This window comes from Thalia democratica, chromosome 4 (assembly GCF_965202585.1).
Source record: "Thalia democratica chromosome 4, ktThaDemo2.hap1.1, whole genome shotgun sequence".
In the NCBI taxonomy this organism is placed as follows: Eukaryota; Metazoa; Chordata; class Thaliacea; order Salpida; family Salpidae; genus Thalia; species Thalia democratica.
Window position 1 is genome coordinate 34,891,225 of NC_139168.1, and position 144,179 is coordinate 35,035,403.

At 25.8% G+C, this 144,179-nt stretch overlaps 8 protein-coding genes across 9 annotated transcripts in view; 4 read left to right on the forward strand and 4 right to left on the reverse strand.

Annotated features, from left to right (window-relative positions):
* Positions 1-17,049: 17,049 nt before the first annotated feature.
* LOC145834406 (uncharacterized) lies at positions 17,050-21,906 on the reverse strand. Its single transcript, XM_082941830.1, has 4 exons — positions 21,803-21,906; positions 21,327-21,520; positions 18,229-18,902; positions 17,050-18,165 (listed from the first exon to the last, which is right to left on the reverse strand). Exons 2-4 carry the CDS (start codon positions 21,517-21,519, stop codon positions 18,046-18,048), a joined length of 987 nt encoding a protein of 328 aa, XP_082797956.1. The 5' UTR covers position 21,520; positions 21,803-21,906; the 3' UTR covers positions 17,050-18,045.
* Positions 21,907-38,985: 17,079 nt separating this feature from the next.
* On the forward strand, positions 38,986-48,211 carry LOC145835295 (fibroblast growth factor receptor-like). 2 transcript variants are annotated; one of them, XM_082942866.1, is made up of 3 exons: positions 38,986-39,146; positions 44,599-45,825; positions 46,751-48,211. In XM_082942866.1, the coding sequence occupies exons 2-3, from the start codon at positions 44,635-44,637 to the stop codon at positions 47,714-47,716; spliced, it is 2,157 nt and encodes a 718-aa protein (XP_082798992.1). In that variant the 5' UTR covers positions 38,986-39,146; positions 44,599-44,634; the 3' UTR covers positions 47,717-48,211. The 2 variants fall into 2 exon arrangements, with proteins under 2 accessions (XP_082798992.1, XP_082798993.1); XM_082942867.1 differs by lacking the exon at positions 38,986-39,146 and adding an exon at positions 42,957-44,264.
* Positions 48,212-52,236: 4,025 nt separating this feature from the next.
* Positions 52,237-55,515, reverse strand: LOC145833300 (mitochondrial amidoxime-reducing component 1-like). The gene is made up of 7 exons (XM_082940485.1): positions 55,313-55,515; positions 54,822-54,992; positions 53,435-53,591; positions 53,035-53,175; positions 52,815-52,876; positions 52,438-52,512; positions 52,237-52,360 (listed from the first exon to the last, which is right to left on the reverse strand). Exons 1-7 carry the CDS (start codon positions 55,513-55,515, stop codon positions 52,237-52,239), a joined length of 933 nt encoding a protein of 310 aa, XP_082796611.1.
* An 8,395-nt stretch (positions 55,516-63,910) lies between these two features.
* Positions 63,911-68,610, reverse strand: LOC145835298 (mitochondrial amidoxime-reducing component 1-like). Its single transcript, XM_082942869.1, has 7 exons — positions 68,372-68,610; positions 67,846-68,016; positions 67,012-67,171; positions 65,248-65,388; positions 64,834-64,895; positions 64,489-64,563; positions 63,911-64,423 (listed from the first exon to the last, which is right to left on the reverse strand). The coding sequence occupies exons 1-7, from the start codon at positions 68,581-68,583 to the stop codon at positions 64,300-64,302; spliced, it is 945 nt and encodes a 314-aa protein (XP_082798995.1). The 5' UTR covers positions 68,584-68,610; the 3' UTR covers positions 63,911-64,299.
* An 8,498-nt stretch (positions 68,611-77,108) lies between these two features.
* LOC145833302 (uncharacterized) lies at positions 77,109-77,967 on the forward strand. The gene is made up of 2 exons (XM_082940486.1): positions 77,109-77,798; positions 77,944-77,967. The coding sequence occupies exons 1-2, from the start codon at positions 77,109-77,111 to the stop codon at positions 77,965-77,967; spliced, it is 714 nt and encodes a 237-aa protein (XP_082796612.1).
* A 2,036-nt stretch (positions 77,968-80,003) lies between these two features.
* Positions 80,004-92,319, forward strand: LOC145835296 ((Lyso)-N-acylphosphatidylethanolamine lipase-like). The gene is made up of 9 exons (XM_082942868.1): positions 80,004-80,065; positions 81,357-81,457; positions 81,748-81,893; positions 86,291-86,523; positions 87,454-87,602; positions 88,012-88,129; positions 88,743-88,813; positions 89,051-89,166; positions 91,929-92,319. Exons 1-9 carry the CDS (start codon positions 80,016-80,018, stop codon positions 92,031-92,033), a joined length of 1,089 nt encoding a protein of 362 aa, XP_082798994.1. The 5' UTR covers positions 80,004-80,015; the 3' UTR covers positions 92,034-92,319.
* A 15,138-nt stretch (positions 92,320-107,457) lies between these two features.
* LOC145835294 (uncharacterized) lies at positions 107,458-120,141 on the reverse strand. Its single transcript, XM_082942865.1, has 17 exons — positions 119,958-120,141; positions 119,710-119,865; positions 118,849-119,058; positions 118,494-118,639; positions 116,956-117,103; positions 115,138-115,275; positions 114,999-115,080; positions 114,549-114,676; positions 114,216-114,346; positions 113,778-113,983; positions 113,350-113,548; positions 112,964-113,120; positions 110,410-110,535; positions 110,172-110,338; positions 109,930-110,029; positions 108,561-108,710; positions 107,458-108,117 (listed from the first exon to the last, which is right to left on the reverse strand). The coding sequence occupies exons 1-17, from the start codon at positions 120,138-120,140 to the stop codon at positions 108,049-108,051; spliced, it is 2,496 nt and encodes an 831-aa protein (XP_082798991.1). The 5' UTR covers position 120,141; the 3' UTR covers positions 107,458-108,048.
* Positions 120,142-134,959: 14,818 nt separating this feature from the next.
* LOC145835293 (inactive tyrosine-protein kinase transmembrane receptor ROR1-like) overlaps positions 134,960-144,179 on the forward strand; it is a 14,417-nt gene continuing 5,197 nt past the window's right edge. The window contains exons 1-11 of the mRNA XM_082942864.1: positions 134,960-135,069; positions 136,664-136,718; positions 136,812-136,858; positions 138,590-138,707; positions 139,413-139,609; positions 139,959-139,980; positions 140,093-140,232; positions 140,878-141,065; positions 141,965-142,156; positions 143,446-143,566; positions 144,035-144,179. The exon at positions 144,035-144,179 is cut by the window's right edge and continues 97 nt beyond it. Of these exons, the coding sequence (XP_082798990.1) occupies positions 135,021-135,069; positions 136,664-136,718; positions 136,812-136,858; positions 138,590-138,707; positions 139,413-139,609; positions 139,959-139,980; positions 140,093-140,232; positions 140,878-141,065; positions 141,965-142,156; positions 143,446-143,566; positions 144,035-144,179 (1,274 nt within the window). The 5' untranslated portion in view covers positions 134,960-135,020. The remainder of the gene's footprint in view (positions 135,070-136,663; positions 136,719-136,811; positions 136,859-138,589; positions 138,708-139,412; positions 139,610-139,958; positions 139,981-140,092; positions 140,233-140,877; positions 141,066-141,964; positions 142,157-143,445; positions 143,567-144,034) is intronic.

Below are 144,179 nucleotides of genomic sequence, written 5' to 3' on the forward strand. Positions count from 1 at the left end.
GTTCTCATGCAATTTAGTACCGTCCCCTTTTTAGACATAGAGATAAACCTAATCGATAAAAAATACACATATATAAAATAATAAACAAAAAAAGCAACAAAAAAATAAGAACAAACAACACAAACAATACATAAATTGACTTATACTAAAAGTGTTTTTAGAATAGACTACCTAAATTTATTCAAATTTATTTGATGCGTCAAAATATGTATTTCTGTAACTTTTGATTTTAATTTGCCAATAAAAGCTTTATTTTTGTTCTGAGGATTGCAAAGCGTTCAAACAGCCTTAAACAATAAAAAAGACTAGTTTTTTTATATAATATAAATAGTTATATACACAAATTATAGTTTAAGATAAAAAAAACCTGCAAGCAAATAAAGTTTCAAATAATAAATAGTTTTAAAGTAAACTTTTAAAATGATCTGTGTTGTAAATACGTTATCATCAAGGAAAACTAAATTTTGCTTATTTTAAACACAGCAATTACAAATGTTTGAAAATCTAAATATATTAACGTTTTGCACCACAAAATCAAAAATAAACAATTTTAGCTGTTTTGCAAACTTAGAATGCACGTGTAGTGGGCAAAAACACAATAAAAATAGATAAAGTAAAACAAACTATTTTAGAGCCAATTTTTTTATATACTAACACCATAAGAAAGTACAACTTTTTTACATAAATTAACCCTAGCTCTTTTTAAAGCTTAAAGTATATACTATAAAACACTAATCACAAAAAAAAAGTTTTTTAATAAAATTTCAGAGACAATTAGTTTTGTAAAAAGTTTTCAATGCAAACATATTGAGAACAGATTATCATGACTAAAAATTTTGGAACTAAATAAAGTTTACCAGATATCTACTGTCACCTACATTTTTAAAGCATTTAACTTCTGACTTTTAGGATGAATTTTTAAAAGTATTAAAAACAACTTTTTAGAAGCGGATTTAAAAAACAACGTTTTACAACTGCATAGTAGAAATTCATAACTTTTTATTCAATTATTTAAAAAAAAAGTTGGGTACTAATGAACTTGCTATCTACAAATTTTTAATAGACTGAATTATTATTAAAACGATTGATCAAAAACTGTAGTTAACAATGTTTGATCATACCAATTCGATCATCAGACCACAAGCCTTTAGTAGACTGAGACTCATTTCTTCCTGGTTTGGACTCATCAGTCATTAACAAAAAAAAACATGCAGTCATAAATTGACAAACGGTTTATGATAGTAAATCATAAACAGGCCGTTTGCTAGTATTGATCAGTGACGTCAGCATTGTCTTTTGCTGTGCAAATTTTAATACACTTTCCACTAGGCAAGATAGCTGTTGCGCTTGTACTGATAACAATAAACAAACTTTTGTTTCAAAGAAATTGTTTATAAGGAACATGTATATTTTTAATTTTGTTATAAGTATCATTACATTTGTAAATAAAATATTTTCTAAAAACAGGTAATTTACAAAAAACTTAAAAGAGTTAGTACAGATGTATTTACAAATAAAATTTACAGAGTAATAAATTATCTAACTAAATTAAACCTAGCCCAAGTTAAGAAGTTTTCTTTTAAGTTTTTAATGTGAGTTGGAGGCTTATTTGATCTGATTTGATTGCCTAAATGAAAAACTAGTTCTCTCCGATCTTTGTACAAAACTTTCCTAGAATTATCTATAACTACAACATTATCTTTTAACAGCTTGTGGTAATTTGCTTTTGTTGCTTTCACATATGCTTTCTTGATCACACAACGACCTTAAAAAAGTTTTGATTAAAAATAGATCAAATGTTTTAAATTAACTATGATACAAGTATACTGTTTGATAAATAGTATTGCAAATAATGATCGGAACTTTTAAAAAAGTTGCCACTAGTTTTTGAGAAATTTCTTCCAGGTTTTTTAAAGTACACATTTTTTGGTCTATTTTTAGTTTAAAGTCAAGTTTAAGGTTTAAAACTGTGTTAAGTTGTATAACAACATTAAAAAGGTACTGTAAAGCTATTCTAATGGGTATCACTTTTGCACAAGCATCACTTTAGCACTAGGGGACTTTTGCACAGGTTAAAATTTTTTTAATTTTTTTCAATTTATTTTTTTTGTTTCCTCTCACTGTTAATCCTTACCCTTACCCTTGGTAGGTAAATTTTTTATCTTATTTGTTTTTATAACTTATTTTTATAACTTTCTAACTGTCTTGTTTTTTTTTTGATCAATAATTTTTACTAGGTATACATATATTTTTTTCTATCACTGTTACCCCTAACCCTTACCCTCAGTTGGTATTTTTTTTCTCTTTTTTGTTTTTTTATTAGTTTTTTATTTTTACTATTACCACTAACCCTTACCCTCAGTCGGTAACTTTTTTTTTAACTAACAATTAATCTTTTTATAGTTTATTTTTTTTACAACTTATTTTTATTATATCTATTTTTTTTACTCTTGTGCAAAAGTGACACTCCTGCAAAAGAGTCCCCTTGTGCTAAAAGTATAACTGTTAAACAACATTTTTTATTATCTAATATATTACCAACCCACCTTTATTTTAACCGTGATAAAAAGTGTATAAGATTTTCAAAACTCAGAAACATTTAAACATTATTTAAAAGTTTAAATTTATGTGTAACATAATTTTAAAACTTTTTACAGATTTATTAATTTTTTCCAATATATAATTAAGTCTTTAGATACAACAAATTTTATTTAGTCACTTTACTACTTTGAGTAATTTTGTAACTTGATTTTTTTACACTAAATAACTTAATAAAACATTATAATTAATAAGGTAAAATACCCTTAAGAACTAAAAAATCAATACAGTTGTTTTTATACACAGATAACTTATTTAAGACAAATGGTATTTTGCTACTCATAAATAATAAAGTGTTCATTCAAAAAGGCATGCAAACAAAAGTTGTGTCTAATCTGCAAGCTTTGGTAGACATACTTAATATGATATTATTCAATTTTAGTTCTAATTATAACAATATTTTAGAAAATAGTCATTATGATTTACTGCTTAAGCTTACTTAATAAGTGAAAACAATAAATGAAAATATTAGCTTTGAAGACAACATTCATAGTAATGAACTACATTTTTGTTAATATTTATAAAGAGGAAAACACAGTGTTTATGTTTTAATTTTCATATGATCAGGGTTGCCACTTGTTTTTTCTAAATTTTTTCCAGGATTTCCAAATTTCTTACAGGATTTTAAAGTACACATTTTTGGGTCTATTTCTAGTTTAAAGTTAAGTTAAATGTAAGAAACTGTGTTATATAGTATAAAAACATAGAAAAGATTATGTAAGCTACTTTTAATATGTTTTTAAATAATAAAAAAATTTTGATGATTATGTAAGCTACTTTTAATATGTTTTTAAATAATAAAAAAATTTTGATGATTAGAAATTTTTTTTATTTCCAGATAGATTTTTTAAGTCAAATTGAACTTTTACTACTGAACATGTGAAAATTGTTAAAAGTCGAGGTTTTTTTAGTGATTTTTGTTTAAAATTCCAGGTTTTTTAGTCAAAATTTCTCAAGTTCCAGTTTTTTATGTCTAAATTGTCAAATTCCAGGTTTTCAGGTAAAGTGGCAACCCTGTATGATATACAAGATCAAAGCTTGATGATATAAAGTAGAATATACTGATTAAATTGTAAGTTTTTTTAGTGAACAAAGGTACTAATATTTTACAAACAAAGTTTTGTATACAGTAACCTCTCACGCACATTGTGTCCACAGAAAAATGCAGAAAGATAAGAGAGATACTGAATGTACTTACTATAATGGCAATTTTTTGAAACTGCTTCTAGTTAAAAGCAGACTGATGACTTTCCCACTTTTAACAATTTGTTTACTGTATTTATACATATGAAAACGATATATAAAACTATACATATATTAAAAAAAAGGATTTAAATTTATATAAAATAATATTACGAGTAGAAAAGTTTTACTAATTTTAATAATAAGTAGATTTTATCTTTATTTTTGTGACTTATTTGATACTTAACATTTATATTCTATTCTACAAAGCAATTTCAATTTATAATTAAGCATCATACATCTTTATAAAAAATAATGCTTTTGGTGCCGTAATGGATATCTTCTGTTGAACAAAATATATAAAATATAAGAAAAATGTTTAATAAAAATTGATTATGTTACTACAACTTTTTAATTTGACCTTTGACCACAAAATATTTATAAAGTGTAAGCTCTCTATATATTAAGTATCACTGCTACTTTTTGCTAGGAAGTTTCATTAATTTTTTTAAAGATGTTTATTCATATATAAGGCACGAATGCTGTATTATTTATTTGTGTTTTAAACTCTCATTATTTCATTATACTTTCATTATTTAACACAGTCATAATTTTTTCAGAATTTTAATTTAATCTCTTATTGTAAACAAAATTTCTGATATACTGAAATATTACTAAATGTATATTAATTAGTCGAGGAACATAAGTTTACAAAGTCTAAAGATATAGAGAGGTGAGTTAGCATTTAAAAACATATTTTAAATCAAAAATATACAATAAACCTAATTTGTGAAATAATAAAACAAATTAAAATTTTAACTTTTTAAATTGTAAAGAATTCTAAAATGCGTAACTAAACAAGAGTGCGTAAAGATGCAAGAGGTTACTGTAGTTAAATTATTAACTACTGTTAATTTTTATAGTAATATACAGGGATGCCACTCTTTGAGACAAAAAAATGACTTAAAACAAGACTGAGTTTATGTAAAAAAAAATATAAAATAATTTTAGGTAAAAACTAGAAGAAACAAACTGTTAATCTAGCTTAAATACATAAAATTATTAAAACTATAATAAAATGACTTAATATACATATAGTTAAATTATTAAAATCATTTCTACTAACCTAATAAAATTTTGCTTAATTTAAAAATTAAGTAGCTTCAAATAAAAGATTTATTAGTGATGTTTACTACCAGTAGTGTTACCACTGTGAAAATGTAGTTTTACAATGAACTTAAATCACTAGTAAATGGTTTATAGATAAATAATTAAAAAAAGTACTTTAATTCAGTCAAAAAGACCAGCTTGAGATTTGAAAAAAAAGTTTAAATTAGCCTGAGCCTGCCTAAAATTTTATAAAATTTAAGTATATGGTTGCTTTAGTTTATTTTTAAATTCTTTTAGGTTTTAGTAAATATAATACTGTAAGGCTACTTTAATAAGGGGAAGTTAACCTAATGGACAGTTTGATTTGAATATTTGCTGAGTCAGTAAAAAACTTATTTTCATGCTGTTTTTAATTTCAAATACTAAAGTTTTATTTATTGATTAACTTTTAGTATTTTTGGGTAAGATAGGTTAGGTATAAGGAATAAAAATAAAAATAAACTTTTTTTATGCTGATTCATCAAAAATTCAAACCAGACTTAACTTTAAATGTGATTTTTTTATGAAAATTTTATTATTAATCATTCAAAAAATATATTTTTTTTTTAATAGATTTTTGTGGGTAATTGAAATGATGTTATTTTAGATTTAAATTTTTTTTTTAAATCCAGGTTTTTTTATTATTTTTGTTTTAAATTCTGGGTTTTTTTGTCTAACTCTAAAGTGTCAAATTCCAGGTTTTTCCGGTATTCCAGGTTTTTTGGCAACCCTGTAAATAGCCTGATATATCCTAAACTGATTAGTTTGAGTGTGTGTCATGAATGTAGGTTTTAAGCCAAACGTTAGAAAAAATTTACTTAAAAGGACAAAAAAAAGCTCAAAATACTTGGTTCTATGACCTGATGCACAAAAAACCTTTCGGTTATTGAGTCATACACCACATATACTTTTTAATGTCTTGTCCAGGACAAGTTTAAGTTAATATAATTATATTTGTTAAAACCTTTTAACTCTTTGTACTCATCATGAATTGTGTAAGTGAAAGGCCTTTCATTTAAAAGATTGTCTGCAGCATTAGGAACACATCTGGCTACATGAGATACCATATTACAAAACTTAAAATTTCTTAATGTTGTTAGTTTATTTCTTGTTTTATATAATTATTAGAATTTATCAATGAATGTTGACACTTTGATGAAAGTTTGTTTATAAAAGCTGTATGTTGTTGTTAGTAACTTACATGTTCAGTTTCATAAGTATACAAAGGACTGTAAACAGTTTTAATAGTCTCTAAGTGAAGTACATTCTTGCAATTCAAGTTATACTTATAGCAATTTATAAAGTTATGTATAGATTTTTAAATCTGGTTAACAAAAGATGAAAAGTTTTTTAAAAACAATCAGTATTTGTTTTTGAAAAATTCATTAAAACTTTGTAAAACTTTTGTAAATGTTTTTTTTACTTAAATAAATAAAAATCTTAAGTAATAAATAATAGCCTTCAGTAAATTGTCTCATTTACTGTTTAAAAGTTTAAAATAAACTACATTGAAAAAAATTATCAAAATATTTATTACAAAAACATTATTATAAGTGTCAGTAAGTATATAGCATAAAGTTTTTGTAAAATAAACAAACATCATAATAGTTAAGAAGGTTATACTGGCATTAAAAGCACTTTAAATTCGCTCTTAAAAGGTTTTCAACGTTTTTTTTTATTGCTTAGTTAAATAAATATACTGACTAACCAACATATCTTTTTTTTCATATTTAAAAAATTAGTTAAAATACTTGTCAATTTGTTTTTTTTGTTTTGAGACTAGTATATTTAAATTTCAGTCTAAGCTGAAATAAAAGCTGAGTCAGCAAAAAAAAAAGTTTTTATACTATTAGTAATTTTAATTATCTTAATATTTTTTTGATTAATTTTTAGTATGGTTGGGTAAATTGGGTTAGGGACAAAGGTAAAAATTAAAAAAAGCTTTTAAAAAATTGCTTACTCAGCTTTTTTTAAACTTTGGTTTCTGACTGAACTTCAAGTATACTAGCCAGCTTTTAGTGATAAATTATAAGTTGTATAAATAAAGTCAAAACAAAGTACATAAGAATTTGTTTTTAAATTTAAACATAATTTGCTTTTAACTTTAGTTAATATTATTAACTAGTAAACTAGTTACGAACACATCCAAGAAATAAAGTTATCAAACGTGCCTTGCAATTTATTTTTGTAAATATTTTTAACAGGTAAATTTGTTTTTGATTTTTATAATATTTTTTTCTCTAAAAAATATACTAAAAGATTTTTTATGTAATATAAGAATTATGCTTAGTTTCTTATTTATAAATCTATGTTTCATCAAGTTAAATTTGACGAGATGTTTTGCTATTTTGTTAATAAAAAGTTTAGTTAAGCATTAAATAATAAGTTGTAAATAGATGTTAAGAAAGGAAATTAAACCTAAAGCTCAGTCTAATTTGCATATTTGCTGAGTGAACAAATTTTTTAAAGCTTTTATATACCCTTAATCCTAATCCACCTTACCCAAACACATTAAAAATTACTCAAAAAAATAAAGTTTTAATAGTTAAAATTAAAAATAACAACGAAAATAGATTCAATTTTTGCTGAATTCAGCAAACATGATTGACTTTAAGTTTAATAGCCCTGTTATAGAAAGTACTAGAAAAAAAAACTTTCTTAAATTTTTATACTTATATGACATAAAGAAACTTCAAAACTTGTATAGCAATTGTTAATTTGTAACATCCGTATTTTTAATTAGTTGTTTCGAAAAAAAGTATACCCTGAGTCAAATACGACCTTAAAGTTTTCAGCAACTTATGTGAACATGGTCTGTAAAAATAATTGCAATGCCCATAGTTTTGTGCATTTTTTCAATAAAAATTCAAAATTTCCGTTTTTGTTCATAAAACACAATTATAAAGGTGTGACGACAAGTAAACTTAAAGAAAAAAAATAAATACTGTTTTAAAAATTAAAAACCAAATAGTTTTGTGTTTAAACAAACAACGTAATAAAACAGACTTAAACATTTTTCTCGACAACTTATTGGTTTTTCTAAAACAGGGAACTTTTCGTCCTTGCAACTTCTTTTATCTTCACCTGTTGCAACGAGTCCATGATTGCATTTTATTATAACATCATGGCCATTAACTTAGTTACTTTTAATATTTAAAGATAAAAAAGCAGTTTTATGATTCAGTAAAAGTTAGAACTACTTTGGTAGCAATTTTTTATAAACACAAAAAATAACTTTGTTTTTCAAAGCTGGAAACCACTGTTTTAACATTTTAAAACTGTAAAATAATTTAAAAATATGTTCTAATCAAATGCACTCAAATTAATATTTCTTTAATTATAAAAAAGCTTTGATAACATCTAGAAAAATGTTTTTGTAATAAACTGAAAAAATTAAAATATTGAAAACCTCTACTAAATTTGTTGACAAAATTCTCTAAATTTTCTTTTTATATTCACTGTTTAAATCATTCAAATCGTCATAAATTTTTTGTTATTTTCTGGAGATTTTTCATACTTGTTTTCAAATTATTTTTATCGTTTTCTAAATTGTTGTTAATTTTTAGAGAAATTTCATATTTGTCTTTAAAACTGTTTTTTTTTCGATTTTCAACTTTTTGTTATTTCCAGAGAAATTTTATATTTTTGTTCAATCTGTGTTTTTTTTAATCTTAATTTTTGTTATTCTCCATAGGAATTTCATATTTGTCTTTAAAACTGTTTCTACATTTTCAAACTTTTTATTATTTTCCTGAGAATTTTTGTAATTTTTGTCAAACTATTCTTTTCGTTTCTAACTTTTTAATATTTTCTAAAGAGTTTTCATATTTGTCTTTTAGATCACTTTTCCCCTTTTTCAAGTTTGTGATATGATTCTTACGTTTCGTGTCGCTTTTTTAAAGCTTTCGTTTTGTTCTGTGAAGTTTTGTTTTTCATTTTTTAACTGTTCTTGCTTTTCTTGATGTCGAACTATAAAGTTTAGAAAATACTTAATTTCTATTATAAATTAATTCTCAATATCAATACAGCTTGGTTTATTTATGAATATGCTTACATTTAATTTCTTTATGTACTACATAAGTTTTTGTTTTTTAATGATTAAAAGTTGCTTAAGGTGGTCTTAAAAGTTTACATTACTAAGTAAAATATCATAATAGAGCGGATAGATTCTAAGGAAGTTTTTTAAAATTTAATTGGCAGATTTACTTGATGACTTAAAAAAACTAAACACTGCTTTTGAAAGCTTATTTTCCCTTTATAACATATTAATATTTTATTATCTTTTAAATACGATTTTTTTTATTGCTTATTCAAGCTGCCTAGAAAAACATTATTGACTTTAATGGCACTAAAATTTTGCTTAATTAAAATCGGTATTAAATACTTTTTATTTTTATCAGCTAAAATGTTACTTAAAACTGTTTTTATTTGACTTCTAAAGTGCTGCTGTTTTCTATACATAATTTTCAAAGAGCTGTTTATGTTGTTAAGTCTAAAAAAGTTAAACAAGTACAAGAATGTCCGTATAAGGGTATGCGTATTATTAAATATAAAAATGTTGATCTTTACACTTCAATCGCAACCCCTCCAACCCTTGATTCTTAAACTAAAACTTTTGTAATACTAATAATTTTTAATTAAATTAAAATTGGTTGTTGCATATTTACAAAGTTAATGTTTTATGTAAAAATTATATAATAAATGTCTAAATCAGAGATCGGTAAACTACGGCCTGCAAATGATTTTGTAAACAAAGTTTTTTTCTTAAAAAACTGCGGACGTAATAATACGAAACTTCAAAAAATGCAAGCTGCTTAACCAAGCTGTTTTTTATAACCTTGTATAATAAAATCTTTAAAAATCTAAATTTTGTTACCCTTTTAAACAGTTTTATACTTCTTTTTTTTTTTGCAAAGAACAAAATCCAATTAGAAAATATTTAAGTATTGAATAAATTTATTAAAATTAAAAATGTAGTAACTTTAAGTTTCAAATGTTTTTTGAACACAAAAAAACCATTCCGAAAATCATATTATAATACTAGTTTTCAAAAATTAATTAAATTATTTATAATTAACAGTATGAAGAATGTAATAGAGATCGGCAAACTGCGGCCCGCAGTATTAATTTTAGCTGAAAATTTTTGACAAATTAAAAAAAATTGAAACATTATTAAAATTTACCATAATTAACTATATTAACTTTTTTCGATGCCTGCATAACGTTAAATTTTTACGTTACTATGTAAATTTACTTCTTGAATTTTAATACTAGTTTATTTAGTTTTACTGTTAACTGTATTATACAGCACAGTAGAAGTCTACAGTCTTTTATGATTTGTTATATTTCCTAGAAAAAGTTGCTCGCGGGCCGCATTGTATAGCAAAATATTTTGCAAGCAGTATTTGTTTAAAGAAATGTAGTAAATGTAGTCATCATTATAACAACACTTTTCTTAACCAAAAATGTGATCTAAAAAGCAATAATAAAGCATAGTTACTAATTATTTGTCAAATTCAAAGTCTAGTTGTAAGTTTTTACCACAAAAACTTTGTATAATTGTCTATAAATAGTATGATTTTTGCTGAAAAGACCACCGTGGGCCAAAAGTTTATGTTTTGCGGGCCGAAGTTTGCCGATTACTGCTGTACAATGTTTAAGCAAGCTTAAATTAGTTATTTTCAATAAAATACTACCGTTATATTGTACTTCAAACAAAAAATATTACATCATAATATTGCTACTACTAGTTAGTTCGTTTATAAGAAAATGTTTTCTGAAAACTCTGTGTCTATATTGTCTAAACGTATATTAGCTATTAGATTATTATTCTGACTATAGTTATGTAGTTCCTACTAGTTTCAGCCAAACTTCTTAAAATTTATGCCTTCATACCATTTAATATGCACACAAGTAAAGCTGATAAAACAAACAAAGTATTTACTCCTTACTTAATTACTGATTTTGTATTTAAACTTTTTAGTTTGTCTTTAAAATAAGGCTATATATGAACTAAGACAATTAGATTCGAACCTTTTAAACAGTTGAATGGGGTAATATCCTTTGAAGGGTCCAATCTGTCTCCGATGCATCTTAAGTAAGGCTCCGGATTTATAATTCCCTGATCGCAGACTATTTTCACGTATTCTCCATCTTCCGCTGTTTCCTTTTCAAGCTTTCCATTCAGCATTTCGGGCGTGGTTTGTTTCGGTTGACGCACACCTGCAAAAAAAATTTACAAATCATTTATTAAAGCTTCGTATATGTAAACTGATTATAAAACCTTATTTCAAAAGTATATAAATAATAACAGTATGCTATGTTTTTTGAGGGAATAAAAATATCAAGAGTATTTTAAACAGCTTTTAAACAATTTAAGTAAACCTGTAAAACCGTTGTTGAACCATAGATTGTAAAGTATCCAAGTCTGAAATATGCAGATATAGCAATTCAAATGAAAAACAGGATTATTATCGTGGGACACAGTACATAAAATTTAGCTGTAAATGCGATTTTTCTGTTTTCAAAAAAAAATCTATTAAACTTAAGACCGCTAAAAGTATTTAAATAAGATTTTTAACTTTGTTTCTTTCTTTAAAAATACTTTTCTACATTGTTTAGGTAATATCTAAGCTGTTTACCTTGTTAGCTTATTTTTTGTGTACTAAATTACAGTTAATTGAGTTGAAAAATATTTAAGTAGTTCAATTTAAAAAGCTTACAGATTAAATAAAACAAAAGAAATATAACTGGTATTACTTAAAAACGTAAAAAAACTTAAAATTAATTTTGAAACTCATTCAAGTCACACACTATATCTTATAGATGTAAGTTTGTACTGTGGTTTTATAACCGTTTAATTTGATGCTTCTTTTAGTTAGTTGTAATGTTTATTAGAAATTTCAAAACACTTTCCGTACATAAACAGCTTTTAAATAATTTAGACGGAAAGTTTAAAAGGAAGTTTTCTGATACTCATAACCATTTTAGAATATAAGCTTCATGGGCGGTTGTTTGCAAATTCGATGAGATTTTTCCTTCTTTCTGTTTCTTCTACACTTACGTTTAAAAACAGCAATACTTATGTTATTTTTTGTTAGTAATTTCTTTAGTTGTTTTGTGAAATTAAAATAGCTTTAGTTTTAGATGAAATTAAAATAGCTTTTACAGTTCTAAATAATAAAATCTTTTAAAGTTCGAATTAATGTAATTAAGTATTTAAGGTGTCAAATTAGATGTAATAAATCTATAGTACACCTTTAATTATGTAAATTAAACTCAATGCACATATGGGATCAAAATAGTTTAGTTTTGTAATTAAACATTAAAATTTAAAAATCACATTTTTTCAATTTGAATTTTTGCAAAGTTAAAAAAACAAAAAATAAAAACGGTTTTAAAAAATACAAAGTTACTATTAATGACATATGCAATTTTGGATTACTTTTTACTGAAAACAAGACAACACAATAACCCGCATGATTTTAAAAGTTATATAATGAAGAATAAATACATTAAAACGTTTGTTTGATATTAGATTTTAATAGTAAATTTAATAGTAAATTGAACAGAATTAAGTCATTCCAAAAAAAAAATCTGATTAGCTTTTATCACTAAGTTTGTAAAAAAGAATAAGTTATGTAAAATGAACTTTTTTACTGAAAAAAAGTTTAGATCAGTGGTCTTCTCAGTGTGCTTAGAAATATTTAAAATTGCCTAGAAAATGTAGTAAAAAAAGCAAGATAAATCTTGTTTTGTCTTTTCTTATTAAAAAAGCTAATTATAGTATAAATAAATAGTTCTTAATGAGAACTTATTCGTACGTTTTTTACATTTTTAGTAGTAAAATTACCCTGTTTCAAAGTATGAATTTTTTTTGATGTTAGTATTTAAAATATATAAGCTTGTTGTAAAATGTTGATACTAAATCCGAAAGTTCACGAAAAGATTTTAAATAAGACAACTTTAGATATATAAAAATCTAGGAAGTAAAACTTTTCAAACCATTGGCCATAAAACCATTCCAGCTAGTTTTTAAATAAAGATTTAATTTTTTAGTTTAAATGTTTACAATGCAACTAGTTTTTGAGTTTTGAAATAAAACATTGAAACTTTTAATCTACGGTGTTTGAACCTTTGTACTTATTAAATTTATATTTTATAAAATTAAAAACTGTAAAATACAAAAAAAGAACTAAATAATTTTTTACTGTGAATTTTATAAAACTATGTTGACCGTAAGTCTGTTTATAAACTTTAAATTAACGAAAATTGTTTCTGAATTTTCTATAAAACACGACAACTGAAAGAAACTAAAATCCAAAAAACTTAACAACAAAGGAAACAAATTTATCCGGCTTACTTGTGATTTGATTGAAATTATAAAAAAAACTTATATACTAGAAATGTTTAGAATACTATTTTACTGTTAACTTTTAAGGTTTTGTTGAGAAGAAAATTAGTGTTTTTATTTTTTAAAGAGTTTTTATTCAACTAGAAATTTAAAAGTATTGCTAATTAAAAAAAATTAAGACCTTAAGCCTTTTTCTATTTAAAAAGGGACTGTTAGAACTAAAAATGAATTAATGTATGTAACTGAATGCAAGTAGTAAAAACAGTTGCAATATTTTTTTAAACAAACTTAACTCTAACTAGAAAATAAACTTAACGATATTTAACTTATTTAGAAGATCTAGAACAGGGGTCGGCAGCCTTATTTAGCTAGCGGGCCAATTTTCCGAAGCAAAATTGCTCGCGGGCGCACTAATTAAAAAAGTTCTAGAAAATTACTAGAAAAGTTCTAGTAATCAGTAGAAAAAGTTTATTTTAGATCAAAGTGTGATATATTGAGCAATAATAGAGCACTAATAAAGAGTATTTATTGAATTAAGAGCCTAACTGCAAGTTTTTATTACAAAATCTTTAATTTTTATTGTTTTTAAAATGTATATTTTTGGCTGAAAAGGAGCTCGCGGGCAGCTGATTTTGACTTTGAGGGCCGCATTTGGCCCGCGGGCCGCAGGTTGCCGACCTTTGATCTAAAAGAACAAAAAGGTTATGTTTGTGGTGTTTTGATTTTTAATGAAAATACATAAGTTTATAATAATAAAGCTTCTGTGATTTTTTTTTCTAAAAAAAGTTGCGAGAAATTAAAAAAAAATATTTGTATAAACGTATCTAAAACTAGTTATTTTCAAAATTTAAAGTAAAGTTATGTCAAAAGTAAAAAGTTATTACCAAGCTATTTCACGGAGACTTAATTTATTATTCTAATTAGTTTCACTCAAATTTAATTATTGTACATTATTTAATTTTTTTGTTAATTATTTAGTCAAACTAGGAAGCTATAAATATACTAAAGATATAGTATACTCTCATTCTATTACAACGTGTGAAAATTTTTATACACGAATAAACGATGTTTTAACTTAGAAAAAAAAGTATTACTAGTTTTTGTTGTTGTATAAACAAAATGGAAACTTTTTGTTCAGTTTTTTAGGCTTTTAAATAATTGCTTAACTAATGTTGTGTTAGTAAATGTACAAAGCTACACTAGTAATATACCAACAATACATTGAATAATTAACTAAACAAAATTTGTTATCAAACGTTAAAAAATGTATTTAAAACAGAAATGTTGTTCTTAAGAATAATTGAAAAATAGGAAAAATATAATACTGAAAGTTTATTAAATTTTCTAAACTAAAGATAAAACTAAGAGTAATATATAATTGCTTTAATAAACCGAATAGCTTTAATTATTTTGTTTCTAATATTTTTTTTGTAGAGTAAATAGCAAAAAAAAATTTAAAATTTAAACTTTTAACTTAGGTATTCTATTTATTTTTTATTATTTAAAACATATGTTGTTTTCTAATTAAAATAATACAGTATCAGCTGTAAGTTTCATGTAACAATACGAATATTTGTTATTAAACTTAAGTGTCAAATAGTACTCTTTAAATAAAGCCTTAACTTTTACCACAAGATATTTAAAAAAACGGTATAAAAAAATTGCGCACATAAAAACCATCTAAAGCTACAAAAACTCAACTTGTATAAAGGACTAAGTCTTAAACCATTTTCATTTTTGATAATTACATTGTTCATATTTTTAAATTTTAGAATAATAATATGACAATTATTCTTCTAGCTAGTTATAATGATGTATATTTACTTTTTACTAATCGAAATTTTTTTAACACTTATTGCCTAAACTGTCGCGATAAAACTTAGTAAGCATAAAAAAATCAAAACTTTCACTGCGAATCACTTATTTTATAACTGTAGTTCTTTCATAACTAAATTGTTTTACTAAGGCACTCTCATAGACATTTGCTTATCGCATAAGTCAAGTTGAAAAAACAAAGTAACTAAATTTTGTTCATAATATATATATTAAGCATCTAAATATGTAACATACTTAACTTGTAAACAAATAAATATAACATAGAGCTTCTGTAAAATAATTGAATGTGTAGAAAAGGGGTACACATTAATTATAGTTCTGACAACTCATATTCCGACTTTTTTTTTATAACGATTCTAAGTTACTGTTAATTATATATTTTAATAAATGTTGTTTTAAGAACTTATTACCATCATGTTCGTATTCGCTGCGCCACAGAATTTTTTGTTAATTTTTCTAAAGCTAAATTTTTTTTTGAGACAAATTATAAACGAAGTTTTTAAACTTGCTAAAACATTGTTATATTAGGAAAACATGAATTTTCTCTCTTAATAAATGTTTGTTAATTTTTTTTAAAATATATAATAATAAATTATTAACTACACCTTTTGGTAAATTAAAAAAAAAAGTTTTAATTTGATTTAATTTAAAGATTAAAATGAAAATTAGATTATGAATTTTAGATTGAACAATTAAAGCTTTGTTTACTGAATTCGACCCTGATACTGCATGTGTTAGTTGTATCTTCCTCAAAGGTGATTGATTTTTATTCACATAGTACGTACAATGCTCTATCTATCGTACTAAAAAAAGTTCAACACTTGGAATGGTGGGACAGAAAAATTTTTATTCGTATATTTTAGTTGATTAAAAATGGTCAAGTGTATAAAAATCTTAACAAGCAACCAGAAATGGGCATGCAGATAACTTAACCTGATGAAAATTTATATTAAAACGTTTAATCAAAAACTCAACATTAAGACTATTGAAAACGTTAAAGACGTTAAAAGTTTCAGAAACTAAAAAAAATTGTTAAAAATACCAAAGTTAAAATCGAATATGATGCAAGCTTTAAAATAAATCTCCGGTCGTTGGTAAAAGAAGATATTTTATGAAGTAAATGCAGATTTTAGTGCAATGTCCGTCCATGCAACCAAGTGGGCTTTATATGTCTAATGATAGATAAATAAAACTAGTTATACATAAAAAAAAAGTTATTCTTGGTTTGCTCATATAAGTACAATATAAGAAGTACAATATTAAAGTTGAACAACAAAAAAAGCTATCTAAATTTAAAAGAATAAAATAATAAATATATTTATATTATTTATTACCTGCATTGTAACATGTTTATTACAAAGTTGAAATTTATATAGTTTACAAAAAAAAAATGTGATGATTGATAACTTACAAATATTCAACCATAAGTAGTGTATCTTGAAAAACAAAAAAAAAGTAGATTGATTTATAATGTTTCTATGCATCAGTAAAGTCTTAGCACAGCATTGTTTGGTTTTCTATTTTAAACGTTATGATTGCTTTTGCGATCAGTTTCTTTTAAGTTTAAAAACATACCAAGTTATAATTAATTTATTATGGTTTTAATATTTATATTAACCTTATTATATCTTACACCTACCTTTGTTTTATATCATTTAAAGCACTGCATGATCAGCTCAGCAGTCGTATTTAAGTTTTTTTGTGATTATTAAGTTTACGTGGTGCTTAGGTAAGTTATGTATTTAATAATAACGTCTAAAACAATAAGAAAAAATTAAACTAGTAAGACAAATCAAAAAAAAAAAAAAGATTTATTGTTAACAATGGATTAAGTTCCACAATAGTTATTTTTTAACTATTTGTAATAGTTATCAGATGAGATAAAATTGATGATACCTATTTCGTTAGTTTTATATTTCAAACAATCGAAATTCAAGAAGTTTTAAAACCTTCAAAAGAACTGAAAAAAGTATTTATTTAGCAGTAAAGATTAGAAAAGGAGATACTAAACTACTTTATGGTACTTAAGTTAAAAAAATAAGCATATTAGAATACATCACTCAAATATACTGTTTTACTTTAACTCAAAAAATAAAGAAGAAATACTGTCATTCAACAGTATTTTTTAATTTGTTTACAGGCTCAAAACAAAATTAATTTTAGTTATTAGTTTTACGAAGTTAATGATCTGTAGAAGTGGCTTGTAAAATTACTTTACGGTACAAGTACGACTAATAGAAAAACGTGAAAAAGTTATAGTTGGTAGTAAAATTCTTGTTTTAACATGAGTTGCAATTTGAAACAGTAAACATTTCTACAAACCTTTTATGTATCAATTGAAAGTTTAAGAAAATATAAAACAAAATGTTTAATGTAAAAGTATAAAAGTTACTTTTATTGCATATTTCAATTTAATAGTTCTATAATTTGTTTTAATCTACTACAAAGCAAGAATAGAATAATTGGAAAGTATTTAAATATAATTTAACTAATTTTATTGATTTTTATTTTTAAATAACAGTATCTGTGAAATATGTTAATAATTTTAACTTTCTTTGTTGTAAAATAATTTTTTTCTGATGATTAAGTTAAGCGTTTGTTTGTAGTTTTCAAAGTTTAAATATCTGTGAGAATAATAAACAGAAGTTTATATAATATTTATAATCAAACAGTTTCATGATAAAAAAGAACAAATGAAAAAGTTTAAAACATGTTGAAAAAAAAAGAGGCAGTCATTGTTTATCGTGCCTGAAAGTCTCAGTATCTTCACACTTCATAGACGAAAAGCTTAGAATAAAATTAAGATTTGTTTAAGTTTTAGAGTTGGTTCTTTTGCAACTTGACAAACAAAAAGCTATTGGGTAAAAATAAACGGTAAAAACAAACTATATCAATTTCAAGGCGGGGACTTTTTTCTGATTTTGCTTTCACCTCCTCTTGTTGGCACCGACGGCGTTCATCACCGAGTTGGCGGTGGGAAACGTCACTTGGTGGCGCAGCGACTGCCTCAGCCCCTTCCACGTCTGCCTTCCCGACTTCCTCAAGCTCTGAAACGAAAAACTCGCTAGTGAGTCGTCTCGAATTCGGTTAACAAAATTTTTATCGCTCACTCGTCTGAAGGTCTTCGCCCTCGTGCTCTTCCAGCCCCTCTGAAACGCTCCCTCATCCGCGTTGCGGAACTCGTCCTCCGAGTCGCTCCCGACGATCTGCTGGCGGTCGTCGCTCACGTCCTCGATGGACCAGAACTCGGTATCCTGGACCGGTATCTTGTGGGGCACGGGGGAGTTGCTGGTTGTCTCGTAGCCGGACTCTTCCAGGAGGTCGTACGATTCCGAGTGCATTTCGAGGTGCACCTTCCTGCCCATGTACCTTGGTTCTTCCTTGTGGGTGTACCTTCCCTCCTCTTTGTGGATGACATTTGTCTCTTCCTTGTTGGTGTTCCCCTCATTGTAGGTGTATCTGCTCTCCTCCGCGTCGTTTTCTTCCTTTTTCTCTCTCGTCGCCTTCAGGTCCTCCTCTTTCGGATGGTCGTTTTTGAACGACTGGTAGACGGACGCCTTTCTTTGGGACTTTTTCATGCGCAGCGACTTGAATACATTGAGTTTTTTCGGCAGCTTCGGAAACTTGCTTTTTTTCTTTTTGTCTGCGTTTTGCTTATGAAAGTCTGCATCCCTGATTTTGTCATCTCTGAACTTTTCATCATTGAATACTTCATTTTTGAATTTTTTAACTGATTCTTCCTCTACTTTATTGTCTACTTGCTCATTCGATATTGTTCTTTTCACTGTCGGTTTTATTAAACAAGGTGAAAAGAAATTTTTTCTAGGAATAATTTTTTTTGCGCAAAACATAAAAATTTTTATTGATGAAAAGTTGCAGCTTTGTTAACAATAACAAGTTTTGTTGATGTTTATTAGTTTTCTTAGTTTCGAAACTTAAATCTTTTGCAGAATATATGTTTTTATTTTTATGCAAAAAGAAAAAAACAATTCACAAAACTGTTAAATAAGTTAAGTGATAAAATATTTTGTAAATGAAGTATATAATAACTTTACTATAATTTAACTGTTTTGTCTAATACTTAATTGTAATATATTGTTTGAAATATTAGTTTAAATATATTCGCAAAACCTTTTTATTTATTTTTAATTACCTCAACTATGCTGTAATACAGCTGAAAAAGAAAGCGCTGTATTTGAAAAAAATAGAAAGCTTTCAATTTGCTTGATTCGAGAAACCGCTTGGTTAACACAATATTGCTTAAAAATTCTTGTTATACACTAGACTAGTATACCGAAAAAATTAAGTCACAAAGTGATCCAATTTCGTAAAAATCCAAAAAAACAAGTATAATCGTCACCAAAACTATTTGTCTTAGTTTAAAAACAGTATGTGTTAAATTCAAAAAACGTACAAAAAAAGTAAATCTAAATCATGACTTAATATTTTTAAGCATTAAATTGTGTTTTTTCGATGTTAAAATTGTCACTTAAATAACTTAAAGTTTTATATAACTGGGTCAAAACTTTTATCAAAGATTTTAAACGTTAAAAGTTATTATTTTAATTTTTATAAAAAGAACACTTTTATTTTTAGTTAATCAAAATTTACACAGCTGCTTGCATATAAAAAAAAATAGGAATCGCACTAAAAACAATCTGAATAAAAAAGTAAATCGGCAAAAAACTTCGTGCAAAATCCTCAAAGTAAATATAAAACCTTCAAAGTGGCAGGATATTATTGAGCGTAGCATTCGGTGATTGTCAGCATGAAATTAAGAGTAAACACAAAATAACATGTACAAGCCAAAGTCCGTCGAATATTGAAAAAAAAACGTCATTACTGTTATCGTTGGGTAAATAATAAAAATAACGTAAAGCTTTTACAAACTGATGATGCAAGTATTTTTATTTATTCTACTACCCGAGCTTTTATTTTGTTAAGTAAACAGTTGTTAAAAGCCACTTTTTGTTTATGTATTGTAATAGATAAAGTTATTTTACATTTTTGTTTTTAAATTTTTTTTTGGCTCTATACGTATTTTGATAAAATCAACCGATTAAGAAAACTATTATAATTTGATTTCATTTTATTTAATCAAAATAATATCTTAAACGAAAAATAACATTAAGCTCAAATTTCATACAAGCAAAATATAAAGATTTAAGTTTTTGCGACAAAGTACTTATTGAAACTATTTAAGTATAAAGTTTCGTCAATTTTAATCCGAAAAAATTGCAGAAAAAAAAATTTTACAGGAAAATTTATAATTGAATATAATTAGCTTTATAGATATTCTTAATATTTAGATACTAAAATGCAACATAAGCAAAATGTTATTTTATACACTTGTATTAAGATAATAACTTCTATTTACTAAAAAAACGATTTTTAATGCATAATAATGACTAGCAATTTTGTTTGATTTTTAGTACTAGTTTTGAAAAAAAAAGCTAAAAATTAAAAGCAAATTAGATTAATCTGTTTATTTGAATATAAAAAAACTTCAAACTGCGCATTTATTTGAATGATTTTAAGACAATCGCTACAATTTATACTTTACAACTTATTTTTCAAACACAGGATTTTTTTCTTAAAATTATAATTTTAATCAAAAAATTGACAGTAAGCTTTTTCGATTATTTGATGGCATAGAATATTAATTATATGCTATTTTCAAATTTTAGAGACAAAATCTTTCAAGCAACAAGTGTAGGTGTTCTGATCAGTTTTTAAGCTTGAACGTAACATACACTAAAAATATCCAGATTTTAAATAAGATACACACTTACCAACTTAATTTTTATATTAAAAAAAATCTTATTCAAATGTTTTGCTCAAAAATCGGGTGTAAAACTTTTTATTTCTGTTTAAAAATGGTTTAGCATTATAAAATAGTTTTGTTTGTGTTTGTTTACGTAACTAATCAGCTGTTTTAACAAGTACTCTTCGTTCACAACTTTAAGTGTTCTCATAACAAAATTGACTTATTTATCTGTCTAGGTTTAATTTATTAAAAACAAACTTCTACTTTAAAAACAAAAATCAAGCTGTTTTAATGGAATTCAAGACAGAGTAAGTGTCGCCGATAAAGTGTTTACTTTTTTATTATGTATAAAAAATGTTTTTTTAAACAATATTTTTTAGTATGTTTTTTCAAAACATCAAATAAAATAACTTTTAAACCACAATAAAAAAAATTTATTACCTTTCTTTTTATGTTTAACTCCTATTTTTATCAGCATTGTTTTCCAAAGCCCTTGTTTTTTATCGGTATTCCCGACTCGCTGCCTCCTTAACTTAAAATAGTTTACGTCATCTTGAAAATCGTCAGCTATAATTACGTCGTTATTTGCAATTGAAATGTCGTCTAAAAGTTCCTCCATCGACCCATGAACCATGCTTGAAGTTTAAAAATTTATTCTAAATAATTTAGAATTTATAAAGAATTTTTAATGATAAAAAAATAAACGTTTAGTAAAAGTTAAACATATCTATAAGTAAGCTGTAAATTGTTTTAAACATAAATACTTTTTCTTATTAAACTTTAATATTTTTGTAGAACACTTTAAACTTAGCTTACTAAGCAAATATTTAATCAGTTTATTTGCTTTTTCTAAAATAAAAGCTAATCTGAACTTGAGTTTCAAGTAATTCTTGTTTGTTTTTTTTTCAAATACTGACTTTTAGTAACTTTTTACTTGATGTTTAGTACGTCTATTCAAGGTCAAACTTGATCAAAAAAGAAACAGTTTTACAAACGTAACAAGATTCTAGAACTAAACTTAAATTGAAATATGTAAAAAAAACATAAATTAGCGTTATTTAGCTAAAATTTTTAAAATACAAACTTAGAACGAAATAGTAAACTTTTTTTACTTACTCTATATATTTAAGCATCGTACATGAGCTTATGGTGTGTATTTTATTCTTTACAAAAAAGTATATCAGAAACTTAAAAAAATGTTTTAGTTAAACTATTTTTTTTATACAAAAGTTTTTATATAGTATCAAAAATTCTATTTGAATAATGTAACTAAGTTGTGGTTATAATATTATCCTTAATTTGAGTATGAGGAATCTAGGTAATTTAAATTTTGTTTAAAAATTTCTAAACTTTGTTTTATGGAACAATTTGTTTTTTTTCTCAAATAGGTTTTTGATTTACTTGAGTTATTAAAATTCATATGCAGCTGTAGTATTTTTAAAATGTAGTTACAGTTTTAATTATATAGAAAGATCTTTGTTGTTTCAAAAAAATCTTAATTAGGTTTGAAACTGATACTTAAAATAAAACTACTCAAAATTATAACATAAAGCTTAAGTAAGTATAAGCAAAAATTTAGTGACAAATTTTTTTTTAATAATTAGCACTACTAAGATCTTTTTGTTTACTAATCTATTTATACTCTAACTTTTCAATTGTTCTATACATCCTTTAGACAAAACAATATAAAATTGAAGACTTTTTTTAGTTTTTATATTTTTGTAATAGATTATTAGGATTTGAGAACCAAAATATATTACAGGTTTATATCTAAAAAAGATTAAGTTCCAATTAAAATATTTTTTCTGCTGAATTTTGAAACAAGCTTAAAGAAACTAGTAAATAACGTTCATTACTAAAACGATAAAAAAGAAGAATAAAACTGATTTTTTTTCTTCATAAACAAATTTATTTATTAAATTTTTTTTTAATATGAACTCATTTCTAACTTGAAAAGTACAGCAATTATCTTTTGCGTACGCCATAAAGCTGTAAAACAATACAAGTGTAAAGCAATAAAATAAAACATTTCGACCGAAATAGTTTTACTAATAAAAGCTATTTCAACAGATCTTTTTGATTATAGTATCCACTTAATTAGAGAAACGACTATTTAAATTGATTTAAATTTAAATTTGAAAAAAAGATATTTTTAATTGATAAGACTAAAATGGTTAAAAGAGTCTAAAATAAAGTTAATCAATTAGTTTCTGAAGAAAAAGGAAGAAATTTATATCAAACTGCCACAAAAAATTTTAAAGAGTGCTATTTACTTGTTATGTACCTAATTAAAAGCAAAGAATGCTTGAAGTTTAAAATAATTTATTGGAATAAGAAACTTTTAATAATTAGAAAAAACAATAATTTAGTAATTTTTCAGATTTATTTTAAGGATAGCTCGAAAAAAAACTTATAACTTTAAATTAACTTCCTTTTTGAAAACAAAGATAGCGTTAAAAACTTGACCGGTAGATAAAATGTTTATTAGCAAGCTTTGCTGACTTTTTTGTTTTCTAACAATATTCTTAATTTTTCTCAATCTCAGTAGCTTCAATCTTTTTTACCTGTTTTTTGTGATGTATTTAAATATGGTTTGCAAACTCAAGCTAATCCTAATGTATTCATAACTTCTAATTTTAAATTTCGAAATCAAATTTTACTGAGGATCTCATTAATATCACTGATTATTCGAGTTAGTTAATGAATTTGTGAGCTAATAAGTTTAAATAGTTTTAATAAAACTTTACAACTTATGATGCCATAGCTAGTCTAAAAAAATTTTTTTAAAGTTCAACTTAGCATCCTAAATTCTAAAAATTTGTCAACGAATATACTTTAAAACCATAATATGATTAGTATTTTTCCTTTTTGTTCTATTGGTTTTCCTGATATGTTACGCTATTTAAACAAGGTTTGTGTGGTTAAACGCACCAGTTAGAAACTTTAATTAATATTTGGTACAATTTATATTGATGTTTAAAAGATTGATGTTTTTATGCTGTGGTACAATCAGATATAAAAATAAGGATTAAAGTGTTTATTTCAAATTCTCAAACAGTAAATTTTTAAACGTACTTAAAATATTTTTTATTCATTTGTTTTATAATCTTTACAGATAAAACCTATTTTATATTAAAAGTTCCATATGCCTTTAAAAGATACCTTTAAGCGTTTTAGTGGTTCTTCAAAAAGTTAATTTAAATATAATTTGAAATTTTTCTTCCAAGCTTTTTATTTTATACTCATCGTAAAATTATATGAAAAACAAACAAAATATTTATGATTAAACTAACTAACTTGTAATTGTTGGTGTTTAAAGTATTAAAATAAAATAAGAATATCAGTCTACTTCTAAATAATACTATATAACTTAACAATTGACTAACTGTTTTTTGATACCGTTTCATATGAAAATTAAAGTTTTTAAATAAAACTGTTTTTAAGCTACTATGGGAGCTCTAAATAATTTTGCAAAATAAGTGTTCTACTACAAAAACTTTTTTTTTATAAATAATTACTCAAGCTTACAAAACACCTGAACTATATATGCCTTACTACTTATTTATTGGTTAAATATTATTTACCAACATTTTTTTGGCTTTATTATTTTTACTTAGTCTAAAAGTAATAGTAAAATAACTAATGTTTAGTTTCAAAGGCTAAAGTTTAATCAAGTTCTGTTACAAAATCAACAGAAATTAGCGCTTGTAAACTTTTTTAATTTAAAATATATTCTTGAATTTTTTGAACTTTTTTTATCAATTTAAAAAATGTTTAAAAAGTTTGGTATAAACTTTTTTGCTACTTAGGTCCTTTTTGAGAAAAAAACGTTACTTATCTGTTTTAATTTTAATTTAGGTATAAATATATTGAGTTTAATTTTTATAATTAGAAATAAAAAACATTTTGTTATACGATATAATAGCTAAAATGCAAATGTTCAAAGGCTTGTTAATGAATAATGCTAATGTTAATGGAAATAATTGTTTTTGTACTCAATACTTTATTGACTTACGGCGTACCACTGCTCATAAAATATGAACAGCTCTACGAAGTCAAATATCAACAAATATGCTGTATCTATACTTGACTCCATAGCGTCGTACATTTTACTCCGTAGAGCTGTTTTAATTTTATGAGCAGCAAAACAACGTTAGATAAAAAAAGTATTGCGTACGAAAACAGTTGTTTTAGTTTTGCTATAGTCTTGATTTTTTGGATCTCTAAGATTTAACACCTTAGTACGTTACGTTTATAAGAATAAATAAATTTAATTGAGTTGAGTATAAATGATTCTGTTTGACTTATTTAGTTGCAATTTCATTTAAAAGTCAAAGCCTAAACGAAAATTACTATTGAAGATCATGAAAATAAAATAATTTATAAACAGTTATAAAGTAAGACAAGACATAAAAAAAGTGTTTTAATGTTAAAATATTTTTTATATACTTTATACAACGGTATATCTTGTTTTAATTTTTTCGTAAGTTTATATTGATGTAAATGGTATAAAGAACAAGTAAAAAATTTTGGTTTATTATCTAAGTTTATTAAAATATTTTAAATGAAAATTTTTTGAAGTATATTTTTAAGAAAATTATTTTAAAGATTATTTTCTCTTGTAGTCAAAAATACATTACTTAAAACTACTGTTTATATATACTACTTAATCTAAATTAGTAACTATTTGCTAATAAAGTTTAAAAAAGTAACTGTTGCTTTATAGGCTATTTAGATATGAAATTTTAGTTATGTTTTAGGTACAAACATATTTTTAACAATCAAACAAATTTACATAAACGTTGAAAAAAAATTGTTTAAAAGTTAAGAAATTTATAAAGTGTAAACTGATAAGTTAAAATCAAAAGTGACTTTGAAAACTCAACAGTCTTTGTTGATAATAAACAAACAATTAACATATAGCTTGCTAAATAAAACAAATATTTCAATAAAAACTAAAAAAAAAACTTTGAGTTTAAAATCTCAAAACCGAAAGCTAAGTGCAAAATTAGCTTTAACTTATAACGACAAACAGTATACTAAAAGCCCATAAAAAACTCGAAGCCCTTAGGTATTTAAATAAGTTATACAACACCACATAGTTTTCAGTATACTTGCGGAAAAGTTGCATCGCAAAATAAACAGGTAAATATTCGACTGATTTTATCAAGCGTATCTCACATATTTCTCCGTATCAGCACCAAGTGACAACAGGCTTTTGTACAAGCTTTTACTTCCATAGTGACTGGCAAAAAAACAAACTGTGTTTACGTGTAGTACTTCTATACAATACTAAGATTTATACCAAATGTGTGTTTTAGACATGTTTTTACTAGTATTTCAAATATTTAAAAAGCTAGAAAAATTTGATCGGTAAATTTTGCACCTAATAGCTATTTTCCTTTTCAAATTAAATTGCCTTAAAAAAATTTTTAAGATTGATTTCGTTGACGGTATAAAAAATAAAATTGTTATTTTTTATTAAGAGACTATCAGCAACCTAAAAAAGGAAAAATTTACACTGTAGTAAATGCGTTTAATATAAAACGGTCAGATTTACTTATGTTTCAGATTTGATGCTGCATGATCTGATAATTTCTAATGCAACTCTGAAACATACGTAAAACTAATGTTTGTCTATTATAAGTATATATCGCTGTGCTTTGTTGATAAAGTTTGGAACACTTTAAACTATGTTTTAACAAAATAACCTATTATCTATATACTTAACATATGTTAACTATAAAAAATATTTTAGATAACATCTAATATCAAGTAATTTAAAATATAGAATACTGTAAATTAGTAGAGTAATATATTCATAAAGTTAAAACTAAAAAAACAAAAACATTAAAAAATATATAAGCATACTTTTTGTTTAAATTTATATGCAACAACTTATTAACTAATAATAACAACTATTAAAAATTTTTAAAAGTTAAATACATTTAATTTGTAAAATTCAACTTACCGAAGTAGATAAAACAATTTTATTAAAAAAAAACTATTAAATTCTTTTTACCTTATCCGGAAGAAAATTGTTAAGAATTGAATTTTTTTTTTTTTTTCGAATTTACTTATAAACTTTTAGCATACATTAACTAAATTGAGCTGATTATAACAGTTGCAATACTTTTCCAAAGAACTTTTAATAAATACTTGTTTTCAATGTATAAAAATGTATCCTTTAATTGTAGGCTTTAAATTATTTTATTACATTTCTTAACAATTTTTCATTCATATTTCATAAAATGTTATCAAATCCTTCTATTTCCTAGTTGATAAATTATAATTTACTTAGTATAGTCTAAAACAAAATATTAACAACTATATAAATTGGACAGATCAAAAACAATACTATTATATATCAAAATGTTTTATCTAGTTTTTTTATGAAAGCCTTAAATGATTATGTTACTTCTGTCACTTAAAATTAATACAAAATATTTGTTTTTTTTTTAAGTTTCGAGTGCGCTATTGATAGTAAAGTAAACAAACGAAACATTACGTAAAAGTTATCATTAATATTCAACTGTGGTGGCTGAGCATAGTTTTTCAAAACTTATTAAAGTATAAAACTTCTAATCTATATCTGAAAAGATTATATAAAACACTTAACATATTTGAACAATTACTGAACTTATAAAAGTAAGTTTAAACGTTTCAGATAAAAAACGGTATCAGTTTATAATTAAAATTTAAATTTGTTCATGAAACGTCAAACGTGAAGATAAAAAAACAAATTTTTAAAAGCTAAGACTTTAATTTATTGAAAATAGTAGTATCACTATTTTTCTGATTGCTATTTATTTTTATTAATTTATGAAAATGTTTAAACTCAAAAAAACTAACAAATTAAAAAAAAGTTAAAAAGTACATCTGAACAGAAACTTAAAGATAAATACATTATTTTATAATTAAATATCTATTCTAAAACTACAAATCATTGTGGTATATAAATAATTAAGAACTAGTTACATGCACGAAGTTCTTTTAAGGAAAAGAAAAAGAACTATTATAACTAAAAATTTATCAAGTGTCTAAGTATTACAAAATGATAGTAATAGAAGTCCATTTGTTACTACTTATGAAACTTAATTTAAAAAATTCAACTAGGAAATTGTTGACGATAAAGTTAAAATAAAAGTAACATATTTAAAGTATTACGTTATATGGTAATTGGTAACTTTTGTAAAACTTAAAAACTATGGTTGTACAGAAAAACATAAGTTAATAGATTCAATAAACTTTACCAAGATTTTTTGTACAACTTGAAGTTTTGGATAGAGAAATCTATTTATTATAAATAAATAGACTAAAAGTACTTAAACTTTTGTCTATTTTCTCAAGTATTAAAGTTAATAAACTTATTTAGTTTTATACCTTATTTTGTCGATAATCAGTGCCAAAGTTGAATTAAATGAACTAATATTTTTTAGTATATTTGCTTTTTACAATAATATTAGAAAAATAATTTAAAAAAGATGAGACTTCTAGTAAGGCCTACTCATTTCTTGTAACAATATTATAACATTTAAGTTTCTAAAAACGTCATTTAGTTATGTCGATTATTCTTTGTACAAAGATGAACTCGGTGTCCCTGTTGAAAGACATGACATCAAAGCTTCTCATTTCTTTGAATATTAGTTTAGTAAATATAAAAATGTTTAACTTTTTTAGGAAAACATTTTCTGCTACTTTAAAGAATTAGTAAGCTTTAACGGGCTTTTAATTAAATAATTTATTCTTATTTTTAATATTAATAATTTTAACTAAACGTTTAAAAAAATTTTAGGGTTAATTTAAGCAACTGTTATAGTTGCTTAAAATTAAAATTAAAAATTGTTATAATTTTTAATGCTGTTTACAAAATCTTACTCTTGAAAAAAAAATTAAATATCAAGTTAAAATATAACTTATTTACTAAACTAAATAAAGGAAAGTTATTATTAAAAACAACATAGTTTGAAACAAATGCAAAGTAAAATTAAATAAACAAACTTTTAGGACTTCTGACTGCATGTGAAAACTTATTTAATAATTTTTTTTTCACTCTTAGTTTTAGAACTTTAAAATAGTTTGTTTTTTCAAATGAAGTTAAAAGCTTTATTTTATAGTGAAAACTAAGCAAAACGTTACTTTATATAAAATAATTTCAAATTTACCTTTAAAATCTACTTACCTTTTGTACTAAATAATCTAATAGCTTTAGTTTAGTAAATAAAACTTTTGAGTAGTTTCCAAAATACCCACTACTTCTGAAATATTACTAGGAGACAAAAATAGGTATGTTTGGAAAGAACGTTTTAAATTTGAAACAGACAAGATTATAATCATCGTTTAGTTAAGCTCATGTACTAAAACTTTGTAGATTTTACAAAGTACAGAAGTTATATATAGAAGAATTAAAGAAGAATTATGGTATTTATGTAACTTGGTTTCTTGTTTGAAACTACTATACTTAGAATAACGTTTAGAGTCTAAACGTTATTCTAACTTTAGACGCTAAAAAGTATTGATTTAAGTTTTGTGAATAAATTGTTCCCGTAAAAATATTTCATAACTTAAAAACATTTGAACCTTATTAATAGTTCACAATTAGTTTTATCTAGCCATTCATTAATGAGTAAAATAAAACATGCATAATATATTGAGTAGACTCGTTTACTCTTAATAGTTTATCTTTTTGTTATGAAATGCTTAGACCAGAAACGCCTAACCGTTTTATCTACAAGGCCATTTATCGAGCATGAATATCTACGCAAGTCGCACAACGTTTTCTTGGTTTAACTTTATAAATTTTACTACAATAACTTTAGTTTATTAAATATAAAATGTCAGTTGATGAAAAATATATAGTTTAAGTACATTGAAGTTATTGTTAAACTTGAAAATAATTTAAATCAAGAGCCTTTTTAAATCATTCAAAGGATCATAGATTGGATACCCCTGGTCTTAACCTTTATACGTTTTTCAAATGAACATATACTAACTTTCTTCTAAGAAAATACGTTTTTTGATATCATTTGCAAACTATTGGCCATATGTCTTATTTGATTAAAACAAATGTACTTAAAATAGTTTTGTAATTATCAAAGTATTACTACCTAAGTTGTTTTCAAGTTAGTAAACACAAGCATCAAATTTAATGATATGGTTGTCAAGTAGAATACATTGTTTACTTATTTGTTATACTGTTTTTAATTCATAGTTAAAAAGTTTTCTAGAAAATTAAAAGAAAAATTTTACAATAGATCCAAACATCTGGTTAGCTGAGCTACATGTAAAACAACCTACGCTTTCAAGCTATAGTAATTTGTATAATATGGAGATTGTCTATTAAAACATCGACAATTAAACTTACTACTACTAAATAGCAACAATCTAAATATAACTGTTCAAACAACAAAATTTTCAATGAAAAAAAATCTATTTACGGTTATTCAAATTATACATCCTAAACTACGACATTTCAAACTATGAAAATTAAAGTTCAACAAACCATATACTACAAGTCTAAATTTTATTTAGAGGTGAAGTCAACATTCTAAATAGGTAAACTGTCAATAATATAACCATTAATATTTAAGTGAATTGTTCTTATTACTTTAACCGAAAGGTTCTTATATACACCAGGTTCTCAAACCAAATCTTTTGAGCGCTTTTCTTTTATCGTTCAAAAAACAAAAATTGACATACTTTGACTTTGAAGTTTATTGTTTAAATTTGAATATTTTACTAATACTAAAATTGCTATTAGTATTGTTTATTGAACGATAAAAAAAGCGCTCAAAAAGTTTGGTCTGAGTACCTGGTGTACAAAAGAATCTTTTGGTTATCGAGTCATACACCACATGCTTATAATAGATAAAGTTTCTTACGAGCTATTACACATTTTTTTTATCAATTAAATATTTTAAACAAAGTAATAAAACAATAAATTAAACGAAATGAAAGAAAAGAAAACTAAACGAAAATTAACTGAGTTTTGTGATTTAAATGTACTTAAAAACTTGTCTAGTAACATAAGAACTAAAATAATATTTATAACTTTATTTTAACTTTTAAAAACAATAGATAAACAATACTAATAGCAAACATGTGAGTACATTAATAATAGGTTACAACTTCTAAAAAGAAGGTAAAAGTTTAATGTTTGTGCTAATAGTGTATCTTTTTAACCTAATAGTTTTACTTGATCAGTGAAAATATTTTACATCTGAGTAAATAAATAAACCATTGTATAGTTTTTTGATAATTTTAAAGAAGTTAATTCTACCATAACTGAAACCAATTTTTATAAATGAAAATATAAAGATAAGTACTGTACCATTTATGCTTTTAATAAGAAAAAACAATAATAATGATTAATAATAATAACAATAACAAATTTCCTTCTATTTTATAATAATTCTTTTTTTTTGAACACTTGTCTAAGTCTAAAACTGTAATAAGTGTTACTTTTATCAAGCTGTACTTTTTCAAATCAAAAAATGTACAAAACAAAAAAAAACTTGTTATCAGATAAACAAAAGTAAAAAAAAAAATTAATCAAAAACCAGTTTAAATAAAAGTGCAAAGTGAAGTATCTGTTTTGTATAACTGTTTTAAGATCGCTATTGATATTTAAAAGAAATGTTCTACTTCTTTTAAAGTACTTCACAGCTTTTACAATTTAAACTTAACATTGTCTTTTGACGAAATTATTAATGAATTGAAAAAATTACTACAAAAGTATATGTAAAAGTATCTTGTTAATTTTGTAACATTTTTATTTTCTTCTGTCTTTTCAATATAATAACGCAAGCTCAGTAAACTATAAAGATAGTAGGTATCCAAAGGCTTTTATTTACTTATGCTAAACTAACCTTAAACAGTAAGTATTTATGCTAAAAACCATTGAGTTTCTACTGACTTTTTCTTGCTCTGTAAACGGTTTAAAAATCATATATATTCCGGTTGTAATTTTAAAATGTACAAACAGTTTTTGTACAAAAACTTTTAAACTCTAGATGGCATACTATACTTTATTACTTTACTTTACATAACACACGACTAAGTTTTTAATTTATTTTAAAGCTATATTACATTTTATGATATATTTTGCAAATAATAAAATAAAGGATTGTATAGACTCTAGTGAATCAAAAAGTTTTAATTAAATTACGATTTTTTTAACCTGATTAAAATAAAAACTGCATATATATTATAACCAAAATTTGTATACTTTTAAACTACAAACAACTTCAATAACAAATAAAACCAACCACTTTTTAGCGCTATTTAGTTTACCACATAAAACTGTATATTTTTTGAACAGTAATCTAAAATGCTACTTAAAAAGTAAATAACAAATGCTAGTTTAGTTGTTCTGTTCAGTTATGAATAATAAACGTCATCAGTTAGCAAAAGATAACTTGGTTTGTTATTATGAGGTCTAATTAGTTTATTTTAAAACAGGACTTTGAGCACTAGTAAAGAATTAAAATAGTTTATTGTAGAAAACTAGCTTCTGTTAGTTTAGAACTAATCAAGACAAAAAATAAAAACCGACTATTTTTACTTGCGAAATTTTCTAGCGTAGTTAAAATCATCAAATTAAAAAACAATTACCGATATTTTCTCAATTTCTTCGTAACATGCACGTGCAAATTTGAAAAGGTTTAAAAAAACATCGACTATGCCTTACTGCTATTTTTTGATAAATACATATTACTTAAATATAGAGTAAAAAAAAACATTTTATTATGATCTAAAATTTAAATGCTAATTTTTGTTAATAACTTGTATAAAGTAATAATAATTTTATGAAAGTTTTTATACGTAAAACATGTTAGGATGTTTTGTAACTTTAAATACATTCTGTGTTTATATTTACCTATCATCAGAAAACTATAAAATTAAAACTTTTTATAAATTAAAAAAAATAATAATAATTTAAAGTATTTTTTTCAATCAATTTTAAGTAGTAGATAATTGTAAGAATGAAAAAAAATCACCAAAATTTAAATTTGTTTTTGTATATTTTACTATTATAAAGAATTAGATATTTCTATTTAAATTTTTTGTCAGCTTATCAGTTTCTTAAATATCCTTAAATACTTTTATAAGAGTATAACTTTATAAACAACAAACACACAAATAGAACTAACAGCTACTAAACTATACCCGGAAAAACAGTGGATCTTAGCAGCCACGAAGCCTATTTTTTGCTGCTATTGAATTTTAACGACAAATCTACCCTAGTTTAAACTTAAGTAAACTACCAAACTGCTTAAGAGCTTTAGCACACCACCCATTCATTCTTTGTCTGTGTAAAGTGTTTGTTTTCCTTCAAAAATGTTTTAAACAATTGACAATACGCGATGAAAAGTTTATGTTTACGTTGGTTTTTGTGCTTTATTTGATTAAATATGTTTGTATGGTACTTTTACTATATTAGTTTACTATTGCAGTTAATCAAAACTTAACTATAATTTTAATATCATTTTTGTGCTAATTTTTGTTATAATATACCAAAATACGTCAAGTTTTGTATACAGAGTCGGTTTAAAGCTATATAAATGAATGATTAGGAAGTTTTGAAACAAGTTGAAAAGTGTTTATGTTTAGTGTTTAGTATGACTTTTTCTAGTACAGTTTATCTTGTCTAATCTGAGAGTATTTGTTTGATTTTTATCATTTTACTTTTTTCTATACAATCTTTAAAGATTATTTTATTAGGTGCAAGTTTGTTACATACTTTGTTTTGTTGTACTCAATAAGTTGTTTTAGTTTTTTATTTTGTTTTGATTATATAACTTCCATTTATTTATTTTAAGCGTAGCATAATGCCCTATTGGGTGAAATATTGTCTTAAATCTAAATATATTGTCTTAAATCTTCAAATTTTTTCTACTTGTAACTATAAAAGTACAAAGCTATAACTGTTTGATTCGGATGAAAAAGTAAAAAAAAAACTTTATAGTTATGTGGAAATAGACACATTTTTAATAAGTTTTTAGATGGTAAGCAGAATTATAAATGTTTATCATATTGCTCAAACTAAAAACAAAAGTTATTTTATAGTCAAAAACTATTTCAGGTGAGTTTAGCAATAATTTTATAACTAAATTTGCAAAATATTAAAAAAAAAATTGATTAACTATTGTTTTATATTTATTAATTAAATAGAATATTGTTGCAACTTCTAAAAACTTCATTCTATTATCTAAATTCATTTAGTGTTTAAGTGCTTTTAGCGTTTCTAAAAATATGTTCAATTTAAATACTGAAACTCATTTAAGAAAAAAAATTGATAGCTTCAAAAATAGTATCCTTTTATGTTTTCTATGTTATGTTTTTTAGAATAAGATATACTTTCTGAAACTGAGACAAAAACTGTTTTATCGTTTTTTTTTTTCAAGTTGTAGACTTTTGCCCGTATAAAAAACAACTGGTAACTAGTACGCATAACTTTATTCATAAAACAATATTTGTACAAGTAAATTTTCTCTACTCCAAGAATATTTGTGAGAAAGCTAGTTAAATAATGATAGTTTAAGAACTTGTTTCTTATAAGCTATTAGTTATCTGATTAGTTTTTTATGTGCAAGAAATTCTAGAAATAAAAATATGAAATTAAACGATGTCATATCTGTTGAATCTGCCTTTCTAAAATTAAAAAAACGGAAGCTTTTTTTTTGTCAAACAGTGAAACAGCATATAAAAACAACGTTTAAAACAATTTCTAAATATAAGAAAAACTGAGCAACAGAAATATGAAAAAAAAAGTAAACATTTTATTGAGATTTTATACACTAAAACTGATTGAATTTATGTTTTATGGTTTAACATTCAAGTGAAAAACATGATATATTAAAAAAAGAACTAATTGAAAGGGAGAAAAATTAAATAAGTTTAAATTTTTTAATAATATTTTCAAAAAAATTTTATTGAATAAGAATTATTTATGATAAAATTTTTATAAAACTTTGTAATATCAGTTGCTATGACTCTCATGAATAATATATGATTATTTAAATGTATCCGTTGTATTTTGGAAGTTTTTGTAATTCATTAATGCTTCAGTTTTTACGGATTCTAATAAAAACCTTCAAAAATAGTTTAATTCATGGAAAATCAAAAAGTTTAAATAGTCATTTAGGTTTTGAAACTTAATAAAAAGTTTTAAAGTTTTGGTAAATTAGAGCTTTAAGAACGTTTGCCTACAATAGTTGCTAATATTTTTATTGTTCTTCGCTTTGTTTCCGGCAATCTTGTTTGAACTTAAAATTTAACTAACATAAACAATTTACGATATTTCGAGCAATCTAGACCGAAGCGGGTGTATTTACATTATTGTCAGACAATTCAACTGTTTGACGGACATGTGTTAAGTAATGATCATATGCTAAACGTGTGAACGTTTAAGAACCAATAAAAAATTTCTTGCTTGTCTTCAAAGGTAAATAGACTGACTGGTTCTTTTAAGCTTTTATTAACTGCAAAGCATCTGCTTTTAATTTAATAGTTATGATGTTTTTATTAAGTTTTTAAAAGGTTCAAAGTTTAAAGTAGCGGTATGATGTTAAAATAAAAACGCGTTTGACAGTTTTAGTTTAATAACTTATTCAAAGCTATATGCTTTAGTAAACTCATGTTAGTTTTTTTTTACATTTAAATTGCATTTATATATTTTTGATAAAGAATAGATAATTAAATTGTAGTAACAAACTCCAAAAAGTTGCGAGAAAGTCTATAGATATTAGATTAGTACTGTACTTTATGATAAAACTGTATGTTTTATGTTAATTTATATGTTTGCTTTGTTATTATTTGTTATGAAAGAGATGTATCTTTTAGAAATAAATGCAAAATTTATTTGAACTTTTATTTTTAAATATTTTTTTTTCGTTAAGAGTAAAGACTAGAGTAGCAGATTTAAATCATGATATTATTTAATTGCCTTTAAAAAAATATATTGATTTAGTAAAAACAAATTTTATGACCTTAATTTGTTCAAGTTTAAATCACAAAATGTAAACAACTAATAATTTTTTTTTAATCTATAAAATACAACAGTTTTAACGAAAAACATAGTATTAGTCGAACTTCTTATACTTCCATCAAACAAGTTGAAGTGGAATGAAATCCGTTACTTCACTCTCGTTAGTTTAAAAGAAATTTTCCATGTAATTTCCAAAGAGTGGTGATATACACAATCTATGGGAGACAAATTTATGGTTAGTCATAGTTTAAAGGCCTGGTTTAACTTAAATCTGGAAATTTTGTAGTCGTTTAAACATAATGGCCTGCAAATTATCAAGATAATAAGCTAAAGGAAGTTCTACGGCACTTGTATAATTTTGAGTTACACAATTAATTGCTGTAGGTCTAAAAACACTTTTATGTAGCACTTATAATTTTTATTTATTTTTATGAAATAAAAACACTTTTTTGTGTAAGTTATTTGTTCAACAAGATTATCGAGATAAAGTTTTAAAAACTATAGATTTAACTATGTTTAAAGCGTCTTTAAGTAAAACTAGTTTGCTACTATTTTATAGACTTTGTTTTGTTAAAAAATCATACACAATTTTTTTTTAGAAGTTTTTAAATAAGCAATTAATCACTACTTTCTGCTTATGTTGAATGTTTAAACACAATTCTAAAAAAAACAGCGAAAAGGATGTATATACTGTTGATTGATAAATGCAGGTGTTGTTTTATCTTACTGAAGAAGTAACTTCCGTTAGAACATTTTGCCTTTAGCTACAGCAAGATCGTTTACTTTCATCTTTAAAAATTTTATCTAAGAAAGTTTTTAAAAAATTGTAAACATTTTCAATCTGTAAAATCTATATTTAAATTTTATTGTTTAGCATTTTGCTTAAAGCAGTTTAACCTATTTGGTGTTCTTTCAAAACATCAATACATTTAAAGAGTTTATTTTGTATCGAAAAAAAATTGAAATTTTAAGCTTTTATTCTAAAGATGATTGTTGAACTAAGTCGTTGATAAAACTTTCGAAAGCCGTCCACAGTAAATTACTTAAGAAAAATTCTTTGTACGCTAAAAAAATTAGCATGTACTTTTTTGTACCGAAACTTATCTTAATGTTGTTATTCCTAAACAAATAATCAATACTTCATGTGCTCAGTTAAACAGTTTCTACGCAAATTAACATTCGCAGGTAAAACTTAAAATCTTTTTTTTTTTTTTATATTCCAAAAACATAGTCTAACTTTATATTAAAGTAGCATTTGTTTTGACCTTTTTTAGTATACCCAGAATTTTTTTTTCAAAGACATCGTCTATAACAATACTTTACAGTATAATTTTTATCTAAACATCTATAGATTAAAAGTAATCTTTTGCCTTTGAAAGTTTTGATGTAAGCCATTGGTACCGGATTACTGTGAGAATTTTAAAATACTTTTGTCCAGCTATGTAGTTAAATTGCATAGTTTTTATGCTACTGTTATTTTGCTGGCGCCAAAAACTTTGCAGGATGGTAACTTAATTTTTGGTGTAGACAAAATAGGATTTTTAGTATGTACATACTAATCTGCAAAAAAACTTTACGTTAAAAGTACAATAGTGAACTGTAAATCATTTTATCAAAGATACGGACTTAATGTTTTTTAAAATTTCTATACTTATAGTATATGTATGCTTAATAAATATAAGTTATACTGAGTTTGCGTCTGAAACTATCGTCTGAACTGCGTAAGAATTTTAATTTAATAGTTTTGTATCAACATAAATGGTTGTAGTATTACATTAGACAGTGCTTTATACACTTACTATACGTTTATACCTAATAAACTTATTTTTTAACTGTCATAAAACTGTTTTTAAAAAAATAAACGTACAGTTCTATATTGAACTAGCTTATTTTACTTTTAAATCTTTTTTCTTATAGTATTGAAATATAATAGGAATGTTCAAAATGCTTAACTGTTTTTTTCCTTTTGGATTAGTTTCAAAAAATTAAAATTAATATGAAAAAAAAAAAAATTTTAACGTCATAAACCATATGCCTGTTTTTTCTTCTATTATAAGTTTATAAATTCATTTGATACATTACTTTTCTTAAAGGGTTTGTTTAGTACTATTCTACATAATTTTAGAATTGTTATTTATCAAAAATATCTTACTTAATCATAAGTCAACACTATTTTTGTAATTGGAATAATCTGAACATAGATAAACCTCTTTATTGTTTAAGCTCAAAGTTTATGCTATCTTTATTTCATAAGATAACTTTAAAAATAAGTATTAGTAAGAAAAATTTTAAACTTTTAAGTTTTTGTTATGCTTGATTTTTCTAACAAAAAAAACTTGTTTATTAATTATTTTTTTAGTAAATAGTCCTTAAGCAAATTTTCTTATAAAATATAGACTAAGGCTTAAGTATTAGAGTTATAAACTAACTGAACGTATAAAATTTTATTTAAAAAGATGCTAACTTGAAGTAATTTTATGTTGTTTTTAGTTTAAATATGTTTTGATTAAATTTTTTTAAACTTAAAATGATATGTAAAAACGTATATAGTTCTGAAATAAGAGATGAAACTTAAAGACGGAACAATAAATAAATAATCGATACATCTTGCATTAGTCAGAAGAACCTGTTAAAATAAAAATCAATATTTGCCAGCAAAAACTGAATTTTTCGGACTGTCACTTGCTGTATTGTTAAATCCTGTTTGTAAATTGCACTGTCATGTAAGTAACACAAATAGGATTAAGATAAATAGAAATTTGATACAAGAAGCTTTATTTTTTCGGCAGAAATAGACTCGTTGCTTTATACAAGTGTTACACTCTTGCATTTATTCTATTCTCATTAAAAATAATTTGAGTATTATTTTTGCTCTCTTAAAAAGTCGCTTTTGTTTAATTCGCAGTAGAAATCGGTCAACAACCAGTTAGCTTTTGCGACCGATTGCCAACTTTGCTCAATTTTGCAGATTTGCCAAAAAGCTTCTCTAAAGTCGCGTCACGCTCGAGTTGCCAGCCTCTGGCTTGTTTTTCATGCGCTGACCTCTTCTTGAGCCTGTATATGTAGTTAACAAGCAAGCTGGTTGTCAGTTTTGTGCGAGCGAATGAAAAAAACAGTTGCTTTTCTTTGTATCGGCCTGGCAAGAAAAAGAACTAGATAAGAAGTTTGTTTATTTGCGGCTGAAACAAAAACAGCTACCTTTCAGTGCGCTTCTTATGAGCAATCTATTTATCTACTTGCAAAAGTACATTGAAGGTATTGAAACATCGGAGGTTAAGTTGTTTTTTTTATGTTGAGCAAGTTTGCTTTAGTTTTTACGCAGAATAACAAGTTGTTAAAAAAATTAAAAGCTCGTGATGTTTATTGTCATTTAATATCAGTTTAATTGGCCTAAGTTTGTATAGGCCTGCGTAACAAAAGGAGATAAAACAACAGGGCTATTCAGTTGCAACAGAGCTTTTAATTGTTAGTCAAGGCGACATGATTTATAGGCACGCACCGTAAATCAAAGTTTAAATTAACATATTTACTATTTACAAACGAATGGTTTATGTAAGCTGGTCAAGCATAAACTGAGGTCTTTGTTGGCTAAAATCAACATTTTAGCCTCTTTACAAGCATATTTTTATTACGAAAGCTGATTTAAGTATCTTCGCATCTAGACAAAAATATGTGCGGCCAGTATAGGAATTTTTTAATTTTTTGATAGCGTTTTCGTTGGCCCTTAACGATTTCTTTTGTGGAGAAAAATGTCATTATTAAGCACTTTGCAACATTAAGTAGCCGACATATCGGTGCTTAGTACAATATAATTCAAGAACTTTAAGAGTGGCAGTTGAAAACGTTATAGACAGTTAACAAATTTCGTTTTATGCTTATAGACGAGTTTTCTTTTAGCTGGTCGTTGTTATTCAAGGCCCTAAAACAATAGTAAGGTCTAAATTTGTTAAGAATTTTAAGCAAAAGATTAAGACGTGAACGCAACAACATGCATTGAACCGTAAAACAAAGTTAAGGGCATAAAAACTGTCAGACATTTTTGAATTAGGTTTGAATGAAGAGCAGACTTATTTTTTGATTCTTAAAAGCGATAGACTTAAAAAATTAATTTTGTTTTTGACATTCGTTCGGTGGTAAAACAATTTTGTTATTTACTATAGTAGTTTTGTCACTTTATCAAGTTTTTTTTATCTTTTTTTGATTGGTTATTTTAAAAACCTTAAGATTGTAAATATACTATTGTTAATTGAGTAAGTATTAAGTTAAACGTAGAATATTGTTACATTAATTTAGGTTGTTGGAACAATAATTATAAGACTACATACTTAGTATTGTTTGTTCAACAATTAAAAATCAATCAAAAGTTACAGAATTTACATAAAAGATTCAAAAACTAATTGTTTTTTTTTAGTTAATAATAAAAGCTTTACTTTATAAAATAGCTTCTATTAAAAAGTTTAGTTAATTTGAAAATTATAATTACCAAAAGTTATAAAATATTTCCTATAAACTCAGTAGAAAACTATAATATAAAAATGTTTAAAATTTATTTGAAAAAAGTTTAGCAGTCAAGCCGTATAAAAATAAAAATAAACTTTACTAAAAAATGCCTTCAGGGTATAGAAAGTATTAAAGTTAAATTTTTCAACAACACTACCATAACAAGTAAAATTTAGGTGTAGGTTTAGTAGAAATGCTCTGTTTTACTTTAAAATAATGCATAAATCAAATGATTAAAAGGGGCTTTGTCTACTTTTAAACAGAACTTTTGATTGAGCTATTTTGTGTTTTCGTTTGATAGACAGCTGAATTCAAAAATAAAGGCGTAAAATTTTAACAGAACACCCACGATACTGTAATTTGGATGTAAATTGAACGGTAAATATTTTACTTATTGTCTCTTATTTCAAACGGAATAAAGGTTTAAGAAAATTCTCACTAAGAACATTGCTAAGATATTATACTTTTTAAAGCAAGGGTAGTCAACTAGACTTTAGTTTTTGTTTAAAGTGTTAAGTAACTATTAATTGAATTTTTTAAGATTAAATTTAAGAAATTATGCAACAATATAAATGTTTAAAATATGCTTTTTAGTCATTTTTAGATTGACAACTGTATACGATGTAGGTTTAGCGCTTGACTCTGAAAAAAAGAGCTTTCACAGTCACAACTTAAAAGGTCTAATTAAGCTGCTCGGATTTGTCCTACAACATATAAATATAGTCTTTTTACGTCATAATAATAGTGCACAAAGCCTGCTATTAAGGTTTGGCTGTTTTGTCTTTTCATGTGCACAAATGTCACTTTGTACTAAATAATACAACCAATGTTAGCAAGGAAAATTTCTCAAGAAAAGCGAAAAAAGTATACATAGTGTTTTGCAAACCAATCCGACTAGCTTCAGGGTTTGTAATGAAATTTGTAATGAACTCTCAGCGTGGCGTCAGTTAATTTTTAAGAACATGCCGAGGATTATTTTGTTATTCATCATCTGTATAAGCGTAGCCGTAGTTTTTTTTAAGTTTTCAAAGTAAGTTTTTTTACTAAGTTATAAGGATTTTATAAAATTGAAACAGCTTTCGTTTAATGTTCTGGCTATTTTTGAAACTTTATGACTAATTTAGTTTAAGTTTTGAAGTTATAGTCGTTAAGTTTTTTATTTGTTGTTTTCAAATGTTTTTACTTATGTGCAAATTTTATAAAATGAAAACAGTTAACTGCATAACATATAACGTTATCTTATTAATCAGTAAATTTTTTGTACAAGGTTTAATTTAATTTTGTTTTTATTTCGGTATGTTACTTAACTAACATATAAGTTAACAGTTTAGTTTTTTGAAAGACTTCGTATATTTGTAAACAGCTAGGACAAAGTATATTAAACTATGTTTGACTTTTAAGAAAATTTTAAACATTTTCGATATATTTTTGAAACTTTTAAAAAAGTTTTGTTTATATTTTTGTATATATCTATTTTATTTTACAAAATGATAAGGTTTAACGTTTATCTGATGATAAAAAATAGACTATTTTTTGTTTGAGTAGTACTTATACGAATTAAAATCTTTCACTAATCAATAGCATTTCAAATTTGTTATGTAAGTTTTACAGCAGTTAAGCTAAAGCATATAATTTAATTACTAAAAAAAATTTGGCCACGGCGCTACCCTAAATTCCCAAGCTGGCCGTAAGAACACATTTTAATTGCGTTTAAAAAGCGCAAAAATATAACGAAACACAAACACCGGGCTAGGTGAGAAAAAGCAGCGTAATTATTAGTTTTGAAAGAGCAGCGGACTGCTTAAGTGGTTTGTTGACTTGAGAAATCTCAACAAAAAACTTTCCCCGCCACTCATGCGTTTTGTTGCTGTTCGTCACGCCCTGGTGAGCACGCAGCGTCAAGACGAAGTGCTTCCCAGAAAATCGAATTCCGTCCGTGGAGCTCAAACAGCCTCGCACTGCTAATTAGCTCGTATTTACGGAAACTGGGTTTGTCGTCCGCAAGCCAGACTGATATTTCCGCTGAGAAAACTTGTAAACATTCGTCTTTTAAGCACAAGTGAAAAAAGTGCACATTAAATTTTCATGATTTCTCGATGCTCGTCGTTTCATTTTTGTTGCTTTTAAGAAAAGGTTTAGCATAGGTGGTATAAGTTTTATAAACACATTTTTTCGAATAGTTATTTAGACGAAGGATTTAAAAAAAAACCTGGTGTTGACTATAACTCATGAGTTTAAAAAAATGTTTGAGTTTAATGTAACAAAAAAACATTATTTACTCAAGGCAAAAGTTCATGTACAAAATATTTTTAAAAAAACAGTACCTCGTGACTAAAAACTTTTTTTATTAGCAGCGTAGATAAATATTATTATTCAATGTTGTGTGTTAATATCACATGATAGTAGTTTTTGTTGTTTAAAGTTCATAAAATGTTTCGTTTTGTAGAGAATTTTAAAGAAAGTCTAAGATTTTATGCATTTTTATTTGGCACAACTTTAATACGTCTTACCATTTTTGTTTACAGTTTTAAAGACTAATTTTAGCTTTTTTTTATTTAAATTAATGCTTTGTTTTACATAAATAACAAGTATTAATGAATTTTAGATATGCATGGCTATATTTTAATAAAAGTGTAACGTATTTAACGGCACATAAAAAAAATCTACTCAGCACAATATATCTATTTTCACTTCATGCTAACACATTCAAAGCAGTTCTCTGGCCAGCAAGGTGCTTGGCGCTTTGAACAGATACTCACTTGTTTTTTTTTCAGCAAGACGCACGTCACTCACACAAACGAACCGCAAAGCTACTTTTGTTTTAGCGGAAAGTCACTCCGCAGCAGATACGCGCTGCAGCAGGCAAGCTGCTTGAATAGCAAAAATAACAAAGGAAAATTCCTCAGAAAAGGTCGAGTGAAGACCGTTGTTAAGTTAATTAGCTTGAAGTGGGCCTGAGTGGGGAGAGTTGTTTTAAAAGCGAAAAAGTGCATTGGTGAATAATGAACAACAGAAAAGCGAAAAGCGAAAAAGGAATGGTTTTTTAAGTAAAGTTAGTTTTAATTAGATTACTGAGACTTTTGTTTTTGTAGTCAGGTATAATAGGTTGATGTTTTTATGATGAACACTTTTAGTTATTTTAATATTAGTTGATCTATATTTGATCTTTTTAGTTTCCAACTCAAAAAAGAAAGCAAATCTAAGCAAGATTTTTTAACTTTGAAACGTAATAGGATTTACCAAGTTTAACTTTAAAATCATGAACTCCAGTTTGCTTTTATAATTTTTAGGTCATTGAAAAATCCTACCGATTGCAAATTTATAATTCATTAAATAAAGTTAAACAAAAGCAATTCTCATGAGTTTTAAATTACTTCTTGTTTTAATTACTAATAGATGTCAGAAATTCTTTCAATTTTTTATCATACTTCAAAACGAGATATGGTCATCCTTAGTCCTTCAAATGTGTTATAAGTCCTTAAGTGCAATACTGTCCTTAAATTTAAAAGACTTCCTTCTTCATAAGAGCATAAGTTTTATCTTTAAGCTAAATGCTTTGCAAAATTTTCAAAAACACAATGCTTTCTTTTCTTACGTTGAAATTTAGTTTCTTGAAAGTATTATTAACTTTGGTAAACTGTTCATTTTGACTTTATGGTAGTAACTGAACAGTTTTTTGTGTTACTTTTAGAATATTTTGTTTTTACAACAAATTTAAACTTTTGTTTTTAGAAAAGTAAAATGTCATGTTACATGGCGTGGTAGAAACAAAAAAGTATATTTTACACGATAGACTCAGCTCTCGCATGTGCATTCTTATCTTAAAAGTGGTACAAGATTGTGTTGTGCATAAACTATCAGTAGTTTCAGTTTATACGACTTGAGATAAGGTAAATTGAAAACTGAAAGTAGTTTACATTTGTATGTGCGTAAGTTGCAAAGTTCTATATAAACTTTCAGACTTTGCTTGAATTTTTCATGGCAAAAATTATCAATAAATTGTTATAATTTAACTGTAAAAAAACATTTACTATTTATAAAATAATTTTTAATTAATTACAGAAACTGTTATTGAATTTCATGCGGTGCAGTCTAGTGCTTATTAGAAACACCATTAAAGTATTTTTTTTATAATAGTTGATTTATCGATTTTTTATAAAAAACTAGATAAAATGTAAAATAGCGTTTGTATGTACACCGTGTCACAATTGTTTATCTATACAGAAATGGTTATAAAGTAGCAAACTGTGCATTCATACAATGGAGTCAAAAACCAATTTTTTTTTATTTGTTTTTTTACAAATTTTCACAAAATTTTCCCTATCAAAACCCCTGCGTCAAATTCCGAACGACGATCACACAGACGACGCGTGGTACAAAACAAAATATGAAGTAATAGCCAAGAAAAAACTAGTAGAAAGCAGCTTCACCCTGGATTGCGGGAAAAACTGGTGGAATTCATCAATGAAAAACGCCACATTTTACTGGACCAAAAACGGGTCGCCGAAGCTGAGGAGGCCCATGCACGACACGCCGTTGAAGTTCACGGAGAACAACAGCAAGTTGGTGCTGAGGGGTTTTATTTCGTCCGACCAGGCGATTTACAGGTGCACAGGTCGATACAATAACACCACAGTGCGGAAAGAGTTCAACGTCACTATGAAGCTGCACGCGGTATCGCAGCGTCCGTACCTGCTATGGCCTGCTATGGAAGCGGACAGCAGGGGCGAGATTGGTAAGCCCCACACCATCCACTGCCGCGTGTACATGGCGAAAACGGTCGTTTGGAAAAAGATGGACCTGACCGGAAAAAACTACACCGTGATCAAAAATGAAACGAAGGGCTTCCAAGTCACCGGTCACGACGTAAAAGACGACAAGGACGGGGTCCACCGCGACGAGCAGAAGCGAGAGCACACGATGACGATAGAAAACGTCACATCGAGCAGTGCGGGGGAGTACCGCTGTGCCGGAACGAACTACCTTGGCACGACCTTCGTCAAAATCAACTTTAAAGTTTTCAAGCAGAAACCACCGGTACTGGACTCTTCGAAGGAAGATTCGAAGAGCAGTTATTTTTGGATGGGCGCCATTCTTGCCGTTCTTTTCATAATCATCATGCTGAACGCCGGGCTGTGGAAGCGAGCAAAGTCCAACCAGCAGACGCTTTACCCAATCAGGAACGCCGACTGCATACCCCAAATGGAGAGGATCGACGAACCGAACGCGGTCCGCGACATCGACTTGTGGCAGGCCACGACCGGCTTTCACGGCCAGAACCTGCTCCAAGTCGACCAGCTGTCCTACGACCCGAACTGGGAGATTAAAAGAAGCGATATTCAACTTGAAAAAATACTGGACGAGGGGTTTTTTGGTCAGGTTTACCGTGCCAAGGTCACCCAGAAAGTGCAGTACACCAACGATGTTGAACAAGACACGATGTATAGTAAGGTTCGTTGATAAGTTTAATAAACATTAATATTGAGTTTATAGCAGTAACAAAAATAACTATAAGCTTTTACAAGACGTATTATTCTCAAATAACGTATAAGTTGATTATAACTTTTAGTTTTATTCAAACTTTATGTGATTTATAAACAACTTGAAATTTCTTATTTAAAAATTTCTTATATAAATAATTTTATAACACAGTTTTTAGATAAAAAATATTCTGTTAAATAAGGTTATAGAGCAATAATGCTTATATTAGTTGAGAATAAACAAAACAGTTGTTTTAAATTTTTTTACCAAAACAAATAATAACAAACATTATCAATATGTATAAAGTTCAACATAAATCTTAATAACTTAATTATACTAATAGGGTTGACGAAAAAATGTATTTGGTATTTTGTAAAATAGTAAAAAAAAATTAACCTTTCAAGTTTTTTAGTTCACAAAGTTTTTACAAGTTTTTAAATTAAATAAATTTGACCGAAACTTAGTTTGCATAATAAAGTCTTGAAAGAATAAATATACTTTTATTTATAATAATTTAGTTTATATTAATTGATGTTTCTAATAAAATAAGAATTAAGCTATGTTTAAAAACTGTAATACTGTAAGTTTTGCTTATAATTGTAATATACTATCAGCAACTTAGAAGACACAAGTTTAAATTGATAAATTTTTTTTAAATATTTTTTTTTGCAAATTCTTTCGAACTAATACCAAACTTCATTATTAAGTAAAAAAACTAATTTAAAACTACTTACTGTGAAAAATTTCAAAAAACGAACTTAAAGTTGTTTTATTTTAGGTAAGTTGTTACTTAAATCTTAAAAAAAAATAAGCACTTCCTTGTTCGAATTTATAATGCAAAAAATGCGTACATGTGAGTAACAATTGAATAATAAACAAATACCATCTCATTCAGGTTTGCGCGGTCAAGATGCTCAAGGAGTCGCGCTACAAAGCGGACATGCTGAGCGAGTTCGACCAGATGAAGAACGTGGGAAATCACATCAACATCGCGGGCCTCATCGGCATCTGCACGTCCATGCAGAACACCGTCTGGCTGCTCATGGAGTACGCGGAGGAGGGCAACCTAAAGGCCTTCCTGCGGCGCAACCGGCCCAACCTCCACCGCAGCTCGAGCGCCTCCTCTTCCTGCGACGACCAGCAGATCAGGGAGCTCACCTACCGCGACCTCGTCTCCGCCTCCCACCAGATCGCCAACGGCATGAACTACCTGGTGCAGAAGAAGTGCGTGCACAGGGATCTGGCGGCAAGGAACGTGCTGGTGACAAACGAGTACGTCATGAAGATTTCCGACTTCGGGCTGGCAAGAAACGTCGTCTCTAAGGACTACTACCGCAAGAAGACCAAGGGCCACCTACCATACAAGTGGATGGCGCTGGAAGCGCTGACCGAGAACGTCTTCACCCACGCCACCGACGTCTGGTCATTTGGCATCCTGCTATGGGAGGTTTTCACCTTGGGTAACTCCCCGTACCCCGGCTTGAAGACGAACGACCTGGTGTCGTACCTGCGCGCGGGAAACCGGCTGAAGCAGCCGGAGTACTCCACGCCCCTCCTCCACCGCCTCATGAAGGACTGCTGGGACGATGTACCATCGCGGCGGCCCAGCTTCCGCCAGCTACTCGAAGACTTCAAGCTGATGCTGGACTCGACGTCGGAAGACGACAGGCTGCTGAGCAATATGCTGAGCGTCACCTCTGGCGCCAGACAGCGGATGGAATCGGTGCAGACGACGACGATCGACTTGTCGGATATTCCCTCCCCGTGCACGGAGAGCGAGAGCTATAATGGTTTCGAGTTCGGGGAAGACCCTGCGGCAGCTGCAGAGAGCACGGCTTTGATGCAGGAGTCTAATTTTTGACATTTATAGATTTTGCAAGGTGTACAAATTTAAACCATATTTTGAAACTTTATTATTTATTCAAGTTTTATAACATCTTTTTTTTTGACTTTGTCTTAGGTTAATTGTTTCTTTCAGAATGGTCGTCTATTTAACAAAGCAAGATAGCTGTTTTAATTTAAAAAATGTTTTGTCATTTTAGAAAAAAATTATTATTTTGCTTAAGCAAAAAATCGAAATTTTTTTTATCAATTTTTCATCAATTTTTTCCTGTATTTACTTAGTTAATTTGCTGCTAGTAAAATGTGTTTGTTGTAAGTTCAAGATATGAAAGCAATCAATCATGACATTCTTTACGTTAATATAAGCATTTTTACTATGTTTCCACTCTTTTGTGTATTAAAAAAATAACCTCTCATTTTCATTTTTGATAAAAATTTTTATAAATTAAGACTTAAAAAACATATATAATATAAATATAAGCAACTCGTTTAAAGCATTTAGAAAGCTTAAAAATGTTACCTAACAAATTATTAAAAAAAGTTTGTAAAAATAAATTTGTAGAAACGTAAGAACATTCTTATACTAAAAATATAGCATAATAAAAAATAAAAGTAATTAAAAGCTGGTTACATTTAAACTTGAAATTAATTATTTCATTTTAAAGACAAAGTTTGAGCAAAGATGTGTAAATATAATAATGGAGTTTTAAATTAAAAAAATGTATTTTAAAATGTGCGAAATCATGTTTAAAAGTAAATATTTTCAGTATCAATATAATTAAATTTTTCTATTTAATCAAAATTAACTAAGTTTTTCCAGTGTAAACTAATACTGCTGTTGAGCTTTACAATTTATTTTTCAGAAATTTTTTTTTACTTAAAATCAGAGGTTATTCCCAGTATCATATCTTGTAATAAAAAACTTATAAGTAAAATTTTGAAATACGAATACTCTAGAAATAAAAAGAAACAGTTTGCAATTACACCTAATTCAAGATAAATAAACAACTACTTGTTCTGAATTTAAGTTTTAAGATTAGAAATTAAATTTTTTAATTTAGTTAGATAAAATGTTTAAAAGTCTTAAATTAAAAAGCAAAAAAAAATTCTAAAGTCTTAGTTTTCTGCAGCAATAAAAATCTTTACCATGTCGTTTAGGGTTAACTGAGTTAGCTGTTTTTTATAAGACTTATACTTTATCTATTAATTTGGTTCCAAAAACAAAAAAAAAAGAACTAAAGGCTTGTTTTTTATATCCAATAATCTAACTCCTCAGAACATAAAAATGCTTGCATTTATTGTATGCTTAAAGAATTGTTATTTAAAAAATTAAATTTCATTAATAATAACGGCCCCGCTATCAGCCAAAACCGGGCATTCGTTGCGTTACCATATATATATAACATTAATTAAGCCCTCAAGGTGGGCTCAGTGTGAAGAATTTAATTTATTAAGTTAAATAACTTAACTCTATATATATATATATATATATATATATATATAAAGGTTTATTTAAAGATGCAAAACTCAAAGGACTCGAGTTTCGTGACTATTCACTCATCAGCTTCAAAACAAGTTTAAAATAAAGCACAAAACAAAATCACTAATGAAAGTAAAAAACTTTTTGCATAAATAGATTATGACGTAATTTTGAAACTATCAAAAATCATGCAAAACGGCTTGTGCAAAAATTAATCTACCAACAGACAATAAACTAGCAAAAATTCATATAACTTCAGTGAGTAACTATATATTAGGACAAATAATTGAAAGAGATAAAGATAAAATTAAGATGCAAATTGAAATGTAGGTTATTTTAAGATGAAATTAAAACTTGTTAAACTTTAAAAGCGACTTTTTTGACTTTTAAAAAGTCAAAAAAAACTTTTTTTAACTTTTAAAAGCGACTTTGAGTTTTGCATCTTTAAATAAACCTTTTTATTAACAAAGCCCTCAAGGTGGGCTCAGTGTGAAAAATTTAATTTATTAAGTTAAATAACTTAATTCTATATATATATATAATACACTGAAAATTGGCAAAAAACTTTTTTTTTGATTTCTTAGTCTTTTTCTTTAGTTCTTAAGTTTGTTTCTCCCTTTCGCGCAGCTTCTTTCTAGTAAAAAAACGCCAATTTTGTTACACTTATAATTTTAAAACTTAAACTTTTAGATCGCTTCAGTCTTGGTCGACCACCGAAGTTAAGTTTATCAATGACCCCCTCACTTTACAGCAAAGAATGGCTGAGAGTGGTGTACTGAACACAGTGGTGATTAGAGTTGATCCCAACCATCTGCTATAAAACTAAAATTAAAGTGTCTATTTACTACATTATAATATCTTAAACGATTTAGCACGATCAATACTTTTTTGTTGATAATTTATTTACAACTAAAACTATATAAATAAATCAACAAAGTATATCTCTCGGTAAAGTAAAGTATCCACAAGCCGTCTTATAGCTTACTATAACTTTTTGATTTGAAAAGACTACATGACAAAAGTATAAACTAATGAGTCCTTTAGTCCGTGTAAAGTTATATTTAGTTTTCTTTTCTTTTTAAATTTCTTCAGTCTTTTAAAAAATTACTAAAAATCATTATTTTTAAAACGTAAGTTTTAGCTAAAAAGTACGAAATCAAAAAAGTTTAAGATAACTAGATGATACTTAATAGGGGCATACTGCAGTTTTTACTAAAACACTTTTTACGAGATGAAAGTTGAAGAGTGATAAATCATAAAGGAAACTTACCTACGATCTTGTTTAATAAGTTTTGTAGGTTATATTAACGTTTTTGTTTCCTATATATTTAACTTTTTGATTAAGACTGTTTTTTTGTATTTTAAAATACTGCACGTTTTAACAAGTTAAACTATTAAATTATAATTAAAACTTTGTAAGTAATCATAAAAAACTAGTGTTATGTAATTTGTTCTAGTAAGTATTTTGTTACAACTTTTTTTTTTGCTATTTACAAGTCTTTATATGAATTTTAGTTAGTTTATTGTAATTTATGTACAGCAGGTGGGTTTTAGTTGTTAAGTACTTTTATATGAATAAAATTTGGTAACCTAAAAATAATTGTTTCTAACAAAAAGTATCCTTACTTTAGTGCTTCTCTAATCAATAAAATAGAAGGTTCAAGTTTTATGTATAAACCGTGTATTGGTATAAAAATTAAAAAATAATTAGTTCTTAAAGTTTTATGCTGGATTTTGAACTTTTTATATTTGTTTAAACAATGTTTTAAACAAACTTCATTTATTGAGTATTACTCAAAAAAATCCTTTTTTTTAATTTCTATAAACAAATTTAGCCTCTTTTAAAGTTTTAAATTGAAGCAAGACTTTCTTTATCGACTTAGAAAAACCTTAATTAAAAATTATTATAATTTTAACAAAAAGTTTTTTATCTGCCACCGAGTAATGTTTCAAAGCAAGTGAATTTAGTCCAGTTTATACTTTAAGTTAATGAGCATAACAATTTGGAAACTATTAAACGAAATTTTTTTTGATTGGAAAGTAGTTTAAATTTAATATTAATTTTGTTGTTCTTAGTTTAGTTGAATTCGCTATTTTATACTTTAATTTACATGCCTTAAAATTTTAGTACTATATAAGTCGTTTATTGTCTTTTTTTGTTGTAAAGTAGGCTCATTTTTTAAACTTTTTTCACAAAATGATTTTTTACTATTCTATTAAAAAAAAACTGTATATTTATTAACATGGAACTATATAGTAAAGTGATAGTTTTATTAATGTTCACAAATTAAGACTTTACATTATAGTTCAGTAAAAAACAACAAACTTTTTTTTAATACTCATGTTTATAAGTAAATTAATTTGTTTTGTTTTTGAATTTAGTAAACTAGCCTAATTATCTTAAAAATAAAGAAATTTATTTAATAACTACTGGAATTAAAAAAAATTGTGCATTCATATTTGATAAGTTTGTGTTGAAATTCTGAACAAGAAAAAAATGCATGAGAGTATGTACGTAATTAGGAGTTAATTAAATTTTAACAAGTTTTAAAACCATTAAATTTAATCGATTTTATAATGTTGAAGCGTGCAAGAAATTTTAAGTAGCTGAAAAAATAAATAAAAGCAATTTAAATGCTAAACACGTTTGTTTTTGAATTTTATATGCTATGAATAGTATTAAAACTTAAATTTTATTTAAAATAAATAGTTTAAATATCGAAAAAAATAAAAAATAGAATACAGTATACTCACGCAAAAATACAATAGTAAAATTAATTTTTAATAAAAAAAAAATTACAAAAATATATGATTTTAAGAATTCAAACTACGTTTTAGATAAGAAACCTTTCTTAAAGAAATAAGTTGTTTATATATTAAACAACTATAACTAGCATTTTTTATTGTACATAGAAAACAAGTTTAAAAAGTAATGTCTTAAAACATTGATTTAGGTCGTGTTAGATAAGATAAATTTCAGAAAAGTTTTACTAGAAGATAACTTTGAACTTTAAATATAACTTTTTTAGTTAATCAGAAGTTGGTTGTAAAAACAAAGATTACATCAGACAATAAACGTCATCACCACACGAAATGACACCTTCCATGTTGGTTGTGATGTGGTTTGCAAACTTCGGGCAGTCTCCCTGTATTTCTTTTTCCTTCGCAGTAGGCTTGCGAATTCTGTGTTTTAAACTCATTTTATAAACAGGTTATTATGTTTAGTTAGAAGTATAAGTTTAGTTTGATAGACAAAAAACCTGCGAAGAGTTCTCAGAGGTTCGAAACTTTTTGATTTAATTGCAGTATCAGGATCGATTGTAGTGAAAGTACATCTGGTGGTAAGCCAAAAACATAAATAATAATATTAAAGTATTGTTTTTGTTTTTAAAATTTGTATTTAAGTTGGTGTTTAGTAACTAAAGTTTATTGTAATTTATGCAGAAACATGAAAAAGTTATGATGTAAAAGTAAGTTTGTTAAATGTATTTAATAAATTTTGTACTGAATCTATACATATTATAAGTATAAAAAACACAAAATAAAATTTACTTAATAATATAGCATAATCTAAAACTTACGCATTTATAAACCTTAACTTATTCTATAGAAATTTATTGACATAGAACTTGTTTACCTCCCACTACGCATCACGTGATTAAACTTAATTTCATTTATTTTTATATTTGTCCAAGAATCCTGCAAAATTTGCAATGAGTCTTATCATTGCTACTAAAAATAACTTTTATTTTTATTTTATTTTTTACAAAAAAGAATAAAGACCAAGAAACAAACAAAAAATCTACGAAGAAAATCTTACTAATTAAATAATAACTAATTTATTAATTAAAGCCAACCTCAGCAAAAGCTTCACACCCAGTTACAAATATGTTTGGTCTGAAATTTCTCTGACTAACACGACATTCTAAATGATTGTTAAGGAAAGAAACAGAAGCATCAGATAAGATATTGTATGGAGCGTCTTCTTGAAAAGATGCCTGTTTGAATTTGTTTAATAACAAAATAAGAAAAACAAACAAATTTAAAAAATATTACTATCTAAAAACTTTTTAGTCAATAACTTTTAACAACTTGTACATAGAAGTAACTATTAGTAAAGCAATGACCTTGAAAGAGTCAAAGTTTTATTTTAAAACTGGAACCAATTGATTTAATTTTCAATGAAGTACTACGTACTCTAAAAAGCTGTATTTACTTTAAAAATAAAAGTACATCATAACAAAAAAAACTAACAACCCATCCTATTTTACTAGTCAAAAGTTTTCTTTCATAGAATATTTCACTACAGTCAGGAGGGGAGTACACGAGCTTGCAAGGTTGGCCGAGAACATCACTCACCCATCTGTTTGCTTCGTCTCCACACTCGTACCCTAATACTTCTTTATTAGAAAATCTATGAAACAGAAAATGGTTAAATATAACAGGTTTATTTTCATCTTTAAAACTTGCTTAAAAGTAAACAAAATTAGAAGGTTTTAAATTGGTAGTTTAAGTCGTATACTTTAAAAAGGTTGTAAAACAGTTGTTGTCCTTAGAGTACTTTAAACAAATTTTTCTGCATCAGATAAACTTTTATAAACTGCTGCTGTTGCTGTGCTTTATACTCTGCCAAAAACTGTATTTCTTGATAACTAAGGTTTTTTTTTGCGAAAGCAGACTTTACAATAGTCATGATAGCCGAAATATTGTCACTACTTTTATTGGTTAAAATTTAATTATCTTTTAACCGATCTCTGTCTTTAAATATATTATTAACGTCAAAAATGACAATGATTCAAACGTCGAGTTGTGACTGTTCTGTGACTTTTTATTGATCAATAAATAATTATTCATTAGCTACTGAACTTGTTCAACCTATAATTTGTTAAAAGGAAAAGAAATGCTCAAAAACGTAGTCTAAGGACCTAGTTTATAATAATTAGTAAATATGTAATGAGACCTTTCAGACATCGAACTATACATCACAGTTGGTACAGGAGTACCTTCTGGCTGATGATTTATGTGGACCATATAATAACAGAAAAATCAGAGAAGCAATTTGTTGCGTGAAATGCTGTCTATGTTCGTAAGGTACTTTGTTGTGATAGTTTTGATAGCTATAATAGTCTAATTAAAATATGACAAGGACAGCCAAAAAAATGTCACATTTTATACTTCAAACTTAGATTTTATTTTATTAAAAGCAAGTGCTTTGAAAAAGTTCTTTAAAAAAACTAACTTATTAGTAGTTAAACAACGTAAAGAAAATACTGTCTAAAATTAACACAAGTTATTTTTCGATGTTTTTTCAAATTTATTTAATAGAAACTCTTGAACATACATATTAAAAAAGTAAAACACTTAAACATAATTAACACTTCGCAAATTTTTAAAGGTGTCATGTGAACATATGTTAAACAATTACAACAGTTTTTTAATAACAAGTAAACAAAATAAATATTATTATCTACCTTTGTATTGTTTAACTATGACTAGTTTTAACCAATTATTAAACAACATTAGTTTGGTAGTTTAGTAGTAAACACACATAGAAGCTCAAATATAGTTTAAATTTTTATAATTTCCCGATTGTATATCCTTTGAATAGAATTTTAATCTTTTTATAGAAGCAAAACTAACAAACTTGCAAATTACTGGTTCTTTTAAACTGCAAGGCTTTTGTACTGTAACAGGCTGCTTTTCTTTGTATGTCAAAGTCAATCCGTTTTTATGTACAACAGCTTTTATGAGTAGTAGCTTAGTGTTATTTTTTACTGAAACATCTCTGTTATTTTCATCAACTACCATAAAGCTCCTAAATTTTTTATATAAAACTTTGTTAAACTTTTAACTTATAATAAACATTATTATACACAGCACTAGCTCTACTGACAAAATAAAAATTCTTTTAGAGCTAAGTAATACTTAAAAAACTCTCCTTTTCATGCTTTTACATGGTTAATATTTCAGTTTAGCTAAAAAAATAATTTTTTTACTAAACATTAACTACTTATTTTTATTTATACTTTATTAGTCATCATTTTAAACTTAAACATACTACCCTACAGTACGAATTATAAAGTAAATATTTTAGTTTTAGAAAAATTGAAACGAAAGTTATCTAACCTATCAAACCCTGAATCCTTGGACGCTGATGCTCCATATTTCGTACAAAACAGTTTCTCAACCTTCACTGGCGAAGTGGACTTTACTGGATAAACATAAAGCTTGGACACTGTACCTACCTTTACCCACGTTCTTCGTAATTTGTAATACCAATAAGTTGCAAGCCCAGAAACTACAGTGGTAAGTCCAAAAATGCCAACTTCGTAGTACATCGGTATTTTTAATTAAGTAGTTTAAATGTGAAAAGTTATGCTTTTGCTATAAATTAACCGTGTTCACCTTAGGCATAAAAAATGTTTTAACTTTTACGTTTGACTAAGTTAGTTTTCTTTATTTCTTAAGTTAAAGAAAAGTTTCTAATCAGTATTTTTATCAAATCTTTATTGGAAGTGTTGCTTAATAAAAAAAATAGTCTTCATTACGACTTTGAAACTCAATTCAAGTAAAAAGCAAAACCTCATTTGATAGATAAGTAATTTAATTTAAAAATGTTAAGAATAAAAATTATTTACAATAACCTAAAAATCTATAGTTGTAGAAGATGTTACAAGTATATCTAAACACTAAATTCTAATTTGCAATATACTAAAGTTTAGTAAGCTTTTCGTAAATATCTAAAATTGAGGAAAAGATACTGTGCTATTTAAAAATAAAATAAAATAACAAAGTATAAAAACAAAACCTACTTTTTCGAACACCTTGTATAACATGTGATTATTAAGCTTGTTAAGACATGTAAGATCTTTATCTATTAACTTAAAATTGTAATAGCTATAAGCAGTTAATAATAAATTTAAAGTATATCTTATAATTCGTTAACATGCTTTTAATCTTTATTATAAGAGTTTTATTACTTTATTTTATTAAACAGTAAAAAATACCTTTTTTTGTTTTCTATATATGTTGCATAGTTATACAGTGACCTCAAAAACAACTAAACAATTAAAAATATTTACTGCTCGTTAGATAACTTTCTGTCCGAAAACAACGTGATTTTAGCAGCAACGAAAGTAAAAGTTCACGTATAACCTTCCAGTCTGTATCAAAATTTTGGTAAACTTATCAGGGAGCAGTATTTTGATTGTTTAACGGCACTTACAATCACAAAAACTTGCCACTTCAAAACTAAATAATGAACTTCACCACACTACCAACAACAACACCCGAGACAAACTACGACCGGTTAGTACTTATTAGCACTCATCAGGTAGGCAAAGTCGCGAGATCCGCTTTTAAGATCTTACCAAGCGAGCTTAAGTACAAAATACTGAAGCGACTGTTTGCGAGTAAAGTTGATAAAATTAAATAAGTGATTGTGTGTAAATAATACTTAATGTAAATAATCAATACGCTATAACAAGTATTTAAGTACTTATAAAAAACAATACATAAAAAATATTAGTATTAAAATTTTGAACTTTTGTTGATTTATGTACTACATATTCAAAATTTTTATGATGATTTTTTTTTCTAGACGTTAATTTAAAATAAAGTTTTCATTTAACATTTTATTAACTTGTTAAAAATAATAATAATTCAAAATAAATAAATCTAAAGATGATGGTAATAATTAAACTTTCAATGCTGCAAAATATAACGTAAACGGATGTTTTTATTATCAAAAGTTTTTGAATTAACTTTCAGAATATAAACAAATATCATCTAACAACTAATATATAAATTTATAAGTGTTTCTAAAAAGTTTATGTTTCACTAACAATCAAATAAAACTGTTATGATTAAGCTAACCTGCCTATCAAAATCTGTCATATTGAAATTGAAATTATTTTAAACTAGTAAAAACTAATAGCTATGATTAAAACTCAAAAACTGAAAAACAAACAAAGTTATTTAACATTCTACGTAAACTGCGTATTCACATTGTAAACAATGTTTTCTAGTTATTTTTTTAATTGCTCTAGACTCACTAGTCACTACTGTGAAATGTTGTTTTTTTTGAATGGTATATATATATTTAAAATAAAGTTTAGTAACTTTAAAAAACTTTATAATAATAAGATTTACGCAAAAGAAAAGAAGTACACACAGAAGCTAATTTTTAACTAAAAATTAAACTTTAAACAAAACTCGAAATAATACTTTTGTAAGTTTACCAATAGTAAAAACTACTACATATTATTATGAGAAAGGTTAAAATAATCTAAAAAAATCAGTTAAGTTGTTTTTACTTATAAAATATAGCTTTGTATTATACTGTTTGTTGAACTGAAATAATTAATTAATTCCATAATTAAAAACATACCTTTTAAATATATTTTCACTGTAAATAAAAGATTACAAGTTCACTTTAACTTTTTTTGATACATATTATATCTTTAGCTTGATTTAATTGTAAATAATAATAAAAACTCGTTGTAGGTGATTTAATAGCCTTCAAGTACAATTATTTATTTTAAAGCTAACCAATTTAGTACTAAAAGTTATTATATACTTACAATTATATAATTTAAAAGCATTTTATGGTGAATTATTTTAATAAACCAATAAAATAAACTTTGATTTAAACTGAGCTAATTAAGATTAATCAGTTTATATCAAAAAAATATTTTCCAGGCTTTTGCAAGTATGTAACTTATAATTTGTTTAAAAAGTACATTCTGTCATTATAAAAAACGTTCCTGTTTCTGATTTGTGGATAGAGGAAACTTTTATTTATTTATATGTTACAATTTAAATTTCAACTTTCTACCACTTATATTATATACCACTTTCTCTGTGATGTCAGGGTCACCTTAACACGTTTTATTAACGACGTAGAAAAAAAAATTGTACCTTTGTACGTTCATAGTTATTACTAAATATCATAATTGTATTTATTAAGTGCCTTATAGTATACATTTAGTTCGAAGCTATGGTTTGTAAAGTTTTGAGTTTATTTTCAAATTATATAATGAGGAAGTCGATTTAGTTCAAAATTATACCTATGCTTCAATACCTGTTTTTTTTAACTTAAAAATTTTTTAACAAATATAGAATTATTATTGTCAGATAACTTTTACCATAAATCAATATACGGAAAATTTTTAATTATAATTTCTTGATATATGTAGTTGGTATTATACTAAATTCAAATTTAATTAGAATTTTTTTTAAATATTACTGTTACCCCTAACCCTCAGCCTGGGTCGGTAACTTATTTTTTTTAATGTCTTTATAAACTTAAAAAAAAAAAGAAATTTATTTAGTTTTGTTTCAATTATTATTTTTTATCACTATTACCCCTAACCCTCGGTCGGTAGCTTTATTTTTTTTTTTTTTTGCTCTCGTGCAAAAATGTAACTTATGCAAAATTGACCCTTGGTGCAAAATTATCTTCGTGCAAATTTGTCTTCGTACAAAAGTATCTTCGTGCAGTTTAGTCCCCTCGTGCAGTTTAGTAACCTCGTGCTATTTTGTCTTCGTGCAATTTTGACCCGTTCCCAGGTAGTGTATATGCTAATTAGTTATTATTATAAGTATTTGATAATCACAATAATTTAAATACATTGTGCGACTTAAATAAGTTAACTTGCATTAACTACTAAATGTCCGAAATTTGTTATATCAGAGATTAGTGGAATGTCAGGTTTCAGTTAAGATTTCAGATGGGTAACGTACGGTTCAGATCCAGTCAAATTTCGGCCCGCTTAGTAACTTGAAAACTACTTATGCAAAACAAATAAAATTTGGTTTATAGTTCACGACAGCACTTCCTAGATCACAATAATACTAAATCATTTATTACAGTTTTGCTCGAGTTTTTTAAATTTCTTATATGTCAGTTATATTTTAAATAACGCAGCCCGCAGATACATTTTTTAACAAGTCGACACGATAAAGGATTTTCTACTAAATATGACCTGCTGATAAAAAAATTTGTCCACCACTAACCTAAAGGGTTCATTAGTTTCAAAACAATTCATATTTGAACAGAATTGATAACAGAACACATAAGGTTTTTTATTAATTAAGTATTTTAAAACACTTTATCAGGCTTATACTAAAATAACTGCAAATTATTTTCTCAAGCCCTGTAAATTACTTTAAACACAGCCCAAAAGTGCGTGCCAGTCCTAAGCACATTTCAAACACAACTTTTTTGGCTCAAAAGTGCGTAATCAAGAAGAAAACTGCTGTATAATGGGGGCGACTTTTTTCAAATTTCTGAAAAGGGGGCGATTTAGAAAATGATATTGGGAAACCCTGCTTTAAAGTGAACTCAAAATTGTTTAGACAGATTTTATTATTTTTTTATTTAGCGGTAACAATATATTTTATAATATGTTTTGTTGCAAAGTTTTTTGAAATAAAATATTAAATATATGTTTTATTTCATAAAGATTATACTAACTAAAAACTTTCATTAAGCTTTAGTGCAGGGTTTCCCAAAGTGGGCGATATCGCCCCCCTGGGGGCGATTTTAGTAAGTCGGGGGGCGATCATCAGTAAGGGGGCGAAAGGGTGGGCGATAACTAGTAAGGGGGCAAAAAGGGGGCGATTTTAAAATTTTGGCTGTCATAAAATGTTTACTTTTTATATTGCTATTTTACTAATTTTAGCTTGTTATTAAATATTTGACCCTGAGATAAAACTTAATCAAAAAAGTTTGTTTTGTTTATGTAAAATATTAAAAAAAAAATCAAGTACTTATGACTCTTACTTTCAAGTAAATTATATATTTTCATTTATATATTTTTTTATTTAACAATTACATAGATCATAGACGATCGGAATCCCTCTCACCATTTTATAACGTGACATTTATGTTATTTGGGATCATAAATGGTTTGTAAAAATCTATGTTATATATTATTAAATATCCCAACATGTGTTTCCAATTGTTTTTTGAAATCTCACTAAGTTAGACTAAGAAATAAAACTACACAGGGTTGCCTAATTTACCTAAAAAAACCTAAAAAATCTGGTGTTTTTAATAATTTTAACGTATTAAGTAGTAAATATCGATTTGACACAAAAAAGCTACCATATCAATAAAAATATGGATCCCTTCGAGGCAGATCTTTTTGAAGTAAACGACTTACAGGAAACCTTCTCAGACTTACAAACTTACCTTAAATTTGTAAATTTTTCTAAAGAAAGATATGAAAAATTTTAGACTCAACAAAAACTAAGGCAAAAGTATCCAATCATTTGAGAGGAATTTAGATTGTTGTTTTTAGTTTTTCCTTCCTGCTAAGTTGTTGAGAAAGCTTTCAGTTCAGTTATCAACATCTTGAGCAAAAGATCTACTAGTCTAGATACTTGTAAAGGAGGCTTTATTTTACTGATTAAAAATCAGATCAAAAAAACTTGCAAGCAGTCATAAACCTCATCCTTCACATAATATTAGACTTCAGTAGCAGACATTATTTTATGATTTTTTTATTACTTAATTTGATCTTTTAAAATACTTCTTATTTAACCTTCATAATTGTATTGTATTTAAGTAGTGTTTTTATAATAAAAATGTTATTAAGTTATTTATTCTACAACAGGTTTGCATAATGCCTAATAAACATTCATTACGGTAGACTTCCTCTTGAGTTCGCACTTTTTACCCAAAAAAAGTGTAAACTTATTTTTTTCTTAAATTTAACTCAAATAAAGTCTTAATAAATTAATAACAAAGTATTATTAAAACAAGAAATACTTAATATTTAATAGCTTATATAGATCTATTTTTTAATGAACGTTTGTTTTACGTTTTAGTTGATTTCATGTTTATTTATAACGTTATTTCATATAACATTTTTAAATTTACTATTTTGTAGAAAAAAATTAGAATAATTTTTGAGTTTGCAATATTTGACTTTGTTCAAACTGCGAACTCAAGCGGAAGTCTACTGTATACATTAAATGGTTTATGTTTTAAATCTGTTAATAGTTTTATTTTGACCTGGTTAATTTTGTAGTTTATATTTGTCGTTTTACATTACACTAAAAGTTTTTATAGCATAGTGATTAAAGTACTTGTTTGAAAGAAATTTATTTGAAACAATTTTTGTTATTACTTGTCTAATCTATATAAATTAAAAATTCTTGATAACCATTAAAGATTTTATTTCATTTTTTTTTCGGTCTTAAAGGAGTATAGATTTGAGGTTTCTATTTGAAATGACTTCAAATTTTTCATTTGAAAGAGTCTAAACTCAATTTTTTTACTAACTTGATTTATTCTTTGTAAAAAATCTAAATATTAAAGAATTTTAAACTATTAACACAACTGTTTTTTGTTTGAACTTAATCTTTAATACATTAGCAATCAGAATTGTTGTTTATTTTAATAGTTCAACACTAGCTTTTAGTTTTTCACTATTTTCTTCTGGTAAATTATTATTGGCTAATAACTAAAAAAAAAAATTAAACAGTATTAAACGAGCCATCAAAAAGACTGCCACAGTTACAAAACAAAGTTTTAATAAGTAATTAGAATTTAAAATATAAATTGGAATAAAATTTTAATGCAGTAAAAATTTTACTACATTAACTGAAGCTGTTGATGAAACCACTTTTCATGTGAGATAATCATCCAGTCGGTCAAACTTCCTCAAACTAGATCAGAAATTATGTTTTAATATTTATTTTATTATGTGTAAAATAAACTGTTCATTCTTTTAAAGTTTAGTAATCTCTGGTATAGTAATTTTAGAATATGCCTATTTATAAAATAATTTAAGTATTTTGTGCGGCTAAAATAAGTAACTAAGTATTAACTTCTAAATGTCCGAAATTCGTTATATGAGAGATTATTATAAAGTTAGGTTTCAGTTAAGATTTCAGATAGGTAACGTACGGTTAAGATCCAGTCAAATTTCGACCCTCCAAATAACTTGAAAACTACTTGTGCAAAATAAACAAAATTTAGTTTTTTGATACTTAATATTTTGAAATACACTTTCGATTTGGTTTTCAGTTCACAATAGTATTTTCTAGATCACAATAATACTAAATCATTTTATTACAATTTTGCTCGAGTTTTTTAATTTTCCATTATGTTATTTTTTTAAATTATGCAGCCTGCAATGACATTTTTTTAACGAGTTGAAACTAGAAAAGATTTTTAGTAAATATGAATTGTTGACTACAAAAGTTGTTCACCCCTACCCTAAAAGTTTTATTAATTTCAAAACAATGCATATCTAAACAGGATTGATTACAGAAGGCTTTTTAATAATTAAGTATTTTAATACACTTTACGGGCTTATAAGAAAACAATTGTAACTTATTTTCACAAGCCCTGTAAACTACTTTGAACACAGTCCAAAAGTGCGTGCATAAGAAGCACTAAATTACACTTCGAACACAACTTTTTCGGTTCAAAAGTTTGTACTCAAGAAAAAAACTACTTTGTAAAATCGTAGGGGGCAATTATTTTTCAAATTCCTGAAAAGGGGGCGATTTAGAAAATGAGTTTGGGAAACCCTGCTTTAGTGGTTATTAAAAATACTTGATTAACATCCTTTAATGCAGTTTGCTTTTTCTATTAAGCTAATTACTCTAATCTTTTTATTTTAATCAGCATCATTTTGAACTAAAAAATGTTATCATCTCATAAAATAATAAACTTCATAATTTTAAAGACTTTCAAATTAGAAACTTTTAGTTTCATTGCCAGGGAAAAAAAATTATTAGAAGTTTTCTTTAAGCAGCAGGTTATAAAAATTCAAAAATATATCAGAAAATAGTCCTCATGTGCGCTTTAAATTTTCTTTTGTATATTATTAAAAAAAGAGAATTTCGAAATAATTTTGTAGTAATTTTATCTAATAATTTTTACGTTAGAACCTTTTTTTTATGTATTTATACAGTACCTTATACTCAAATTTACTATGGGCGTCTTAAATCGGGTAACACTTATTTTTCTTTACACCTTATCATGAAGTTGCTGGTGATACGCTGCAAGTACTGTATGCTGCATACACAATGTTGCACAAAATTTATAGAAAAATCCCATAAAGATAATAAAAATATAACTAGAGGTTTTTTAGTGCTCCGTTTAGCCTCGCTTAGTTGAATAGAAATACTCTCCTAGTAAGTACAATCCTGTTCTAGTTTTATACTTAGTGCTTTTAAATTTAGGTGTATAAAAATAAGTTTGGTAAAAATTTTATAATCATTTTATTTAGTGTTGTTTAATATAATTAACAACTTTTAAAACACACCTTTTATAAAACTATTATTTTATAGTTTAAATTACAAAAAATTACTTTATCATTATTAAAGTACTTTATGTAAATTAGGGTTTCCCAAACTAATTTTCATAATCGCCCCTTTACTAAAAATCACCCTTTACTTTTAATCACCTACCCATTATAAATTTTGGGAAACCCTAATGTAGATACATTGAGCGTACTTTTGTTCAAAAAAAGATTAAAAAAAGAGCATTGTGAATAATCTACAAATAAATAAAGATTACTAAAGACTGTTAAAAAAACTATCAATGTACATATTCTTATAAAGTTGTATGGACTACTTATTTCAGTTTTTTTTTAGAAAAAAAAAACTTATATTAGATACAATTTAAAAAAATAAATATAAAATAAGCACTGATTATTCTAAAAAACTGATGTTAGCTAAATAATTGTACTTAGAATGTATAAAATGTACTTGATGTCTATAATTAATAAAAAAACTATATATAAAATAAAAATATACATATAAGGCTAATCTACAATTTTAAAGCTAAAAATACAAGCACAAATACGTGATTAAATTAAACATAAATTCAGTAAGTTTGAACGTAGTTCACCATAAAGGCTTAAAAATTGAACTTTTATTTAGTGGTATGTCTTAATTAATCAAACATTAAAACTTCAATCAACGTTAATGAAACTAAGCTAAAAACGACATAATCAAAATTAGTTAACGTAAAATAACTAGTGAGTTAATATTAAAAACAACGCCAAACGAAAAAACTATATATTAATATTACCAGTAACTTAATCAACAATATAGTCTCAATTAACTATTTGTACCCAACAAACACTACGAACAAATTAAACTAGACAATAAACGTCATCACCACACGAAATGACACCCTCCATTTTGGTTGCAATGTGGCTCCCGAACCTGGGACCGTCCCCATCATGAACCTTTTCCTCAGCATTTGGTTTACGAATTCTGCGTTAAAGGCTCGTTAAAGAAGTAAAATTCACACTCAAGTGAAAAAAAAGATACGAAGCTACCTGCGCAGAGTTTTTAAAGGCTCAAAAACTTTTGATCTCACGCCAGTGTCTGGATCAATCGTAGTAAAAATGCACCTGTTTGTTGATTAAAATGTTGTTCAGTGATGAATGATTACTTCTATTTTTTTTTGAAAGCTCTAACGTATACGTTTTAAGCAATAAAATTTTTAAGTCTTTCACAGAACTTAATTTTGTAAACGTTTTCTTCTTATGCTAAAAACAAAAATTATATAAAAATTTATTGATATTAGTAATGGCAACATAAGAATTAAAAAAAAAACATTGAACTCGTTTTAAGTAGTACATTTCGAATTTATAAGTTGATTATTACGGAATAAAACTAACCTTCCCGTACGCCCAATGTGATTGAACTCAATATTGTTAATTTTCACATTTTTCCATGAATCCTGTATAGTATAAGTTTTAGTGTTGATATACTTTAATTGTAGTTAAAAAACATTTTTTTTATTATTTTTAAGAATCTTCAAACAATTAAAAATTAATATTAATACTACATAACCTCTAAATATATAAAAAAATATTAATTGGTTAATTTTTTGTTTTACAAATTAAATAAGAACTTTATTGTAAGCACAGCATTTTAAGACATAGATAAATATGTATACCTATTCCTAACTTATTCTTAGTACGTAGAACTTCAAATTTAGTATAACTAATTTAGTTTACTATTAATGTGTTAAAAAGTTATTGAACAAACATTTAAATCTTATAAAACTATCATAATAAAACATAGCACACCTCAGCAAAAGCTTCACACCCTGTTACTAGTATGTTTGGTCTGAAATTCCTCTCACTTACACTTGTGTCTAAATTTTCATTGAGAAAAGAAACTGAAGCATCTGATAAAATATTGTAGGGAGCCTCATCTTGAAAAGCTGCCTAATTTTTAGAAGATATTAATCATAAATTACAGTGTATACTTAAAAAAAAAGATAATACTATAGTTTTAAAGTGATTATTCAAAATTACTCAGCAAAATATTTTTTTTTAAAAAGGTAGACAGACTGATAAGGATAGATTGGTGAAATATTTTTGTTCGAATGTTGAAGTTTCTTATTTTGTAACAATTTGTTGGTAATAATTCATCAAAATATAAAACATAAATTTTAACTGTTTAAATACGATTTTTAAAAACCTATTAAGGCCTCAAAGAAGTTCAGTAAGTATCTTACCCGACTAATAAAGAGAATAAAAAAGAGAAAGAAAGTTGACTAATACATCATCTAAACTAATGATAATGTATATATCAACAGATAAGTATTTGATCATTAAACTTATCCGTTAAAAGTGTTTAGGTTTTTGGATTAAAGTTAATTATTAAAGTATAATGATAATTGAGTTTATCAACATTGAAAACTTAATCTACTAGAATTATTTTTACTGCAAATAAATAAAAGCTCCAATGCAATGTTTGTAACCATTATAATTATCTTATCTAAATCGATAGTAAATAATAATAATAATTTAGCAGTCTAGCAAAGAATAAAAAAGTGTCTAGACCAGAATCAGCAAAATAGGGCTTGTAGGAAAAATCTGGATTGTCAAGCAGACATATGTAGCCAGCAACGTATTTATCAGCTTGAAAATTTGTTAAATGCGTTAAAATTTAAGCTTTTTCAATACAAAAAATTTAAAACTTTACTCTTAATTTAAATGTGAGTAAACAGTAGTCCTAAACTAATGATAATTTAATAAAAAAAATTGTTTAAAAAGTTTAAATTTTTTTTTTAATCTTAAAAAAATGAATCACCCGCAAAGTTTTTTTTTTAGTAAATCTATTTAGTCAACAATTTTTCTAGGAAACGTTATCAATAAGTTATAAAAGCTGTTGACCCCTGATCTACGTTTTGCAGAACTTTTAATTTGCAAACAATTTTATAAAAAAAAACTGCTTCTCAAAAGCTTATGTTTATAGTGCTCTACTTTAAAAGAAAAAATCACTGCTAAATGCTACAAGAAAAAAAAAAAGTTACATCTACTTCGTAACACTAACTTAATTTTTTAGTTTAAGCTGTAATAAGTAGAGCAATAACAGTATATATTTTTTTATATGTTATATTAAAATACAGAAATCGTCAAAACAGATAATTTTACCCACAATAATATAACCAATGAAAATGCAGCATAAGTTTTAAGAAAAAATACATAAATATAGAAAATGAAACAACTTCGTTTAAATTTTATTAAAATACAAGCCTATGTTTTCCAAAAAAAAACCTAGCTAAAATTACACTAGAGTTTTTGAACATATGAAGTTATCGTGAGTCAAAACAAAAAAATCAAACTAATCTGAGTTGACTTTAGTAACCTAGAGTGTGGCAACTCTGGGTAAGCGTTTATAAAGTATAATAGAATACTTAGTTAGATCCGTGCGTAAATTTGAATTGTAAACATGCATTTGTAATAAATCGTTCTGAAAATCTTATTTACTGAAATATTTATTTAATATATAGTTAAGTTTTAAAAGATTATTTATTATAAAATAGCACTAGTGAAACTTACAACAAAGCTTGCTTTATGAGTCTTGAGAGTTCTCTCATAGTTTTTTTCACCACTGTAAGGTGGGTAAAATATTAGTTTGCAACTTTGTTCAAGAACATCACTTAACCACTCATTTACTTCATCACCACATTCATACCCACACACTTCTTTTCTAAACAACCTTTGAAATAAATATTATAAAATCTTACTAAAATTGTAAACTAAAATTTTACTAAAATTGTAAACTTATAAACATTAAACAGACTCAAACATGTGAACTAAGTTACACATTCCTAAAAATGTAAATATATACATTTTATATTTAAACTTAAATAGATTAAACACTAAAAAAAATATCAATTATAATAACATAAGCTTTAACAAAACTATTCGTTTTAAGTAAGTAACTATTTTATATAAATTTCCAATACAACCAATTTCTATAATACTGTGTCAAAAAAGTAATAAAAAAATAAAAAGTGCATTATTTATAAAACTCAACTAACAGGCTATTACTCCATATTACTATTTTTATAAATTGTATAAAGACTAATTTTGCACAAATTAAAAATTACTCTGAGGAAAGCTTTAGGCGTACAAAATCAAGCCCAAAACATTGTAATGTATTATCTATTTTGTATGAAAGATAGTTTGATCTACTTTGCCTATAAAGTATAGGGCACTACGTACAAAGTTTAAAATAAAAGAACACATAACTTAACATTAACTTAAAAAAATATATTTTGTATAAGTTTTTATTTACGAAGTTTATTGAACTTAAAATTTTTTTAGTTTACATACCTGCACAATAAAACTCAAAATAAAATAGGTATTTAAAAAAAAAATATGACTCACTCACAAACGACTGCTTCATTTAAATTTTGAGGCTGATGTACAGTAACAGGTTGATTGTCTTTGTATGTTAAAGTTATACTGTTTGTATGAACAACAACTTTGATTAGGAGTAGAAGATTGTTTTGTCTAGCTGTAATAAATTTATTGTTTTCATCAACTACCATGAAGCTCCTGGTGATATTTAAAAGCATACTAGTCAATAAATACAACTTTTTTTACTACTATTACATAATCACTTTCATAGTAAGGCTTGTTTTTTAACCAAAAAATAAGTTTTATAAATTCATAAAACAATTTTAAAGCTATTAACTACACTCCTAGTTTAATTATTCAATCTTTTGCTTACAATAGACAAAATTAAATAGTAAGAAAGAATAGTTTTAAATGATGCTGGAAGTCTTAAAAATCTATAAAATTTAAGTAAGCTTGTAAGTCATTCAAAATAAAAGTTAAGAAATCATATACTTTTTAGTATTTAGTCTTTTAGCAGAGTCCTACAAATGTGATAAGATCACTGATATCTTACCTATCAAACCCGGAATCTTTAGATGCAGCTGCTCCATAATTTGTACAAAAAACTTTTTCAACTTGGGTAGGTGAAGTAGACTTTACTGGGTACACATAAAGCTTGGATACAGTGCCTACCTTTACCCATATTCTTCTTCCTTTGTAATACCAGTAAGTTGCAAGTCCAGCAATTACAGTAGCAGTTCCAAAAATTCCAAGTTTGTACGACATTTTTAAAACTTAATTATAATTGTCTGTTGAAACTAATTACAATAAAATAAAAGTTAAAAGGTAAATATATATAAACAAAGATAATATATGCAAAATTTATTGTTTATAGTCAATAGAATATATATAAATTTTTACAACTAAAATGAAAAATATTTTTTTTTTAAATATTGTTAAGAAAATACCTTATTTTTGCCAGGAAACAATAAATTTACCAATTTAAACTTATAAAATATAATAAATTTTTTGTTGTACTTCTGTTTGTACAGTTTGTTTTTATAAAGTTTAATACTATAGACAACTTTCAATTGTGATTTAGAGAGGGTCATTTTACCACATTGGATTTTATGAGTTTGTTGAAGGATTTTTATCTACATTTGATTAAAGTTAACCAATGTGTACAATCTTATTTAATCCAAGTAAAGCTTTTGGCTGCAAAAGACAGATGCATTTGGCTAGACAAGTTAAAATGGTAAGGTAAACTAGTTGAAAATAAATAATCTTTATGTTGCTCCGCACCCTTATGATGTCAACACTGCCACTTGTTTAAAGTATCTAGATAATAGAGTGAAAAAAATATGTGTAGTGTTCAACCAATCGTAGCATTAGCATTCTGTTATTCAAATTTAAAGGGTCAGGATAGTATCACTTTATAAATGCCTTTATAAGCATAAATCTTATTTTAGTCACTCAAGAATATAAAACCAAGAGAATAAAATATAGTTCAAGAACAAAAAAACTCCTTAATTAAATGACTCATTTAATACCTATTACTTATAATTAGCAGTATGGACTAAACTGGGTAATTGTCTATTACCATCTTTCTTACTAGGGGTATTAAACAAAGGCCAGTTTAATTTAAGATCATCTATCATTGGCTAGATGCAGTTGTTTGGGTATAAACTGTTAATAAAGATAATGGAAGTATATTAATAAAAATTGTTTCATTAATGCAAAAGTCAAATAATGATTGAAAAATTTAAAATTTTTATCATCAAAAAACTCAAGGCCATGTGAAGAATAACTTCTCAATGAACAAAGTGAGTTTAATAACAATGAAAAATATCTGAAACAAATCAAGTATAAACATACAAACTAAAATGAGCTAAAGCTTTGTAATTCTACACCATGAATGAAGAAAATATTATTTTTTTTAATGTAGTCTTGTTTTATACATTAAGTGAAACTCAAGCTACAATATGTTTTTTCAGTTTATTTTAAGTTCAAATAAACTTTTCAGTTATATAAGTGATTTGTGTTAGAAGATTTAACAAGTTTAATCATCAGATCTTAGGGCATACAAAAGTTTATGGTCTTAGTCTATTTAGGTTTTTACCAATGTTTTCTTTGATTGTCATCAAAAAAAGCAACCAGCTGCCTTGCCTAGTGAACAGTGTATTAAACCTTACACGGCAAAAATACAAGCTAACTATCCACTGATCATGCCAACATATGGTAACTTCATGGTAGAAAAATAAAACATTTGTATATTGAAGCCCGCAATTTTTCGGTTATGACTACTGACATGTTTCAATAAGAAAAAACTAAGGTCTTAGTCTTTTTAAACATTGTGGTCTAATGATGGAAATGATTGATGAAACTTTTTTGGTTCCTAAAGTAAGGATAACTAAAAACTAAAAAGACTAAAATTGAATATTTCATTTAAAATATATTTCCACCTACAGTTTTTAAGAAATTGCTCAAAAAATTTTCAGTCTAATCTTTAGTTAATTATTAACAGTTTTTATGAAACACTTTTCGAGTTTCTTCTATGTTTTTTATTGAAAAATAAACATAAATAATAGTTTTTCTTTCTAATTTGGCCACAAATTTCAAATGGTTTTCAAAAATGTGCTTTTTACAATTTGTTTGTGATAGTAGAAGAACTATACAGGAAAATTTGAGATAAACTGCTTTAAAAATAAAAGAGGAGATTGATTTTAGTAAACAATTTAAAAAAATAAGCTGTGAAAAACTTCTAATTCATACCCTTTTATTGAAAACATTTTAAAAAACTAATTACATCTTGATAGTTAATTGAAATTAGCTCGTTTTATAAAAGATTACTTATAGTATATACTTTGAGCTTTTAAATAAGAGAAGTTATAAATAAAAAAAAAATGTTGAACCTCTTATGACCAGTTATGTCTATTTCAGTCTTCTGCAATTGAAAATTAACAAAAAAACAGCTTTCTTGCAAGAACTGCTTACATAAAAAAAACATACAAAGAAAAGTCAAAATTGTAAAGCTTGGTGAATTTTCTTTAGTAGTTTTAATCAGTTGAATTATATAAACATTTTTTCTGGTGATTTAAACACCCAACACATTTTGACAACATTAGTATTTTTTCTACAAAATTAGGTTTTATGATAGTAAATAACTTTGATCATAAAATCAAAGTTCTCAGTAGACTGAGACCAGGGCCTTTTATTATTTTTTGATTGAAACTCATCAACCAGAAAATTGTGGTTATCAATATACAGGCAGTTATCATACTTCAAAAAAATGCAACCATCTGTTTATATACAAATGACATTAGGTAAATGTGTTTACAGTAATTGACAACAAGAATTAACCTTTATCAGCATTGGTAGTTGGAGTTTCAAGCTAAAACATGAAAGCTGTTTGTAGATTTATAATACAAAACAAACTATTGATTACATAATCTGAAAAGTATTACATTTATGCTTTGCTTATTACTTTTATATTACAAACAAATACTTTTAGTATATCTATTTGCAGTAATATTAAAGATTTTATAAAAATTCTGGTCAATAGTGCCTGAAAAATTGATCTGAAGCTAAATATTTATTTGATTATATAAAAAACAATAGTTTATACAACCGTTTCGTATATGAGATATACAACCTCATATACTCATCAGTAAGTTCAAGTTTGTTTACAATGTTAAACAGATATTTAGAATTTGAAAATTTTATAATTATTGCTACATCATAATAATTATAAAATTTTCCAATTCTAAATTTCTGTTTAACATTGTAAACAAACTTGAGCTTACTGATGAGTATATGAAGCTATATATCTCATATATGAAACGGTTGTATAAACTATTGTTTTTTTTATATATTCCAATTAATATTTGCAGTAATATATATACTTTTAAAGTAATTCTACATAGTTTTACATTTCGTTAACATTACAAACACATAACAATCATTAAGTTACATACTTAAACAAGATAAGTAAAATCCAGTGTTTTCCAGTGTAATGGGAACCCAGTACTTATATTGTAATTGATAATTCATTTATAATTAGTTACCTTTTAGTGATCTTCTAAAATTGAGTACTTGAAAGCAGAGTTGCCATAGTGGTAATGACTGAATATAATATACAATTGAAATTGTTTTAAAAGTAGAGCCATTATAAGTAAGACTATCTTAAATCTAGTACTTATTACATAGTTTTAATTTTTTGCTTTTAAATTGTTAAAATGAGGTGCGTGATAGTACTACTAACATTTTATGGAAAGTCAAAATGTAAATAAAATACTGCTAAATGTTGGAATTTCAATTTTATATAGCTAGGCATAAAGTAACTATTAAGTGAGGTTTAAACTAACATGAGCCATAGAAAACTTTTATTAAAACAACTAGTTTAATCATTGTTTAACTCAATTGTATTTACAAAAACTCAAAAACTGAGGTTTTATAATTGAAACTTGAAGTTTATCAAACAACTGTAAAATATTTCTATATTTTTTTATGAGTTTTGCAATGATCAAAATTAAGAGTATGAATTGCAAATAAAACAAATAAACATTCTCAATTCAGAGTTAAACTCAGATAATCTGCAACAAACATGTGAACACAGATTTTAAAACGTATAAACTGGTTTCGAAATAACTTATAAAGCAATGCATCTTCATTTAAAAACTTATACATGTTTGTCTTAACAAAGTTTTGATATACTCAAGTTTAATGTTTATTTTTGAAGAGTACTTAATTGTCACAACAATAGTCTTACTTAATTATTTTAACGATACTTTGCTAGCGTAAACTTTTCAACTTAAAAATTTAAACACTTATAGCATGCAGAAATTTTATTTTAACTTACAAAATAAATTAAACTTTTCTAATGAATTATGCAATTGAGAAACTTTTTTGTAATTTGCTTTCATGCATGAGTGATTTTCGTTTCATAAAATAAATATTGCTAATAATGAAGTAATGTTGATTTGAAATTACATTCAGCTTGCTTTTAAAAATTGAAAAACTCAAAAGGAAAGTTTTAAACACACACGTATGTGCTTTTTTTTTTGAATTTATCTAACTTTAAGTAAATAACCTCTTTGTAATTTAAAAGAAAATATACAAGCTAGTTTATAATATATAAATCAAAGTATTTTGTTTTCAATCTAAAACATTAATGCACATTAAATATTTTTCATTATCTAGTTTTATTATTCAATTTTAGTATTATTTTAGTTGTAGTTTAAAAGCTTGTATTCAATAATTGATAAACTAGCATTATAAAAATTGAACCAGTTTTTCATAAAGCTTACACCTGTTAACATTTTTTTTAATAATTTTCATAGTATATGTGCATCTTATTATAATTATCCACAGAGTATGACTGTAGATTACCTTCTCTGGAAAATAACAACAAATTTGAGTTTTTATAAATTATATTAAGGTATATACATATTAGATACAGTAAACTAATTTCTAACAAAAGTTATCAAAATTTCCTTGAGTGAACTTCTTATTAAGTTGTACAACATCTCATAATACTTTGAATTAAAAAGCTATTTTGAATATTTTTCTAAGTATCAGGCTAGATTTTATCCAGGGTGACTATTTTATCTAGAATTTAAAAATTTAAGTTTAAAAAACGTGGAGATTTGAAGAAAAATAGTTAAAAACCAGAAGTTTTTAAGAATTCATTTAGTAAAATTATCAAATTTGATAAAGTGAAAACTATTATATTGAAAAAATTTATATTGTTCAAAACTTCAGTTGTTATAAAAACACATTTAAGGTAGCAATGCAATATTTTTGGTTTAAAATATATTAATGTAAACATGTTTTTACCTCGAATGTAGTTTTCTACTAAAAAGTGACAATTTTTTAAAATGGGAATAAAAATATAAAATCTGGAAGAAGTCTTTAAAGAACTGGGGGCCACCCTGTTTATTTTTAAGTTGTGTTTTTGTAAAGTTTTAAAAAAGTTTCTATTTTTATTTATATGTATTTATATAAATAACTATTTTGTTAACACACAGAAACATATGTCAGTACAATAAAGAAAGATTACTGTATAATTTGTTTTTATTTATGTTCCAGTGAACTTGTTTCCCTAGGATCTTTTGTTAACAAACACTTAAAACTATATTTTTAATAGTTATATATATATATATATATACATATATGCTTAATTAACTTTTTTTTTTGTCTCATATTGTAATTTCAGTTTTCTCACAAACTCAAACTAGCTTGATGTAATTGAGGCTAGGTATTTGTTACACAGGCTGTTTATTTAGGCTCAAAGGGTGGTAACCCTGTTTATGTTACTTAAAAGAGAATAAATTGATTCTGTTTCAAGTATAAATTGTTTTCAAATTAAGGTGCACTCTACTATTTAATATTCTTAATCATATAGTGTTGATGCAAAACATTCGATAAAATACTGTTCCTTGTGTAAATATAACCTTAGTTGTTAAGAAGTGCTAAAATTAATATTATTGAAAAAAGTATAAACAGTCTTAATTATAAAAAAGCAAGCAAGTTTCAACTAGTTGTGATACAGGGTTGCCAACAAACCTGGAATCCTCGAAATACCTGAAATTTGACAGTTTAGGATGAAATTACCCAGAAAAAATTTTTGAAAAAAAAAAAATAATTTCAAATAAATTTCAAATGTAAAATAATGAAATTTTTATTATGTATGAATAATCTAACATACACAATCATTTTTTAGTATCATTTAAAATTTTATTCATAATAAAGCACTTTTTAGTAACATTACAGAATCCTTGAAAAATGTTATACTATTTCACAGTTTTTTACCTAATGTTCAACTTTTTACTAAAAATGGTCAAAAAGTCTTGTACTTTTAAAAACCTGGAAGAGTTTTACCAGACCTTTTTTTATTCTTTGGCAACCGTGTGTGGTAGCTTGATTTGATATATATATTTTTTTTAATATAAGTTTGTTTATGTATTTAATGTTTTTATGTCTTCAATCAGTGATACTAGTCTTTTGAATATATATTTTTCAACTCACTACTGTTGTAGTTAAAACATTATATAGGGGTAAGGAGTACTTGGGTGATGTTTGCTGAACTTATGAGTCAATATGATTTGGATGTGTTTTTGCTTTATGAGAAAAATCTTTAAAAAAATTATAAATTTGCAAAAAAAAAGTTGCTCCCAAAAAATAATTTCAACCCCAAAAATCACATACTTATTGATTTTTTGACTTAAACAGTAATATAATCACTTATACATGTCCTAGACTTATGATTTATGTCTTAAATGAAAGCTTATACTCATTGACATATATTTAAAGACATATAAACTGCTTTTGATGTATTATGATGTCATAATCACCCTAAATGTGCAAAGTTTGTTTGTAAAATGTAGGGGTAGGGAGTACAGCAATTTTTTTTGGCCATATTGTAAAATTCAAATAAGTACATATGATTCGGATGTGTTTTTGCTTAGTTAAAAATAATCTAAAAAAAATAAAATTTTGCAAAAAAAAGTTGCTGATCAAAAAACTAATTTCAATCCCATAAATCACATATTTTTTAAATTTTCAACTTAAACAGTAATAAAGTTACTTACACATGTCCTAGACTTATAATTTATATCTTTTCTGAAAGCTTATAGGCACAAGTTAAAGACATTTCAAAGTATTTGATCTATTATGAGGTCATTATTACACTAAATATACAATTTTTTTATCTAAAATCATACTTATTTTTTCTAATATAAAAAGCAAATTCTTCTGCTGTTTTACTTTTAATAATTTGATATAGAAAATAAAATGTGTCTTGGGAGAAAGATATTACTGATGTAATGTCATTTCAATTGCATGTTAATATATATATAAAATACATTTTAAATCACTTTCTGTTATTAATTATTATGATTATTGAGAGCACCTATCTAAGAATAAAAAATCTAGACTTATATATCATAGAAATGCATGTAAATTTATTAAATTTAGTGTAATTTTATTCTTTAAATTAAAGAATTTTTATTTAATTAAACAATAAATGTTTATCTGTATTATTTTTTTTTTAGCTTTAAGTATGTTATTATTTTCAAAATAATATTTCAGTTTTAATAAAGTTTTTATAGTATTAAAAATAAGTTTATAAAGTATTGTACATCTAAATAAACTAAAACTTAATTTGTTAGTTTGTTTAAATATTTTAATTCTCTAAATTTAAAGCTTTTTATCAATGTTTTTTTTTTAATTTTAGATTCATAGCAGATAGTTGTTATTGTATTAACTTATACAAAATGCTCTCAATAGTCATAATTTCTAATAACTGAAAGTAATTTATAATGTATTGCATATATATCAACATACAATTGAAATTACATTACATCAGTAGTATCTTTCTGCCTAGCTGACTCAACACATTTTATACTCTAAATCAAAATACTCAAAGTAAAACGGCAGAAGAATTTGCTTTTTATTTAAAAAATAAGTACAATTTTAGAGATAAAATTTACATATAAGTTAATAATGGCGTCATAATACAACAAAAGCTTTGAAATGTCTTTTATTTATGCCTATAATTACAAGCTTTCATTTAAGATATAAATTATTAGTCCAGGACATGTATAAGTAATTTTATTACTGTTTATGTCGAAAATATGTGATTTTTGGGTTTAAATCAGTTTTTTTGGCAGCAATTTTTTTTTTACAAAATTATAATTTTTTTTTAGATTCTTTTTAACTAAGCAAAAACACATCCAAATCATATTGACTTGAATTAATATTACAATATGACCAAAAAAGTTTGCTGTACTCCCTACCCCTACAATTATAAAATGTATTTATTTTAAGAATTTTGGTTTAAACAGAAGTATGTTTTGTAAGTATAGAAAGTGCAAAGATACATTTACAGTCATGCTCATTCTTTATTTTTAAAGTTTTTTTTATAAATGGAGTCTGACTTAGGTTAATTTTTTTTTGTTTCAAAAAAGGCAACACTAATACTGCAAAATATTTTTTCTTGTTTTTCATTGTGCCAATTTCTTTAAACTGTTATACTAAGTTTTTTGTAATACTACTTTTTTACAACAAGAAAGTTATTTCAATCAAAAGTTTTGACGTAAGGACCTTAAATGTGGCTAAGACTTATTTATAAGTTATACATTTTTAGAAAAGTCTAATCATTATTCATAAAAATTATATTATTTTACTAATTTCTAGCTCATTCAAATGCAACTTTTCATACCATAAAAACTTAGTATTTTTTTATTAAACATTCAATAAGATGCTTAACTAATTTAGTTTAGAAATCTGTTTAATTTTTTTCATATTCTATTATGGATTCAAAAACAATTGTTGGAAAGAGTGAAGAAATGTGCCCACTAAAAGAATACAACTTAAGAAAAAAGCATAACTTAATACATGTTTTAGAAAAAACTGTTGATGGCCAAACAGATAGAAGGTTGTGCATCAAGGAGTTTAGGAGGTCTGCTGCTGGTGAAAAGCTAGCAGATGCTGATCTTTTGAGAAGTGGGAGTGTTTTAGTGAAAACTGCTAAGTACCTTGTTTCCCACGTGGCTTTTAGTAACATTTGTGCTCCTACTACTGTTTATGAATTCGTATTCGATAGACTTAGAAGTGTCAGACAAGACATGGTTATTCAGCAATTAGCTTACACTGAGCCAGAAACAGCACTAGAAATACTGTCTCTGTGTTGTAGATACTATGTTTACATTGATTTCAAAATAAAATTTAGTGTAGAAGAGTTGAAAATTGACAAACACATACATCTAACACACCTGCATGACAGCTTAAATTCTTTTGTCAAAATAGCATTTGAAAAAAGTATATTGAATGATAATTTATTAGAAAATATCTATTCTTATTTACTTTTAAACTTAGACTCTGAACAATGTCTTATGAATGTGCTGAAAAACTGTCCTGAAATTTTAAAAGGAAAAAAATTGTTTTCTTCTATTATTGAGTTATGTTTGTTGATGAACAGAAAGGACAACTTCTTTAGGATTGTTTTACTCTATAAAAGTGTATATGAACGATGTTCAAATTTTACAAAATTGTTGTTATGTATATCACTTGCTAAGGTAAGAACTATGTTTTTAGCTACACTTTGCACATCACATAGTAGTAAAACTTATAATTTTCCCATTACAGTATTACAAAACTGGTTATTTTTGAGTGACTTTAAAAGCACTGTGCACTTTTGTAATAAGCATGGTTTAATCTGTAATGAAGAAAAAGTTAATCTTTTGAAATCAAAATTCGATAGCCAAGGTATGTTTTACAGCACAAGCTGTCCAATTTTTAAATTTTTATGTAGTAAAGATGTTTGTTTAAACACCGTAGTATCTCCTTAGTACTTAACACTTTTATGGATGTAAAAAAAAAGTTTTACTTTGTTCAGTAGTGTTCTATAACAAAAATATCATTAAATCTACTTACTTATATACAAAAAAATTATTAGCAATTTTCTTTTTTGAACTTTTATATTTTAATTGCAAAATATGTACTGTGTAACAATAGGTAAATTATACTTGCGTTAAAATTTTGAGTTATAAGTATTTTTTGTGATGCAAGTTTATTTTTTTCTCAAACTTTAAAGCTAAAAACTCCGTTTATTTAATACAAAAACTATTTTTTTAAAGTTTCTTTGTTTTAGATTTTACAAATCTTTTAAATTTTTTTTTTGTTTTTTGCAAGCTCGTTAAACTTAGTATTTTACTTTGTTGTTTTGTTTTATGGTAAAATTTTGATTAATTTAGAAACATAACTTGGTTGCACTTAAACTAATTGATTAATTTAAGTTTTTGAAATTTTGTGATACATAAAATAAAAGTCTCCAATATACACCAGAAATTAAATAATTTTTTTGTTTAGTGTTATATTAAAATAAAAAACTATTTTTCAGTTTTTAATCACTAGCCAAAAATAATGTTAGCTATCTAATACAAAAAGTTGTACAAATAAAATTAAAATGAGTTGCATAAACACTAATTTTCTAAAAAATTTTGAAACGTATCATTAACTCTAATCAATAAATGATGTTAATCTTTAGCAAAAACTTGAAGTAAATAAGTTACTACAAATTATCTGCTCAAACTTATTTAATTAACTTTATAAAGGTGTTGTGTGGTTTTGTAAAATTATATATGTTCTGAAAGTTACTTTGTCTATTTTAAACACAATTACTTCAACAAGTATGTCATTGATTAAATAGAAATTAGGTTATTTAACTTAATAGTTTTAATTCTATCGAGGCAAAAATTTATCAAACTAGCTTTACAATAAATTAATCGTATATATTTTTACAATAGTATTTTTGCTACGATTGCTTTTGTTTTATATTTGTTGTATAGTTATGTTTAAAGACCTGTTTTCTTATTTAGCTAGACAATTTTGATTATGTAAATTATTTTATAACATGTCTAATTAGTTATATAAACTTTTCTTAAAATTAGATGCTTACTGAGTTCAAGTTTAGGATTTTTATGTTGCTTTGAAGTCAGTATGTAGTATTTTATGTTTAAAAAGTTAGTATTAACACTTTCTCATTCGTTTATAACTGAATATTGTTATAAAACATAATTTAGTAGTAGTTTTTATAGATTCAACTTTAGTTAAAAGGATATCTTTATAATAAGTATAGTTAAAACAGCTTTTTTTAAAGTTTGGTATGTAAATAAGATAAAACTACAAACAGGGTTTTTAGCTATTATAAAAATATACAAAATCTAAGATTTTCAAACGATATGGTGTGTATTTAGTGACAGAAAACTTAAGAAACTGTTTTTTATCTTTACAAAGAGTTTTCACTAATTCAGACTAGTAAAAAATATCAGACTAGCTTAAGTTTTTTTGACTTTTTTCAAAAACTCCAGCTAGTTTCATTTTTCTAATGTCTCATACTTGATTTAATGTTTTATTTTAAATTAATATTTTTTAATTTATTTAATTTTTTGTATAGGGTAAAATTTATTTTTGTATAATTTAAAGTATACCACTTATTTGTTTTTTGTTTAGTAAAGTTGTACTAGGTTAAGGTGTTTATAATTTCTTTTTTTACTACTTTTTTTTTTATTTACTTAAAAACTAAAACATTACTCATGCTTATAGTAATTTTGTTGATGAAATCATAGAAATGAAACAAATTTACTGTTTTTACTATATTTTGAAGTTTTCGTATATTCTATATACTTTTTTATCTATTTAGAAGTTTATGTAAAAGTATGTCGCACCATTCAGTTGCTGATGACAATGATGAGATAAAAAGTAAAGTGTGAGTAATTCTACATGTAAAAACTTTTATTATATACTTAATGCATATGTAGTACCATTTAAAATTATGTTGACCTTAACATTTTATAGGGGTATGGATGTATATATATTTTTTTATTTGTTTTAATTGTTCTCTTTAGAATAAGAAAACTAAGAAGACAATTTATAGTTTTTGACATGTTTTCTTTTTGCATTTGATAACAGATCTAACTATTCTTTCAAAAAATTTAAATGCCAGAACTTTTGCTGTTTGACTTATATAATTTTTTTAAACAACCTACACAGTAAAGTTATAATTCGAAACTATTTTTTGTTATTAGTTCTACTTATAAATTTTTCTTTATTTTCTATTCATAAAAATATTATCTAAGTTATATTTTTTAATTAGAATAATTTTTCTAGTAAGAGCATGTTTGAAAATATTATCAATAAAGTATGTTGTAAAATTTAATTAATTATGTAATTCTAGGCCATTATTATTTTTTATACATAAAATTATGTTTTTACATTTAAAAAATATCGAAATAATTTTAAAGTTGTTAATTAATTTTATTATAATTATTATTAAGTATTTGTTTATTCTATAATCTGATCGTTTTCACAACTTTTACAACATTTTAGAGATAACTGTAGTTAAATAAAGTAAAAAATGATCGGAAAAACTTTAAGACTAAAATCAAAGTCAGTTTCTTATTTTTAAGTGTCTGATAAGTTTTTTATTAATTTTAGTCACTATATTTAAAATAATTTAATTAATAAAATTTATATTATAAGAATAAATAAAAAAACATTGTTGAGTTTTATTATCACTTTTTAATTAACTATACTTTGTAAAATTATTTTTAACTAGAGTTTGAAAAATATATTGCATTTCAATTAAATAAGTTAAAAGTAAATAACTTAAGTTTTAAGTTAATCATGACGTAACTAAAAAAAATATTAATTATTAGCTGTTTTTTTATTATTATTGTTTTAACTGTTTTAATTCTTAAATTTCAAGTATTGCAGTTACAGTGTTACCACAACAATTTAATTTAATTTTTTAAAGCTGTATTTACTTGATCTTAAAATGAAATAATTTAAATGATTAAAAGTTTATAAAATTAAAATTTTAAAATCTCTATTTTCGTTTATTTTATGTGTATTGTATTTTATAAAAATAATAATTTTAATTTTTAATATACCATTTTTTACAAATACCTCGTTTTATATCAGGCGTTTTTAATAATTAAATTAGACATAGCCTTTAATAATGATTCTACTCCACAAGTTAATAAAACTATGTTTTTTAGTCAACAGAAACAAACTGGATGGTTTAGTTGGGCTACCAATTGGAAATGGAAACCAACTTCTAATGAACAGCTCAAAACGTGTGAAAATCAACTATTTTCCTGTTAGTTATGTGCTTATGATTGTTCTAATACTATTTATAATCTATTTAACAATTTTACTCCTAGCACATTTTTAACAGCTTTGAATAAATAGTTGTTCTACATAAGTTAAAATGTTCTACAGTTTTTAAAAACTATGTTAAACATCAAAACTTATTCTTGAATAATGTGTATTCAAAATATTATTTTAACTTATTTATATTAAAAAAAAACTTTTTTATTCAGTACAGCTTTTACACTCGTCATACAGAGTGCTTCTTCTGTAATTAAAACAAACTATTTAACTCACCAGACGTCAAATGCAAAATGTCAAAAATGTTCGTTGAAATAAAGCAAGGGGTAAATATATGGACGGTGGAGAGCAATGAGCCGACCGAAGACAATACGTTGGAACCACTGGTGCTTGTGCATGGCTTTGGTGGAGGTGTTGGGCTGTGGGTGAGTGTTTTAAAAAATAAATTGTTGAAATTAATTTATACATATATTAATAAGTATATCAAAATATGAAAATTAAATGTATTACGTTTTACTAGTACAAATGTTTCACTGTTCTGTTAGACAGAACAGCTCTTCAGTTATTTTATTAAAATGGTATCTTGAAAAATAAATCAAAATGTACATGAAATTAAGCAGAAAACTTTAAGGATTGTTACGTCACTAAATAGTCATTAAAAGTACAAGACCCACTAAGTTTGCATGAACGTTTGAAATTATTTAAAATAAAAGCTAGAAAAAAGTTTACAATTACTAAAAAGTTCATATCGTTAATTTAAAGTGAGATTTGAGTTAAATTTTGAGATCTCGTGTTTTTCTATTGCAGAGAGTTAGATTGCAGTTTAGCAAAGTGCAATTAATTTCAAACCTACAGCTGATGATTAAAAACAGTTTTATTGTTTTTATGAAACATATGTTCCATTGTTTCTAAGCTCGAATTTTCTCAATTATTTATTTAAAAGCCCTTCAAGTGGGCTCTGTGGAAAGTGATTTAGTTTATATGATCACAACATTTTTTTTTATATACATATAGAGAATATTATGAATGTATAAAGTAAATCACCCTCCACAAAGCCCACTTGAAGGGCTTTAAAATATTTTAATGTGACTATTTGAATTTCAAATATTATCTAAATTCAAATATTAGCATTAAATTGTATATATATATATAACGTTACATCTTACATATATATATATATATATATATATATAGAATTAAGTTATTTAACTTAATAAATTAAATTTTTCACACTGAGCCCACCTTGAGGGCTTTATTAATAAAAAAGTTTATTTAAAGATGCAAAACTCAAAGGACTCGAGTTTCGTGACTATTCACTCATCAGCTTCAAAACAAGTTTAAAATAAAGCACAAAACAAAATCACCAATGAAAGTAAAAAATTTTTGCATAAATAGATTATGACGTGATTTTGAAACTATCAAAAACCATGCAAAACGGCTTGTGCAAAAATTAATCTACCAACAGACAATAAACTAGCAAAAATTCATATAATTTCAGTGAGTAACTATATATTAGGACAGATAATTGAAAGAGATAAAGATAAAATTAAGATGCAAATTGAAATTTAGTTTATTTTAAGATGAAATTAAAACTTGTTAAACTTTAAAAGCGACCTTTTTATATGTCTACAAGACAATACAAACTCGATTCTTTTGTTTAAACATCTCTTGTCTTTCAGTGCATATACAACGGCTGATGCTTCTTTGAGACACAGCCTACATATTGGGCTATTGCCGTCGGCTATAGGCTGTGCTCTTTTTATAACTTCCCAGGATATTTCGTAGTCAATGCCGCTGCGCTTTAAGCCACAAACATACTTCGAAAGTTCAGTGTCATTTTCATATATGCCGCCTTTAAAAGATTTTTTATGATTGGCATACCTGAATCTAAACTGAGTCGAGCACAAGCCGACATAGAACCTCGTCTCAACGCCAGAGTTAACTGTGGCCTTGTAGACCATGTTCTCTGAACGGCAATTACCCCCTTTCAAATTATATTTACAGCTACCAGCGCAGCCGCATTAACTTTGAACTCCTGAGTTTTGATTTAAAATTTTTTGCTTGTGTGCCTTAATGAAATTCTCTAAATTTGCCGTACACGAATAACTTATTCGCATATAATGTTTGTTGAAAATTTTTGTTAGCGGATTTTGTTTATTGAAGTGTTTTTTGACTAGATTTGTAAATTTTCTTCCAATATTAGTTTTTACAGAATTACTAAAAGGAGGGTTGTACCAGATTACATTTCTTTTTCTTTTGTGTTTTTGATTATTAGGTTGTTGCTCAGGTTTTTCAAATTTAAGTTTGTTGTCGTATCCGCATTTTTTCATTATTTTTTCATATTCATCTGTAGTCTTTAGAAAATTTTCTTCTTTGCTTGATCGTTTATTTAGGCGTTGATTTATTATGTTAGGAATTTGTTTTATAATGTTTTTAGGGTAGCTTGATTGTTTGTTGACATACATAATTTTAGCGTTTTGTTTCCTGTAAGGCATAAAAGAGATATCATTCAAGTTGAGCTTCACATCTAGGAAGTCAGTTATCACTAGTGGAGATTCCACAGTGACTCTCAACCCCATAGATTTGAAGAAGGCATGGGTTTGTTTTTTTAGCTTCTCAACTTTAAAGCCAGAAGAGTTGGGCAATACAGCTAGACCATCGTCTCTGTATAGCCCAACTCTATTTAAACCAAAGATATCTTTTAACCCGTTTAACAAGAAAAGTCCAACAAGTTCGCATAGTTCTGCTCCCATGTAAGATCCCTGTGCTACGTCAAAAAGTGAGTTGGTGGTATTTACTCCCTTTCTACGCCACAGAGCTCCTTGTTCGCAGAGTACCGATTTGCAGGCATTTCTTATCAGACTTGAGTCCTCGGCAGGTACGCTAATGTAATTATTAGCAAAGTTCAGTGATTTAATCACCAACTCTTCACTAATAGAAGGATAATAATCGACCACATCGAACTTGAAAAAGCTGTACTTCTGTTCCTCCAATCCAATAAACCAACTTAAGACTACGTCTGTGTTGGTCCACTGCATAAGTTTGGATTTCAGACGCACAGCTTTGTTGATGCGGTCGATTTTGACCTTACATATACGTCCTACATCAGACTTAGTGGGGTTAATCAATCTACATTTAGGGTGTGTTAAAAAATTCTCTTTGTGGTCTTTAACCGTTATATATGCACTTTTTAACGGTAGTTTTTTTATTCTGTCGTGTATTTTAAGTGTTTTTGTTAAATTTTTAGCTTCTAAGTTTATTTCATTTAAAGTTGTTATATTACATTTTACATAGTCTTTAGTAATGTTGCTAATTAATAATTTTCTATATTCACTCACTGAAATTTCATAAAAGTTTGCAGTTTTGTCTGAAGGTACAATCAAATTTTTGCACTTACCTATATCCCGCACAATTTTTAATAGTTCCGTCTGGAATTGGCTTCTTGTTTTTCTGAATTCCACGTTTTGCACCATTCTGATTAGATCTTCTTCAAAAGCCTGCAGATGTTCTATCGGCTTTGGTGTACGTGTGGTTTTGAAGCCGTAGTTTTCATGATCTTCTGTTGACACATCTTCTTCTTCGAAAAACTTTGCCTTCCACCTCATACGCCTAACAAGATGTTGTGTTTTTTGTATAAGGGCTTCTTTGTATACTGATTCACTTGCATTTGGGATATTTTTCGTCGAATGCTTAATTTATTACGTCATAATCTATTTATGCAAAAATTTTTTACTTTCATTGGTGATTTTGTTTTGTGCTTTATTTTAAACTTGTTTTGAAGCTGATGAGTGAATAGTCACGAAACTCGAGTCCTTTGAGTTTTGCATCTTTAAATAAACTTTTTTTATTTATATATATATATATATTTATTTATTTATTTAATTATATAAAAACTATAATTCAAACAGCTGTTTCACACATTGAAATGTAAAATTTCATGTGATCTTCAGTGAGTTGTAGTTTATTATAATAGTGAACAGAAATTTCGATTTTAGAATTTTTTATAGTAATTATGACGTAGTAATGGTACAGTTTAATTAAATAAATATTAAGCTCCAATTTGATTTGTCGAGCACTATCGATCAGAACTTTGTATAAAACCTTTAATATATATATATATATATATATATAGAATTAAGTTATTTAACTTAATAAATTAAATTTTTCACACTGAGTCCACCTTGTTGGTAGATTAGTTTTTGCACAAGCCGTTTTGCACGATTTTTGATAGTTTCAAAATTACGTCATAATCTATTTATGCAAAAAATTTTTTACCTTCATTAGTGATTTTGTTTTGTGCTTTATTTTAAACTTGTTTTGAAGCTGATGAGTGAGTAATCACGAAACTTGAGTTCTTCGAGTTTTGCATCTTTAAATAAACCTTTTTATTATATATATATATATATATATATATATTAATCAGTTAGACAGAACTGCTCTTCAGTTTGTGTAATATAATTTTATCTTAAAACATAAATCAAAATATACACAATTTTACAGGTTTGAAAATTGTTTGGATTTTCTTGCTTAAAACATTATAAAAATTATATTTGTAAAAGTTTTCTAAAAACTAAAAAATAAAATAATAAACAACGAGGATTCTTTTTTAAGTTTTGGTAGCCATAGAATTAACCGGATACACGTAGATAGTTTCTTGTTTACCTGAAGCAGTTAAACTTTGGCAGCCTGAAAGTGCTTAACTTCCGGCCTTAAACAAGTAAACATAATTGAAAAAGACCAAAACAGTTCTTATACCAAACAGTTTATTAGTTTTTTGTTGCTTTAAAGACCAGCACCAACGTAAAGCAGCCTCAACATTCAGGTTCTCAACTACGAAGCGTTGGCGAAGAAGCGGAAGGTGTACGCTTTCGATCTGCTCGGGTTCGGGCAGAGCAGCAGGCCCAAGTTCTCAACTGACCCGGACGGTGCGGAAAAGGAGTTTGTTGTGTCCATTGAAGAGTGGAGGCGCAAGATGGGCATTGACAAGATGGTGCTTTTGGGCCACAGCTTCGGCGGCTACCTGTCCGCCTGCTACGCTTTGGAATACCCTCAAAAGTTTGCTTTAAGTTGTTGAAAAATTTTGTTGTTTCTTTTAGTTGTATATGTAATTTTTTAGTTATAATTTGTCAGTTAATTTGTATAAAGTTATGTTGATAAGGATCAGTTTGTTTATTTATGAGTAACAAAAAGACTTATCTATCCAGGTTTTTAAACATGTTAACATATTAATTCTACTTGACTTTTTGAAAATAAAACTGAAACGCTTGAAATGGTAAATGTTATTTATTGATGACAATAGACTAAACGTATAAATGCACATTGTTTTGTGGTTAAAGTTTTAATGTATTTTAAGTCTAATCTTAAATAAATAAATATTTTTATAATAAAAACAGGACTTTCTGAACTATAAAAATAAACTTTTGAAGTATTTATAATACAATAAATTTATATTTTGAACAATTTTTAAAATTTATGTCACTTACTATCCCTTAAAAATAAATATAAGTTATATTATAATTGTATTACAAACACCAGTTTTGTTATATTTTCGTTTTAATATATAATTAAAATTTATATTTGTTTTATGAAAAACATTTTTAACTGTAAATAACTAAGAATCAATCTTTATTCAATGGAAAAAATATATATTACATAGATACATTACTTTTTTTGTCAGATGTTTTAGTAAAAAAATATTTTCGTAGTGTGCAGTATACTTGACAGGGGAACCGCTCATTTCCAACCGGTAATCATTTCCCACCTGATCAAATCCCACCCGGTCAAATCGGAGAACCGCTTATCGACCAAGGGTTAGGGGTAACAGTGGTAGTAAAAATGATAAATAAAAGTTGGTGTGGGAAATGATCGCGGGTGGGAATTGTCAGTATAACAATTGTTAGCATCTGTATAAAAAATAAATTTAATTACAGAGTAAAATAATTATTCACAACAATGTATTGTAAAATTCAACAATACTCGTTCCAGTGTGAAGAACCTCATCCTGGCAGACCCGTGGGGTTTTCCCGAACGTGATCCTGAGAAGCAGCGGAAATTTCCGATCTGGGTGAAAGGACTGATAACGTTGCTGAGACCCTTCAACCCCCTCGCATTGGTGCGTGCTTCAGGACCATGGGGTGAGTATGTAAAAGTTTCTTATTTTTGATTTTTTTTAATAAGTTTAGATTATACTGTTAGTGTGCAGTTTTATGGCACCCAGACATAAATATTTTTGTTTTTTTAGTGTTTAATAGTTTAGTTCATCCTTGTTGTTATTAAATTAATATCTATACATAAATTTTTTGTTATTTATTTTCAAAAATATAAAACTCTTCAAACACAAACTAAGTTTTAGTTATAGTGATTATAAGATAGCACAGAATAGCTTAAAAGCGTTAAAACTGTATTTTTAATTATAATTAAAAATATAAAATTAAAAATAGTGTGTTAAACGATAAATCATTAAGTTAAATAATACTTGTGTTTTAAAATTACTTAGCACTCATTGAAGAAATATTTTCCATAAAACATATAAGTTTCTTATAGGTCCATCTTTAGTAAAGAAAGCAAGATCAGATTTCACTGAACGGTTCAAAGTTTTAGACGAGGATAATGAAGTGCCAATACTCGATTATATTTACCACTGTAATGCTGATTATCCGAGGTTTGATCATTAAAAAAACATAAGCACAAGTATATTTGTTTAACATTATTATTTATTTTGGTATGTGTGTATTTTGTAAGTAGTTTCTCAAAAGAGAAAGTTATGAATAGCTAAAAGTTTGTGTTTTCTGCATGTCATTAAGCAAATACTATTGTTGCGAACTTAAAACGTTTTAATTGGAAAAAAAGCTGTATTTAGAAAAATTAAAATTATGTTTTTAGGTTAATTAATTTTTAAAGTTTTATATATGTCAGAAACGTCTATTAACTATCGGCGTATAAACTAAAAACTATTGTAAGCTTGTTTTAAACTAAAACTTTTTTTTAAAGTTTTTATACAATGCTGGCAACTCAAATGATTCAACGTTTTTTCAGTGTATTTAAGAATATACTTTGAGTGTTTGCTTTTGAGTTTCTTACAGGTACTGAAAATGTTTTGTTCACTTATGTTAGATCACTTATGTTAGGTAATGAAAATGTTTGAAAACTTTTGTTCACTTACTACCATATTCGTAAATATCAAACACTCCAAGTATTGAAGAATATGTTGTACGCTAAAAATTCAAAAAGTATAGTGTTTCATTTTTAATTTTAGTTTATGATTATACTTTTAGCGGGGAAACTGCGTTCAAACTATTGTCAGATAATCTCGGATACGCTCACCGGCCAATGTTGAAAAGAATACGTAAGTTTTACCTTTTTAGTCATTACAATAAATATTAAAAGTTAACCTTTTATTAGTTATCTTAAAAAAAAGCCTTTTTTATCAAAAAATTACTAATTTTATTCAACTCATTTTTTTGAGAAAGAAAGTATACTTCAAAGTGTATAACATTAAATTAATTTAAATTTACACCATTAGTGGCATGTAAAATATCCATAAGAGTATGTTGCATCATACGTGTTAACTCCTCTTCTTCAGATGCGCTCGATGCTTCTGTGCCGGTCAACTTCATATACGGGGCAAGGTCGTGGATGGACCACACAAGCGGCAGGGAGGCGCAGTCCATATTGCAGAAGAACGAAGTTGAAGTTTATGTTAGTAAAATTTGATTCCAGAACAGTTTTTAGTTTAATAGTTTGGAAGGTTTTTATCAAGGCTAAGTGTTCGTTACACAGCGGGCTGAAAACGGGGATCAAGCGGCCATTGACATAAAGCTGTCATAAAAAGCAGTATAATACAATTTAAAGTTACACTTAGTGTTACAATATGAATAATGTTTGATTTTATTTGAAAAATAGTTAAAATTTTAATTTCTAATAAAACTTTAAAGAAAGAAACTTAAAAAAAAGAAAATAATAATTTAATTAGCTACCTCAAGAGAGTCACATTTACACCTATTTTAGTTTAAATATGAATGAATTTTCAATATCAAGCCGGGTGAAACTATACTCTAAATACAGTTAATTTTTAATTTAAGGCTGTTCTGTGTATATCAAAGTTTGTATTATTAATAACGTTACATTTGTACTAGTTTATCAAAATAAAAAAAACCGTAAACATTTTGAACAATAAAAACTTTTATTCGTTGCAAAACAGTGCAAAAAACAAAATAATTTAGCCTGTGATTAAAAAAAAGTACTTTAAATTTACTAGGAAATATAAGTCAAACAGTAAGTTCTTAAAACTTCTTTGAAATTAAGTTTCTAAAATAAATAAAACACTCTGTTCAGTAGCACAAAGCATATGTAATAACGTTTCCCATTCTGAACTACATGATGAAATTTTTTCATCTAGCTGCAAACAACTTCGCGCAGTATGTCCAACTTCTTTACAATAAGTGCAATTCAGTCTGTCTAAAGTGTTGTTAATATCGTAGTCACTCTTGTCCCATAATCGATTTAAACAATCTGTTAAACTTTCATACTGAGAAGTTTTCCTTGAAAATTTCATTCTGTACTGTCTTAGAAACTTGTTGTTAGCTTCCAATCCACTTTCGGTGTAATTTAGCAAACCTCTACCGTTGTTTTGGTCAATTAGTTCAGCACTAGGTGCAAGAACAGTATGCCCAGTTGGTGTAAAGCGAATCCATTTAACCGACAAGACCAGCATCATTGTTTTTTGACATAAAACTGAGTATTTCTCTACATTAATCTTTCTGTTAGAATTCATGAGGCATAAAATAATGGAAACATACAAAATAATTTTGTCAATATTTTCTTTTAAACTAACATCAGAAATATGCTTCGTCAGCAGAGTCCTATTATTGGTGTTTAGAAAAGTTTTGACTACGTTACCTGTTGTTGAAGTTCCACCATGGCCTGTGGGATCCGGTTTTTCAAGAGCAACATTAATTTCTTCTTCTACACATTTCTGAATTTTTCTTTTTGACTCAATTAAATTATTTACACCTTGACTTTTAGATATTCCTTCAAACTTCGATTCTGACCGATTAAAATGTCCAGCCACAGCATGATAACATATTTTATAGCGTCAAAGTTAGGCTTAGTTTGAAATTGTGGTTTGTGGTTTTTGAACAGTTCGTATATTTCGATGTTAGTTAAACTATCCATATTACTGCTAGGTTTAAATAAGTTATAGTAATAAATCTACAAAAAATATATTAGTTTTAATCAGATGCAATACTCTGGCTATCTTGTATCATAAATAAAAACACTACTTTTACAAAAACTATTATAATAACTTCAGTACTACAATACCTTAAATTTGTTAAAATAGTATTAAAAAAACTATTTCAATAACTAAAACATATGCTGAGCTACCATGTTTTGACCAATACTAATTGTTCTCATCATTCTTGGTACTTAAATGATCTGTAAACAAAAGTAAGTAAATCTATACACATTAAGAACCTTCTAGAACATACAAATTGGTCTTTTTTGTCATAGTGAAAAACCAGGGATAGGATATTATATCAAATTTTTTAACAGAAATATCGCTTAAAAAACCTAAAAAAAATAGTTATATTCCACATGATAGATTTGTCTGTAAATTTGTATATAGAATCCTTGTCATTTTTACTAAATTAAAAAAAAAAATATGTTGGTTGTACGGTGGCGAATTGAGAAAATTAACCCTAAAGAATACCCTAAATTGCCAGAAAATCATCAATGAATTTTCGACGAGAATAGAAGATTTTTTTAAATGAGAAATAATATACTTTTACATTTAAATATTCAAAGAATTTTGACTTTTTTCAGTTAACACTAAACCAAAGAAATTAAAAAACTTAAAAAAAAGTATTTGTTTAAAAGCTTTTAAGGTTTTTTTTAACATTAGATGTAGACCTTAATTTTGACAAAAATTTAAGCATTTTTCGAGGCGTTTTTAAACTTAAAAAAAGCAAACTTTGGCTACATTTAAGCTCACATAACTTTTAGTATACTTTGAGCAGAACAGAAATAAACCCAGTTTTTAAAAGACGAAACCCCGTTCTAAACAATTAAATAAAAATCTTGCTTTAACTGTTTAGTCGCAAAAATAGTCAATGGCCACTTGCCAGCCCACTGTGCGTTAACACTGTTTTTTTTTCCATATTTTTATTCGATACGATTCAATTTAAAAGTATATATATAACTCAAAAAGGATTTCTTAAAAACTATTAGCTACCATGGAAAAAGAAGGTTTTATAATTGATTTTGTTAAATTTCATGTCAAGGAAATTTTTATTAAAACACTTCAAGCTGTGATTTTAAAACTTTTGAAGTATACTTAAATAATATTATAAACATTATTCTAATCAACTCATCTCACTTATAATAAATTATTGAAAAGTAAGAATAAAGTTTTAAATTGATTTAATTATTTCTTTTATTAATTAAAGTTAATAAATTTTCAGTCAGTAAAAGGGGCAGGCCACCACGTCTACGCGGACAGACCGGAACTATTTCACCAAATAGTCGACAGTATTCTTGACAACAGCCCTGCCAAACAGTCCGATTAAACTTGTTTGCAATTTAAAACTTCCAACTGCCCTAATATTTATTTGTATCATTTACTAGCTACTTTACATTACAAAGTTGTTTTCGATTATTTTGATTATTAAATGAAAAACATTTTTTATAAATTATGCAGTTATGGAATTTTTTTTTTGAATTATAGTTCTATACCAAATTACACTTGAAATTTTCCTACAAACAAAATTGAAAACATTTAAACAGTGTAAAATATATTTTTTGAATTTTTTGTTCACAAAAAAAAATCAAACAAATCGTAGTTTTGAATTTAAAATTAAACTTTGTTTTACTTTAACAATTAATATATTATTAAATAATCATTGGATGATTTACTTAATGTTCCGCATTAGACGAACATTTTGAAGCATTTTTTACTTAAAGCGGTATAATTCCTCTTCTTCTGAGTTACAAAAACTCTCTATGGTATTTATTTTTTTTATAGTTTTCAATCTAAAATATAGCTTCCTTTTACAATCACCATACTTGGATACCAACTCATTTCCACCTAGTGTTATTAGTAAAGATAAGTGTTTGGTTTGCTGCACATAAATAGTTCTGATAAAAGGTCTTACTTTTTTCTCTAAAATTTCAGAGTTTTTATATATAAACGGGAGTTTTAAAGTCACTACACTTATCAGGTCCTAATTTATTTTATTTATTGACATTCTTCAAACGTAAATTACTTATTTTGATAAACAACTCTTGTGGATACCTATTTTTTAAGTAACTACTTGATCTGATGTATTTTGTTGAAAGCAATTCAGTGAAGTAATTTTATGTGCACGGGGTGACACAAATTTCTAATCAAGTTTACTTTTAACTAGAGATTTTCAAAAAATTAAAACAAAATTGAAGTAAAAGTTGTTTTTCTAGACACCGATTATAGTTATTTTATTCACGTTTTACTTTTACGCTGCATCAAAAAAAGCATATTCATTTTTAAATTATTTTCATTTTAGACAAATTTAGGCTAAATTGATAAAAATTTGAGCGTTGTATAAAGTATTAAAAAAAGTCATTAAAAATTTTTTCACATTTGACTAGCTCAAACAGTCATACTTTAAGTAATCAAACTGTTTAAAATAAGGAATAATTTTGGACTCAACATAACCCATAAACATGTTTGCAAATGTTGCTTAAAGAAGATCCCATGGTTATCCAATTTTATTAGAAATAAATTTGAATATAAGTCTGAATTGAACGCCACAAGTTGAGTGCTTTAATGTATCTTTTATGATTCTTTTTTTATTGCAGGTATATATATTTTTATCTAATTTAAATTGTAAACTAGCTATTTTTGTCAATTTTATAAAGTTTACTTAAACATTTCTAATAAAAAAAATTTAAGAATATGTGAATCTTCTATTAACAGTGCGTATTGTCTTTTTTTAAAAGCGGCTTAAGTCGTTTTAGAACTGAAGTACCGTTTTAAAAATTGGTGTAATTCAGGGTTTCAAAAAATCTTTTTCTATAAGGCTTCCTTTAAAGAAACTTAAAAAGCAATGACCCCCTGAATTTCATATATACCTAGTATTCGTTTCAAACTATGGCCTTATGACCCCCTAAATTTCTAAAATGACCTGAAAAGTGGTCATATAGCCCACTTTAAGAGACTCTGGTACAGTTTTAATTAAAAATAGAACTTAAGTTAGTATAACATTGTATAAAGTTTATTGAACGACATAAAAAAGCGCTCAAGAACTTTGGTCTAAGGACTTGGTGTACGAAAAACCTTTCGGTTGTCGAGTCATACACCATTTGGATACAGTTTAACGTCATAACAAAGAAAAGCAATTTCTCACTTAGTGTTTTCAAAAACCTTCTTTTGTTATCTCTTATCTTAAAAAATAGCATTTTAAGTTACTAAATTTAACTTTTTTCAATTAATAAATTTAGTTTAAGTTTTGAATAAGCTTGTAAAACTTTAGTACCGCATTAAACTAAAAAGTATTTTTTGTTTTTAATTGTATTTTATTGACTTTTTTTTAAGAACTTTTTTAAGTATCTGAATAACAACTTCTCCTTTGTGTATAACTAAAAATAATTTTTATTATAAGTTTAATTAAAAAAGGAAAATTCCTTATTTAAACATTTCAAAATACCCTTATTCTATAAATAATACCTTGTAACCTACTTATCATTTATTTTTCTTAACGCTTTAACAAGTTACAACTTTTTAGTTTTAATATAAATACTTCAAACTTAAAAGTTTTAATCAAACTATTTAACCTAGAGATGTTGCGAATAGTGCATATTTTATTTATAAAAATAAGTTATTTTCACATCTAATCTAAGTTCCGAATTTTAAGTATATCACAAATAGCTACTGCATTATAATTAAGTAAGTTTATTAGAAATAAATTCGAATAAAAACTTAACATAATTATTTTAGATAATTCTTCAGACATTCACAAATAAGTTTTTGGCTATAGTTGTTTATGAAAATGAAAATTAAATTGACGCTGTAAATATTTTATCTTAATTAAAACTCTTGAAAATTACTTTGAAGTAATCTTTAAGTGAGTTTATTAAAACTAGGTTTAAACATAGTAACTTTAGCTTAACATTTATGAAAGACAACCTAAACAAATATAATTTGTATAGAACATCTGGTTTTACTCTAAAAGTTAATCATTACAAACTGCGAAAAAAGTATTTCTTCAATAAGAAAAATTTTTAATACCGCGATAAAACTACAACCACGTGTAACAATGAAAGAATATTACAAAAAATATGCTTTTGTTAGTCATTATAAAAAAAAATTCTATAACTTGTCAAATTTAATAACAAATCCAGTAGAACTTTTTAGAACAACTTGTGGATAAGGTATTGGAGCTGGTGATCTTTTGTCAATTGAAAGTTTAAATCTTTTCAAAGTTAGACCCATTACAACTTTCATTTCGTTCATAGCAAAATTTTGTCCTATGCAGTTTCTGTTTATAAAGAATAACAGTATATTAAAAAAGTTATTTATTTTAAAGATAAATTAGGTAAACATGTTAGACATTCATTACATTTTTTGTATAACTAGATTTTTGTATAAAAGTCTTACATTGATACAATTTTTTTTTGGTGAAAGACATACTACTAATTACTTATGATACATTTCTAAAGCAAAATATTAGCAATGCTTGTTGTTTGGAATAAATTTTTAATAAAAGCTTTGAAATTAATCAATGCAAACAAAATTAATTCAAATTTACTGTTTATTGTTTTTTTTTATTATTTTCGAACTAGAACTGATCATTAATGATTACATTAGTAACTACAAGTGGAATGGTCTGGACAAAACGTTAAAAGGTATCCGTTATAAATGATTAAGACGTTACAAGTGGTGTTCTACTCGATAACCGAAATATTTTTTCTACACCAGGACCTATGACCAAATGTTTTCAGCATCTTCATGATTGTTCAATAAACAAAAATAAATAAATAAAGGGTTGTCAAGGTTTTTGAGAAATTACTTCTAATTTTTTACAAATTCTTTCAGCTTTTCAAAAGTACAACTTTTTTTGGCCTATTTAAGTATAAATTTAGTATAAGGGAAAGCAGTCTTAAATAAAAAAACAACATTTAAAAGATTCTGTAAAGCTAATAAATTTGTTATTTTGTTAAAAAACATTAATATAACAATAACTATAATTTATTTTTTGTGTCAAATCTAAACTTCATTACTTTACATGTAAAAATTGTTTAAAGTTCCAGGTTTCTCCAGGTTGTTAGTAACTTTTGTTCAAAACTCATGGGTTTTGCAAAGTTTCTCAAATTCTAGGTTTTTACAGGCTTTTTGTAGCCTAAATTGTCAAATTCTAGGTAATTCCAAAACTCCAGGTTTTTTAACAACCCTGTAAATTAGTTAAACTTTATAACTCTTTCATAACATTACGATGGTGTACGTTAAACATTCGTATACTTTTTAGTGTACAGATTTTATAAGAAAGTTAAGTATAAAAATTAAAAAGATATCGTGTATAGTAAACAAACCTAGGTCCCGATGAAAAAGGTATAAAAGTGTGAGGCGGAATTTTTGAAATATTTTCCGCAGAAAACCTTTCTGGGTCATACTTCTGTGAAAAAAAACAAAGCTAAACAATTAATTTCAGTAACTAAGCGTTTAAAACCGAGCTTAGTTAGTTTATTTAAAGAGAAAACTACAAATCTTCTATTTAGACTAGTGAAAATAAATAGTTAGTATAAAATTTTTACTTGAACACTTGTTCAAAATAATCTATCAAAGTAAAACTTTTAAGAAAATTTAGCATAATGAGCTTTTTTGTGCTCTTTACAAATCATGACTTATGATGATTATAAAATATTACTTCAATGTGTAGTAAAATCATCTTAGTTAATAACAATTAAAATTAGAAAGTAGTTCAGGCATTAAAAACACTGAAATAACTCTTAAGTATTAGCAATAAATTAGCTACATTTACTTTCAAAGTCCAAGTCATCATTTGAAAGAGAATTGTATTAAATACAAATAGCTTTTGTTAAATATTTTTCTAGATTATATAAAAATTTTCAATAATAGTAGTCTAAAAATCGTTTTTTTTTGATAAGAAACAGATAGCTAAAGTTATTTTAATTGTTTAAAAATTAAAGTTAATCGTTTGCTAATAGAGATCCTAGTGAAACAAATTCACTGAAATATATAGTAATAACAAATTTACACAGTACTCTTTCTATATTAAACTAACACATGTGTTTTTATGTTAACAGGTTAAAACACTTCAACGGAGATCTGCAAAAAAATGAATATTGTAATGAAAAAATAGAAGCTAATAATTACAAATATTATATAGCTTAATAAAAGTCGGATTAAACATTATATATTGTTTATATTATAAAACACTAATCTACAATAATTTGTAGTTAATATTTAAAAAACACGTATATACACCTACTTTAGCTTCTATTTTTTCCTTACAGTATTTATTTTTTTACAGAGCTCCGTTGAAGTGTGGTAACTTTTTAACACACAAAAACGTGTGTTACTTTAATAAAGAAAGAGAGCTATGTAATCATGTTAATATTATAATTAAAAAAATAAAAATAAAGTTTTTTAAATAATAATACTAATTGATTTCAAAAAATTAACAGCTGTTATGCATTATATTTTTCTAGTAATAAATTATGGCAGTCTAAGTTTCTGTGTGAAAAAAAAACTTTTAATTTTAATGATTTACTTCTTAGATATTATTTCAAACTTTAAAAAAACCACTTATAATAAATCATTTAGAATTTCAATCACAGTTCTATATATAAAAAAAATTTTTACCGTACAACAACAAACTATGATGATTTTTTAATGTTTTTATTTATGTCGTTTTAAACCATCAGTTAAATATTATCAATACTTATGTTTATAAAATTTAAAGACCCGCAAACTATTATTTCCTTATACAACAATTTTAATACATCTAATCTGCACTAGAAAAACAATAGTTGACCTCACAAAAATATTTATACTAATGCAAACTTGCAAAAACTTTGAAAAATACTAACTGTTACACAAAAAAAGTATCTTTTAATTAGCTATATAAAATTCAGTCGTTATTAAATAACAAAAAGTAGTTCTTAAACCAATTAAAAAACTTTCGTATAGGATACTGTACAGATACTTTAAATATTAGTTAATATATGAGTTTAAACAAAGACATTTAACAGATAGATGTTATAGACAAAACTTTAAACTGTATCCAAGTAGTTTACGACTCGATAAATGAAGTATTATTTCGTGCTCTAGGTCCATGGACTAAACTTTTTTTGAGCGTTTTTTTTTGTTGTTTAATAATTTATTAGTACTATATATACATTCCATTGGCTTAATTTGAAATAAAAAATTACTTTTGGTTCTTCCCATAAAAGAGGGTTTAGGTGCTGAACAAAGATATTTGTACATATTTCAGAATCCTTTGGAAAGGTGTTTTTAGTTTTCTTATAAGGACAACTAAATTCAATATCTCTATCTATTTTTTTTCCAACTTTAAACACAGTGGAGTATAACCGAAGGCTTTCTTTGATACACATCGTCATATATCTTAATTGAGCCAGATGCTCTCTATGAAAAATACTTTTGTTTTTAATATATACTTTTTAAATAGCATTTAAACAACTTGTACTTGTTTTAATAAAAATTGATTATGAAAGACATCAAAAAATAGATTACAAAGATATTTTTCAATAAAAAGGTTACTAACTATAAATATTTTCCATTAAAACTATATGATTTTTCTAATCTTATACTAAAAACTAAACTTTTTATACTTAGAGTTAGTAAAATACACAGTTTTTCATGCTTTAGGCAAGGTTTCAACGTTTTAACTTTTTAACTATGTCATTTATTAGTTTGATAAAATTAAGTAAAATATATAAGTATTAATAATTATCAACACTCTTTAAGTGTAAAATTTTTTTTATAATGAATTTAGCAAAATATAAAATTAAAAAAACGTTTTTATTTTTCCTCCACTTTCTTTTGTTGTTTCAATAACTTCTTTTCTGCATTTTTCTTGAATTTCTGTATGACTTGCTAGATTAAAAAACAACCAGCCTAAACCTAGAAAACAATTAACTCAAATAAAATAGTTCAAATCCAATATGTCTGAAATGTAACAAAATAACATTAAGTTAATGTTTGATCATTATTTTTAAGATATAGAGTTTTTTAAAGTGTTGTCTTTTATAACAAGAAAAAGTTCCTTCTAAACACAATAGTAAACAAAAAATTTGTTTACTTAAACATATTTTTATATTAAAATTTCAAAGTATGTAGTTTGTGTACGAGTAAGTATTAACAAATTTAGTTATAACAGCTTGTGTTGTATTTACTTGTACTTTTACACGTTTCTGTATTGTTATTATAAGATTTTTTAAAGCTTGTAGTTTTTGAAAACAGCCATTATTTAAAGTTAAATTAATTATGATAACATATTTGCCCATGTTTACTATTTTGCTAAACTAAGTTTTAACTAGAACTTAAGCTATTTTGCCAGAACTAGCAATTTATTTTAAAATTTTCTACGATATTAAAAGTTATTAGTTAACATAACATTTTTTCATCTAAAGTAAATATAGAAAACATGACAAACTAGATGCAATTGTGTCGTGTCCGGCAAAGAAAAAAGTTTCAACTTCATCTCGAATTTCATCATCTGTCAAACCATTTATTTCTTCCTATGATAAAGAACTAATGTTAGTATAAAAGGGTGAACTAACGTTTAAAATAAGTACAAGTGAATGTTTAAATACAACTTTAAACTTAATATAAGTTAAAGTACTCAACTAATATAACAACACTTTTTATATGTTTTGATTTCTAGAAAAAATAAACAGATCTCAACTACTAGAGTATAAATAGTACATTCATTCTTTCAAGACTTTTTAATTAAAACTAACTTTCAGTCAAAGACCTCGTCAGTTCTTATACAAAAATCATATTCAAATAGAATTTTAACGCTGGTATAAACTAAATTTTATGTACCTGAGTTTTAAGAAGCATGTCAAGAAAGTCAACAAATTCTTTTTTATCTTTTGAAAATATTTCGTTTCTTCTTTTCTGTTTTCTTTCGTAGATTATCTAGTAAATGAAGAAAAAGTTAAAGAAAAAAATAACTTACGTAAATCAGTTTCTTTCTCATTATGATAGATTTCAATTTAATAAAAGTACAATAAACATTTTGTAATTTAGTCTATAGTTTTTTATAAACGTTGTAAAATTCTAAATAAAATTAACGTTATTAAAACAAACATTTACAAGTTGCAATTTTGATTAGTTAGTTCAATTTTTTCAAATTAACTTTATGATAAACTTTCTATCTTAGTTTTAAATGAAATAATATAGATTTATATTGTACGTTTTAAGAAGATGTACAAGCTTTGATATGTATATACCCAATTTGAGCTATATATTCTTATAACTAAATTATTTATGTCGTACTTGTCAAAAATAACTCAAATTCGCAATAATTTAAAGATTTATGTACTAGAAAATTTAATTAATTTGGCTGTGTGTTTGTATTTAAAGAAAAGTGATATTTCTAAATAGAAATATTTCACCTTCAGAATTATCTGAGCTTAAAATGTTTTAATTTTAATTTATAGTATTTGAATCGTCGTGCACCGTTTTAAAACACATTTTATTAAAAACTATTTATAAAAAACATTTTTTACGTTTTCTTTTAAACTTATACTATAAAAAACTAACTTTAATGATTAATTTGTTTTCAAACTAACTTTTGATGTGTAAGTGTTCATTACATTGACATCTTTATAGAATTGTTTACCTAAATCAGAAAAATTAAACAAAGTGTTGGACATGTATAAAGGATTTTCAAATCTGCGTCTTATACAATGGGTTACACTGCTAACTGCTTGTAGATACTTGTTGTCCTTTGACTTGCTGTGCAGTTATAAATACTAGTCACTTATGGTAATAAAATTTTATTACAACATTAAAATCAAAGGTTATAAATCAATTTTACTGTTGAATTTACAAGCTAAAATTAAGAAAAAAGTATTAAAACATATAAGATATAAACTAAGTTTAAATAATTTGAATAGTTTTTTTTTACAATTTAACTTAACAAACTTTTACATTTCTTTTTTAAAACCTTTTAATCTGACAATCAGTTTCGCTAGAATAAGCGCATTTGAGTATAGCGTCTAAAGTCATGAGACTTAAATGTTCCGAAACGTCTATGGGATATGACGTCATGTCATCAAATTTACCAAGCATCACGTCAGCGCAGTCGCCAAATATTTTAGTGTACCTATAAACAATATGTAAAAGGTCAAGCTGTTAACTGAGAATTAAAATATTTAAAAAATAGTGTTGTTAATTTTGTGCTTTAAAATCTATACTAACTTGAAGGAACGTATATGAAAAACCTTTAATAACTATAAAACATTTCAGAGAAAAAATAAGCGAAAAACCGTAAGCACATTTACTCTAACTTATTTTATGAATAAAAAGTATAACTAACTGTTTTAATATATTAAAATGAAAGGCAGGAGTGATTAATTTTCTATGTTTTTTCCACTTTTTTCCATCTGAAGTTAGCAATCCATCCCCAACCCAAGGACGCATATAGTTGTACAAAATTTTTGATTTTGGTCCTTAATAACAGTAATGACTTGTATAAAAACTATAACTGTATTTTAAATAACTTAAAATACTACCTGAAAGCTTAAGAAAAAGTTTGTTTAAATCCGGGTGGTAAACTTGGTGCATAGATATGAACGGACCCATCCAAAAGTTAAACATTGCCGGAAACTTTTTAACATCTCGTACTATTCCTAGCCAAGCATTTTTTCGCACATTATACTGAAATAAAAAAAAAAGTTTTGTATATATTTCTGTTTAAAGATTTATAGAACTCAATTTTTTTAAGTGAAAATAAGAATGTTCGAATATTCATAGATAACATATAAAACTTCATACTTCTTTTAAATGTCCGTACAACCAATGTCCTCTACTTGTATTGGAAATTTTTGATAGGTGAATTTGATTTTTTAGAGATTTGTATGCAGGTAGGGCTTTTTTCTTTAAAAACCAAACTAATAGTACTACAATAATGCTTGTAGACAATGTCTTAGTTGAAAGTTCAAAATGAACATTTAAAATTTTTAGCATTTTTAACTCTGTTAAAATTTAAAAAATATTTACGCTTTAATTAAGGCTTTGTAAAAACACTTTTATACTAAAAACTAGCTTGTTGTTAATTTGTAACTGCTATGTTTAACTTTATGTAATTGTTTTTAAAAAATTGTCAGAGGCCAAGTTTTAGTTAAAGCTTTTTTTTAGTCCTAAAAAGTAGCTTTATTTCTATATAATTTTTAAATTTATAAGATACTCTAAATAAGTAACAAAATCATTAGATATATTCACAGAAAAAAATTACTATGTAAGAAATAAAAAATACACCATAACTTTAACTGTTCTTTTTTGCAAACTTCGTTTATGAAATTCCAAGACTAGTTTAGCTAAAATACTTTAAATCAAATTTTGTGCTCATAGGATTACGACTCACTAAATGTACGTAAGTTTCTGTATGATTTTTATCTTATAACTGTGATTTTTTTTGATTACTAAATATTATGGAGTAAACTTAATGTACATTCGTACAACTTTTAACCCTAAAGAAGTTACTAAAATTAAGTATAGCTATTTAATATAACCTTATCAACTATTTTGGAATTTTCACCACAGCACATTTAAATAGTTACGCTAATACATACTTAAATTGAATTACTGCTAGATTTAAAATGTAAAAGTACTAATTTCAACACTTAACAGTTCAATTTAAGATAAACCTTACTAAAATTTGCTTTATTATCAGTTTTTTTATAAACTAAAATAAAGCTTTTTTAGTTATTCTCTATAAAGAAATTCGCATGCTAACAACTGTTAATAGTTTAAATACCGATCTACTTAAAGTATCTGCTTAGCTTTACTGATATCTTTAGTTTAAATATGATTTTGAAATTAAACAAACATAATTTGAAACTAGTTCAATTGCACCACCTTTTGTAATTGCCACCTTTGTACAACTGTTAAGTAATTTATGTAAATATTTAACAACTAAAATAAATGGGATCCATTTTGGTTATTACATTTGTCAAGGTAGTTAAACCTTGAAATTTTCTTAAAACCTTTAAAATCTTTGAGTATTGTTTTATATCTTTAAAGTTTATTTTGAGATTTTTAAGGTTAAATTAAAACTAGCATTGTCGATTGTATTTATTTTTTTGAGTTATACAGTAGTGATAATATAAACTATATGGTTTTAAATACAATGAGCATTCCATTTGCGTTTTCTGATTAAAAACTAAATCAATTTTATAAATACGTTTTATAATAATATTTTTAAGTCTACTGAAAAACTGACTATGTTTACAACAGGTTTTGAAATATAGAACATGCACTTTTTCAGAATAACAAAACTCATTGTACTAAATTACTGACTCAAGTTTGTTGTTAAGGTTATAAGTACTGAACCCGGCGTGGTGTCTCTGATAAGAAATAGTGTACTAACGTGTGAATAATTGGGTGTAGAATATATTATGCTGTGAACTGCGTCCTTGAAAAGAGCATTTATGGTATTCAAAAATAAAATACTAATGATTGATATAAATAAAAACAAATTATAATCTTCCTTTATTCTACCAACATATGTTTCTGTGTGTCAACGAATCAACACACTTCAACTGGGTTGTTAATAGGAAAGACAACTGTTTTGAACAGTTAATGATTGATATATTCATTTAATGAGTAAATGAAGCAAGTGAAGAAGATACTGCACGATAGACTAAATTTACAGTCGATAACAAACTATTAAAAACAAATTAACAATAACTAATGAGAGTTTAAGGACTAAAAACAATAAAGCCGTCACATTTATCTTTTAAAACGAACAAAATTACTCACAATGACAAACTTAAGTACCACTATTTCTTATAGCGCAGCATTTCAAGTAAAATGCTGTTTTAAAGGGGAACGGGTCAGAAAAGCACGGGTGACTCTTTAGCACGGTGTGACACTTTAGTACGATGTGACACTTTAGCACGGGGTGACACTTTAGCAAGGGGTGAAACTTTAGCACGGTGTGACACTTTAGCACGGTGTGACACTTTAGCACGGTGTGACACTTTAGCACGGAGTGACACTTTAGCACGGGGTGACACTTTAGTACGGATGACATTTTAGCACGGGTGACACTTTAGCACGGGGTGACACTTTAGCACGGAGTGACAATTTAGCACGGAGTCACTTAAGCACGGGGTGACACTTTAGCACGGCGTCATTTTAGCATGGAATGACATATTTGTTTATGCTTATATGTTATGTTTAAAAATAGAAAATAAACTATGCGACATAATACTACAAGCTTTTAATATGTTTCAAGTTAAAGCTTCAACTAAAACTTCGTAATTGATATAAAATTACACTAGTTACTCTATGGCAAACCTCAACTTAATAATAACAATGTAAAAGTAATATTAAGAATTCTATCAAATCATTTTATTAAGATATTTTAACTAACGTATTTAAATATTTACTATCATATTTTAAACGTAAAACTACTTGTTTAAACCTAGCAACATATACGAGCTAAAAGTTTTTTATAACGTTTTTTAATAAGATTATAGCTTAATTTATCTTCAATGAGTAAAGCATAAATATTAATAAATACAAGTATATTAGTAAATACGTTAAATAAATGTGTAAATGTGTAAGATTTATATATAGACTGCAACAAAAGTAAATAAAACTATTTTACAATTTTCTCTGTCTATTTAGGTTTTCTATTCTTTTAAATTTTAAGAAATAGCATAATTTGAAGTTTGATCAATAAAATTTTTATTTGATTATTTTAAGCCGATTGTTTCAAAAGTGTTTGTACTCATGTTTGCATTTTACCATCTGCCGATGTTGTTACTTTTTGTTATTAAGTATAGTTTTTCTTAAAAAATACAGGCCACTAAAGATGTTTTCTAACATTTTGCTACCTACGAATGATTTTTCTAAATGTAATTCGAAAAGATTGCCAAACTTTGTCTTACAATTTACTCCTTACTTAGATAATATTTTTATTAAAAATAATTTTGGAAGACACACTCTTTCTTGAAATCACACTTTAAAGTGCCTAAATTGCATAATTAACAGCATGCTGGTTATATAAATTTAATTTTAAACGTTTTATTAAATACAAATTTTACACGTATTTAATTATATTACTTAAAACTATCGATGGCGCTTAAGTTTCACTCCGTGCTTAAGAATCAATCAGTGCTAAATAGACACCCCGTGCTAAAGTGACACTCCGTGCTAAAGTGACGCCGTGCTAAAGTGTCAACCCGTGCTAAAGTGACACTCCGTGCTAAGTGACGCTGTGCTAAAGTGTCACCTCGTGCTAAAGTGTCACCCCGTGCTAAATTGTCACTCCGTGCTAAAGTGTCACCCCGTGCTTAAGTGTCACACCGTGCTAAAGTGTCACCCCGTGCTAAAGTGTCACATCGTGCTAAAGTGTCACACAGTGCTAAAGTGACGCTGTGCTTTTCTGACACCTACCCGTTTTAAAGGCATTGCAAAGAACGTAACTCCTTGTAATATATTATTTTTATTTACTAAAACAACTATTTAACATTTTTATTTAAACAAACATTGCATACAGTAATCGAGTAAATTAAGTATATAAACAACAAATATGCAACAAATAGTGCATTGCATTAATTTAATTTCAAACATGATAATCGAATATATATTTCATTTACTCGATTACTGTATGCAATGTTTGTTTAAATAAAAATGTATGACCAATAAACAAACATATTCATACTTATTATTTACTTTATCAAATTATAGGTCATTTGGTGGTCGCGATTAAGCTAATATTAGTAGAACAAATTAAAATTGATTAGTTCAAACGAGTATAACATTGTATTGTCCATAAAATTAAAAAGTTTGAATTGAACAAATATAACATTTTATATTTGGACAACCTTCATTTTTTTATATCTAACACCTTTTTCTGAATTATTAATTAATCAAACTAAGTGAGCTAAACTAAAAATTTTGATAAGTCAATTTAATTCAAAATAAGTTTTTAATATGCGGTCAGAAGTTATTTAATTTTACTTCTTAATATCTGATGAAAAGTAAAAGCTCAAAACCTTTTCTTAGTTTTAAATAATCAGTTTTCTACTTATTTGTTAGCAAATTAACAGTTAACAAAAGCTTTTTAGATTAAAATCGAATAATAATGTTTTGTGACATCAGTCTAAGACTACCAAACTAACAAAAAGTTTTTACAAGTAAAAGTATTTGAATAGAGTTTAAAGTAGTATATTTATCTTTTAGTTTTTCAAAAATAACTAAATAATATAAAACCAAACCTAACAACATAGTAAGCTAAGTCACTCTTTTCACTTGTAAGTTTTTTTTTATCGAAAGGTTTTTTGTCCACCATATCCTAGGACCAAATATTTTAAGCGTATTTTTTTTATCGTTCAATAAACTAAACTATAGTTAAACTTTGAAAAAAATTGTGTTCATAAATGAAGTAAATCGTTTATTAAAAAGTCATCGTTTTTTTATTTACGTATGACTTGTAAGTGTAAACTTTGCTTGATTGAAGATTAATTAAAAGTTCTTTAAAGTCATAAGCTTTAAATTTTACATGTACTAAACGTGGTACAGTGGAAAATTCTAGCATACGAGTTAAGTTAAAAAACATTTTTATTTTGTATAAAAAATGTATCACTTCATTAAAAAAACATTATGTTTTTTTTTGAAAACCAGCATTTTAAGATTTATCATCGTAAAAAACTAGTAAAGAAATCTTAGTTTTGATTTAGTTGCTTCAAATTTAGCAACTTGTATAAACAAAAAGTAACTGCAGAATTTTTTGTTTTCGTTGTTTCTGTATTAAGTTTAAATTTTGAGTTTAAGAACTTTTTTAAGTTCCGAGAAAAAGCACCCTTGTTCTTGGAATTTACTTGTAAATTACAAATTTGGAATTTTCAAACACTTTAGTAAGTGATTACTTTACGAATAATTTAACTAATAAATCCAATTCATAAATTTTGTTAACTTTTGAATCTTAATATAGTACTAAAAGTTTAAATTTTAAGATGAAAAATAAATGGTGTAGACCGCGGTCTCAAAACTTTTTTTTAAATGCCATTTTTGAATAAAATAGAAGATCTATGGCCCCTTCCAATAAAATTTATCAAAAAACTAATCTCATATACGCCTAAGACTTTTCTTTTGCTCTTCATCATCACCTCCAGAATCTTGAAGAATATGACCCGCTAACTTTTTAGAAATCTTCAACTTAGGTAAGCCCTGGTCTATTACGCTGAAGGTTTTTTTTTGATCTTTTAATCTAAATCATACAGCGTAAATTTTCAAATTGTGGCCCCTTTATTAGCCACAGCGCCTCAAAGGGGCCATATGACTAACTTAGGGAAACCCTGATGTACTTTATACAAATATTTTCAAAAACATTATATTAGAAAAAATCGGATTTTTAATTTAACTTATAGTTAAATAAATACCGTAAGTTTATATTTTAAATATCAATCACATATAGAGTAATTTTAACTTATTTCGACTATTTTTTGTCAAACTTAAAGATATTAGTTTTTTATAATGACTTGTTGGAGTTTTTGTATCTTTCTATAAGATTGTCTCCGAAACTCTCAATATATAGTTTGATGTATTAATTATAAAAGAAAACTTTTTATTAACAAACTTGATCAAGATAAATTACAAAACAATAAACAGAACAAAAAACTTGAGCTACAACTAAACAACTAAAAGTTAAACAATATTCTTAAACATTATATTTGACATATTAAAATCACAGTGTATTAATTTTGAAAACACGATAAAGTTGATTGAAACGCATTTAGTTTGAAACGAAGAAATAGCACATTGATACTAAATCACAATAAATTCTACTCTACAGTGAAAAAAAGTACAGCACAATAATTCAAACAAACAATCAATTATAATTGAAAGTCTTGGTTCTATTTTAAATTAAGCACTCTTGGCAAAAATAATAATACTCTGACAAAATTTTAACTATATGGAAGCTCTTTATACACTTATTTAAAAAGTCTTAAAACAAAAATTTAAAAAATAGTTACATAATTTTGCAATAGTAATTAAAACACATTATTACATTTACAAAAGAATAAATATTTCAAAAATTGCACAGTTTTGCTAAGACTTCTTTCAAATTGAAATATCAACAGAATTAGAAATCTGACATAAATTTAAAGGTTTAAAATTTGTTGAAGCCATATGAGGTTAGAAACAACTTCGCAGTAGCAAAACGTTACAAGTACTTATAAAAAATGTACCTAAGATTTCTATAAATTTTCACAGCTTTGTAGACTCGAATCGGAAAAGTGAGTATATATTATTCTTTTCAGTAAATTTAAAGTCAAGAGCTTCGTGGAGAATAAAATATATATAGTTCATAGTCATACAAACTATAAGGTAGTAGCACATCTTCTTAATGCGAGATCATTTTGCCTTGCTTGGCGGTAAACTCTGCCTAACTGTAGAATAATTATAAGTATGTTTGTAAAGAACTAATAGCAACTTTTTTACAACTGTAGTGAAAAGTGTTATACTAGAATTTAAAACAAATTTACTTAAGTTTTTTAAACTAACTCGTGAATTTACTGTGATTAATGATTTGTAATAAAAGACAAAATCTAAAATTTGATAACAAAGACACTTTTAACTAAAAAATAATATTTTACAACCATTTGAATAAAAGTTACTTATAAGGTAATTTATTTTCAAAAATTTACCTTTAAATACTTATGTGAAAAAAGAAATATACGAATTATAAGTATGTACTTAAAACTAAGATGTAAAAAAACTAAAAAGATAAAAAGTACCTTTAAGTTTTACAGTAAAAAAATATGTTAAAAATGCTAAGTATGTATTTAATTTTTACTGTCTAAGTTATAAATTATACTACAATTTAACCGACTTGTCGTAAATTATTAGCTTCGTGGTTACTTTGTACTTTTTCAAGTTGTTTTTGTTCTTGTTTTATTCTTCTTGATTGAAGCCAAGTCATTTTATCTTCTTGTCTTTTTAAATTGTCCATTTCCTTTTGATAGAATGCATGTCTAAATTTCTGTAATAAATCAAATCTGATTTAAAATATTTCGCAGCCAAAAACTTGTTTGTAGTATTTGTGATTTTAGCTTTTCAAACTACTATTTTTTCAACTTCAATGATCTAAACTTTTATTTTAAAGCATTGACCAAAGATATTTGTAGTAAAAAAATGCAAAATATTTTCAAATAAAAAATAAAATAACAAGATTAAGAACAACTTATTTTAAGAATTCGCAATCAAAAATGGCAATACTTTAACTCAAGTCAGAAAATATAAAAAAATTTAAAATATCAAGACTTTTATTCTAAGTAAGTAATAATTAAATATTATAACAACAAAAAAAATAAAATTCTTTTTATCTTAATAAAATTTATAGAAATGCACTTAAGTTTTCAGCTTAAGCAATGCTTATAATTTGCAAACTTTATTTAAAATTGAACATACAGTTTAAAAAATAATGTTAATTTTTAATAAATTTCGAATGAAACAATATAGTTTTTGTTTATTTCTACAACTTAGATTGATGTTAGATTTTGCTGTAGCTTTAAATAAAAAATAAAAAACTGTGTATTAATTTATATTAACTTATTTTCAAGTATTAACTTATGTTTGGGAGATATTAACTGTAAAGTTGTTCAAATACAAATCAAAGAAAGTTGTGAAATATAAAAGTTGTATTACATATATGGTTGCACGACAATTTAGATTCTGACAAAACAAATTCCGACATTTAAAATTTTAATAATTCTGACTTTTTGTAAGTTATCTCTTTCAATATATGTTCTTTTCTTTTTTAAACCATTAAAATGTTAATTATTAGATCTACATAAACATTTTTTTATTTTTTTGAAATTTAACCTAAACTTTAAAATGTAGTAAAATAAATTTTATAAAACTTAATAAAATTGGGCTATATTTAATAAATATAAGTTGGGTTATTTTACAAATAAACTTATATAGCTTTATTTTCATTGTAATCTTATAAATTAGACCTTCAAGTACGTTTTTTTTTTTGGATTTCTAGTTTCTGTGTGAGATATGGCCCTTAATATTCTTATAATAATTTGAAGTGTGGTAATTTCAACTGTCATGTAACCTTGAACTAAGGTAGTAAAAAAAATAACTTTAAAAAAAAAAATTATTTGGAGATACATTTAATGATAAATACTAAGACTTAATCTGTAAAAAATCAAAACTTAAAAGTACACAAATTTCAACAATTCCAGTACAACAACCTGATTTATGTTTGCTTTAGCTTCAAGTTGATTCGAAGCTTGGAAGTCGTATAAACGTTGTCGTTCCATCTCGCTACTGATACGATTCAGAGTTTCACGTCTGATAAAAATAAATCAAATGTTATCTTAGTCAATTTTCACCAGTTATGGTAATATTACAGCTATCAAATAGCAAAAATTTAAAAATTCATATACCGAAAATGTTACTCTGTTTTGTTGAAGTAAAAAAAAAACAGGCTTACGTTTTATTGTCTTGGACGGACTGAGCCCTGTTGTAATTATCTTCCTCTTTTTGCTGCCAATAATTTGCGCGGGAAATTTGATTTCTTCGCTGCAAATCAATTATTTTATCTTTGTGTCTGTTCTGTTCTAAATCATTTCTTCCGATAACAGGAATGTAATCATCCATCTGAAAAATTTCAACATTTAATATACTTTTCATCATTTTTAACATTGTTTTACAAAAAAACAAACAAAAACCTCTGGTTTTTCAATATAGGGAGTTTTCAAATGCTCAATAAGTCTTCTTCTATCACTCTTCAAATGATTTATTTCTTCGAACAAGGCAGCCTTGTTTTTATTAACTTTGTCTTGCCAAGTGCTATACTATAATGAAAATACAGGTTCGTAGTTTTGTCATTAAAAAGACAAATAAAATTATATTTAATTTCCTTAGTATATGAGAGTTGTAAAAATATCTAGAAAAAAAACTAGAACTGTAAACTTTGGGTAGCTGTCTAAATTGCACGAGCGTAGAAAATTGCACGAGAGGACAAAATTGCACGAGCGCACAGAATTGCACGAAGATACTTCTGCACGAGGGGATAAAATTGCACGAAGATAAAATTCATGGTTGCCACAGATCAAGCTAAAAAAATTTTCCTGACGTTTCCTGACTTTTTACCAAACTTTTCCTGTCTTTTCTAAATCGAACTCTTAATTTAAACTTATTCTAAAATACATAACCTAATACTTGCAACTATACAAAGCTTTCAATCTAATTTTAATACAGGTTAAAACAACAGTTTTTTTGATGAATTTAATCATCAAACTTTTATTACATCACTTGAACCATCTGTGTATGATTGATGTTGATTGATATAAATGCAAAATCTCTATCAGCAAAATACTTGTATTATTACCTTATAAAACACAGCTTGTCTGAAAAAAGACACAATTTTTTAGCATTTCCTAGCATAAATGTATATAAATAAACGAAACGACATATAAGGAACTTTTACAATTAAAACCTTAAATTAATAACGAGCTGTCACAACTAAAATCTTAAAACAAAAACAAATTTTTACAGTTGAAACCTTAAAACAATAAAAAACACAATTTTTTAAAATTTCCTAGCAAAAATGTGTCTAAATAAACGAAACAACATATAAGGAACTTTTACAATAAAAACCTTAAATTAATAACGAATTATACACATCAGTTTGTGTATAGTAACCACTTGAAGGCTTTGGAAAATAAGGAATTTTGTAAATTTAAACTGACAAAATCTGACTTTTTTTAAATTTTATCAAATTTCCTGAACTTTCCTGATTCAAAACCCCCCATTTTTCCTGACTTTTGTCATTTTTTTTTAATTTTCTGACTTTTACTGACCATGAGGCAACCCTGAAAATTGCACGAAGATAGTTTTGCATGAAGGTTCACTTTTGCACGAGCAGACAATTTTGCACGGATTAATTTTTTCTATTTTGTTTAATTAACTTTGTTAATTTTTTTTTTTTTTTTTTTTTACTGTTACTGTTAACCTAATTCTTACCCTAGGTCGGTGAGTTATTTTATATTTTTTGTACTTTTACTTTATTTATTTTTTTTATTACTATCACTGTTACCCCTAACGCTTACCCTCGGTCAGTAATTTTTTTTTTTTTAATTTTTCTTTTCTCTTTCGATTTATTCTTTGTTTTTTTTTTTTTTTCTGTATTTTTTTACTCTCGTGCAAAAATGTAACTCGTGCAAAATTGATCCTTCGTACAAAATCGTCTTCGTGCAATTTTGTTCCCTCGTGCAATGTTGTGCCAACGTGCAAATTTGGCTTCACGCAATTTTGTGCACTCGTGCAATTTTATTCTCGTGAAATTTAGTAACCTCGTTCTCGTAAACTTTAGCGTACAATTTTTAATCATATAAAAAGTTTGAAATTTTCAACCTAACGAATAGGTGTAACAGCCACAGCCTAGTTTGGGGTGCTACCTTCAATTAAGAGGCTGGCCCCTTTTTTGGGCTAAACGATTTGGGCGTTTAACTCATTAGGTTTCTCCTGAATTTTTCTGACTCATTACAGCAACTATGAAATAAATAAATTCAAGAATAATTTCATATATTTAATGTGTAATGAACTAAATTTATTGAATAGTGATAAAGCAGGTAATCTATTAGTAGAATAAAACTGCGAAAATAAACACAACAAATACCAGAATTTTTCTACAATTTAAAAGTTCTGATTTAGTTTTAATATTCAAGGTAGGTGTCAAAAATGGACGAATGGACACTTTGGCACGAAAGGTCACATCTGCACGAAGACACTTTTGCACTGGTTGAAACTTTTTTTTTTACTATCACTATTACCCCTAATCCTTACCCTTGCTCGGTAAATTTTTATTTATTATTATTTTTTTTTAACGTTTTTTTTCTTGTGTAAAATTGTCACTCGTGCAAATCTGACCGTTCACGCAAAAGTGACCTCTCGTGCAAGAGTGTCTAAGTGTAAAGGTGTACTTATGCATATTGGACCCATCCCCAATATAAAGAGTCTTAGTGTCTTGAACAGAATCTTAAATGTAATAATTACTCTTATTAAAAAATAAATTCCAAACAGAGTCTTAAGTTTCATGGTGCTTTTTGCACAACTGATGGCTAAACTGAGCACAAAAGTATACTTTACTTAGGTTTTTGCAAAATGATTTGATAAAAAAGTATCAAGCGCCTCTGACGGCAATTTAAAAAACAACAAAATGCATATACTTAGTTACATAGGTACACTGCTTAATATTATTTGATAAAAATTAAAACTCACCATGCCGGGTCTCCTGTAGCGGAAACTTGGTTGGTGATGTTGTCTCGGTTGGGGGGTTTGGCGCCAATACTTCTTCCACGAGGGCCGCTCCTTCAGCTGATGAGGCCTGATGTTGGTCGATTTGTCGTGTTTCGCCAGTAACTTGGTCACTGCTGAACTGTTAGTCAGAAATCAGTCTTAGCAACATTTAGATTAGTAGTTCTACAAAAAAATTGTTTATAGTATATTCTTTTTGTGTTTTAAATTTAGAAAACGCTCTAATATATTACAGTCAAAAAACTATTTTTTAAACTTTTTGCACGATAAAATATCTACATCAAAAAGAAGTGTTTACATTTTTTTTGTAAAAGTAAAATCACATTTCAAAATAGTTTAAACAAGCTAACTCATCGTCACTGGAGGATGAAGAAGAGCTTGAAGAAGATGATGATGACGAAGAAGAATATTTTTTGCTTTTAAGAATTTTGTCAACTTTCTTCTTCAGAAGTAAGTCCTCATTTTCCTGCAGCTGTTCTGCTATCAGCTCCTTCAGCTGTGCCTTGGTCATGTCGGAGCCTTCTATTGTTTCTTCTAACTCAGGTTCCACTATAAGCACATATTTATCTCAGACTAAACTAAGTCCAAGTTAAGCAAAGTTCAAAAAATTACGTAAATTACTACAAAGTGTTAAAATGTTCAGATTTGTTAAAAATTAAAACGTGCTACAGATTTCTAAGAAAACTTATTTTTTTTTAACTCCAAACGTAAACAAAATTATTCATTAGTACACAGGTTTTAGCGGAAGATATGCAGAAAAAGATATTCTTATACCGACAATGTTCAGGATTGACATGGTATCTTCTTCTATGCGGGATCGTAGTTTCGTTGTAGAAGGGCCATGTGCAACCGTAGAACAAATCTGGTCGGTTGAATATGTAGGACGGCCAGGAACGTAGCAGGTCAGGGGCGGAAGTGAGAAGCGGGTACGTTGGCAGATAGTAGACCCCGTTGCACCACCAAGGATTATAATACAACCTGTGTCTGAAAGAATAGACATGATCATTATCTAAACAATTAATTCAATGAGTAGCTTGGTATTTAATAAAACCTGTTTTAGAAAAACTACCCAAAACAGGTAACTTAATAGAAGTATTGTTCTTAATGATTTACTTTAAAGGTTGTAAACACAAGAACGAAAGCAAAAACCAAAGTTTGTTACAGAAAATAGTATAAACTATTTCGTAACAACAAAATTAAAAACAAAAAAACTAACCTAATTGAATGTAGAGGATCCCAAAATTTGTCATTGAACACGAGATCTCCGGTGGTGCGTAACGAAGTCAGACCACGTGACGTGGAGCTATCAAAGTCACGTGACTCGGCAAGCTGCTTGCGTGCACTTAACTGTTTGAAAAAAACATTTTAGGTCATAATACTGTGCTTAGATAAACAATAATCACTGTAAAGCTACTATTCGGCTGATTTAAAAACTACAAAACAGGCATTGACGTTGTAAACAAAGAGTTGATCTTTAAAAATATTCGAAAACAATGAAAGATACTATGTGTTTTAAATTGTTTATTTTTTCAAACAAACAATAGCTAACAGGCATTTGTAGCTCGAGTACAACGCGGTCGAACAATCCGTCTGGTATCCAAACCGCTTTCCCTTTCTCTATTGTCCTGGTGACTCCGTTCCAAAATGTCACCAATATTTCTGTGTCTTTATTGTCACCTAAAAATAACAAACACAAGTGAAAAACCAGAAATTTACTGGCTGGTAATACCTATGTTGAATTTATAAGGCTTTTTTTTTAAACAGACTATTTTTTAAGTTCTACATAAAATAATGTAAAAAAATAAAAAAATACAGAAACTATCAAAAGTTTGTTAAATTAACAAAAATATATTAAAACTAAGAAAAAAATTGTTTGAAATTTTATATATATCAACTAACAAAAAACGTTATAAAGTATAGAAATATCATTTAAGTTTATCTATTTTAAGATTAATACTATAAAAAAATTCTGCAATCTAAAATTAAAATTTGTATTTACCTATTTTAACTCTTCTTTCAATACCTTGGATCACCTTTCCAGGACCAAAGCGTTTTCCATTTTTTTCCCAAGGTGCTAAAACCTGAAAAACAAAACACATCACAACAGTTGTATGAAAACTCTAAAAAAAATAAAAAACTTTATCTTCAGCTACTACGGAATGTCTCAAGGCGTCGTTAAGAGCAATGAGGTCATGAAAGTACGTTTCCTGCATTCGTAAATCTTGATGACGTTTGCGTACTCGATCGAATTCTATCAGAAACTTGTTTCCATCACCCTGTGAATATAGTTGATATGTACCTACTTTAAACTAAGAACTTAAGGGAGTTTTTTAAAGCTACGGGTTGTTTTTATTAACGATTATCCGTTTTACTTAAAAAAATAGTAGTTAGTAGTTAAAACGTGTATAACCTTTATTTTTTAATTATCATCAAAACTTTAAAATTAAATTAGTCTTTTTTAGTATGCCAACTACTATATTGTTAATAACAAACAAAAAAGTAATTTATTAAATAACTCTCTGAACTAACAAACCTATGAAAAAAACATTTTCGGCTAAAACTTTTTAAACAATTGATTTAAATAAATGTTTTTTATACGATTCAATAAATAAAAAAAGCAATATAATACTTATACCAATACAAAATACTTATCTTAATTAAATACTGTTGGTTTTATTATACTGTAACATTTTATAAAATCAATAAAACTAGTTTATCAATTGTTTTTGCTTAAAGTTACTTTTGTACCTAAAGATTTTAAGCTTACTAGTCTTGTTAAAAAAAGTTCGATAAATTAATTAATATATTTTTAGTTGGTTTTGGTTACGTTTTTATTCCTACTGCAACAAGTATTTATTTTGGTCTGAATTTATAATTTTTCTATTTTATAAAAGTAAATTTTTGTTATATATTTTAATTTTATTGTAGAAAAAACACAACATAAGTTTTATTATACAATGACTTTATTTTCTTACTTTGTTATGTCAAGTTTGTGATGTTTAGATTATTACTTTAAAATAAAGTATAATAATACTTAAAGTGAGTTTATTAAATAGCTTAAAAAAAAAGGATATGTATTTAGCCTAACCTAAAAAAATTGTTAAGCTTAAATAAATTATACTAATTTATACAGTTCAAAAAAAGCGTACTAAATGTAGGATATATTGAGTAAATAAAAATATCTTTTCATAAAAAATAAACAAAATCATTTAAAATTAAACCTAACAAACTAAATAAAGAACAGTTGTTAAATCAAAAATGAATTTTAGTATATCTCGAAAAAAAATTATAAAATTAAAAATCTGATAAAGATTATGAAAAAAATAAAAAACATATAAAATAAACTAAAAGACATAATTTCATATTAACTCAGAATTTGAAATTTTAGAACTTAAATGGTCGTGCTTTACTGATATCTTTATGTAAGAGTTGTCATACTTTAGCGCATTTTTGTTTTTATTTTTAAGAAAATTAAAATATTTGAATTTAAGTAGTTGCTTTACACAGATTACGGTTATCAGAAACGACTATTTTTGTCTTAGTTTGAAGAGTATGAAGCTAATTAGTGTACTACAATTTATTATTTAAGTTTTAAAATAAAATGTTTATTAAACAGTTTAAGAATGATATGAATGAAATTATTTTAGAACAGATAGGCAATTTAAAACTTATACTGAGTGTTTGTTAAAATAATTGGCACTAGTCTTATGAAATTTTATTGAAAATGTATCTCTTGTTTTACTTTAATGAACAATAAACTTCACCACACTACCAACAACAACAACATCCAAGACAACCCATTACCAGTCATGTGTTGAAGTTTATTGTTTGTTATTTTTTTGCAGAAACATCTCAGCTTTGTTGATGATGGCCGAAATAGATAGTGGTTACTTAACTTTCAAAATTAACTCTTTCATACTTGAATATTAAATAGTGTGTAAACTAAAACAACAAACTTGAACTTCTTGTGCAATGTGGGCAGTATAGTAGAAGCCATCATCGCTTCGACGTGCCAACACACGCGTTCCCCTGGCAACTACGCTTGCTATTGGAGTGTGCAAAATTTCCTTCTTAATTTCCTCCTTGTCAAGATAGGGGAAGCCCCTAATTTTTACATAAGCTACAGTAAAAAACTTTAAATGACATAAAATTTTATTCATAAACTAAAATTTTTTTTTAATGTATTAATTAAAAATTAATAATATTCATAGTGTAGGAAAATTGTAAGAATTTATATAAATAGTGTATTGTTACAATAAAAAATCGACTTTTAAATGAAAAATAATTACATTCAAAATTAAGAACTGTCACTTAAAAATCCGTACTAAAATGTCTTAAACATGATATAATGAAAATAGCTAAAACTAAGTTTAATAACTTTTTACTTTCAAACTTTGTTTTATACCAAATTATACTTTTCGAGTTTTAAACAATAGAATATTTTGATGTAAAATATGTTTTATATAAAACGTACCAATTCATATAAACACTTTATTTAATTTATGGATTTTTGTTTTTATAAAAGTTTTGTTTATTTCAGTCTGCTTCAACAGAAATTATTTTTGAATTTTATAACAAGTTTTATTTCATTACTTAAACTTCTATTGTATAAAAATGTTGCTAAAGCATAAGCAATAAGATCAAAAAAACTAACATTTTCATTGTCTAACGTACATGTGATTAATTACATATAATCAATTTTTAAAGAAATATTTCTAATTTAACATTTTCAAACTCAGATAAAACAAACGAAGTACAAAATGAAGTGTATGATTTGTTTACACCTTTATATACCATATGTTAAAAAACAACTCAAACTTATATATTTAGTAGAGACTAGGACACATTTTACTTATACTAAGTAAATATTTATAACAATTACTATTTTGTAATGGTTAATAGAAACTTTTTCATCTACAGACACAAAAATATATAAAGTTTGTCCTAAATTTGTAACTATTAAATTTTATTAAGATATTCTCTGTAGATTTTAAATGCTTATTTTGTTACTTAAACTTATGATTTCAGTAATTTTTTCTAGAATAATACATTTCTACAAACATTAAAATTGATAAAACGTTTAACCAAAAGTTAAAAGTATTTGAAAACTTTACAGTTTTAATAAATTTTACAAAACTTTTTTGTTAGCATTTCTGGTAGTTGATAGCTTTCTAAGTACAAATATAAGATTAATTAAAAAAAAACTTCATTTATTTAAATTTAAGTAAAAAAAAGTTTACAAAATTTATACTAAGTTTGTTTGTATTCAATTCAACTTTTATTTCTTATATACATTTAAACAGAATGCTTACACATAACTTTATCACTAAGTGGTAATAAAAATTTTTTATTAAACATCTTAAATATCCTACATTAATTGAAATTTATTAAAGCATATTATTATAAAATAAGTGATATTTCTAAAAGTTGGTTTCAACAAAAAAAAAACTAAACTCACTTCGAAAACACTTGAAAAAACAAAAACAAAACATACCTAACAAATGGTACATATGGTACAGCAGGTAACTTTGGAAAAAGATCTTTATAAGGATTGTGGTCAAGTGAGACATCCACACTGCAATACTTGTCTTCAGGTGGTACTTCAAGTGGTGTGTATGCGGCATTGTAAATTGCAGCAACCTTTTCAGAGCGTATAAACATTTATTTTATTGAAGTTTTTTTTTGGTAAGTAGTTGTTGTGAATAAATTTTCTTATTTTGCTTTACATTAATTTGCCGAAAGTGTTTAATTATCAAATTTTGAGAAAAAGAATAAGAAATAAGGTTACATCTTTAATTATCATCATTTTAAAATACAGAATCTCATAACTAACTAAACTATTAACTTACATCTTCCAAGTCACCATGCTTGTTTATAGTGATGATATGAAAACTTCCCCTTGAAGTCACAGCTAAATTTTGAAGAAAAGATTTTGAAAAGCGTGAGATATAATCAGTTTTTCCTATGACTGTAATGCAGTGAACTGGCCTTCCCTGGCCTTTTCTCAAAATACTAGCTGTAACTTTTTCTGCTGACTCATCAAGATAACCATCAGTTACCTATACAATTAAATAATAAAATTACAAAAAAAAATCAACATTAAACACTAAATTAGTTTAGTTTTTTTTAATAACTTATATGTTAAAAGAAAAGTTGGTCAAGCTCTATACATGCTTAAATGGAGTTATAAAGTTTTCCTGCACCATAAAATCCTTAGGAATGACTTATTTTTTAGAATAAAACCAATTTAAGCATGCAAAAAAATGTTAGGTTTTTAACATTAAGTATTTTTAAATGTGCCTAAATTTTAAATTCTAAACTAAATTAATAGTTTATTGCAAATTTGGATTTTAGATATTTTTTAATTTACAATTTTTCAATATTATGCAGTTTGTTACGACTTATTTAAAGAAATCTTTCCCCTTAAATAATTTTTATAGTAGGTGTGGCCCATCAACTCAAAAGTTACCCACCCCTAATCTACACAATAGCATAACAGAAAACTGAACTTATTTTCAAAAATTATTTTCACAAAACTTAAATTTTGTAGAAAAATAGTTAAATCATATTTAGTAAATTAGTTATATTATAAAAAAGTACTAATCATATAATAATTCTTCCAAGTATTTGTTAGTTTCTATTGTAAACCCTTTTATCAGACTAAGACTTTTCATACCTTAACCAAAAATTGTAGTTTTAACTAAACTGACTAAGTATACTGCATTGCAGTTTTCATTATCAAAAGCCATTTTGACAGCAGTTTTTAAATTACACCCAGGTCTTGTTTCAATTCCGCGTAACCATCTCACAGCTGAATTAACTGTCAATGGTGTACATTCAACCATTTTGTCTGCCCATTCTGCTACCTAAAAAAAATGTTTTAATTTTCAAACAAGATGTTTACAAAACAATTAAATCTAAAGTGATATGTATATCAAAAATAATTTTCTATTTTTACCTCTGAGTTGTAGTATATTAAATTAAAAGATGTTGCAGGTCTGTTGTATGCTCTATCAATCAAAATCTCTACTATATGCTCCTTGGTGTTTGCAAATGTGTCACTGACAGACCCAGAAGCGTCCAACACAAATGTAACATGATTTTCAGGGATTTCTCCAAAAATGTTGTTGAAAACACCCATTAAAAATTTTTAAAATATCTGGAAAATAAAATGTTTTTTTTTTAAGTTTTGTTAATTATATTTTAACATTTATTTATTATTCTAACTTTGATACCATAACTATACTTGATAAAATACAGTTTTACTTATAAATTAAGTTTTTATCTAAATGATTGCTTAGTTCAATTTTGTAATCATTATAAAACAGTTTTATACTATATTTCTGAAAATAGTATCAAAATTCAATTCTCAAAACTATTGGTACTTTTTACAGATTAAACACAGATATATATTTTTTAAACAATTGCACTTAAAGAATATAAGTAGAATTAAGTTTTTTATCAAAATGAATATTAAATTAATAAATAATAACAATCCTAATAAATTTTACAAATAAAATTGACATCCATAGTTTTTAAATATACAACTTATGTAGTTGAGAAAAGTATATTTTGGTAAATCATTTATATTTAAACACTAAATTTTTCTGATAGAATATAAATCAAACTTATATCTCTAAAACTATTCCACTTTTTTTTTCAATTTCTTCTTATTGCTACTGACCTAATAAATAGCCTAAAAGGGGGCTACATGGTTTGGGGACGGATCAAATATGCACAAAGACACTTTTGCACAAAGGGTCAAATATGCATGAAGGGTCACTTTTTCACAAAGGGTCAACTTTGGGTGAGTCACAATTTTGTACAAAAATTAAAAAAAAGAAAAGAAAACAAACCAAGGATAAAGGCTAGGGGTAATCTTGATAGCATAAAAATAAGATAAATAAAAAACATATATAGAATATAAAACGAACCAAAGGTAAGGCTCAGGGGTTACAGTGATAGTAAAAATAACAATAAAACAAAAAAAAAGTTACCAACCAAGGGTAAGGGGTAGCAGTGATAATAAAAAAAGTAATTAATAATAAGAAATAAATTTTTCAACCCATGCAAAAGTGTTCATTGATCATTTTCGACACCTACTCATATGGTTCATTTTAAAATACTTGGCACTAAACAAATGAATTTTTTGTTAGTGAAAAAAACTAGTTTTTGTTATCCCCTGTTCAATCAATAAACATTATGATAAAATTATGATAAATTATAATAAAATAAACCAATTTTTAAATTGTTAAATTTGAGCTGCAGGTTTAATCATTAACACCAAACTGTCTAAAAATTAAAATAATAAAAAGCACTTGGCTGCTCATTAATAGGCAAACATGCAGCATTGGAAACCAAAAAGTGGGGGAAAATCATGAAGCTCAAATGCCCAGTGTTAACCAAAACTTTAAGTATAAAATAAACCAAAAAATCAACTGTGTAATGAATGCTACTAAAGTGAACCCAATATAAGGTACTACAAATCAAACATAAACATATAAAATATTTTAAAATACTATTTGAATTAACATATTAATTTGCAATTTAGACACAATACCATGCCTTACTATGTTGTTTAGTAGTTGTTATAACTACTCGCATGCATGAAGTGTGTTAAATTTGGCTTAAATGTAAATAGTTAAACGGGAACGGGTCAGAAAAGCACAGGTGACACTTTAGCACAGAGTGTCACTTTAACACGGCGTCACTTTAGCACGAAAAGTCATTTAATTACAGAATTAATTTTGTTTTTATATTTTTCGCTTAAATCGCATTAGGTACGTGTTGTTTAAAAATCTAAAAACGAAATATGTAACATGTAAACTACATTTTATTAAGCTTTAAATAATTTACAAGTTTAAGCTTTAGTTAAAACTAAAACAAAAGTAAACTTAAAAACTTTTTAAAATTGTTTTACTATTTAATTTTAGATAAAAATATTTTGCTACTATCTTTTGTTTAAAGCTTTCAACATAAAACTAGCAATAAATACAAGCTCTAAGATTATAAAAACTTTTTTTTAATGCTCTAACTAATTTTAATAAGTCTAAACTTTAAGCGTAATTTTTCAATAAAAATTGAGATATATATATATAATGATTAAAAACTTTCTTACTCATTTTAAGCCCTTTTAAAACTTTTTAAACTTTATTTATAGTTTTTTTAAGACAATATTTTTAAAAGTGTTAGAAATAGTTTTTAAATTATTTGTTTGTTAGATAACTGTTTTAGATAATTAAACATTTTTCAAATTAACATTTTAAAAGATTTAAAATTATTACGTGCAAAAATGTCTATCCGTTTCCGTGCTAAAGTGACGCCGTGCCAAATCAACAGGATGCTGACTTTATAAAGTTAAATTTTAAACATTTTTTTAAATATATTCTTTAAAACTATTTAACTACTTAGAAGTATCGACTGTGCAAAAGTGTCACTCCGTGCTAAAAAGTCATTCCGTGCTAAAGTGACACTGTCCTTTTCTGACACCTACCAAATTGAACATGATATGTTGAGTTAATAAAAATCATAATTAAAAAGTTAAATGTTTGACGCAAAAACAAACTGAATATTAAAAAAAAAGTTGCTAAAAAGTTTTCAAAATTTAAGAAGTTTTTTGAAAGCTAATATATTATCTTTTTAAATAAAAAATTGCATTCCAAAAAAAAATATATATATATATATATAGATAGTGTCCTGGACAAGATGTTAAAAGGTATCCGTGATGTACGACCCGATAACCAAAAGGTTCTTCGTGCACCAGGTCCTAGGACCAAATATTTTGTTCATTAAACAATAAAATAGTTAAATGATAAACTAAAAACAATTATTTAATTTTATTATTTTAACTCCTGCTAAACTAAATTAAAAAACATCATTAAAAAATGTAAAACTTATACATAGTTCTTTATGCTTTATATCAAGTTGAACTCACAATACTTGTAACTTTTAACTTTGACTATTCTATCAAATCATTTGTGCTTTAAAAACAAAAACTTGAACTTTCCTTGTATTATATGAAAGAAGTAGTGATCTACAGTTTAATCCTTAAGATTTTGTTAATTTATAACGTTTTAAGTTTAAAACTGCAGTTCAAGATTCAAAACAAAATTTATAAATTTTACCTGTTTTTGGTCTTGTTTTGTAAACTATTTAAAACATTCTACAAACTTTTTGTTGTTTTACTTGTTGTACTCTTTTGTGTGAAAAATAAATAATACTTACACATATGTTGTTTAAAACTTTAAGTGTTTAATGAAAAAAGATAGCGTTATTTTTAAGTTGTGATTTTTTGAACATTTATACAACAAAGACAGACTATTGGTATTGGTCTTATTTGAACTGCATTATAAGCGTCGGTTGGCTGCAAATCTTAGGCGCTTTTTAATGATGAATATCTTACTGGTTTTTATTTTAAGTTTTAAGTAATATAACTTTTATTCAGTTTATTTTTTATATACCTAGGTAAGGTAGGCAGGGATATGGGTATTAGACTAAAAGTTTTGGGTAAGGTTGGCTAGAGGTAAGGTATATATAGACTTTAGATGTTCTTAGTATACTGCTGCGTTATCACTTTACCCCATATGCTATATGTTATGTATAAAATTTTTCTTAATTCTTACAATTGAGCCGACCCGTGATAAAAACTTTTATCACTATTAAAGTCTTATGTTTACTTTTTTAAACTTCCACTAATCTATCTATATATTAAATACTTAATATTTGATTAAGATTGATTATTGAGAAAGTTTTTTTTTAATCACTCTTAATTTTTATTTCTTTAATTTAAATACAACACTCTCATTAGTTAAAAATATCACAATTTTGCTAGTTTTAAGATTGTTAAAGATGCTTAAATAAACCATGAAGTTTTACAAAACCAAAAGTAGTTAAGTAATCGTATTTTAAAAATTATAACTTCGTGTTTTAATTTAAGTTTTTTAGTTTTGATTAGTAATACGACCGTTGAGGAACTTTTATTGATCTTAATTTGAAATATCACTAAACCTTAAAAATATTAAAACAGATGAAACACAACAACAACATAAAAATCTTAATCGAACTTTGTTAAATATTTAATTAATCAATATAGAAATAAATTGTTTATAAAAAAAAAGTTTTGAAACTGCTTTTATAATATTAATTTAAATTTATTTCGTTTCGATTTTTTAATACAAAAGCACTATTAATAATTAACATATTAAACATTTGAAATATATACAGCATTTTTATGCCCTTTTACTCAAGTCTTAATATTAAGAATTTAATTTAAGCAAGCTAAGATTTTAAAAAGAAATAAACAAAAATTTAAAAAAAAGTTTTTACTACAAATAAAGTTATTTCAATGCTAATCAAACATATTTCAGTAAAAGTAAAGCATAAATATCAATTTTTTATGATTAAAATGTTTGTGTTAGTTAATAAAATATCCTTAACCAATTTGAAAAATAACTGTATATATATATATTGAACTGGCTGAAGATTAGAGACAATCTTTTTTGTCTTTATGAAACATATGTTCCAGCATTTTTAAAATCGTCATTTCAATAAATTATTTTAAAAGCCCTTCAAGTGGGCTCAGTAGAAGGTGTTCAAGTTTGAACATTAACCTATTTTATATATATATATAATTTATTGAAATGACGATTTTAAAAATACTGGAACATATGTTTCATAAAGACAAAAAAGATTGTTTTAATCTTCAGCCAGTTCAAATTTAAAATTTTAAATTTGAACTGGCTAAAGATTAAAGACAATCTTTTTTATATATATATATCTAAAAAACAGCTTTTTGTTCATTTCTAAATTTAATTAGTCAAATAAGCTTGAAGAACACAACACTTAAGACATAGTAAAAACTTGTTAAAGTAGGTTTGTTTGAACAGAACTTAACTATAATATTATAAAACACCTTGGAAACAACTATGTAACAAATAGCTAATATTTTTCAGATTTAAAGTTTCGTTCACCATCTAGTTTAAAAACTATTCAAAACAAATCTTATAATAAAAAACTGTGACATAGTTAAAAATTTATAACATTTAAAGTGGTTGCAAAAATTTATAAAAAATAATGTATTCTATCAACCATTTTTAAAACATCTAAACACATTCAACTTTTTATGCAACTTAAGTTTCATGTTGTTATGCGTATACATCTAATTAAACAAGTTAAAAACTTTTTACATAATTTAAAAAGAAGGTTAAATATAGTAAGTAAAAAATATTTTTTTAGTATGATTTTGTATCTTATACTTGGTCAAATCTTTACTTTTTTCAAACTTATATTATCTTTATTAAGTCACAATTTTTGTTACCAAGTTTTAATAAATACGTATGCCGATTTTTACTATGAAAAAAGTGTACAATATAGAACATTAAATATTTAGTGTAAGTTAAATGCAAGGATAATTATAAAAGAAAAGAGTTTAGTTTAAAACTACCTTAAGATATAACTATAAATCAATGTACTTTAACAACTATTGTAGTTTTGGATTAAAATCGTTATAATTGCAGGAGTAAATTTCGTTTTTTGTTGTGTTAACATACATTCAGGGTAATTTGTTAATATTGTGTTCTACTTTATATATAATGAACAGTTAATGTCAATTAGAAAAAAATTATTAGTTGTAAAAAAACTAAAACAAAAGTAAGTTTTTGCTTTTGTTTAGAACTTTTTTTATTTATTTATTAGTCTTACAACAAACATTTTTGTTATTAAGCAGTGTAAAAGTATAAAATACTAAGGTACTTTTTTAATGACAAGAGTTGTAAAGTATACTGTTTGAGGTTCTTAAAACCAAAGCTTAGTTTTTAAATAAAGCTAAAAAAGTGCATAAATGTTATTTGAACAGCATTAAAAAGTTATTAATAAGTATAAGTATCATTAACGAAGCTAAACTTTTTGACCTAAGTGCTTTTCACGGTAAGCTTATTTATGATGATTTTAACGACTAGAAAATTGTTAAAACGTTGCACACAACTAAACTTAATTAAGGTTTTTTTTAATAACAGCAACAATTCTAAAATTAAATAATTATCATAGCTTAACAGAGAATCGTAAAAATAAAACTAAAATTCGTTATCGTTTCCTTGAAACTTTTCCTAAATTTAAAGAAAACGATAACGAATCTTAGTTTTATAAACCCATTAATATAGTCTTAGTATTATAAATCCATATTTAGTCCTTATTTTTATTAGTTGCTTAAACTTTATTTGCGGTTTACTCCTATACTTATTCACTATAAAGCAAAAGACCATTGTATTTCAAATTTAAAAACATAAAATACGTATGAAATTTGTAGCAGTGAAGACCAATGGTATTGTAAATGTTATTTTTTCCCTAACTCGTGTCTACTAAGTGACTCTTTTGTTTATTAAGCATCAAAAATTACTTTAGTCTTTTAGTACTAATTATTACCTACTCACATAGTAACAATTTTAAGTCAAAACAAAATAAATCAATTTTTTAAGTAAATTTGTTTTACATCTGTAGTAATACAATATAACTTTCAAAGAAAATTTGAAAGTTTAAAACGGATGGTTATCATTGTAAACATCATTTTTCTTAAGTCGAATCATAATGTTAGGTACATTGTTTATTTATAGGAAAGATTATTAGCTTAATTTATTATTAAGTTATTTTTTTCAGTACATTAATGGAATAATCAATCTATTATCAAAAACTAAAAGTTTAAAATAATGTTAGTGCGTAACTATAACTTTGCTGGGTAGCTGTCTAAATTGCACTAGCGTACAAAATTGCCGAAGTAACTTTTGCACGAGGGGTCACTTTTGCAGGAAAACACTTTTGCACGAGCAGACAATTTTGTACGAAGACAATTTTGCACGGTTAAATTTATTCATTTTCAATTCTTTTATTAATTTATTTTTTTTTGATTTTTTTTTATTATCACTGTTACATTTAACCCTTACCCTCGGTCGGTAAGTTATTTAATTTTAATTTTATATTTACTATACTTTTTTTATTTCATTTATTTTAATATATTTTTTAAGTTTTTTATTCACTATCACTGTTATCCCTAACCCTTACCCTCGGTTGGTAGCTTTTTTTTTAAAACTTTTATTAGTAATTTTTTTATTTTTATTTTTACTATCACTGTTATCCTTCACCCTTAATCGAGGTCAGTAACTTTTTTTTTCTATTTTTTATCTTTTTTTTCTAGTTTTTTTATTTTTATTTTTTTCTGTATTTTTTTACTCTCGTGCAAAAATATGACTCATGTAAAATTTAACCTTGGAGCAAAATCGTCTTCGTGCAGTTTTGATCCCTCGTGCAATTTTGGGCTCTCGAGCAAATTTGGCTTCGTGCAATTTTGTGCTTTCGTGCAATTTAGTCCCCTCGTGAAGTTTTATCTTTGTGAAATTTAGACCCGTTCCCATTATCAGTATGTATAATAAAAAATATGACTGTATAAACCCTTCTACTTTTATCATATTTGGAAAAACTTTAGGAAAAATATGGTTCTTATTTGTAGAATGACTTCAGGAAGCTGTTATTTTATAAATACTTTGACTTATAAACTAAGATTTAAAAAAAAAATTTAAACTAAAGAAGAATAACGTTTTTACTTATAACTCAAACTTACTTAAACTCTTTTTTTTAAATATTATTGCTGAAAACGTTTTAACAAAAAAATTAATTCCATAAACTATAATTTATTTACACTGTTTTAAATTTAAAAGCTGCTGGTTAACTTTAAAGATTCATAATTCATACAACCATAATTTTAACTTTCTATAATCATGATTTAATTTTTAAATTAAGATTTTCATCTTATAAAAGAAATAAAATTCTTCAAACTTATAAAAATACATCAAATGATTGTTTGTAGATAATTTTCAATTTATAAACCATAATACCTATTGTGTTTACTGTCACAAATTAAACTATTCTCTGTTAAATATAAAAACTACTTTTATAAAGTACTTATAATTTGTAAATAACCCAGAACCAGTTTTTTATTTAACTTATACAATAAGGTGTTAAAAGTTGGCTCTAAAATTTGTGAATTTGAAGTTTTTGTTAAATTGATAAATTAAAAAGTACTCAAAGTCATAAAATGTTAACAATATTAGTGAAACTATGCTTTGTTTTTTAATTTTTAACTTTGGCAGCCAACGTCTAAACAAAAACAAACTTTTAAGTGTTTATCGATAAAATAAATAATAAAAATACTGTTTATTTAAAAACAATTATACGTAATAAGCTATTAAAAAATAAAAGCAAAAAGTTTATTAGTTTTTATTCTAATGTGTTAATAAATTTTGTTATTTACTCTTCTAAAATTTTGTTAATAATTTTATCTAAATATTTTTATTTAACTTTATAAGTTAATTATTATTTTTTAATTTTTTTGATAAATATATTGATTATTAATTTACAAAACTATCACTGCTTTTACACTTTATTAAACAATAGCTAAATGGTCAACCTTTATTTCTATAAGAGTTAAATAGAAGTTTAGTCTTACAAAAATAACAAATAAACTTGTTTTAAAAGTAATGAATACTAAGTAACTTATACTTTAACTAAACATTCAAAAACATTTAAGTTAAAGTAATAAAACTTGATTATGAATTTATTTCTAGTGCAAGCTTTTAAAGTATTTGTAAACAAAGTTCTGCCAATTTAGTTTTTGTGAACGGAGTTCTTGTCAGCTTTGTACATAGACGATTGGTTTTTGTCAAATCTTACACTTATTATCCTAATACAGTTTTCTATAGCTTTATGTAAATGTAAAGTCTTACTAATAAGTAAAAGTTAAGTTACACGTCTTTATTTGAATTATCTTTAGTAAATTATATTGAGTTAAAACATAAATTTTACATTTTTCTATAACAACTAATATATAAAATTGTTATAGTAAGATAATATTTTAAATATGTTTAAGTATACTAAGAACTAAAACACGCTAATGGATACCACAAATACAATAATAAGGATACATGTAAGCCTTGCTAGAAAGATAGTTTCAATATAATTTCTTTGAACGTTTCCTTAACGACTGTACACCGCTAATATTATTTGAACGTAAGGTAACATGTTACTTTGGTTTAGTTACTCGTTTATACCTAATGCAGTTATTAAAAGAGTAAAGTTTAATTACTTTTTAAACGAAAAATCATTTTGTTTTAATTAAAGCATATCTAAGTTTTATTTAACAGCTACTATATCTATAAATTTTAATTTTTAATTTTTAATTACTTCACTAAAAAATATCTTATTTTAGTTATATGAGTATTTTTTAAAGTACACACATGTTCACGGTTACGTACATATACTTTTTGAAGTGTACAAAATTAACTAAATAATGAATTATTTAAATAAAGGGATAAAATATCTTATACTCTATTATTTTAAACTATTAAACCATTATAATAAAACTTTGCGTTATTGATATCAAAAAATTTTACGAATATTAGTTTCTTACTAATATACTAATTAAAATTTTGATAAATATCAAACGTTTTTCTACGTACATTGCAAAAAATGAAAGTTTAAATAATCTGTTGATGTATGAAGAACTTAACAATTTATTCATTAACATAAACCAAAAAAAATTGTTCATTTTTTTGCTTACTTATTAAATTTTATAATTTAAATAAACTTTATATTTAATAATTCACCAACAAGTTTAAAATTAAATTTAATTAGTGAGTATTTGTTTTCTTTTACTATGAGTTTCTATAAAATATGGCTTCATTACTTAAGGAATACTAACTGACCTTTTTAAAAAATTTTTTCGGACTCTAAACTTGTTTATAAAATAAATTAGAATACAATAGTTACACCAGAGATTAATATAAAATGTATTATAAAAATTAAGTTAAGGACCAATCGCAATACTTAGTTAAAGTATCAAAATTTTAACTATTTTTCTATCGAAAATTTTTAATTCAAAACATTTTTAATTTTTTTGTTTTAGATACCATTAAACTTGTTTTAAAACTGTAAAAAAACACTTTTAGAGCTTTTGTAAGTAGAAAAAACATACTAAAAAAAACTATAAACTCTAAAAAAAGATCCCATTTTGATTTATAGTTTAATATGACAAACACATTATACGCTACTTCTGCTAATTTTTTGCTAAATTAAGTCATTTAAAACTATAACTTTAGTTTTATTATGTTTAGATACCTTAGATTACTTACTTTTTCAACTTAATTTGATGGAAAACTCATACTTACTATGATAAATTGTGTTTAGTTTTTATGGTGTTTTGTGAAGAGATAAACTAAGAACTGACAATTTAGTTTTTTAATTTACTGAACATGTTGGTTTACAAAAGAGACTTTAGTCAGCTTATAATAAAAAGTAGCAAATAATAAATTTATAAAATTTATTTTTGATCTTTTTAAGTAGTAAAATGATGTTCATTGAAGCATTTTTGCAAAACTCTTTAAAACATAATTTTTGCTTTTGTTGTGTGTAGACAAGTATGAATTTGTTCATGTATTTTTGAATTTTATTTTAGTATTTTTCAAGTTTTATTAAACATTGTACTATTTTTTTTAAATATTTGATATTAATTTTCCTATACTTTTTTATCGAATTTTCAGATGTATCTACTTTAAATCTTACTCTTAAATGTTTATTAGACATAATAAAACTAAAATATAAACTAAATATTTCGGAATTAATTATTAAAGTTAATAATGTTAAACGATACTTTACTGTGTTTTTAAACACTTTAAACACAACTGAGATGAATTTATAAGCTTTAGTAAGTTTGTTGATGAGAGTATGTAAACATTATTTTTCAAAACGCCTAAAGGTAAAGTCTATTTAACATAATTTAATTATCATACCTATGGTCAACGTAATCGAATTACTTAATTAGATGTATTTAATTAAACGAAAACATTTTTGTGGTTATCTATAATAAATTATTGAACCGATTTCGTCTACAATTTATAATATATCTGTGGTTCATCAATATATTTCTAGACTAAATTTTTATCCATTACTTGGTTTTAAATTACATACCTTGTACCTAAAATATACAGATAGAAAAAATCCTAAAAAGTTTGTTTTACAAATATAAATTGTATAGAAAAACTTATAAAAATCTCGTACACTTTTTTCTTTGGTATAAGTATTTTGTGATGAATATTTTTGTGGTTTAAATTAATTTATTCTAATTTAAAATGTTCAAGAAATAATTACTAACATCGAAAAACTTATAAAAAACTCATCAACTTTTTTTTAGTATTAATGTGTTGTTTTGATTTTTTTTTGTAGTGTATATTAAACTTTATTGTTAATAAGTTTTAAGGAGGTCATACGACAACCATTTCAATGTGATCAATCAGAGTAAAACTAAGCTGATGGATTAAATAATACAGTAATTTAGATCCATTTGGGAAATACGAGATTAAGAAAACAAGTTATGCACTATTATTCAAGAAGCATACAGCATGTGATGATGGAAATTTCATGTACTAATTTAGTGACAGCTGAGATTCTGTACAGCCAATTTACTCAATACTTGTATTAACATAATGAAAAGACACGCTTAATTAAATTTAAATTTCACAGAACATGTTTTAAAGCTTGTAAAGCTCCGGCTACAGTTGATCAAAATTTACAATGTAAGTTGCTAGCATGAATTTTTTGCATATTTTAGGCAACATTACTTGAAAAACTTGCTATTAAAAGTTTCTAAAGCATATTTGATTGATAATTAGAAAAAAAAAACTACTGACAACTTGTTTTTATTGATCTGTAGCTGAATAATTTTAATTAAAAGTATTTGTTTTTAAAGCTTGTGTATGATAATAACATTTGATATAAATTAAAACTCTCTACCTCATATTTTACCTGGATAAAAATACATATGTTGGCATGTAAAACGTTTTTTTTTTTGCGCTTTGCAGTGCATTTTTATGCAGATCAATAAATATATTGAAAAAGCAAATCTATGCCGCTCCCATGAATTATTTATTGGTAACGCCGGTTGAGAAATTCGCTTCCTACCTAAAAGGTTTTAGCGCGTTAGTTTGATCTAAGCTTGTTTCTATTTAAACTAAATATTCTTATTTGTTGCCAAATTAAAAATTTTAAAGTATAAATTTGTTGTAAAACTTTAACTTATTGCTTTAAATTTTAAAGAAAAACACTTGAAGTTTCATTTAAAACTAATTATAATCTTTTACGTATTTCTATGACTTACTACATTTAACTAAAGCTAACAAAAGAGCAAAAGTATTTAAAGTGCTGCAAAAGACTTTTTAAGCTTTGTCACTTTGTTAATAAACGAACGAAACAGCCAATTTGGTGAGAATCTAAATTTCGATTGCCTTTAACAAAACACCGTCCTTTTCAAAAACGCACACGTAAAAAAAATGGTACAGAAAGAATAGAGAAATAACCAACAAAAACCACTAGGACTTTCAAGTAGGTTTAAAGCTACTTAAAAGCGCTGAAAAGTGCTTATTAAAGGCGGGCAATAAAAAAGAGATTAACACCGATGTTGGACGTTGTAGTTTTTATTTGAATTTTACAGGAAACACGGCACCAACAATTAAGCGCTTGTCAAAAACTCCATCACTTTTCGATTCGAGTTAAATAAACAGAGTCAGAAAGACCATGCGAGCTTTTTACTATCTAAGTTGATTAAGACTGCAATGATTAATATAAGTTCAGTATTTTGTGTTTTTATTAGTTCAAAATTTAAAATAACTTGTTTTTAATCGTTAAAACTACGTTAATTAATGTGTAGTAATTTAAAAAAATACATAACTTGAAAATCATGTTTTAATAGTCTGTTAAAAAAAAGCTTAATTAGTAAATCAGACTGTAGCTTAAACTATCAAATGAGTGTTTGAAAACAAGTGTGTATGAAACATATGTTGTAAGATTGACTAGCATCAATTATTCAAACGTGTCGCCTTTCAAACTTCATTCTTCATTTCGGTTCGTTTTCAGTAATCCTGAGTGAAGAGAACCAACTGGCCGATATTTTTTAACCTTGGTGCTTCAAGGAAAAAAAAATCAGTTCTATTTCTGTAAACAAACACTTTTAGCTACAGCTTGGGAAGTATTATGAGTTAAGGTTAAACAAATGCTAGAGGTTCGGATGAGGAAATAATTTTTCTCATGACAGCTTTTATTAAATTTAAGATGACCTTTGCCTTCAGCGTTAGAGTGTGACATACATTATGCATGTGCTTTTACACTTTAAAATCTGTAATACTTTTTACGATTTTTTGTGATATTTTGATATACTTTTAAAATGTATCAATAATTACTAAGTCCGTTTCTGCTTTGTCATAAGTTTATATAATACATTTAATCTTTTATTGTTAATTCCTATTTAAATAGAAAAATAAAAAGAAAATAAACTGAGTCAGACAAAAACAAGTGGGATGAACGCACCTGCAAAAAATGACAAAAGTGAGCTAGATTTGCAAAACTCTAACAAAAAAGTCTATGTCACAAAAGAAAAGACAACAATAGAAGATAGATTGCGATAACACAGTTGTTGAAGATTGATACAAAATCTGTCAGGCAGGTTTGAATGCCCCGCTAAAACACAATGAGACCTGCTACAACGAAAAAGATTTGATAAAAGATGGAATGCTTGTTAAAACATTTATGATTTGGAAGTTTTCGACGACGTAACAAATAAAATAAAAACTGTTGCTTCTATCTATTGTCAAAGGAAGTTTTATGCTTAATGGAAAAATGTTTATTGTTAACTGGGTGGTACAAAATTTTTTAAAGTTCTTTACAACTAACTGTTATTACATCAAAAACTTAAAGCACCTTTTAATAGTGTTTATAAATATTTTGACCAAACTAACAAAACGCTTTTTAGATAACAAAATTGAAGTAACAATAAACTAACAAGTTTTTGATTTTTATGGGAGTATAAGTAATGATAACACTATGCGAGAAAAAAAATAAAGATAAAAATTTGATAACATATTTATAAGCGTAAGACATTGACAAACTTGTATGAAATCTAATTCATCATGTTCATATTTGTTTACAATTAGTCGTATCTTGCAACTCAGTACTTATTTACAGAAAATTTATAGATAACTACAAGTATGATTTTTAGCCGTTTTTTAGAATTTATTTTACAGAACCTTTTATATATATATTTTTTTGGTAAGTAAAGCTTTAGTAAAATTTATTACAAGCACAAGGTAATTTTCTAGCAGTAACAATACACTATTAAGTTTTGCAAATTTAACAATACCATTTAGTTTTTGCAATATTTTTTTTTAAACTATTATTTAAATAATTATTTCAAACATTTTCTATTTGTTCTTTTTCCTATATACAATTTAAGTATCGTAGATAAAACTGTAGTATAAAAAATAGTTTGTTTTGTTAATGTAATCGAAGTTTTAATTTGATTATGAGATCAATTTCATGATTAAAGTAAATATTTCTGTTTACATTGACGAATTTTTACATTGTAAGATAAAAAAGCAGACAACATATCGACTACAAAAAAAATTAATAAAATGCATATGCTAACTGTTTGCTAATAATTTTGTTTAGTTTATTAAACATCAATAAACTTAGATAATTTTAAGTAAAACTTTTAAACTTTATTTAGTAAATAATAAGATTTAAAGTAAACAGAAAAAACAGAAAGTTCTTATAAAAACCAGTATAAGAGAAACTAAAACACGTGAAACAAGAGAAAAGAAAAAAAAAAGTCAACAGCAGGTTTGAGCTGACTGCGTAGTTCTGAATTCTAAGCCATCTAGTAAGTTACATGAGTTAATATAATTACACATAATTATTTATTTTGAAGTTAGAAAGGTTTATTTTAGAGTCAGTTGTGCGTTAAAAGAAAACATTTAGATAAGTTGCTAACTTTCAAACTTCAGCATGCATATATTGGAAAAGTTTTCTATATTTTAAAAAGCATACGTTTTGTTGAAAATACGGTGCAACAAAACATTTTTCAACAGGTTTCATTATTAAACAAAGTTTTTGATAAGTGAATACAACAAGTGGTTTGAAACTCGATGTTAAAATGAAACAAGTTTATTTTTCACTGATGATCGTCGTTCATCTGATGTCAGGTTTTTTAGTTGTTTTACTTTTGCTTCACTTACTATCAAAATTTTATTAAACAAGCAAGAACTTAACTATGCTGTTATTTAAAACCAAAATATAACAAACTAAATTTATCAAATAAGCTAACATAGTTCATGTTGCAAAATCAGCATAAACCAACTTGAAGCTTTAAAAATGTTAACAGGTTATCAAAAACATCAACTCTGTACATCTAATTTTTATATTAAGTTAAAAATTAGCCTTTGAGCCTTTGTTTAATGACGGATTATTCTAATCATAAAAGTAAAAGTTTATAAAAACTTGTTTGAGATATGTATGGTTTTCTCAATCTGACCATAAAATTTGCAGCTGTAAAAAAGCGATATTAGTCAATGGAGCGTATCTTCTCAAGTGATCTGAAATTTAATTGCACTTTCACAAAGTATAAAACAAAACCTGGTCACAAAAAAATTTGATATATCATTGATATAAGTGGTGCAGAAATTCTTAAAATATTGACTACTCCTTTTCTATAGTGAAAATATAAAAGAATGTTCAAAACATTTTTTTTTCTTTTTATGAAACAAAATTTTCTTAGTAAAAGTTTAATCATCATGTTAAATTTTTTTTTTTTTTTTTGTAAAAAAAGTCAACGTCAATGAAATCTATATGAGTTAAAAAGATCATGTACAAAACACTTATAACAATTTTCTATTTAACTTTCGGCGCCAGAGATTAAATGAACTAACTTTTTAAGAATTTTAACAATGATTTTTTTTCATTTATTCACGTACACAGAAAGTTAAGTTTAAAGACTAGCTGTAGAAAACACTGCGTTCAGTTCAAATTTGCTAAATCTAGACATTTGAAACAACAAACGTAGACGAACAATGTTTACTGTTTGCTGTACAAATTAAATTACTTTTAAATTACCCTGCATTCACCTTTAAAACTGAGAAAAAACTAATTGCTTAAAAAAGCTTTTATTAAAAAAAAAAGCACAAACGATTCTTTGTTTAGGTAGCATAAAATTGCTTAAAAGTGATATACAATTAACTTTTCAATTATTTGTTTAAGTAATTTAGATGCTTACAAAATATTTTTTTCTTGCCTTTATTGAAGTTATTTATGAAATTTAATATACTTTAAACTCGTATTAGTACACTAAACTTATAATGCGAGACGCAGCGGCGTATCAAAGCAACTATTTGAAAGTTGCACTACAAGGAGCGAGATATTCAACAAGTTTGCTTATTACTGTGCAAATTTGCCAAGCAATCTGTTATTTGTCACTAAACTTCTTTATTTTCACACCTTTAAATAGCATGTTTGTGTTTACAAAGCCACTGGTTACATTTATAAACTTTATTTTTCTCAAAACCAATCGTTTACTTTTTTGCACGTCATTTTACCTTTTGTTACTTTCCAGGACGTTCATTTAATTTAATCGATTACCAGTCATTAATGCAAAGCAAAGCAGTGTCACAACCGTTTATGTCCGTCGTTAAATTTTTACTACTTATTCAATAAAAACCTTTCGGTTTTACACGAGTTTACTTATCTTTAATTAACTTTTAAATGTCATTCTTCACTTTAAAAATTAGTTTTGAATCATTTCAGGTTTTGGATTTGCAACAGACATTGACACGAACGAAAACAACTTGAGGAATAGAAAGTAATTTGTTGTTTTCTTATTGTTTTAGGTTATTGTATAAATTTTTCTTTAATTAATCATATTTGTTTAAATTTCATCTTATTTCATTAACAGCTCAACGGGAAATGTGAACAAACGTGAAGCAGATGAAGAATATGATGGTTAATAAAGAATTAATTCGTTTTATTTTAGTTGTAACTTTTGTAGCACTGCAAATAACATAATAACGTTTGTTGAACTTAAAAGCACTTTTGTTTAAAAGTTCTTGAGATTGTTTAAAATTTAAGTATGTAAATTTTGTACTAATAAAATTTTTTTTTTAAAGTTTAAGAGTTTTTAAGTGAACTCAATTCAAGTTTTTAAATAAAACTAATTATATATTTATAAATGGTTAGTGATTTAAACGAGAACAATTATATTAGATAACAAATTTTAGATAGATAAGATTGTAGTTTTAAAAACTTTTGCAAAGCTTTTGTATTTTGATCTAGCTACTTTAACGAAAACTAAAGATAACAAAAATCTTCTTTTGTTACTGTGAACTGTTTTATCACTCATCAATCTTTTATCACTTACTTTCAAAACGATCAAGCATATAAAGCTTTTTATACTTGTTTAAGACAACGTGTTCTTGTTTTATTTATTTTCGATATTTTGATTTAGTAACACTGTTTACAATAACAACCGCTGTAAATTCTTGCGTCATATACTATTGTTAGGTTCGTTTTTTATAATTTGTAATAATTTACAAAACTAGTTTGTTCAAGTAGTAAAACTAACAAAAAACACCAGTATGTTCAGCACCAAAGTTTTCTGAGTTAACAAGATGTTTTTAACTTGAATAATATTTTTATTATATTTTTAGTATAATATGTTTTGGTTTTAAGAAAACAAATACAGAGATCTCAACTGCTGGAGGAGAAGTAATATATTTATTCTTTCAAAAATTTATTTTACAAACTAAGTTTCGGTCAAAGACCTCTTCAGTGCTTAAATAAATCTTATTCAAAATTTGAATATTGAATTTGAAATATTGAATAAGATTTATTTAAGCACTGAAGAGGTCTTTGACCGAAACTTAGTTTGTAAAATAAATTTTTGAAAGAATAAATATATTTTTAGTATATTTAAAATAAACTATTTACAAAACTCGTTGTTTCTAAAAAGTTTACAGATTTTTTTTTGTCAAATAACAAATACAACTATTCAATAATTCATTTTTTACATTTTTAGTCTAAAAACTAATTAAAAAAATAATAATGCACAACTAAAATAGTCTGTCAATGAACAACGAACAAATTAGTCTTCTGAGGCTTGACATTACTTAATATAGCTTTTGATGTTGAAGCTTTTCCGTGTTAAGTCAAATTGATTTCAATCCTAGGGTAGCAAAAGTCAGTGCGCTGGAAATTTGATCCTAAGCTTGCTGTCGTTTGTTTGAAATTTGTCCAAGTTGCTGACGTAATTGGAATCTTTACTTAACTAACCAGTTGCAAACAGCTTTTTTGTTTAAATTTTGTGTACTATGTTTGATAGAGCTAATTAACTATGTTTACCCGTTTTCACTTTGCTAACTGAAGTAAATAGATTAAAGTAGCTTATCAATGCTTTATTTTTCAACGTTTTTACTCAATTTTGGAGACGTTAAATGATACATGTTTTATTTACATAAAAAAGTATTTAAATCTTAATAAGTTGACTGTTTTCGTTAACTGATTATGCAAGTTATTAAAAAAGTTGTATTAATTTCTATTTTACATTAAACTTAAAGTTCAGTTGACAAGTTACTTTTCGTTTAAGTATGTTTGTAAGCTTTTTTTTTTACCAAGACAAACACCTTTTCAGTTTTCTAATGTTAATAGATTTTGTTACTTAATGCTTTTTATCAATAGATGACTACACTTACTTAAGAACTGGTTTTATGAGGAATATAACAATGGAGTCTGGGTCAAGACTGAAAATAACTCAAAAAGTTGAAGCTGAGCCTAACAGTAATCTTAAGTATGATTGGTTAGTTTTTTATTAAAAGGTGATTCACTATTGAATTAAACTATATTGCTTTTTTAATTATTTTTACTCTTTCTGGTTAAACATTTAGTAGCTTTATATCAAATTATTAAAAGTTAAAAAAAAGTTAAATTTTAAAACTGTTTATTGATATTCTTTTATATGCTTATAAAGTAATAATCAAACTAGGTTTAGATAATTTATTGATAAATTAAATAAAAAGTTTTAACTACTACTGAATGGTATAAACATAACTTATTTATCATATAAACTTAAAGTCAGAAATATTAAAAGTAAATGAGTTTCATTAGTATTTCATGCTATAGTCTTATATGAATTACTATACCAAATTGATATTTGATATCAAACGGTGTTAAGTCTATCTAAAATTATTCAACATAAATACACAGTATAGATATTGGTAATTAAGAATTATATTATGTTTTCTACAATCTACATTTTTTACTTTGATAGCTGATATTTAAATATTTATAAAACTTTTTCACAACAAAGAAATTTATGTAACACTTTTCTAAAACTATTTTTACATCTAAAAAATCTTGAACTTTGAAACATATCTTGTTACTTTTTTGAGGACATAAAAAAATCATAGTTTAAACTTTAAACAATTTCGTGCTGTTCCACCTAAACAATCAACTTTCTTAACTCAAACAACCATTACCTTCAAACCAGTCTGAATTTTTTTAGGTATTTCAACAACATTCTGTACGTGAGAGCCAATAAGGTGGTGATTGATGACCCGAGGGTGGAGTTTGTAAACAAGACCACGCTGAGCAAGCTAAAAATAAACGGTGTCACCACGACCGATGAGGGGTGGTACAGATGCGAGGTCAGCAACGGTGAATTCAGAAGCGGCAAAAAAACGTTTGTTCGCATCACCTTCAGTTAGTTTGTTTTTTGTTTAGTCCCATTAAAAAAAGAAGTTTATTAGCTTTGTTTGAATGTTGAACCTTTAAAACTTTTTTTTTTGAGTTAATACAATGATGTGAAAATTACTTTAAAACTAGTTACTTGATCTTTAATAAATATTTTTTTGATACGTTTCCGAAAACAGTTTCATTATTATAGAAATAAGTACACAAGTTTTAGCAAAAAAGTGATTGATTAAATCAAAATTTTTTGAAAGTTATTCATATAAACTTACTTGCTTTTAAATAGATTCGTTCTAAACTTATATTATTTAGATTAAAGTGTAATAACTTAACCAAACATAAGTTAATTTTTTTTTTGCAGAAAAAGCTCCTCATTATGACCCGTGAGTTTTAATTTTTGTATGAAACTTTTAAGATTGAAAAACTTAATGTTATATGGTTTTTATTCAAGTTCTATATTTCAATGACTTCAGTACACAATATCTATAAAAACAGAATTATTCCCAAAGGAAGTTGCGAAGTTTACACTGGAAGTGCCTGTGAAACTTTTTTGAAGGGAAAAAATGTGTACATAGATCCCGATATGAGCCAAGAGGAAACAGAAAAACTAGTTATAAGTGCTTTGACCGTGCTTGGTTAGAACAAAACACAGTTTTTTAATTAACTACAAGAATAAAAATGGTTTTAATTTTTTACGATTTGTAAAATATAATATCTGCATTTTTTTTAGTCAAACATATTAGTTGAAATTTGAACGTAGTAGAGCATTTTTTTATAACTACTTGTAAAAGTACAACACTAGAAGTAATTTAAATGTTAAGTCTAAGTGTCTAACGTGGTTCATCAACTGTAAAAACCAAATTTAATGATGCATGGTATTTAAAAAAAATAATATTAAATGTAAAATGTTATATTAAGTAAAAATAGCTACACTCTATCAACTAAAAAAATTGATTATAAGTTACAATATCTATGAATTGAATATGTGTAGCTGAAATCATTTCTTACTATAAAACTATGAAACATTTTTACTGTATAAATTGTAACCGTATGGTAAACAGGTATTTATATAATAAAACAAAATTCAATATAGCCTTATCATTTTAGTATTTACAAAAGTATTCAGTCTGATATTATAAACATTAACTTAAGTTGAAAGTTTAAGTAAACTACATTAAGGTAAAATTATTTTCATATAACTGTGAACTATTAATTTTACTGCAAATATTTCAATCGAAAATGTAAATAAGTAAACTTATTGTAACCAAGCACGAACGCAGGGAGCAAGGCGAACAGAGTTTCGCAGAAGTGCAAGGCGCAGGCCTACCCGGCCATTTGCTACTTCTTGTACGCACCTTGCCGGCAAGCCAGCGATAAAGACCAGCTTTGCAAGGAGGATTGCGAAGCGACCAAGTTCGACATGTGCCGGGAAGAGCTGGAAAGTTCTGCCTTCAACTCGCAGTTGCAAGTGAGTTGTTTGCAATTATTGATTTTTTTTTAATTGTTGATTAAACCTTTTGTGAGTTTTGTATTTATTCAGCTGTTTAGTTTCGGCCATGTACATTGTACACTTACTAATGTTTTTATTACTATTTAATTACTTTGGTTTAAACTGCTCATTAAAAAGGAAATTACAACATTATTTAGTGTAATGATTTATTTCACTAAAATGAAGTTGCTTACAGTTAACTTATAACTCAAACTCTTTAAGGTTTGAAAACCTAAAGTTTTTGTTTCAAGTAAAGTTTCAAATTAAGTTTATTTGTTTCAAATAAAGCTCATTATACTCTTTACTTTCACATATAGGAAAAAAATCAATAAGCATAACTTTTGAGTCTTTTGGGATTTATCGATTTTAAGTTGCCTGTCAATTTTTCGAACATTTTTGTCAGTTAATAGTTTGTAGTTTATTTTTTTCAGCTATCAAGTTTTGAATTAGAAGTTTATTATTTACATAACAAAAAATATTCTAGGTAAGATTTTGTTTCGTTTGTATAAAATTAGTTGTGTTAATTAGCCTCTAAGCTAAGCTTCAACAATTAATTGAGTTAGAAATGAGCTGTTTATAGACTCAAAAAGTTTAAAACATGCAAACTAAAAGTGTTTAAATTTTTAATGACCAAAATTGAAAAGTATTAGCTAAAACTAAAAGCTTAAAACTAATGCGATATAACAAGTTATAAGTATTCAAATCCAATCTTAACTATTTTATAGTGTAAAAACTAACTACATTACATCTAGTTATGATTTAAAGATAAAAACGAAATCCATCTTACTTAAAACTTTTCTTTAAAAAAACTTATATAGAAACTACAAACCTGAAAAAAAATATATAAAAGTTGATAACTAACATTTTAAAAATTACAGGAGTTATTTCGAAGCGTAGACTGTTCAAACTTGCCATTGAACAAATGTACGAGTTTGAAACTTCCAAACTCACCAACATGCTACAATAAGACGGGCACTGACTACAAAGGACGTGTTTCGGTAACTAACACTGGAAGAAACTGTCTGCCATGGCCTCAGTCCGTGACTAAAAATAACGACAAATTTATACAAGTAAGTGCTTTTTATGAACAAAAGCAAAAATTTCTTTTATCGAAAAACTTTAGTATAAAGCATACTAAACTTGTTTTTTTCTTATATAAGGTATAACTTGTTTAGTGGTAAGTTATATAAAAAGACGATCTAGTTAGCAATGAGTAATAAATTGACTTATTATTTGCAACAAAAAACTTTAACAGCTTCATTTAGATTTAAATCAAGGATTTCTCAAAGCTAATCAGAAAGTTTTTAATTATTAATTTTATTTAAAAGAACTAAAAAAAAAGCACTAAACAGCTAGTTTTTAAGAATTTTTAGTTACTTTATGAAAACTACATTTTGATGTCACTCTGTATTTATAAAAACTTATTAAATTTTCTTATATAATTTATTATAAAAACAAACCCTCAAGCATCAACTCGTATCAATTTTCAGCTTTAAAAAAATTCTACTCAGTTAGTGTCAAGTAACAAAATTAAACATGTTACGTTTTTTTTTCAATCCACGTTGACAGTAGCTAGACCGTACACTAGAAAGACGTGCCATATCGCGTTTTACACACAATTGGTGAGCTTGCAAAAGGTTGTTTTGTCACGGGGATTAGCCCGATACAATATCCGGATTTACAGTCGGCTGTGTAAACTGAAACCCGTCGAGTGTACATAGCAGCTCACAAAGTTTACGCTGATTTACTGTCACAATTACAACTGCCGTTGCTAAATATAGACTCAGCTGAGCAGCATTGTTTAACTTACCTGGTTGTGTTGTGCAAAAACGTTTTCATTAGTCAAGGTCTGGTTAGATGTAAGGTCATGGTAACATTTTTTAGTGTATAAATATAAATAAAACAACCTATCTTTACTTTAACTAAATTTTGTAATTGTTTTTAATTAATAATAAATATTTTTTTTTGGTTTTAGATCTTAATCTTTTAATAACGTTGTTAAAAAACTTTTACAAACTAGTTTTTGTTATACTTTAAAAAATTTAATACAAAAGTAGAATATAAATAACAGAGTAGACATAAATAATAAAAAAAGCTTTTTGGATTAGAAATTAAAGTTTTAACTTACACCTACAAGTTTTATACTTAAGTTTGTTCTATTTAAAAGTTTTCATGCATTACAGAACACTATTAGTTACTTTCAAAGTTAGTAATTTAAAATAAGTAGAACTTGATACTTTATGAGTTTCATCTTTTTGCAAAATATTTTTACTGAATTTGTATTTTTGTTATATATTTTTAGAAATACTTTTTGGTCTAATCTAAAATTTTGACAAGTGATAACACAAACATGTTTCAGAACTCAAAACTGCTAGGGCAGCACAACTTCTGCCGAAATCCTGATGGAAGTCTCGATAAGCCGTGGTGCTATGTAAATAAAAAATACACCATCAAGGAAAAGTGCAAAATGGATTTGTGTGGTTAGCTTAGTCTTTTTTTTTTGTATATACAGTTAGGTAGAACTAACTAAAAGATATGTTTGATTCTTAAACTTTGTTATTATTTAAACACTTTTAGAGTTAGTTTTTTAGGAGAAAAACAATTATTCAATTCATTTTAGTTTAAGACAATTTTAAATAATATTTAACTATTTTTCTCCTTAATTATAAACTCATTTTGAAGCCACAGAAACTGACATTTAATTAATTAATTTTTTTTATCTTTGTTATAAATAGCTCACAATAAAAACTATTTAAGTCTTAGCTTATTAAACTATAATAAATGAATTCGAATGCTTTTAAAGTTCAAATAAAATAGTTACTTATGTATACTCGCTATACAGGCCTACCAAAACATTTCAGACATAGTGTTACACAAACGATGTTAAACTTAGTAAAACCTAATGCCATAAAATACTTGCATGCAATGTTTGATGTTTTAATTTTCAGTGGAGCCTGCAAACGACAGCAAAAACCTAGCGCCGATAATAATTCCGAGCATATGTGTGCCTTTCATCGTCGGCTGCATTGTCTTCGCCTTTTGTTTTTGCCGCAAAAGCACTGCGAAGAGGACTAAAGGCTTGAGCGACAATGG

What these genes read in the sequence shown, in the direction of transcription:
- LOC145834406 (XM_082941830.1), bottom strand. Translation starts at nt 21,519, where the DNA reads ATGGTTCATGGGTCGATGGAGGAACTTTTAGACGACATTTCAATTGCA. An exon ending in AGTTAAACATAAAAAGAAAG is followed by an intron (nt 18,903 to 21,326) that starts GTAATAAATTTT and finishes TAAAACCGACAG; the next exon opens with TGAAAAGAACAATATCGAAT. An exon ending in GGGCGAAGACCTTCAGACGA is followed by an intron (nt 18,166 to 18,228) that starts GTGAGCGATAAA and finishes TTTTCGTTTCAG; the next exon opens with AGCTTGAGGAAGTCGGGAAG.
- LOC145835295 (XM_082942866.1), top strand. Translation starts at nt 44,635, where the DNA reads ATGGAGTCAAAAACCAATTTTTTTTTATTTGTTTTTTTACAAATTTTC. An exon ending in AAGACACGATGTATAGTAAG is followed by an intron (nt 45,826 to 46,750) that starts GTTCGTTGATAA and finishes CATCTCATTCAG; the next exon opens with GTTTGCGCGGTCAAGATGCT.
- LOC145833300 (XM_082940485.1), bottom strand. Translation starts at nt 55,515, where the DNA reads ATGTACTACGAAGTTGGCATTTTTGGACTTACCACTGTAGTTTCTGGG. An exon ending in AAAGAACCAGTAATTTGCAA is followed by an intron (nt 53,592 to 54,821) that starts GTTTGTTAGTTT and finishes TCTGTTTCATAG; the next exon opens with ATTTTCTAATAAAGAAGTAT. An exon ending in TGACTAGTAAAATAGGATGG is followed by an intron (nt 53,176 to 53,434) that starts GTTGTTAGTTTT and finishes AAATTCAAACAG; the next exon opens with GCATCTTTTCAAGAAGACGC.
- LOC145835298 (XM_082942869.1), bottom strand. Translation starts at nt 68,583, where the DNA reads ATGTCGTACAAACTTGGAATTTTTGGAACTGCTACTGTAATTGCTGGA. An exon ending in AAAGATTCCGGGTTTGATAG is followed by an intron (nt 68,017 to 68,371) that starts GTAAGATATCAG and finishes AAATATCACCAG; the next exon opens with GAGCTTCATGGTAGTTGATG. An exon ending in CACATTGGGCGTACGGGAAG is followed by an intron (nt 64,564 to 64,833) that starts GTTAGTTTTATT and finishes ATCAACAAACAG; the next exon opens with GTGCATTTTTACTACGATTG.
- LOC145833302 (XM_082940486.1), top strand. Translation starts at nt 77,109, where the DNA reads ATGGATTCAAAAACAATTGTTGGAAAGAGTGAAGAAATGTGCCCACTA. An exon ending in AGGACAACTTCTTTAGGATT is followed by an intron (nt 77,799 to 77,943) that starts GTTTTACTCTAT and finishes TTCCCATTACAG; the next exon opens with TATTACAAAACTGGTTATTT.
- LOC145835296 (XM_082942868.1), top strand. Translation starts at nt 80,016, where the DNA reads ATGTCGCACCATTCAGTTGCTGATGACAATGATGAGATAAAAAGTAAA. An exon ending in GCGTGCTTCAGGACCATGGG is followed by an intron (nt 87,603 to 88,011) that starts GTGAGTATGTAA and finishes AGTTTCTTATAG; the next exon opens with GTCCATCTTTAGTAAAGAAA. An exon ending in GCCAATGTTGAAAAGAATAC is followed by an intron (nt 88,814 to 89,050) that starts GTAAGTTTTACC and finishes CCTCTTCTTCAG; the next exon opens with ATGCGCTCGATGCTTCTGTG.
- LOC145835294 (XM_082942865.1), bottom strand. Translation starts at nt 120,140, where the DNA reads ATGGGTGTTTTCAACAACATTTTTGGAGAAATCCCTGAAAATCATGTT. An exon ending in TGAAAGAAGAGTTAAAATAG is followed by an intron (nt 114,677 to 114,998) that starts GTAAATACAAAT and finishes TGTTATTTTTAG; the next exon opens with GTGACAATAAAGACACAGAA. An exon ending in CCATGTCAATCCTGAACATT is followed by an intron (nt 113,549 to 113,777) that starts GTCGGTATAAGA and finishes ATGTGCTTATAG; the next exon opens with TGGAACCTGAGTTAGAAGAA.